The sequence below is a fragment of the Chelonoidis abingdonii genome, chromosome 4 (genome assembly GCF_003597395.2).
Source record: "Chelonoidis abingdonii isolate Lonesome George chromosome 4, CheloAbing_2.0, whole genome shotgun sequence".
NCBI lineage: Eukaryota > Metazoa > Chordata > Testudines > Testudinidae > Chelonoidis > Chelonoidis abingdonii.
The window spans coordinates 72,105,295-72,249,473 of record NC_133772.1 but is presented as its reverse complement, the minus strand read 5'-3'; the positions used below and the strand labels follow the sequence as shown (position 1 = coordinate 72,249,473).

At 40.4% G+C, this 144,179-nt stretch overlaps 1 pseudogene; it reads right to left on the bottom strand.

The window, feature by feature from the left end:
• Positions 1–50,003: 50,003 nt before the first annotated feature.
• On the bottom strand, positions 50,004–137,412 carry LOC142046686 (E3 SUMO-protein ligase ZBED1-like; annotated as a pseudogene).
• Positions 137,413–144,179: the final 6,767 nt, after the last annotated feature.

The window sequence follows — 144,179 nt, the reverse complement described above, 5'->3', positions numbered from 1 at the left end:
AGATCTTGGCTAACTGCTTGGGACAAAAGGAGTAACATTATCATACTGTGTTTCTTTCCTTCATCATTCTATTTTCGTATAACTTCTATGCCTTTGTTATAATTACTTAAGTAGCCTCCCTGCTGAACTGAAAGATTTTAATATCACTGCTCTTCAGTTTAGTTATTTATCTTGCTTCCTCTCTATTTTAAAACCCTTTTCTTAAGTTTAATACTAGAGTGTAGGGTATGTACTGATGAGCAAATCAGTTTTTTCCAACTCCAGTTTCTATGTTGCTGCGATTATTACATGATACAGTTTTACAGATGGTGAAATTATAAAAGCTAATGAGACATTATTATTTATTCAAGGTCACAGACAAGGCTAGGAAGAGAACACAAAAATCCTGAATTCCAGTATCCTGCTAAAACCATTGGGCCACAATGGAATCACCAGCCAACTGCAATATAGGACAGAAAGTACAGGCTATTACTGTCTGTTTGGCATATATTTTACTGAGCATTGCATTTAAAGGGCAGGCATTCAGGCTACCTGGCCTTTTACTGTTCCTAAAGTGTCTTTTGTTACTACAAATTTGATGGCTCAGTCTCTTGATGAGAAAGCATAACAAGAAAAGAAATTCCATTCCTGAGATGTAGTTATAGCACGAGTGGCAAGGGGTACAAACTAAATCCGTTTTTCATGTAATCTCCAGGCATGTAATTTTGTGATACCTGCTCTGATAATATTGCCATACTGGCTATCCTACCACTGCACTTGGAATGGAGGATGAATGACATTTTATTTCTAGTCATCCCCCCAAATCTCCTATGGTAAAAATGTCCAATTGTTTCCAAATATAGTCATTTTGTGCACTGTGATGACAGTAAATGTTTCGGCTATTTTTCAATTTTTTTTTTATGGCCATGTTCTCCACTTTTAACTCTTGCTCACTCAAGCAGACTTCACACAGAAAATGGAAGGTACCATATATATATATATACCATGCCTCACATACCTACTAGAATTCTTTGAGGGAGTCAACAAGCATATGGACAAGGGGAATCCAGTTGATATAGTATACTTAGATTTTCAGAAAGTCTTTGACAATGTCCTTCACCAAAGGCTCTAAAGCAAAGTAAGCTTTCATGGGATAAGAGGGAAGATCCTCTCATGAATATGTAACTGGTTAAAAGGTAGGAAACAAAGGTTAGAAATAAATGTTCAGTTTTAAGAATGGAGAGAGGGAAATAGTGGTGTCCCGCAGGGGTCTGTACTGGGACCAGTCTTATTTAACATTCATAAATGATCTGGAAAAAGGTATAAACCGTGAGGAAACAAATTTGCAGATGAAACAAAACTACTCAAGATAGTTAAGTCCCAGGAAGACTGTGAAGAGCTACAAAAGGATCACACAAAACTGGGTGACTGAGCAACAAAATGGCAGATGAAATCCAATGTTGATAAATGCAAAGTAATGCACATTGGAAAACATAATTCAACTATACATGTAAAATGATGGAATCTAAATTAGTGGTTATCACTCAAGAAAGAGGTCTTTGAGTCATTGTGGATAGTTCTCTGAAAACATCCAATCAATGTGAAGCAGTCAAAAAAGGCTAACAGAATGTTGGTAATCATTGAGAAAGGGATTGGTAATAAAAGACAGAAAATATCATATTCCTCTATATAAATCCATGGTACTGCCACATCTTGAATACTGCGTGCGGTCGCCTCATCTCAGAAAAGATATATTGGAATTGGAAAAGGTTCAGAAAAGGGCAACAAAAATGATTGGGGGTATGGAACGGTATGAAGAGAGATTAATAAGACTGGGACTTTTCAGCTTGGAAAAGAGATGACTAAAGGGGATATGACTGAGGTATAAAATCATGACTGGTGTGCAGAAAGTAAATAAGGAAGTGTTATTTACTCCTTCTCATAATACAAGAGCTAGGGGTCACCAAATGAAATTAATGGGCAGCAGGTTTAAAACAAACAAAAGGAAGTGATTTTTCATACAACGCACAATCAACCTGTGAAACTCTTTGCCAGAGGATGTTGTGAAGGCCAAGAGTACAACAGGGTTCAGAAAAGAGCTAGATAAGTTCATGGAGGATAGCTCCATCAGTGGCTATTAGTCAGCATGGAAAGGGATGGTGTCCCTTGCCAGAAGCTGGGAATGGGTGCCAGGGGATGGATCACTTGATGGTTATTGACAAAGAGTCCTGTGGCACCTTATAGACTAAAAGACGTACTGGAGCATAAGCTTTTGAGGGCACCCACTCTGACGAAGTGGGTATTCACCCTTGAAAGCTTATGCTCCAATATGTCTCTTAGTCTATAAGATGCTACAGGACTCCTAGTCTGTATCTGTAAAAAGTGACAAACACGACTACCCCTCTGATACTTGATGATTATCGGTTCTCTTCATTCTCTCTGGGGCACCTGGCATTGGCCATTGGCAGAAGACAGGATACTGGGCTATATGAACCTTTGGTCTGACCCAGTATGGCTGTTTTTATGTTCTCATGTTCTTTCTAGCCAGGCAGGGCCTATCTGTTCTTGGACAGTGATCTTCAACAGCAATCCTCACTGGTAGTATGGTGTGGGGTCAGACTGTGATGTAGTAACATGAATGAATAAAATAACCAGAATCTGACTTTCTCTAAAGGCAAGACCCAGTCCTAAATTTATTATCAGTGTTATGAGTTAGCATTACAGAATAGTTCCAGCCCAGTAACATTTTTTTTTAAATAACTCTGAAGAATCAGTGTATTCCTGCTGATAAATGAAAGAAAAAGAGGGTCCAGGGACAATCTGAAACAAATTCCAAATAGCAATTCCAACAATGAAAAATTAATATTCTTGTCTGGTCCTTGAAGGGATCCCAAGTTTGTTAGAACTAGTTTGAGTAGATGGCTGGCTTGTTGAGCTCATGAGAAAGGAGAACAAATATCTTCATGCTCCATTACTGGAAGATCACAATCAGTAAGGAGAAAAGGTAAATCAATAAAAAGATTTGTTTTGAGAGGAGACTCAGTAGAGTCTCCCATTTCATTTTCTGTTAATAATAATAAATATTATTATTAATAATAATAATTAATAAATAATAAATCACACTCCTGGGGCTCTTTTTTTCCTCTCCTTACAAACTGATAAAAGAGGGAGTAAAATTTGATTTCTTCTGAGTGTATTGTATCATCCTCAGTCTTATCTCTTTTAAACTCCCCACCCCCGTGCATGCTTCATTGATTCTCCTTCATAAGAAAGGAGTAAAAAGTACCTAACAAAGGCACTGACACAGGACTCATACTAAAGACTGAGCTGAGAAAGAAATTTGATTTCAGTATCATCGATAGCCTGGATATCAGAGGGGTAGCCATGTTAGTTTGGATCTGTAAAGCAGGAAAGATTTCTGCGGCACCTTATAGACTAACAAATGTATTGGAGCATGAGCTTTCGTGGATGAATACCCACTTCGTCAGATGAATGACGAAGTGGGTATTTACCCACGAAAGCTCATGCTCCAATCATTTGTTAGTCTATAAGGTGCCACAGAAATCTTTGATAGCCCTGGAGATCACCAACAGGTGGTTATAGAAATAATTGAGAAGATGATTGTAAACTAGCCATGATGTCTTGTGTTCATGAATAAGGTTAAGCAAAGGCTGTCATAAAAGTAATTTTATAAACAGATATGTATATGCTTTGGGTTTCTACACTAATAGGCATGGTTTGTTCAGGACATCCACCAAAACCAAAATGATCCAAATAGAATGGAGAGGCACAAAGATATACTCTGTTAATAGGAAATCCTTAGTATTCAAAACTCACATTGAATTTGATGATAGTTTTCTTTAGTAAGTGTTGCATTATTTGGCCCCATATAATATTTACAAAGTGCTTTCCATACACCTCATGAGTCAATGGACGGTTAAAATATAAGTAACACTCATGAAGTAAAGCTCTTTATGGCAATTTGGAGGACACAGGACTATGGCAGCTGATGAAATGAAGAGAGGTAGCTTTGTTTTGTTTTGTTTTTTTCAAAAATTGAATTGGTTTCAGAGAGGTCAGTGCTGGGCCTAGCTAGTCAAAAAAAATAATGGAACAGTTTTCCATTGGAAAATCAGTTTTGTTGAAATCAGCAGTTTGTGGGAATGTGTTGAGTTTGAGTGGGGGGGAAATGTCAAAATGAATCATTTTGACTTTCTTGATTTTGTTTGAATAATGTTAAATCGTTTTTAATTTTATTATAATAATGTATTTATTTTTCATATTTTATATTAAAATGCTTTGACAGTATCAATGCTAAACTACTCCGCGTTTTCAAATCTAAATTTTTTTTTTACTTTCCATTCCACATTTCAGTTTTTCAAAGTTTAGCGTTTTTGTTCCAATTTGAAATGAACACATATTTCAAAATGTCAGATAGAATAGGACTGATTCTGTTTTCTAACCTGCTCTACATAAGCCATTTAGCCTCTCCTTCACTTCTAATTCACTAATCCAAATGCAGCTCTGATTAATATTGAAGGAAAGTAACTATTATGTAAAAGGCTATGTTTTGCTGGTGTGTTTGAAAAACATTCAACCTTAGTGCCGTTTTCAATGGACAAAGGTCTACAACACAGAAATCAATATTCACTTTTGCTGGAAGTCTCAGTAGAGGCATTGAGGAATAACTGACCATGGAGACCAAACTCTACTCACTCATCCTTAAAAATGGGAACTGCAAGATCCATGTTGACTCAAATTTGCATTACTGCTGCCATTTCAAATATAAACTATTAGGAAAATATTTATTTGCTTATGTCTATTTTGGTCAGAAGTAATTTCCATACCAACTGATCTCCATCCCAAGCTCCAGTCTTCCTTACGATACGTTTAAAAACAAATTCTTCACCCTCAACTCAGCACACCAAGATGGTTTAAAACCTTTGTCTCTCAACACTCTTTTCCACCAGAGAAAAACTCCACCCACACCTGCCTTACCCCTGTGCCGGTCTCTGCTCATGCAGATTGGAAGGCTTTCATGTTCAAACATCTTCACAAGCATTAAATTCACTCCCAGTTTAAAATAAAATAATATTCTGAGAGTTCTCCAGGCCTGCTGAGAAAAATATAATTTGAGCTATGCAGCTAACAGTGTTTTGATCTCTCATACAAAGGGGGAAATTATGATTAAAGCATTTCCATGAGAAAGCACAAGGGTTGGTCTAAAAATGAACATGGATAAGGCCAAAGTCATATCCAACCAGCAGTTTCAATTAAAATAAATTGTCACTGAAGGATTGAATGAATGGCTTTGTATACCATAGAAAAGTGGATATGTATAGACCAAACATTGAAAGAGATTAAAGGGAATGATGATCACCTTAAACTGGTAGGAACACCTTTGGAAGGCTTTGTAACCCTGAGACACAAATGTCTGATTTCCCTGAACAGCTAGAATTCATGTATCCTGATATCCATCTAGTAAGACAAGATCAAAATAAAAGTTTCCCATTAAATTCAAAATTATTAATAAAGAGTATTTCAAAACTTTATCTGGAGAAGAGATAGATCTTATATATTTCTAAAACTGTAAAGCAAAGATGAGGGAAAACTCAAATGACGATGCACCCATTGAACCTCATTAATTTAAAATCATCCAGTGCTCATCACCTGTTTTTCAGTAGCTGTATTCCTGCTTCTTCATTGCCAACACAAAAGAGAGAAAGGACTAATATGTATTTAAATAGTTACTAAGGGAACAATATTGCCTCTGCATGTAACCATCAGTGGGCACAGCAATGAGATATTGATAGAAATTACAGTGTGGCAACACATTTCTTCATTTGTGTTGTACATTCCTAAATTAAATTCACCCACAAGACTCCATAAACTGTGTGCAATTCTTTGTTTTGTGTTATTTCAACTTATTTTTAAAAGCACAGACATGCAGTACTATTCATAATACTGCCCTGCGTTTATAGTTTATTCCCAAATGCTATGTCTTTTCATCAGGAAATAAAGCTTGGAAAGTAATGTACCCCACATTCACTTATTGCTTGTTTCCAATTAATGTTAGGTCCCATTGTATGAGAGTTAATGTTCATGCAGAAGGATTCTTTGATCAATTAACAAAAGAGCTTGTATCTTAAAGGGAAGTACATTTCTTAGCTACTCAAACGAGTATTTTATGAAGTGATTTTAAGTGCCTTGAGATCCCTAGTATTACATAAATGTAAAGATTTTAAAGATATTGGGGGTTCAGTTCTATCATGCCATCATTGCTGACTGCTGCTCTGGCTACAGTGTATTCAGCACCATTTTGAAACTAGCTTATCTTAAAAGCACCCTTTTCTGGATAAATTACTTATATACGTGAGAGGGGAGTTCTGTCTCTCTGATCCATTCAATCGTTGGTGTTTCTTCTATGGCTACTGACAAACTTGCTGTGGACATTGTAGTTAATGTGATGTGACACCTCTCTAGTACGAACTTGTACACCAACCAATGTGAAATTAGTTTATTGTTTTCAGATAGAAATCAAATGGCATCGACTTTGTAAGTCCCTTCTAACTTGGGTATTCCATAGAAATCCACAGTAAAAACAAAGTGTAGCAGCAGTGGTATTCTTGGCTGGCAATTCATATTCTGAGCTACTTTAAAACATAGCAGTTTGTTTCCCTGTATTTACTCTCCCACACTACTACTTTCCTAACGTAACACTTTGTACAGTTGACTGTTTAACACGCAGAAGGGAACTTCTTTCCCCTAAGACTGTATTTCGTTAAAACCTACCATTAATCAAATGAGTTACAACTTAAAACTATGATTTATTTATAATCTCCTCATCCAAAAATACTGATTGTGGGCCATCAAGATTATGCCATGCACAAATACATCATAAGCCACTGTGTCAACACTACGGCATGTTAACTATGCAGCAAGGTGTCAGCACAGTTATGTAAATAGCAGCACTATTGGCATATCTGTCAAAAACACTGCCCGAATGCCTGGGAGACAGATTTCAATAAAAGACGATAGAGTGTGTATCAGGAAGGCTGGTATTAATAATGTCTGATTAATCAGTTTATAGAAATGTGCTAACAGAAGGATTTGGAGAGAGGAAAATGGATCTCTTGTCTCGGTTTCCCCCATTGCGACTCCAGTCACTTGAGAACCAAATATAGGGCTTCATCTTGCCCAGTGCAAATGTGTGGTGCGTCATGTAGAAACAAAAGGTAAAAAATGATTGGAAGGAAGAGGAAGTGCAGAATCATCCTGATCCTGCACTACTGGGTGTTGCTGAACTGCTGCCACGTTACCCTACTGAGCAGGAGGACTCAAGCCTGAGGAGAGTATATGTAGCTAAGAGAATCATTAGCATGATGTGAAATTTTTGCAACAGAATTCAAAACTCTTGAAATCTGAGTGTCGGCAGATTTACCATGAAATGTGAAGTTCATACACAAACCACCTTGCCCCCAGGGGAAAAAAAAAAACATACATTTTTCACTCAAGATTTAGTTTAAAAAAAGAGACTCAGTTGGAGCCCAAAAAGCAAAATTTTATTTGAAAATGATCAATTATAAATATAATTTGTAATTCAGAGGCAGGTAGATATACAAATAAAGTCTGAGGGTGAGATTTTCAAAAACACTCAGCATTTGACTGAGTATCTTGAATGCTTTTGAAAACCACACTGTTCGGGTCCCATCAATTAGATGGAAAGTGAGCTCAGCTAGTGACTTCTACAGAACCAGGACTGGGTGCCCAGATCAATGTATACCTACCTACAGAGATTGTCATAATAAATTGATGTATATCCTGTTAAGCATTTCATTGATATATAGTGTTTGGTACACAGGCAACATTTTTATGTCTAAGTAGAGCAAGGTGTTTTGAGCATAGGTATATACACATGTATTCATCATTGGTTTGGGGACATTCTTAACAATGGTTAGATACTGGGTGTGATCTTCACTTTTCTCTCTCTCAGACTCCTGGAGTGTTCGTGTCCCTCTCTTAGATTAAAATGGATTTCAGTGTTTTCTAACGATTTAACTCACTGGGGAAATTAGAATACACCTCACTTTCCCAGGACAAAAAGGTAAAAAAAAGTTCCCACTCCAGCTCTTAATCCTCTTGAAGCCATAATATCTGGCTTACCCTAACCAAAGATACAATGAGAAAAAAGCACTAATTTAGTCCCTCATGTCATTTTCTACTCTCCTATTCTGGTTCAAAGAAATTAACAAGAATAGACCATCTAGTCTTCATGGTCCCTCTCTCTGATTGCTTTTCTTCAGGTTTCCAGGGGTCCTGAATTAAACAGGTCAGATGGTTCAGTCCTTTGGAGAGTTCACAAGGAAAGGGATGGTAGATTCCCTCTACAAGCCTCCTTTCTTCACCTTGCACCCAATAACTGATCTCTTTATATAGTATAGGAGAAGCTCCTACCTCCTTCTGAGTGGGGACACTCACAGGGCAGGGGCCTGATGAAAAGTTCTGCAGAAACAGAATTAAGGATTCCTTATCCATAGGCCATACCTTCTCACAGACTTCCCCTTCAAGTAGTGTACATAGTTGTATTTCCTCCAAAGTAAAAGTTTTTAAATCCTTCCCTGTTAACCCACAGGACATCCCTGCAGCCCGCTGTATCCCACAGCTCCCATTGTCCAGCAATTTCAAACTATGGCCACTGGGAGCTATGGGAAGCTGGGTCTGTGAGTGATCAATGTTAGCAAAATGTCTCGCAGCCCGCAATCAGATTACTTTTATGGGCCGCATGCATCCCATGGGCTGCAGGTTGCCCACCACTTCTCTACATTCATTACTGAGCTCCCATTGGTAATTACAATTCCCTCCTAATATATGGCATAGCATATATCCCTCCCTTGAATTGTGTTTACTCAAACAATGAGCTCACTGATCACAGAATTTATGTGTGTGAACCCAGGATATGAAGGCACTAAGCACTGAATTCTACAAGTTGTTGAACACTTCTGCAACCTAGTGAGCATGTTCAACTCTGCGATGAAGTCAGAGGGAGTGGAGGGGCAGACCTTTTCTCACAGGAGTACTCATCACCTTGCAGGGTCAGGGATGTTCTATTCTGGCTCTGTACTGCTTTTACAAATTAACTTCACAGACATTGCAGGATGTTAACTACGCCATCCTTAATGGCCCATTCAAGCATTGCAAGTGTTCTAGCAAAAAAACAAGTACTTGCCTATCAGCGTTGCTGCGGAACAAGTTAGGCCATCTGGACTCTCTCTAAGGGCAGTTTTTTTTGTTGTTGTTGTCCAAACGATTGAACAAATCCTAATTAATTGTGTCTTTATAAATGAATATTTCCAATAGTGTTTAGTCTAGTTATGGTTCATGACACTGTAACCTTTCATTTGCATAACCTGATCTTGTTATTTAGTTTCCTCACATCTTTAGTGCTCAGCATAACACACTGCCGTAAAACATTTAAAGAGTGAAATGCTTACCAAAGTGCAATAAGTAAGTCTTGAATCATAAATATATCAGCATGAGAATCTAAGCATATTTTATTATACTCTTGTGTGGTGAGTTTTAACATTTGAATATCCTAATTTATACTTTCAAATTTTGACCTGAATATAGCTTATTATTATTAACCTCCTGAGATTTCTCTAAGTGCCTTTAAGCCTGTGCTAATAAACTCTGGTGTAATTAAATTGTGCCACATTGCAATACATGATACTTCTGGAACCTACAGTGGAAAACTAATTGATAAATCAACCAGTAATTGACTTGAGATAATGAAACTACTCTTGGGCTGGAGTGAGATTGTCACCTAATTAACTACTTAGAGAACTAAGGCTGTGTTTACTAGATGAGTGGTGGGCAAGTGATTGATTCCAACATAATCAAATTAACATGCAAGCTGATAACATTGTATGACATGTACTACAGTGTTATCTTCATGCAGCAAAAGACTGAGCAATCTTTTAGTTCTGTCAAATTTATTTTACTGGCTTAGTCATTCATATACATCAATAGATAAATTCATATATTACACCATGCTTTTAGTTGTGTGTGAGATCAATAAGAGACGAGGAGCACAAAAATACCTAAGGGATATTTTTGATTTTTGGCTGCATTTAATGTCCATTCTTGCAGTTCTCACTCAGGTAGGTACCCCTACTCATTTCAAGATTTCTCATATGTGTAAAGGGCTGATCTTTAGGGAATGATCTTGCAAATTCTTAATACTGGTAATGACCCAATTGATCTTAATGAGATTCCTTCTGTGAGTTAGTGCTGGATCAACCTTTATTGCTGTGTGCATGAGCCTATTTGAGAATGCGGGATTCAGGCATTGTCTTCTGACATTACCATTCACATGGTCAGGTCCCTCAACCTGCTATTACTGCCTGTTGCTAAGTACTTGGCAAATCAATTGACCAGTGTCAAAGTTGGACTGAGGACTCACAGTTTGTCAGACCACTCTGTTTTATTAGCACAGCGCTCTGCTAATAACACCCAGATAGTTTGTGTCTTGCATGGTGCTCACATTATCTTATTTATACAGATAAAAGGGAGAGAACTTAACAAGATAACAAAAGAAGCAGAATCTGATAAGTTTACCTGGGCTAGACATGCATATCTTATTTCTATTACTATAGAAATGCATATCTTATAGACATGCATATCTTATTACTATTACCGATCTTCTGTCAATGTTTCGCCATTAGCACCATTGTTTATGCCTAATGTTTCTTTTCCTGGCACCTGTATTTCAACATTTCTTATTTCTGCTTAAAGGTACATACAACATTTCTTTAATCCATTCTTATTTTTACAATATAATTCGTTCTACTTTCACGATCCCTCCTTTTGGTCAAGCTTATGCCATGACCAACATTTTACTGGGTTCCACATATTAACCGTTCTTTATCTCTTTGTTCATCAGCGATATTCAAAATCATCATATTAGCACTCTGTTCTGGGGCAGTGACCTGGGTGGCATGCCTTACACAATTTTGGATACAACAGGAGACTGACTGAAAACATACAAAAATTATTAGGATTCCAAACAAGATAGTCAGGGCTCCCTGAAACAACCAGTTTCCTATGCCAGAGAAATTGAACAGGTTACTTAGCCACTTCCATAAAGAACTTGGCTATTTATGGAGAAGATATGTGATTTGTTCTAAGTGGCTAGCACAATCTATTACCTCATTGGTGTTGTTTTCCAGTGAGAGCACTGTACCCTCCTTTGGCCGCCAGCACTATGTCCAATGCCTGACGGTTTTGGAGGGCCATCTATCGGATCACCCCTGTTTCTTTGGGTAGGGCTTCTAAACTTTCTCCAGTTTTATTTGCCATTATTTTAACTACTGCTTGTAACCTCAGGAGCCTTTTTGCATGATGTATTACTTCCCCAAGTGAGATAAAGGAACTGCCAGTAATCCCTTCCCAGGTGTCATTGCTGTTCCATATTGTGTTAAATGGACGAGGTCCTCCAGTGAGGTCTGGGGAATTGAGTAGGATAGCAAGGACAGGAACACCAATTTGAGAGTGGGCTGGGATGTGGCTGCAGACCCAGCATTTAGAAATATTAGGAGTCTAAGCTATCCACACTTGCTGCTGGATAAAAAATTGTCATTGTGGATTCCTCAGACCTTAAGACACCAGCAGCTGAGAAACAGGCGCCACCAGAGGCGCATATTGGAGGCAGGGCCCTTCTGGTTCTGACAACCTCAGCTGAGGGAACCACAGTCATGGTTTTATGTCCACCAGGCAGCAGATGCTAGGCTCACTACTGCTTCTTCTTGGGCCTTGCTTTAGGTCGTCATCTGCTTCTGGCAACCCTTACGAGAAGGTAGATTGTAAGGTATTGCAGGCTATTCCTCTACGTCTTCTTCTGGGTCAAAACTGACTCTGCATGGTCCTGAGGTGGTGATTGGTTCTCTGGGGGTGGTGCATTCTTACACTGTGAAGCATGTATTCATTCTGCAATGCCAGACCACTTAACAGCCATCTGACTAGTAAGCAGTACCTGATGATTCTTTGATGTTTTTTTAAGTCTCTTTGCTTCTTTCCTTGACTCTGGCTATAACAATGGCCTTCACACCTTGTCTTTTCCTGATGCATACATTCCTCATTAACACAAACAGATTGCGAATACAAACAATAGTATTTTATATCGAGCCAAAACGCATTGCAAATTAAATCTTGCTAAGTTTTACAATTAATAACCAAGACAATTTACATTGAGACCTAGGCCTTCAATGTTTCTTTAATTTACTTAACATAGACACAATAGAGAATCCTGTCTTACTAACTAAATCGTAAAACAAAGAAATGTATATTTAACTAGAGTGCCTAATTTGTAATACGTATAGGAAACCATAGTAGACATGCGAACAGGGGACAGCCAACAGGGGAGTTTGTGAGGGAAGGAGTTGGTGCAGCCCTGTGAAGGACCCTAGCTGAAGAAGCCAGAGACAGAGCGAAGCTTGTGGTAAGGGAATTACTAACTGTGTGTTTGTGTCTTTCCTAGAGGGGAGTTAGTTACTGTGTTACTGTGGGGTTTGGGACTGTGATTGCCTGATTGCTTGTGTGTCTTGGGCCTGTTTGCACCATTGTTCCCTGCTGACCTTTGATCAGCCTCAACCAGCCTTGTGATCAGCCCTTCCCCTGTGGTGCTTAACGAGGGCACAGAGCTGACCTAGGCTAAAGAAGGCTTTAAAGCCAGAGCCAAGCGACCAGAGGAGTTGCGAACAGGGACAGCCAACAGGGATTTGTGAGAGTTGGGAAGCCGCTATGTGAAGAGAGGCACGCTGCTTGTGCTATGCGACCCCTTCGTTCTCCTCCATCAGCGCCTGTATCCAGACAGAATTCTGTCCATGGATCGTGTCTCTACCCAGATTCCTGGTGTGACTGCAGGACTGTGGCCTGCACTTGACACTTGTTCGCCATCGGATGGTGGGGGGGGGTGTCAATGTGACAGGTGTCTGCTGGTGGATTCTCTCAGAGGCAGGTGGGAGAGTTACGGGAGGGGTGTCTAGGCTCAGGAGTATCCATGCCACTGCGAGACTACTCTTATCTGATAGCTAGTAACGTGCAATCGGCTAGTAGCTGTCTCGCTCCGAACATATACTCGGTGGCCTGCACTTCCCACTTGTTCACCATCGGGGGGGGGGGGGATCAATGTGACAGGTGTCTGCTGGTGGATTCTCTCAGGAGGCAGGTGGGAGAGTTACGGGAGGAGGTGTCTAGGCTCAGGAGTATCCATGCCCTGGAGAAGTATCTTGATAGTGTCCACGATGAGACGTGCAAGGCTGAGGATTCTCTCCAGGTGCAGAGGGCTCCTGCTACACCACCAGAGAAGGATGAGATGGCTCTTGCACAGGGAGGACACTGGCAGCTGGTTACTTCTCGCAGCCGTCAGTGTTCCACCCCTGCTCCCATCACACCCTCCGTTCTGGTGAAGAATCGTTATGTGGCGCTGGAGATGAGGAGGAGGAGGAGGAGGAAGCGAAGCCATGCACCCCTGAGGCTGAGAGGATCCCATCTACCACACCCAGGAGGAAACGTAGGGTTGTGGTGATTGGAGACTCGATGCTGAGGGGACGGAAGCACCCATCTGTTGCCCTGACAGGGCCTCTCGGGAGGTATGCTGCCTGCCGGGGGCCCGTATCCGAGACGTTACGGAGGGATTGTCGAGAAATCGTCCGCCCCACTGACTACTACCCCATGCTACTCATCCATGTGGGAACCAATGATACTGCGAGAGGTGATCCTCAGCAGATCAAAGGTGACTACAGGGCTCTGGGAGCACGGGTGAAGGAGTTCGGTGCTCAGGTGGTGTTCTCCTCGATTCTTCCGGTCAAGGGTAGGGGCCTAGGCAGAGACAGATGCATCCTAGAGGTGAATGCCTGGTTGCGATGGTGTGTCGTCAGGAGGGCTTTGGCTTCCTCGACCACGGACTACTGTTCCAGGAAGGAGGACTGCTAGGCGGAGATGGACTCCACCTGTCAAGGAAGGGGAAGAGCATTTTTGGACGTCGACTGGCTAACCTAGTGAGGAGGGCTTTAAACTAGGTTCGACGGGGGAAGGTGACCAAAGCCCAAAGGTAAGTCTCAAAGAGGGAAACCTGGAGGAAGGGATGGAACTTGGAGAATGCGGGGTTTGTAATGGCAGGGAGAAAAGAGAAAGTAATCGGAACTGGGAGTGGGGGAAATCAAATCATTGCCTTAAGTGTCCTAATGAAGCCCTTATATCTGAGGTGTGTAGGAAAAGAGAACACCAGGAGACAATTCAAGGAGGAGGATGCAACAGGGGAAATAAGCAGCAGAAGAAAGTAGTAGGGCAGTTGGCTGAATTTTTAAAGTGCCTGTACAAATGCGAGGAGCCTGGGAAACAAGAAGGAAGAATTAGTAGTACTGGCACAGACAGGGAATTACGATGTTATTGGCATAACTGAGACATGGTGGGATAGCTCGCATACCTGGAGCACTGCCATGGATGGGTATAAGCTGTTCAGGAAGGATAGGCAGGGGCGAAGAGGGGGAGGAGTAGCGCTGTATGTAAAAGAGCTGTATGAATGCTCAGAGCTCCACTACGAAACTGGAAATGAGCCAGTTGAAAGTCTTTGGGTTAAATTTAGAGGGGAATGTCACAAGGGGGATGTTATGGTGGGTGTCTGCTACAGACCACCAGACCAGAAGAAAGAGAGGTGATGAGGCTTTTTACAGACAACTAGCAGAAGTCTGTAGATCACAGGGCCCTGGTTCTCATGGGAGATTTCAATTATCCTGATATCTGCTGGGAGAGAGAAATACAGCAGTGCACAGGCAATCCAGGAAGTTTTTGGAGATCGCTGAGGACAACTTCCTGGTACAAATGCTGGGGGAACCAACGAGGGGCCTTGCGCCTCTCGACCTCCTGCTCACAAACAGAGAAGAGTTGATCGGGGAAGTAAGGGTGAACGGCAACCTGGGCAGCAGTGATCATGACATGGTAGAGTTCAGAACCCTGGTCAAAGGAAGGAAGGAGAGAAGCAGAACGCAAACCCTGGATTTCAGAAAAGCGGATTTCAGCTCCCTTAGAGAAATGATGGGCAGGATTCCCTGGGAAGCTGAACTGAAGGGGATGGGTGTCCAGGAGAGCTGGCAGTTTTTTAAAAGAAACCATGCTAAGAGCACAGGAAAATACCATACCGATGTGCAGAAAGAACAGCAAGCGTAGAAAGTGCCCAGCATGGCTTAACGGGAACTCAGTGGTGAGCTGAAGCAAAAGAAGGAAGCTTACAAAAAATGGAAGCTTGGACAGATGACTGGGGAGGCATATAAGATTATTGCTCGGGCCTGCAGGGATAGAATCAGAAAGGCCAAAGGGCAATTTGAGTTGAAACTAGCAAGGGATGTGAAGGATAATAGGAAGGGGTTTTACAAGTATGTAAGCAACAAGAAGAGGACTAGGGATGGTGTAGGTCCCTTACTCAATGAGGCAGGTATCCTAGTGGTGGAAGATATGGAAAAGGCTGAAGTACTCAATTCCTTCTTCACTTCAGTCTTTACGGGCAGGATCAACTCCCAGACTACTACACTGGGGAACGCAGAGAGGAGAGGAGGAGAGCAGCCCTGTGATAGAGGGTCAGGTTAGGGACTACTTAAAGACGTTAGACGTGCACAAGTCTATGGGACCGGACGAACTGCATCCGAGGGTGCTGAGGGAGTTAGCTGATGTGATTGCAGAGCCGTTGACCATTATCTTTGAAAATTCATGGCGAACAGGAGAGGTCCCAGAGGACTGGAAGAAAGCAAATATAGTACCTATCTTTAAGAAAGGGAAAAAGGAAGATCCAGGGAACTACAGACCAATCAGTCTCACCTCAATCCCTGGAAAAATCATGGAGCAGGTGCTGAAGGAATCCATCCTGAAACACTTAGAGGAAAACAAGGTGATCAGAAGCAGTCAGCATGGATTCACCAAGGGTAAATCATGCCTGACCAACCTGATTGCTTTCTATGATGAGATGACTGGACTTGTGGATGGGGGCAAAGCTGTTGATGTTGTATACCTTGACTTTAGTAAGGCTTTTGACACGGTTTCCCACAGCATTCTCATCAGCAAACTAAGGAAGTATGGGTTGGAGGAATGGACTGTGAAGTGGATAGAAAACTGGTTGAATCAACGGGCTCAGCGGGTAGGTATCAATGGCACACTCTCTAGTTGGCAACCAGTAACAAGTGGTGTGCCCCAGGGGTCTGTCTTAGGGCCCGTTCTATTCAATGTCTTCATTAATGATCTTGATGATGGGATAGCTTGCACATTAAGTAAATTTGCAGATGACACCAAGTTGGGGGAGTGGTGGACACGCTGGAGGGCAGGGATAGGATTCAGGGAGACTTAGACAAATTGGAGAAGTGGGCCACAAGAAACCTCATGAAGTTCAACAAGGACAAGTGCAAAGTCCTGCACTTAGGACAGAAAAAACCCCATGCACTGCTACAGGCTGGGGACTGTTTGGCTAAGTAGCAGTGCTGAAGAAAAGGATCTGGGGTTACGGTAGATGGAAAGTTGAACATGAGCCTACAGTGTGCTCTTGTAGCCAAAAAGGCTAATAGCATACTGGGCTGTATTAGTAGGAGTGTTGCCAGCAGATCGAGGGATGTGATTATTCCCCTCTATTCGGCACTGGTGAGGCCGCATCTGGAATATTGTGTCCAGTTTTGGGCGCCACACTACAAAAAGGACGTGGAACAATTGGAGAGAGTCCAGCGGAGGGCAACAAAAATGATTAGAGGACTGGAGCACATGACTTATGAAGAGAGACTGAAGGAACTGGGCTTATTTAGCCTGCAGAAGAGAAGACTAAGGGGGATTTGATAGCAACCTTCAACTACTTGAAGGGATGCTCCAAGGAGGACTCCCCAGTAGGTCTGATCGGAGGACAGAAGACAAGGAGCCAATAGGTTTGAGTTGCCCAGTTTCGGAAGTCGAGGCTTGGATATTAGAAAAAACTTTTCTGACTTAGGAGAGTTGGTTGAAGTATTTGTAATGGAATTGGAATGGGTTACCTAGGGAGGTGGTAGAATCTCCATCTTTAGCGCTATTTAAAGTCCGGCTAGACCGCACCCTGGCTGGGATTATTTAGGGGAAATGGTCCTGCCTTTAGCAGGGGGTTGGACTAGATGACCTCATGAGGTCCCTTCCAACCTTTTGATTCTATGATTCTATGATTATAACATATCCTAAAACAAAAGGGTGACCATAATCACTCATAAGGATTGTTCTGGTTTGTCAGTCCTTTCTGCTATTCAGAAAGGGTGGCTGACAGGATGAAATCAAATCATACATTAATTCTCATAGTACATTATAACCCAGCTCCTGCATATCTCCCTTTTGACACTAAGATTATTAATCGCCAATGTCACTTCTTATTTAGTCCATGTAATAGAAAATACTGGGAGGTGATTTGGGCCTGTGGCTCTAGCTTTTCATACATTTGCTTTATTCAACAGCACATTCCAAATATTTCAATTAAACACATACATTTTAAAGCCAAAAACAATTAGGGGTAGTATCATTAGTATGCCAGTAGTTGTGAGAGACTATTCAGAAAATATGTTATACCAATGGTAAGCTGCTATGTCTTTCTGCAGTGGCAATTCTTAATATGTCCCCATTTGTGTGTATAATATGAATGGTTCTGTTTCCCAGATTGTGGTTTTTGTTTTTGCTTTTTTCTTTCTAGAAACTATGTTACCTTTTTACCTTTTTAACAGATGATTGGTAACTGTTTGCCATTCAATGCCAAGATTGATAGAGAACTCAGCTAAATCAATGCTTACAATAAGCTGAGATATTTTGGTTGTGGTAAATAGTAAATGTGATTATTGGAAAACACAGTACTTACATTACATGTACATTTGTCTACTGGTGGGTTGCTAACACTTTCATTCTTTTAAAACACTTCTTTCCAAGAATTAACACACACATTGCCCATTATACAAGATCCTAGTGAGATGTCTTTACTACAGGGCTTTGGAGCAACAGGCATGGATAAGCATACCCACTTTTGAGGAGTCCACTTGGTACAACCTCTAGCGTCCAATAGTTTCCCTTCCTCCCCAGCCCACTGGCTTGAGGTATGGGGTAGCCAGAAGGATCCCAGGTGCAATCTGGAGAGTGGACTAACTTTCCATATCTTTGCTTCCAAAGCCTGTTGGTGTGGGATTTTAACAACATTTTCTTCACTTAACAAATTTTGTCTCACCGTACTGGAGACATACTGCATCCATTTATATTGATAGGTATTAAACAATTATCTTTTCCTTTGCTTTAACAGATGTATCAAAACCTTAATATTCTCTGATATTACCCAAAACATCTCATGTTCTAAACATCTGCATTTCAGTACATTCCATAGCTATCGCAGTATGATTTTGTTTTGTTTTTTACGTTCATTTGTTTTTGTAATAGGTTGCTCTGTAGCTGGTATTAGCTTTTTCTGATTTTCTGAAAGACAAAAATAACATTTTTCTACCCCTTTTGGGGTGGCATTGATTATTGCTTAAAGATTCCGTTCTTTTACAAATACCCTTGCTGATTGCAGGCAAAACAGAGGAATTACCCCCATATTTTCCTGTGTTTTTTTGTTCTATAGGCAGGCCAGGTTTTAATGGTTCTACTTTTTAAGGGTTATGGGGAAATTATTCCATTGTTTAGTTATTAAATTCATGAGGCTGTGTACCTCAAGTTTTTTTCTTCTTATATAGCAGACAAAGTTTGTAATGTTTTCCTGCTGTGTTAAGCTTTAAGTTTATTCACAGGTAATAGCTGAGAAGCATCATTACATATTACCTTCAAGGATTTTTCCAAAAATCAAACACACTATACATTGTTACAGGGGTACTTACTAACATTACATTTATTTCAATGTTTAATATCAACAATAACAGTTTAGCATCAAAATCTCTTAAAGGGATCTTGTTATACCATGCTTTTATTTAGGCAATTTCTTTTTGTGCTGGCAGTTTCTCACCTTCCTTTATCAGTTAGGTAATTTGCATCAACACAGGCCTGGCTTTTGGATTCAAATGCAGCGCTGGTGAGGGGGTTACAGCGCTGCAACTTAGCAGGTGTCTACACTTAAAAGCTCAGCCAGCGCTGCAACTCCCTGTTTGCAGCGCTGGCTGTACACCTGGGTCTGCTTCCGGTGTAGCGAGACCAGCGCTGGTGATGCAGCGCTGGTCATCAAGTGTGGACACTCACCAGCGTTTTTATTGGCCTCCAGGGTATTAGGACTTATCCCAGCATTCTTTTCAGCCTCTCTGGTCACCGCTTAGCACTCCACTGCCCTGGGCTCAGAGCCTGGAGAGGAGGGAGAGCGGGGCTTGCCAGCTCCAGCGGGGAGAGCGGGGCTTGCGGAGCTCCAGCGGGGTTTGCCGCGCTCCAAGCCAAGGAGCGGGGCTTGCCGGAGCTCGAGCGGGGTTGCCCCCCGCGCTCCGGCCGGGGAGAGCGGGCTTGCCGCGCTCCGGCAGTGGGAGAGCGGGGAGCGGGGCTTGCCGCAGCTCCGGCCGGAGAGCGGGGCTTGCCGGAGCTCGAGCGGGGTTTGCCGGAGCTCCGGTCGGTTAAGAGCGGGGCTGCCGGAGCTCCGGCCGGACGGAAGAGCTCTGGGCTGCCGGAGCTTGAGCCGGGTTTGCAAGGAGCTCCGGCCGGACTGGATGTAGCGGGGCTTGCGCGCTCCGGCCGGGAGAGCGGGGCTTGCCGGAGCTCAAGCGGGGTTGCCGCGCTCCAGCCGGGAGAGCGAGGGGTTTGCTTGAGCTCCGGCCGGGAGAGCGGGGTTTGCCGGAGCTCCGGCCGGGAGAGCGGGGCTTGCCAGAGCTCAAGCGGGGTTTGCCTGGGCGCTCCAGCCGGAGAAGCGGGGTTTGCCGGAGCTCCGGCGGGAGAGCGGGTTTGCCGGAAGCTCCGGCCGGGAGAGCAGGGCTTGCCGGAGCTCCGGCGGGAGAACGGGGCTTGCCAGAGCTCCGGCCGGGAGAGGGGCTTGCCGGAGCTCAAGCGGGGTTTGTCGCGCTCCGGCCGGGAGAGCGGGGCTTGCTGGAGCAGCCGAGCGGGGCTTGCCGAGCTCCGGCCGGGAGAGCGGGGCTTGCCGCAGCTCCGCCAGCTTGGGAGAGCGGGGGCTTGCCGCAGATCCGGACTGGGGCTCAAGTGGGGGTCCGAGCGAGCTCTGGGCTCTGAAGTGACCCCGAGGGACCCAGGCTGTAACTTTTCTGCTCCGTGACACCCCAGGGTGTCCTCAGAGCGGCTGGCTGGGTCACTCAAGTCCCCCCAGGTGCCCCGTCCAGCTGGACTCGTTTGCAGGGGGCCGGCGGCTCTGAGGTTCACTCCCCAGCCGAGGAGGCCGGGGGGCTCCCCCCAACAAGCCAGTGTGACCCAGAAAAAGGGGGCTGACGCGCTGCAGCCCCCCCCCCCAGAGCTGGGAGCACGCACCAGGCCTGTGTCTCCATCCCAGTTGGGTTCGGGGGTGTCTCGCCACGCTGGCTTGCCAGTGCTTGGGCGGCTGACAGTCCCCTCTTTTCTCAGCTGGGCAACCCCACAGCCGGAGCTGCCAGGGGGCTGCAGCAGCAGGGCTGGGGGTTGAGGCTCCGGTGGGCAGAGTCCTCAGTGCTCCCAGTGCCCAGCAAACACCCAGTGTCTTGCATTCCCGCCCCTGGGGGAGGCATCACTCCCAGGACGAAGTGGGAATGTTCTCAACGTTGTCTCTCTGAATATGGTGTGTGCCTCAGTTTCCCCTCTGTGCGACTCGATAGCTAGGTGATGCAGGATAAGGTGCAGCGACTCCTAGAGGGCAGGGGTGACGGCCGACGGTCTGCAGAGAACAGCCGACACCCTGTAGCCGGCAAGGGTGGTAACTGACGGGCCCCCTGCACTGCAAGGATCAGCCAGACGTGCTGAGAGAACAGACCAGGTGCCCTGCTGGCCCGGGAAAGAGACAAAGCCGGGGGCAGCTGGAAGGGGTCAGTCTCCTGGGACTCGAGGAAGGCCCCTGGGCTCTGCCCCCCCTCCCCCAATGCACTTTGCTGAGTGTCCCTGGTGGGTGCTAACCAGCCCTGTCTACGCTTTTCTGTGATCAGTGGCCACTGGCTGCTCTGCTCCTGGGGGACTGGGTGAATTTTCTCTGTGATTTTTTTCCCCAGCACCTGGTCTGTGCCTTAAAATGGCCAGCAGGTACTGAAAAAGCCAGACAGGGACCCAGCCCGACCCCCCCCCCCCACGACCCCGTGTTCAAGATGTGTTCAGACAATGGTAGACATGCAGGCAGACCACTACCGTGGATGCCTCAGTCCATCCCAAAACTCAGCACATTGTGCCCCAATGTTTCCTCAAAACACCCTTCTCCAGCATCCTGGTGCTTACCACCACCAACTGCCCCCAACACCAGTACGTTCACCTCACAGCCCTGATAACTACGACCGTTACCCAATGCACTCAACACCCATCACCATGCAGCATTTTAATCCCCAGTGCAGCAAGTGCAGCAGTGCAGTGCAGAGCAGTGCCCCAAGTGCAGCAGCAGGCAGTGCAGAGCCCTCAAGGAAGAACATATTCAAACCTGTGAGTGTAATGCTAATCACCGTACCCCCTTCCTGTTTTATGTACTGTATTTTTAAATAAAGGATTTCTTGTCTTTTTATTCACTGTTTATTATTACAGAAACTGTAACATCTACTACAAGTAAAAAATAGGAACTGCAAATCAATGAACCACTGCAGGTAACTGCTGTGAGCAATGCTCTTAACTGCAGTGGAAGGCACCCAACATTACTGTTGGCTTTCAGCCTCAAAGTGCTCCTTTAAGGCATCCCTTATCCTTGAAGCACTGTGCTGGGCCTCTCTAGTCGCCCTGCTCTCTGGCTGTTCAAATTCAGCCTCCAGGCGTTGAACCTCGGAGGTCCATTCGTCAATGAAGGTTTCACCCTTCCCTTCACAAATATTATGGAGGATACAGCACGCGGTTTATAATCGCTGGGATGCTGCTTTCCCCCACATCTAGCTTCCCGTAGACTTCTCCATCTCCCTTTAAACGGCCAAAAGCACACTCCACGGTCATTCTGCACCGGCTCAGCCTGTAGTTGAACCGGTCCTTGCTCATGTCAAGCTTCCCTGTGTACGGTTTCATGAGCCAAGGCATTAACGGGTAAGCGGGGTCTCCAAGGATCACAATGGGCATTTCGACGTCCCACCACTGTGATTTCGGTCTGGAAAAAAGTCCCTGCTGCAGCTTCCTGAACAGGCCACTGTTCCGAAAGATGCGTGCATCATGCACCTTTCAGGCCATCCTGTGTAAATGTCAGTGAAACGCCCACGGTGATCCACAAGCGCCTGGAGAACCATTGAGAAATACCCCTTCCGATTAATGTACTCGGATGCCAGGTGGGGTGGTGCCAGAATAGGAATATGCGTTCCATCTATTTGCCCTCCACAGTTAGGGAAACCCATTTGTGCAAAGCCATCCACAATGTCCTGCACATTCCCCAGACTCACGGTTCTTCTGAACAGGATGCGATTAATGGCCCTGCAAAATTGCATCAGCAGTATTCCAACGGTCGACTTTCCCACTCCAAACTGGTTTGCGACCGATCGGTAGCTGTCTGGAGTAGCCAGCTTCCAGACTGCAATAGCCACCCGCTTCTCCACTGACAGGGCAGCTCTCAGTCTCGTGTCCTTGCGCTGCAGGGTTGGGGCGAGCTCAGCACACAGTCCCATGAAAGTGGCTTTTCTCATCCTAAAGTTCTGCAGCCACTGCTCGTCATCCCAGACTTGCAGGACGATGTGATCCCACCACTCAGTGCTTGTTTCCCGAGCCCAAAGGCGGCGTTCCACGCTGCAGAGCACGTCCGTTACTGCCACAAGCAATTTACTGTCAGTGCGTCAGCCGCATCTATTTCATCATCTGAGCTCTCACTGTCACTTTGGAGCATAAGGAATAGCTCCACTGCCAGACGTGATGTGCTGGCAACATTCATCAGCAATGTCCTCAGCAGCTCGGGCTCCATTTCTCTACTGAAATCACGCGACAGACTCACAATGGCACAAACGGCTGAAAAGGGAAGCGATGCACCACGGGTGGTTGAAACAGGAAGTGGAATGACCCGCACCCTTCCGTCCCCTTCCCACAACCCACAGCGACAAAATGGGACGAGGTGCTCTGTGGGATAGCTGCCCACAATGCACCACTCACAACAGCGCTGCAACTGGTGCAAGTGTGGACACACTGCAGCGCTGGTCGCTGTCAGTGTGGACACACTGCAGCGCTGGCCGTACACAGCTGTACGACCACAGCTGTAACGGCCAGCGCTGCAAAAACTGTAAGTACACAATTAGCCATATTAATTTTTATATAAGGGTAACTTTTTGTTCTTACTGAGTTTTCATGTACCCTTATCAAATAAGTGACAGTCTGATTACACAAAGCCATTTTTAAGGCCTTTAGTGTTTTTAACATTGCTTCTTTTTGTTTTGTGCACTACTCACTCTCTGCTGTTGCTTCAGAGGGTCACTGTTAATTTTTTATTTTTTTTTCTTTTACTACAGCTCTTTATATGCTATTGTTACAAAAAAAACAACCAAACTAAAAAGACTCCAGAATCTTTCCTATTCTCCTGATTTTGACTGCCCTATTGCAGCCATGACTTGTCTTTATTTAAAAAACATTTTAAATTTTGTAAAGAATCAAGTTACACCCTTAAAGGTTAAATGCTAAACCCAAAGTTCAAACAACACTAAATTTTCTGTGTCTTGCAAAGAGGGTCTGTCAGTTTTGCAACTTTGAATTAAAGAGTCAAATGAATTTTTAGTGGCATTAAAAAACCTGCACAATTCAGGCCACAGAATCTCACCCACCCACTCCTGTAACAAACCCCTAACTTATGTCTGAGTTATTCTTAGAACTTTACATATTTTCACAGACAAATAGATACATACTCATTTTCTTTTCCTTAACATTCCTTTACACTGCTTTGTTTTTACATAGTTGTACATATATTTGGATTATTTACAGGCATTCTTTTGGAAAAGGGCCCATTTTCCCTTCAGAATGGCTGCAAAGAAACCAAGAATTCTTTCTCTTTAACATGGTCCTTTTTAACATTTTCACAAAGTTTAACTGCTTAATTCTCTCCTGTGTAGAGAGAATTCTCCTCCTCAGCCTGTGTAGAGTTAATTTTTCACTCTCTTTTCTTAAATCACGTGTTTATCTCCCAAAATGACACCTTTATCAACTCATATTTCACCATTTTAAGTATTGTTCCAGGGGTTTATGCCTGCACTTACTGCTTTTCTTACTCCTGACGCTATGCCTCTAGGATTTTCAACCTGTTTTTCAGTTTCTTTATCTGTTGCTTGCCTGCTTGTCTGGGCCCAATCCTGCTTTTTCCAATGAACCATATATGAGTGATATTGTGGTCATTTCACAATTTTGAATGAAATGTTTAAGGAAAGGAACCAGGAAATGTGGGGGCTAGTTGAGGAGCCCACCCTCCTTGCTGAATTAGTAGTGGAACACTAAAGAATCAGTTTCTGAGGCAGCCAACAACGGGGAACAGAACAAGGTGCTTTTTGTCCTTTTTACAATGAGATGGGAGTATGAAGGGGGTTGGATCGATCCGGGGTGGGTTTTTTTGAGAATGGGGTAAAGGGGAGCACTCGGTCTGGTGGTGGGAAAGGAGGCTTTTACTAAAGCTTTTAACTTATTATTTCAATATTTATGAGAAGTGAGTTTAGATTTTGTCCACTTACAATTTGCCTCTTCCCACTGCTGCATGAAACAATTAACCTTTCCTTTAGCCAATTTAGTTTTAGGTTGGCCGAGTTTGTCCTTTAAGACGTCCACTCGATCTTTGTTCCAGATTTTAACAGTGGCCACTGAGTTTTGGAATCCCCCTGTGTTAGCCTAGACCATTTTTCCACAAATTTATAGGAGTCCGGACTCTTCTTACAGGAGCCTGGACTCATCCTAAATACATAAAATGAGCCAGCGTTCGTTTAGGGAACTGTCCCGACTTAGACGACTTAGACAGGAGGGCTTCACATACCAATTGCACAAGAAGGAAATTCGGGTTCATCAGAGCAATGCCCAGTGCAACACACAAAAGGAGCCCACAGGCTACTGCCTTAATCACCCTTGCTTTCACACCAAAGGTTTTACCCAAAGTGTGGTGCGGCTGCGATTGTGCAGATTCCACTCACTCAGACCAAGGGGACAGAAATCCCTTGGTCAGCTGATCCCCGGACGGAGATAGCACCCAGACTCAAACACTCCACAGGAGGACGGATAGATACAGAGACAGGACAGTCCTCAGTCCGGACAAAACACAGAAATAATTACCTGACCAGATTCCTGATGTCAGATCCCAGGATCCCTACCAGAACAAAGTGGGAACCAACAGGTTCGATGGCGTAGACTTTACCGTGGTCATGCGCCTTTCCGTTCTGGTGGAGGACCACTCGCGGCCAAATGGCCAGGTGCCGGCTGCCCTGGTTGTCCTACAAAAATGGTCTAGGAATCATACAGCCCCAGTGAAGACGGTTGCCATCTTGGTGGAACTCCAAAATTGTCAAAGTTTTAGACTCAGGGACTCCACAGTTTGTTCAGACCACTCTTTTTATAGCAGCGCTCTGCTAATAACACCCAGATAATGTGAGCCCACGGCTAGACACAAACTATTACTTATTTATCAGGTAAAAGGGAGAGAACTTAACCAAGATAACAAAGAAGCAGATCTGATAAGTTTACCTGGGTAGAATGCATATTCTTATTTTCCGTACTAAATATTACCGATCTTCTGTCCAATGTTTCGCCAATTAGAACCATTGCTTATGGCCTAATGTTTCTTTTCCTGGCACCTGTATTTCAACATTTCTTATTTCTGCTTAAAGGTACATACAACATTTCTTTAATCCATTCTTATTTTTACAATATAATTCATTCTACTTTCACACCAGCGTTTACATCCCATCATCTAGAGGGAGCAGTCAATTAAACTTCCACAAGTGCAAGTTGAAATAGCACATTCCCTACAATAATTCAGAGTTTTTACTCTTGACTTTCCTGTCAAATGGATTTAATTACAAAGGAGTCCTATCTACCATCTAGAAGGTAGAATCAGAGCTGTTGGAGGGGCATAAGGATTCTAGTGCTGACAAAGGGGATTCAGACTAGCCTGCTTCCTTTGACTACCTGTATACCACAACTGCATCCTTCTGGATTGCTGAAACAAGCAGCAATGCAGGCATACTTTTATATCCTTGCAGGCCCTGGTACATATCCTGATAACACTCTGCCATTAGCAATGACCTGCACATTATTGCCAGGGAACACACTGCTTTTTGGGAGGTAGGAAATAAATGGTTCTGGAAAAGAGGCTGAGGATTGCTGAAGGTAGGGAAAGCAAGATGGATGAATGATGAAGAGAGGACAAGGGGAAGGAAGTTTAAAAACTAAAGATAAGTTTAAAACAGTGATATTTAACTCTATGGAAATGGAATGTGGGTTATATAGTACTGGGGACAAGCAAAGCTCAGGAGTGGGTAGGCCTTCAGGTAGAATGATAAAACAAAAATATATAAGTATTTTATTGTTTCTCATTATACTATTGAGCAGCCAGTTGTGCAACTGAGTAACGTAATTCCCCTCCCCCTGTTTGTTTGCTGCCAGCAATTGTTCCTATCAATCCAATGTGGGTACTGCAAGGAGGTCTTTAAACATGGACTCATTTGGTCACATGAAGGCTCATGGAAGGTGGGTGAAAGAAGCCACGCTTGTGAATTTCTTTGCAGGATCATGTCTTACAATGTAAGCCATTCCGGGAAGAAGGCTGTTTTTTTTTCTGAGTTTATACAGCATCTACCACAATAGGTGCTGATCCTTACTGAATGCTGGTGCAATATACATAAAGAATGAAAATTAGAGCTGGGCAGGAACTGCTTTTTAATAAAAAAAAAAATACATAGCTTAGAATTCATTGCATCTGCATCAGATATCTTTGCAAACAATTGGTCTTTCTTACCTGTCAAAATCTATGTGCTAATGTTCATAAAATAAAGTCAGTATAAGAAAAAAAGTGAACACTTATTTTCTCTTAGTGCCAGAAACTTTAGATCAAATATTGGAGGTACTATACATCTCAGCTAATGATTACATTTATAGCACAGAAATAAAATCCAAATGCAAAAAGCCGTTACTCTTTCTATACCTATATTACTCACATCCTCAAACAATTTCATTAGCTTCCAGTCATTTCCATACTGAGCTATAAATTGCTCACTGCTCTTTTTTTTAAAATCCTCTAGATTGTCCTAGCCTATGTAATCGTACCCATCTCTTCTAATGGCACCAACCTCCTCCATTCAGTCTTTACATGGTTGGTGTGAGAGCCTTCTCTGCAGCTCCTGTCATCTGTAACAGCCTCTATCTCCCTGTCTCATCAACTCTACACACTACACAGTTACCAGTAAGTAGCATCTGTGAAGCATTTGGTCAGCTTCTTGAGAAAGGACTATTCTAAGTAAGTGCCCAATCAAGAAACACTTAACTGACAATGGACTTTGGGAGACACAAATCCACATCTGAGCTTTCAAACTAACTTGTAAACAATGGCGTCAGCCTGAAAACAACTGAATAATTCATGGCATGTGACTTGCCCAGATGGCTACAAATGCTGTGCATATCTCTTTATCAGTGTTATAGAGGGTGGACAATTTATGAGTTTTCCCTGTATATGCTTTATACAGAGTAAAACGGATTTATTTGTGGTTTGGGCCTCATTGTGAACTGGGATCTGGATGCTGGAGACAGGAGTACCTGCTAAGTTGTTTTCAGTTAAAGCCTGCAGTTTTGTGGGACGTGGTTCAGACCTGGGTCTGTGTTTGCAGCAGGCTAGCATGGCTGGCTCAACAAGGCAGGGTTCTGAAGTCCCAAGCTGGCAGGGAAAATGGGCTCAGAGGTAGTCTCAGCACATCAGGTGGCAATCTCAGGGGGGTCTCTGTGACCCAACCTGTCAAACTCTCCTCCCTTTACCAGCTGCTCAATGCATTCTGCCCAAAGTTACTCCCCCAGGTTCATTCTTTGAAATACATAGGAGACGCTGATGGCACAGAAGGAAGACTGATTGGGTAGTAAGTGGAAAGTGCGGAGGAAGTCTGCCACTGGCTTCCCTAACCTGGAAGATGGCTAAAGAAGCCTGATATGCAGAGGTTGAGGACAGAGAAACTAAAGTCTAGCTAAAAGTCAGATTTGCCAGCGTGGTCCAGGAATCTGGAGAACAGACCAAAATCGTACAGACTCTGGTCAAAAGCTGCAAACTCATGCATGGGAGTCTGGAAATCTGGAGAAGAAATCAAAAAGCCTAACTTATCTAGAGGTTCTCTTCCCTGTGGATCCCTATATATGTAGGGTTTATAAATTACATTTCCTGGCCACTCCTTCCTAAATTCCTATCACCTGAGGAGATGAATTCCTAGAAAGAAAGTGATGTCTGAAAATCTAATAATTACCAACTAGGTTATATGATAATGAAAAAAGCACTTGAGCTACCAGGACCACTTCTAGATCCAAGCTCTCTAAGTTTGCAGGCAGTTAGACCAAGCATTTAGTTTAAGGGGGCAATCACAATTTTGACGGCTGATTAAACTTCTCCCAAAGCTCAGGAGTTGTTGGATTTGGGGTTTTGTGTCCATCTCTAATAACGTTACACACAGACTGTTTCTGACTGCAGTGTTTTTCACAATTCAATATGTTTGCAAAGATTTGGGTTCCCACTTTTCCAGTAGAGTTAGATTAATGTTAAAGCTATGTTGCAGTCTTTGCTGACCTACTGCAAATGTGCTGCGATTATATTAGAGCCTTCTATTGCCCAAGCTAATGTTGCTATTCATATGTAGTTTTAGCAATTAGCGTTAGCAATGATGATTTTAATACAGTAGGTCCACCAGTGTTCTTACTACCTTTGTTCCAGAGTTGAACATTTCTCTTGGACTTCAAGTCATAGGCGCCGACTCCACAGGTGCACTGGGGCTGGAGCACCTATGGGGAAAAATTAGTGGGTGCTCTGCACCCACCAGCAGCCAAGCTCCCTCCCCCGCCTCACCTCCTCCTCCTCCTCCTCCATCTCCTTCTCTGAGCATGCCGTTTTCCCGCTCCTCCATCTACGTCCCAGCGCTTGCTGCCGCCAAACAGCTGTAGCAAACTCCAGGAGGGAGGGGGGAGGAGTGGGAATGTGGCACGCTCAGGAAAGGTGGCAGGGCAGGGGCATGACCAGGGCAGGGATTTGGGGAAGGGGGTTGGAATAAGGGAAGGAGGGGCGGAGTTCAGGCGGGGACTTTGGGGAAGGGGTTGGAATGAGGCAGGGCAAGGCAGGGGTGGAGTCAAGTCAGGATGGGGACTGGGGCAAAGTGGGGTTGAGCACTCACTGGCACCAGAAGAAATCAGAGCCTATGGTTCAAGTAAATGCCAGACTGATACTTATTTCAGTCTAGGCCAGATTAGACTAGCATTCATGTTTGAATTTAGCCCCAAAGTTTGTAAATTTGAGCTTAACCTACAAAGTTTATGTGTACTCCGGGATGCTTTGGGATTTTTTTTCCAGATTGTTTACTCAAGTGATGGGTGATCCTCAAAATATTCAAGGGACTGAGTTGAGATAAGCATCCAAATGCTTGGCTGCTTGTAATAGTCAGTTATATTAATTGAGCCTGAGCCTGCAAAATCATGCTGAAAAATATCTCATAAAATTTATGCTACTTCTTATGTCGGTTGAGCTGGGCATGTTGCATATTGTTTCCTACGTGCAGAGATGAGTGCCTACAAAAAACAATATATCAAAAATGAACCAAACGTTTTCATTTATTAATAAAGATGTGGCCTGAGATTTCCATAAAGGTTTTGATTGCACCTTAATATGCCCAGCCCTAGTGGAAAATAAAACTATCTAGCTGTTTGAGAAACTCTTGTTTCCCACATTCAGCAAAGAATATGTTGTAGCTGCATGAGTCATACACAGGTTTTATTTTCTCCCAGAAGTGGTTAAAATCACTCATCATAAATCTACACTTTGCTGGTGATTTTAGCAGAGTTTGAATTTTAGAACTTTCAAAGCAGCTGTTTCTTGAGTGGAGGAAGTAGCTATTTATGAATTTTAAATTATTTTTGTTGTTGTTTTTCCATCTTCCCACAAATACTGAAGAAGAGGAATTTGTCTGTAATAAGTAATAAGCAATACATCTTACCCTCCAATCCCCATTTAGTAATCATAATGCTGATACTAATAAGGAATTATTATATTTCTTGTCCATAGACCTTACATTCCTTCACGAAGGAGATTCAGAATTATTATTTCCTCAAAATTACACAATGAATCAATGTCAGAGTCAAGAACTGAACCCAGATGTCTAACTTTCTAGTCTGGTGTCCTAGCCATTGGCTCTTTAATGAGTGTACTGATAGCCAGAACAAATTCAAAATGAAACTAATAGTTGAGGTACTAAGAGAAACCATAGGAATTGTATAGAAAAGCAAAATGTCTGGTGTATATGGTTAGTAGACCCTATTCACGTTAGAATTAGGGAAGCTGGATTTCAATTAGAACTTGTCAAGTATTCATCAAGTATCTGATCCAAAACCTGTTGACGCTAATGGAAGAACTCATATAGACTTCAGTAAGCTTTGATTAGACTCCAAATAAATTTATTGTATTAGTTTTACAATTTTTCATCGAATATCACTCGTAAAATTAAAACCCAAAATTCAACCCATGCTGGGCCAGATCTTCAGCTAATGGAAGTGACAGTAGCTGCATTGACTTCATTGCAGGCCTGCTAGTTTACCCTAGCTGAGGTACTGACCCACTGAATTCATAACAGGTCTATTCCATCAACCATATAGTGCTTGAATCAACATTGTGAATTACTGCAGACAATACAGCACTTTGTTTACTAAGTAATTAAACGTTACTTATCTTTCACCACATACCGCTACCACCAAGTATATTTGAAGGAGATTAGTTCATGTATAAAGAAGGCTGAAGCATAGCTTAAGCAAACCTGAGGTTATTCTAGTGGGCATGGGAAAGCACTTTGAGGAATTTGTGGCACTGTGAAGTTTATTTTTGGTTGAAGGTACACACCCACAATTGGCCAATTCAGTCTGCGATTGAGCATTGCTCTTGGATTCCTCACTGATGCTAAGGTCTCAGCCTCTGTTAGGAATGTTTTCTCCCATCTGGTGGCCTAGGAGACCATCTTGGTGGGGAATGGCCTCAGTTAAACATGTCTCTGTCACCTTACATCTGGACTACAACAATGCAACATTCCAGGGCATGAAGCCCTCGGCCCTTAGAAACTCCAGGAATTATTTTTTGTCCTGCTTGTACAGAACCTAGCACAATGGAGTCCTGGCCCATGACTAGGGCTCCTAGGTGCTATGGTATTGCAAATAATGAACTGCAAATCTGCAGTTTATCTTCTTTGCAACATGAGGCCTGATTCCAGCCTGAAAATTGAACTTCTACAGAAACACTCCTTACTTCGACTACCAGACACATTTCCTTGAATTTACATTGTCTAATATAAATACACAGAAGTGTGTATGTAATGGAGTGGGTTGTGGGAAAATACTAGCGTGCATAGACCACTTTGCCTCTGGAGAAAGGACATGAGAGAAAACAGACCACTTGTGGAGTTAGTCATGTCACATTGCACTACTAGAAGGCACTCCTGGACAGATTTTTAAAGTAGATGCAGACAGGTGCTGAGTGGGATTTTATTTATTTATCTGGCCACCTAAGTCCCATTGATTTCAAAAATATGTCCTAATGATCTTATTTTCTTTCTGTTAAATTTCATATTGCTTCATTTTAAACTATTTGAATTAACTAACTTATCAAATGATACATTTGAACTTCATTTTGGCCATGCAAAAGCACTACATGAGAAGTACTATTTCTATTTGAACATCTCACTTTCCAGGAAAAAACTTTCCTTTTTCAGCTGTATCCCTGTTACTTCTTGAGTCTGTTGCGGGACAGAGCAGGGGATCTGTTTCTATTTCAAGTCTTCTGTTGGTTTTGTACTATTCCTGTGGGTAACATCATTCATTCCCCTGGTATGCAGTGGAATATAAATATTGTTTTGACATAGATAAGATGCTCTATTTCAGAAAACCCACATCAAAGATTCTGAATTCTAAAAATTGCTTTCTGTGAGCAAATCTTGGAAGCACTTTACCTATTCTTTAGCTCATTGGAGACAAGATTGATTTTTTTTATGAGTCACTTCCTCACCTAAATTACCTCAGTCACCGGTTGTGAGTGACATCTTCGGTGATGGTCCATCCAACCATAAATTCAATCTTGGAGATAATTAATAAACCTTGTTTTTGGCCTGTCATCACATAACATGTATTAATATAATTTAGAGAAGGTATTTGAGTCATTCATCTCAAATGACTGAAGATATGGCTAAAATATAGATCAGTAATGCTGATTCAACGTTTCTATTTATCACTTTCTTCTGGGAGAGATCCCATACTGCCTAGTAGGTCAGAAATTCATTTTAAGATTTGTTAATTACCAATCTAATATATCTGTACTAATTGTTTTATGACATCCATCACTTTGGTATTCAAGTGCATATTTTAGGCATCAGATTTTTAAAGAGTCCATCACCAAGTTTCCCAGTTTGTGTCTGAAATTTAATGTAGTAAGTGTCAGTGACATGCGTCCAGGAACAATCATCATTTGCAGATAGAAATGGAGACTTCCCCTAGTGGGTAAATGCAAGTAGCCATCCTTTGTGCCACTCCAAATATTTGTGCAGGTCTAACAAGGACAGTTTGTTCTTTTGTTTCAACAATATATGTTTGTGTTTACATATTCCCAGGCAAAAAACTATGCTTAAATAAAATTAAGATTGACAGTACATATCAGAAATTTAGGGTAAAATACAGTGCAAGGATACTGTAATTATAATAAAAGGAACTGTAAATCCAGGAAATTCAATTAATGTTAAGCTTAGAAGAGATCCAAATATATAAGGGGCATGCACAGTAAAGACTCCCTAACAGCCTTAGCTCTCGCTTGTAGTGAGACCATGCAATGACCTTTTGAGTATGATTAAAGTATTTTGGTATCTGTAGTTCCAGATTAGGCTAAGCTGATTTTTAAAGTCACATTACATTTCCTCCCTTAAATGTGTCATATTGTACCCAACTTTAAATATCTGAATAGTCCCACGGGGCATAGGATGTGCTTAAAGTTAGACACGTGCTTAATAACTTGCTGAATTGGGACCTTGGATGTTCAAGGGAAAGCATACATTACTGTCACTAAAGAAAAGTTAGCCAAATAAGTACAAGAGAAACGTATGTGGTTGCCAGATAGTCCTCTATAATGAGCATGACTGAAAAGTTTCCTACGTCCTTTTCATGTGTATTGTTATTTCAGATAATTTGCCTTTCTCCAGGAATTCAGATAAAGTAATATTTTAAAAGATAAATAGAAATGGATGTTACATTTGCAAATTCTAACAATTCATTTAATGTCTAATTCTATTTCAAGTACTTCATCATTCTTCTCAACTTCCCCTCTATCCTATTTTTCATTAGTTAGCTCCTGTTCATGTTTCAATGTGCTTACCAGTTGGTTCATTTGCTAATCACCTTTTCTGGGATGATCTTGTGATTAGAGTCATTTATTTCTTTGCCAGATTTGGTGGCTTGTAGATAAATCTTTTGCTTGATAACGCTTGGCAGCCTCCTGCCTTTCCAAAATCCTCTGTAGCCTCTTGTTATTGCAATAATCCAGATTGATCTTTCATTACTATTCTTTCTCATAGAAGCCTGGGGATTAAACAATTATACCTATCTTAAAAATCTTGTATCATTATTGTATTCAATATGCTTATGAAGCAGGGACTATTATCTGCATTTTACAGATGGAAGCTGAAGCACAGTGGTTTGCCTAAAACCAGACAGGAAGTCTGTGGTACAGTAGGAACTTGAACCCAGGTCACCCAAATCAGCACCTGCCCTACATATTGGTCCATCTTTTTCTCTCTTTCAGCAGATATTGGTTGTGATTATTGGAGGCTAGTTTTCCTCTTCTTTTCTTTTTCCTGCAACAGTCACCCTAGTTTTAACTTGAGTTATTATCAGACTGTTTTGGTTAACATTTGTATTGAATCTGATAAATTTGTGTATTCATCCCACAAATTCTGCAAATTTTTTGATAAGGGTGGTCAAAACCAATTCAAATTCCACAAGTACTTCCTTAACTTTCCATTTTTAGAACTGAAGCTCACGCAAACCTTTAAGGTTCTGAAAAGTCTGTATCCATTATTCCATGTGCAGTTTACAGTGGAGACTCAAGAGCACATGTGCCAGCAATATTGCAGCAAAATTGCACTTATGAAATATGTAGCCTAATTTTAAAGACACAAGGAGGGTAGAAAGGATTAACTTCAGATGAGCATCCAAACCGAAAGTCTGAACTTTTCTGAGTTTGTGCCTCACTATTATCTGTATTTTGTTGATTCTGTCAGAAAGCAGAGCAAAATGATGGACAAATTTAATATCATACATTTTCCTATTGCTATGTGACAACAGTAAAAATCTGAGTTGTTTCCTTTTAACACTGAAAAATGCTCAGTATAATCCCTGAAGTTATTCTCTTTGCATATTTATTAAAATAATAACCAAAAACCACAAGAACAGTACTCAGATATAAAAGGCACCCTATATTTAGGTTATGTCTACACTAGATCGCTTACAGAGGCACAGCTGTAGCTGCTCTAAACTGGCAGGAGAGAGCTCTCCTGTCAACATAATTAATCCACCCTCAATGAGTGGCAGTAGCTGTGTCAGTGGGAGAAGCTCTCTTGCTGACATAGCTCTGTCTGCACTGGTGCTTAGGTCAGTATAACTTATGTCGCTCAGGGGGGTGGTTTATTCATCTCTGAGTGACATACGTTATACTGACATAAGTGGTAATGTAGATATCCCCAGGGAGCACACTCAGATTGCTCAGTCAGGGCACACTACAAAGAATGGAGCATGTGGAGCACATGGTTTCTAATTATTGGATTCACCAAGCCACCAACAAAACAGTTTCTGCGGTACTGATTACCCAGAAGCCAAAAACACAGCGCCCTTAAAGCAACCCAGCCTTGGGCTCCCACCCAGACAGGGAAGTCAAATATGATGAAGATTACTGAAAATCTTGTTCATCATATAAAAAGTTTTACCAATTCCAAAGGATCAGACATATTACACACAAGGTCAATGAATATTTCAGATCTTACCCGAATATACACTTATAGCCAATTCCTATTAACTAAATTAAGATTTAGTTAAAAAGAGAGAGAGAGTATAGGTTAAAAGCAGGGGCGGTTCTATGTTTTTTTCTGCCCCAACCACAGCAGTCAGGGAGCCTTCGGCAGGACAGCCGTCGGTCACGTGGATTTGTCGGCGGTTCTGCAGATGATCTGCTGGTCCCGTGCCTTCGGCGTACCTGCTGTCGAAGCAGCAGTACTGTCAGACCGCTCAAAAAAAGGCCATCTGAGGATCCCTGACTGCTGCCCTCAAGATGACCAGCATGCTGCGCCCCCTACCCCCACCCCTGGCTTGCCGCCCCAGGCTCGCGCTTGCTGCGCTGGTGCCTGGAGCCGCCCCTTTTTAAAAGATCATTATACATACAGGTATGAATAGAGTTCTTAGGTCAGTTTCATAGTAGAGCTTTAGAGTTGCAAAAAGTTCTTTCAGACTAAGTTCCATAGGATATATAGTTCAATGTCCAAAGTCTTGCAACTCAAATTTCCCATGATGAAGCTGAAGCAGATCTGAGATACAGGATCAGGGCTCAGGAGTTCTTTTTATAGTTCTCTGGCATGATAGGTGAAGCACTGTAGCTTTGAAATAGACCTCCTATTTCCTAAGCATCACCAGTAATTAGCTACATGGATTTGCATAAGGCAACTGACCATTTCCTGCTATTTACAGGTAGCTTATTACATACTTCAAAGAGAAATGAAGACAATATTACTACATTCACAGTTCATCTAAATGTTAATATTGCCTTTTGATCTTTGAATCAATAAAACATAGTGACAGACAGGAACCATCTGGTTACATTGTTAACCTGTAACAAGATATAGGTAATCATGGACTACTACAATCATTATCTCCTTCCAATTCTTTAACAGTACAAGCCTCTCTCTCTCTCTCTCTCTTTCTAATACGCTTTTCTAGCTATTTATAAGGAATAGCCCTAATTACTATTTACATACTTTCCTAATATGTCTTAACCCTTCCTGGCTCAGGGTCACAACAGACATAGCCTTACTCTCAATACTCCAGCCCACTCTCCATAGGCCCTGATGCTGACTTACATCTTTCCTCACTCACTCATTTTTTCTCTGCCATTACTAATGATTGAATGGTGGCAAAAATAGTTCAGACTAAAGTGTCAAGTTATTCTTCTAGTGCCTGAAAACAAGATGTGCATCACTTCTGCCTAATAATGTAAAAAAGCCTACTTCATTAACTAATGCAAGTATCTCCAAGACCATTTTTGGAAAACTCCATCCTTCCTTATAGAAGTAGCTGCACAGTCCTAAGGCATCTGGAAAAACACCAGAACCAAGCATCCATAACAAAGGCCATGGAAAAGTTTTGTGGTCAGCAAATATGACTGTTAAAGTAACAGGATACTGTAAAGGGTTCTATAGTCTCCCCTTATCCGCAGCCACCTTTCCATGGACAGGCTTTATTTATTATGTTCTTACTTCAGACTCATAGATTGCCCCTTACAGACAGTTTTCCATAAAATATCTGCCTCCATTCATCTCTATTTCTGAATGGAATTTTCTTATTTTGTAGGTAAAATAATTATCTGGACAAATCAAAACTTCCAAATGACATTCAGAAAAATATTCCTGAAGGACTTCCTGTTATAGCACTTTCCTAAACTGTGAACCAACCTGCTGGAATGCAGTTGCCTGAATTTGACAAAGGAAGATGCAGCATAACACTCTTTGCAAGTAAAAAGGAGCCTGTAGTGAGGCAAAATACTTTTTTAAAGGCTACATTTCTTCCCTCTCGCCCCCTATCAGTTCAATTTCTTCTCCTGTTACCTTGTCCAATAATGTTGGAAAATGAGTGACAATCCCTTATGCATGCCACAGGAACCCTATGAATATTAAAAACCACAAATAGGCCACCTTCTTCTAAGAACTTTTTCCAGTCCCCTGAATCCACCCCTTTCAAATGTCAGGCTTGTACCTCCACTTATCTTTGGGGTGGGATCCTGTAATCCAAACACTGTCTAAATGGATCTCTAGGTTTCACCTCTCTAAGTACCAGTCATGTTACTTAGTGGACTCAGGTAGACATGGACCCTGCCAAAGTTCTCTTCTGGAGACCTGGAGACAGTAATATTATGTAGTGAAAAGGAAACAGTGTCTCCAAAACAAAGTATAATTTATTTGCCCAAGTGGAATGCAGAGATTACAGAAGTAGATTTAAAAATAACAGAAACCTATATGCATATTGTCTTATGCTTGGCATTTCCCTCAAGCACTTAGGTAAACATGACCTAACCTTGGTGTTTCCCTCTCACCCCCACCCCCAGTTTTCTTTGGGCACCAAGTTACAGCTTGCTTTGTACAGGCCATTGCTCTCAAGTTGCTGTGTCAGACTCCATCATGCTTGCTTTGTGTCTGTCTGTCAGCTCCCAGCTGAGCTGGCTATTCGTTGCGGCCTTCGGTGGGGGGAACCATTTAAACCCCGAGGGGTCTCTCAATGTCAACATTACTCTTGGGAAGAGAAAAAAAAAGATGTTAATTTGGATAGCGCTAGTGAGGTATTTCCTTCCTCCAACTGCTGACATACATATTGTTATCTTAAGTCTTGCAGTGGGTACCTGAGAGGCTGTCTTATCTGTGTCATTGTTTTACCTTTGCTGGGTTCCTTAACAATCCCTCTTTACAGCCTCCTTTGATTTGATTATACACACTCAGGGATGTAAAAATATCATATGGAAAAGGGTCATACATAATATTAATAAGAAATAATTCAGACATTTTTCCAATTTGTCACACCAACAAAAAAGTTTCTGAGCATACCATCCCCAAGGCCCTTTCTTTAACTGGTAGATTAAACTATACTTCTCTTCACTATGTTGCATTTATTTCCCTCCAGCATCTGAAAAAAAATAACCCTATCAATTTAATCAACAATTTGCTAGAAGGAGGATCCTCATATCCCACATAAATGCAGAGAGGTAGCAAGAATGTTTTAATTAAATCACCCTTCCTGCCAACCTCAATGTGGCTAGAAAGGGTTAAACAGCTTGCAGGCTGAGTGACCCAAAGCCCACCTTTAAAGTCATGTTAGAAAGGTATGTGAATGATAATTAGGGCCATTCATGCTAAATAGGCTAGAACTTTGAAATGCAAACCTATATTGTTAGAAGTAATTGTGTGTATCTTAGATGCTAACCATAAACAGACTGTTCCTGTCTGTCAGTATAACTATTGATTCAGAGATCAAAAGGGAATATTAACATTTGGATGAATCTTGGGTAAAATAATGTCATTGTCTATATGTCTCTTTGAAGTTTATAATAGACTGCCTAATGGATAAATTGCCCTATGTTAATTTGTGTAATTTGTGTAATTACTGATGGTGTTTAGAAAGCAAAAGGTTACATCAGAAGCCTGTTGTTTAACCAGGACTGTGCCATGAAGTGGATGCTAGGACACTGTATAAAAAGATCCGGGGTCCTGATCCTGTTCATCTCAGATCTGTTTACGCTTTGTTGGGGAAGTTTGAGACGCAAGACTGAGGCCCTAGTTATGCTGGTATGCCCTGAATATAATTGGACATTGGACTATAACTTATGAACTATTTCTAAAAGAACTCTTTGAAAATACAAAGCTCAGCATCTCTGCTATGAATCTTCACCTAAATGGATTGAACTCATGTCTGTATATATATTGATCATTTAACCATATTCTCTCTTTTGTTTTTTAATAATTTTTAGTTTAGTTAATAAGAATTGGCTGTAGTGTGTATTTGGGTAAGATCTGAAACATTCATTAACCTGGGAGATAATGTATCTGATCCTTTGGGAATGGTAGAATCTTTTCTTTTATATGATGAAATAAGATTTTCAGAAATCATCATATTTGATGTGGGGACCTGGATGGAGGCCTGAGGCTGGATCACTTTAAAGGAACTGTGTTGTTTGGACTTCTGAGTAACCAGCAATGTAATAAAGAAGTTGTTTTATACTGGCTTCGTAAATCTAAGTATTGGAATATCCACTAGCTTTTGGGGGTTTAGCTGCCTCATTCTTTGCAATTTACCCTGACTGAGTGACCATAGATGACCCCAGTCACAATCAGGTTTCATCCCTTCCACCTCATCACTTTAACCTGGCAGGAGGCAAATCACTTCTTCCAGTTCTACTCAGATGAAGAGTAGTCTTAAAATACCTATAACCTCAGGAGGGCTCCTCATGATCAGTAAATCCTCTGGCAGAGCAAAGGACCCCTTCCCCTGCAAATCCCCACCCACACAGCTTTGCTTTTATTCATCTTGATCACTGCTCTGGCTGCAACTGAGTAATTGTTTAAGAGGTCGAAAATATGTCCCTGTAGTGGAAGAGTTGAGTCACTTGTGGTGCATGCCCTCATGGCTGGGCATGGCATAGCTAGTTCTCTTCTAGTGCCCTGTGCCAACTGTCACTATTGTCTTGTGGTGATCTCTCTTCTCATGACTTGGCCTTTCAGCTAGGTCATCTTTTCTTCCCAGCCCATCTGGGGTAACAAAATCCAACACAACACAAATGTTCTTATGTCAGGTTTTCATGTCCCCATTATGAGCCCTGTGGTCCTCATTCTTCATTAGGAGTTCGGTCATCCTTATACTCCTCTCCGTGTCGGTTTCCCACCACTTTCTCTGTAGTCTGTATGGAAACCCAATGCCATCCTTCTCCTCAGAGTTCTAGCCCAGGGACCCTCTAATGGATCAGGCAAGGGCTATCTATATTCAGCCCCACCCTCTGCTACCTTTCTGGGTTTCTGTCTACCATAGTCTGTCAATAGTCCTTTCCTGCAGGCCCTTCCTCTGTGTACTTGTGTTTCTTTCAAGCTCCCCCAAGTTTCAGACTTCACCTCTCCTCCTTCAAAGCCAGCATTATTTCCTGACATTCTTCAACAAATCCCCAAAACAAAAATACAACCTAAATCACGTTCAGTCTTTTTGGCTTTGAACTTCAGTTCTTCCCTGATATTCTGCTCCTTACTTCTCTCAGACCATTCTCAAAAAGCAGGAAGTCCCCTGGGTCATCTTCCAACTGATTTTTCTCTGGATATGGTACCAATGGTAACACAGTGAAACCTCACAGTTAAATAACAGAAATCAACCAAAAACCCTCCCTCGGTGAACTTTTATTCCCCTCTGCCCCATTACTGCATAGAGTAAAAACAGTATCCCTTCTCCATTGTAAGTATGGGGAAGTGAGCCAAAACGATGGGCCCCAACTCCAATCAATCTGGATTTCACACTTAAAAGAACAAAGTCTTGTTTTCTGGATCTGCACTATATCCGAATCTTGCCCCTCTGAAAAGTGAAAGAACATCTTCCTACAGTAAACATTCAGGATCCACAGGCATCTGTGCCTAGTTGACGACCTTGTTGCCATTGCTTATGCCAATGTTTTACCTCTTTTGTTATCTCACCTTTTCCTTTTCTTTCACTATTTTGTTCTTGTTTACTGACACCTTACCCTCAACTAAATGGTCTCCTGAATTCCTAAATCCTGGTATCATCTTGAATATTTCTTCCTTAATCTGCTCAAGCAGAGCAACATCCTGAACTCCAACCTTCAATAAATGTATTTGTAATGCATCCACAGGTTCCTCTCTATTCTCTCCATTGCCTGAGGCAGTGCCTACTATAGAAAACCTGTTATCTGTTAGAACTGTGAAAATGCCTGGTGATTCTGATGCAACAGGCCACTCTCAATTCCTATAATCCCAGCATTCCCATTTAGGGATTAATAACAAGAACTGTTGTTATAAGATGGGGAGGCATCAGTTGGAAGTAACAGAGGAGGAGAAGGACCTCAGAGTATTGGTTGATCACAGTATGACTATGAGCTGCCAATGTGATATGGCCGTTAAAAAAGCTAATGCAGTCTTGGAATGCATCAGGTGAGGTATTTCCAGTAGAGATAAAGAAGTGTTAGTGCCGTTATACAAAGCACTGGTGAGACCTCATCTGGAATATTGTGTGCAGTTCTGGTATCCCGTGTTTAAGAAGAATGAATTCAAACTGGAACAGGTACAGAGAAGGGCTAGTAGGATGATCCGAGGAATGGAAAACCTGTCTTATGAAAGGAGACTCAGAGAACTTAGCTTGTTTAGCCTAACCAAAAGAAGGCTGAGGGGAGATATGATTTCGCTCTATAAATATACCAGAGGAGGGAGAGTAATTATTTAAACTCAGTACCAATGTGGACACAAGAACAAATGAATATAAATTAGCCATCAGGAAGTTTAGACTTGAAATTAGACAAAGATTTCTAACCATCAGAGGAGTGAAGTTCTGGAACAGCCTTCCAAGGAGAGTAGTGGGCGCAAAAGACATATCTGGCTTCAAGACTAAGCTTGATAAGTTTATGGAGGGGATGGTATAATGGGATAGCCTAATTCTGGTAATTAATTCATCTTTGACTACTAGGGGTAAATATGCCCAATGGCTTGTGATGGGATGTTAAATGGGGTGGGATCTGAGTTACTACAGAGAATTCTTTCCTGGGGTCTGGCTGGTGAGTCTTGCCCACATGCTCAGGGTTTAGCTGATGGCCATATTTGGGGTTGGGAAGGAATTTTCCTCCAGGGCAGATTGGCAGAATGTTGTATCAAGCAGGCAAGGTACTAACAAGCTTCAACAGGACTTTATTTTTACAGTGGAAACCCCTTTACCAAGCTGCTGCTGCGCACTTTGTAACTCACTCAGCCTCTTCAAGTCTTCCCCCCTCCTTCCTGTTTCCTGTCCTTTCAGACTCTCAACAGCCAGTGCACAGAAGCCCTGGGCGTTTTTCCCCTTCCTCTGCAGTGTGGGGCAAGGGTCACTTGCTGGAAGGTTCTCTGTACCTTGAAGTCTTTAAACCATGATTTGAGGACTTCAATGGCTCAGACACAGATTTGATACTGGAGTGGGTGGGTGAGTTCTGTGGTCTGCATTGTGCAGGAGGTCAGACTAGATGATCATAATGGTCCCTTCTGACCTTAAAGTCTATGATTCTATGATCCCTTATTTCCATTTCCTATATTGAGAAACTCTCTCTCTCTCTCTCTCTTTGTCTCAGCTTGACAATGGACAGTCTGCAGTCTGCCTATCCATCTTAATTTTTTGAGATTCCTTCGAAATCAATGGATCCTATGGATATTTCTTACCCAATTTCTCTTTTCCCTACCCCATTTCCCTTCATCTCTGAATTGGGCTTCCCCATATCATTAGTGCTCATGCCCTAGTCTGTAACATCCTGACTCTCAATATTTCCCATTATTTTTCCATAACCCAATCCAATATTTGTAAATGGCAGAGTCCTTCTCCCAAAGGTAGAGAGATCCTGCCACTCAAACTGGAGGCCTCATAAATCCTTGAAGGGCTTCATGGACTCCTCAGACCCGCTGGCTCAGGGAAAGAAGAAGAATTCTTGTGCAACTGGGATCTTTCCCTATTGTGCCATGCTCCTGGGCATTGCCTATAAACATGATCACAGTTCCCAGGCATACTGCATCTAATGAATCCTTGTAGTCCTCTGTCTGCATGGGATCCATAGATTATGCATTTCCTGACCCCACAGCCAGTACTAAAATGCTCAGTAGAACCACAGGTAAAACAAGTATATGGCTACATGGAATACCTACAATAACCCTACTCAGAACCTAAATATTATAATTGGGAAGACGTTGTACTAAGTTATTTACCTGGGAAAATTCAATAGTGCCTTTAAATCAACATTCCAAACATTTATCATAGTCTTGGTGATGTTTTGATGGAAGCCAAAATAAAGAAATAATCACTACATCATCCAAGTCCCTGGGTCCCCTTCTTAATTACAAACTGTTCCCCGCAAAATCTTCTATCACTATAAGAGTAAAAGCTGACATAAAATTTTCTGCTGCCAGACAGATGGATCATTCCTTTCAATGTGCAGGAGAGAACCAAAAGATTTTAACAGTTGAGCTCAACTACAAAATCTGTAATGGGACACTTGTCCATGTCCTCTGTGTAAGATAGTAAAATCATACATCTTTGTTGAGGCATCCTAGGAACATGCTTCCATTGAGAACAGTCTTCCCCAAAGGTCCGAGCCTGACAAGCTGTGACTGCTACATCGGATTTCTTGCTCGATGGTCTCTTGGGAGACCCATGAATGAAAACAAAATCTACAAGGTGCTGCCTTATTGTCACTATTCCTCAGATGCTCATCTCAACAGATATCTGGGCGCCCTCATCTTCACTGAGGCTTCCCTTTGTATTGCTAGGAACCTCAGGATCAAGACAAACAAACACTTTTGGGCAACTTTTCCCTCTGCTTAGTAACTTCTTGAGTTGAGTCCCTTGAAGTAGATTGAGGCATGTAGGAAGAGCCCTCCTGCCATGATATTACAGGAGATCCTATGTTTGCAATATTTTTTTAAGCCTTTCTGGGAATGTCCTAGTCAGGCTGTTTTCATGTGGACACTCCCATGGGCTCAAGTAGGAGAGAGATTATGGTCAAACATGTAATCACATCAATATTCCAAGAGTCTCCTGAGATAGCAGTTGTTAAAAGTTAATAGCATGGTTCTTATTCTCCAACGTATCTCCAAGGTTCACGGGTTGACACTTTTTGCTGGTTTATTCAGATCAACTCCAAGACACGTTCTTGTGACTGACAGTGTGACCCTTTTGCATCCCTACCCCTTTAAGAGACCCAGTCTCAGAATTTGCCATGAGGAACATGCCCTGCAAACCTTTCCCCAAAGAGGGCACAAACCTGTTCCTATTGAACCCACATCCATACCAGCTGCATCGTCTGGCAACTCCTCCTGACCAGCAGGGAGATGTAAAATAAACTTTTTTTGTTTATGATAACTTTCACTCCTGCTGCCCATCCCTTTACCTCAAACCTTTCCTTACCCCCAATAAAGTTCTCAGATCAGTTTCACCACTCTAGGTGTCTTCTCCCTGGGGTCACAAACCCCCAAGCACCACAGGAGAAAGCCTTATAGTAAATCAGTCACTAAACCAGATGATAGTACCACTGTGTGTTTGTTTGGAGTCTCCTATGGTGTTTATTTTTCAGTCTACTACTACTCCATTATTATATCCAGAGAACTCAGGGGAGGAAAAATGCCTCCTCAGGTCAAACCAACTGAGGCTGTATTTTGACAGGAAAGAAGAAGTGAGAGCACTCTGTCTGCTCACTGTAGAACTCCTGGCTGGAACTTTCCTCAGCCACTCTAGAAAAGGGAAGAACCCTTGTTCTTTTCAGAACACAGGGCTGCAGTTCTTGCTTGCCTCTTGTCCGAGGTAGGAATTGGGGATGCAATATGAACTGAAAATCTGTGTATCATGTATGAAAGAACTATTCTTTAGTAAGATAGTTCTGACCCAAAAACCCAGTTCTGGAGACTGCCACATTTTATAGAAATTCTTATAAAGCTCTGAACATTGTGGTTTGCCCTGTATCTATAATGGGACCAACTAAAATTCTTGATCCAAAATTTCCAACTTCCTCTGCATCCCACCATACTCTGTGCCTAAGCTATGGTGTTGTTTAAATATAGCTCATGCCCATCTCTTTTATTTATAAGGTACCACATGTGACCTGCATAAATCTAGAAGGAAGGAAAGAGTATTTGGAATAAGGGACATTGGCAGTCACTGAGGATGCCAGAACCTATGCTCCAGACTTCCCCCATCAAAATGATATAATGAGTACAATGCTAGCCCCATCAGCCAGCACAGAATACCTCCAGCCTTAAGATCAGTCAAAATAACATTTGGTGGTTGAAAAAATTAATACAGTAGAAAACTAATGTACCGTTAGAAGAAAACATAGGAATAAAATAGCTTGGTGAATACTTTATCATGACAGTTTTTCACTCTGCTACTCATACACATTTCCACTACAGTTGTATCAGGTTGTTCATTATGGTTACTATATGTATTTTACATATATGGCCCTAAACCTAATGGCAAAAATTTAATGATTTTTTGATATTTATAAATTAGAACTGTTAGACTTTCTGATCCTTAACTCTCTTCCTGATTAGTTCTTAAAATCTCTAAGGCTATCTCTACTATATTTAAAAACACTGTACCTATATAAAAAAAAGTTCAAAGAAAAAGCAGTTTGAAAAGTTACAGCTTATCACAGGTTATATAAAATTCTGCAGTTTCCAATTTCAGAAAAGCTTTAAACACCAGCCTTCCTACTGTTTGCCTGCAATAAACAATTTTGCACTTGCTCATGACACCTTTTATCGAAGACTCACAGCACATTAATTAAGCTTAACAATGTTCCTTTGAGTTAGCTAAATATTATAACATACATTTGTAGTTGATTAATATGAGACTGTGGTTTGACTAGGCTCTTACAGTGGGTCAGAGACAGAATTTGGACATAGAATCTAGAAGTTCTGACTCTCATTTCCTTTGGTGTAAGGACTAAACCGTGCTCCCTATATTTACAATACTCCAAAAGCATTATTTTCACAGCTGGAAAACAAATAGAGCTACTTCCCATTCCAGAAATGCAAGAAATTCATTATTCATTAGTACTGTGAAGCAGAGATTGTCCTTGCTCCATAGTTTGCAGTCAAATAGTCAAATCAATATGCACCACTTTCAGGTTGGAAAATAATCAAAAGAAAATGGGGTTTTGGAAAATAATATGGGTGGAGTAAAACATATGAAATATACAAAGATATATTAGAAAACTGGCTGATAAAATTCTGAAAACAGGAAGACTGGAGATGCAAAAACTAGCATGGCTGAAACGTTGAAATATCTACAATGTCTTAGTGCTAAAAATTGCTTAGGGTGACAAGCAGAAGGGATCATTTGGGCTTGAGTGCCCAAGCTCAAGCCTCAGGCAGCAGCAGTCACACTGCTATTTTTAGCGTGCTCTCTTGATCCATGCTATCAGGGGCGGCTCCAGGCACCAGCACTCCAACCTCGTGCCTGGGGCAGTAGACCATGGATGGTGGCCTGCTGGTTGCCAGGAGGGCGGCAGTCAGGTTGCCTTCACTGGTATGCCTGCAGGAAGTCCGCCGGTCCCGTGGTTTCGGTGGCAATTCGGTGGCGGGTACTCCGAAGGCACGGGACCGGCGGACCTCCCTCAGGAATGCTGCCAAATCTGCCTTACCAGTGGACCTCCCGCAGGCGCACCAGCGAAAGCCGCCTGACTGCCATGCTTGGGGTGGCAAAATACATAGACCTGCCCCTGCGTGCTAGAATGACAATCCTTCCCAGCTGCAGTATAAACATACCCTTAGTGATCAAATATGTTTTATCTGTCGTCCCTGTCCTTACAATATATGGCTGTTTGATCATGCATACTTGGTTGATGGAGGTAAAATTTCATATTCTTATTCCTTTTAGAGACCACAGAATGGATGTCCATGCCAATTGTAGCTGTTCTTGCATTTGCTGATATTTTGTTAATTTCAGCAGGTATCTGAGTAGAAATTTGAGCATATTTCTTTTCATTTCCCACAGATTAACTCCTGTGGGGATTTCTAAATGGAGCACAATGTGGTTAATGGGGTATGATACTGTTCATATCTGCCCCTATATTAATGCTCTATGGAACTACTTGTCAGTAGAAATGCTCCCTTGTTTACGAGGAGATGTGGAGGAGGGGGAGTGAGAGAAAGAGCATGTGATGCCATGGGACTGCGGTTCCCCTTTCCCTGTCTCAAGGAAAGATCAGCTTGATTTCCATCGTCCCTGCTAGCAGAAGCAGAGGGTATGATCTCAGCATTATTATGAATGTTTCTGTTTTCTGATTTTTCAACTACCTGATAGCTAGTGATGGTTTTGCATCACATTGCCAATTGGATTATATTTTTGCTAAATTATATCCTAAATCAGTGATTAGTCTAAATGGCTAGAGCTGAGGTTTATCTCATCAGTCTCCTTTATTATTTTAAAAATAAGTTTTAGAAAATATTTAACTTTTAAAATGTTATTAAAACAACTGTTAAGGAGTTCAGCCTACCCAATGCAAAGAGGAGTAGAGTGACGAAGGCTTCCATTCTGTCTTTAATTCAGCTGTTATGAGGTATGTGGCACACTGTACATAGATAACATTATGAACCTTGATTATTCTTCTACTCAATGGGGTGAGATAAGAATGCAGAAAGCAGCAATAACTCTAAATGTCCTTGCCTTGTTGGTAATGATAGAAAATATTTTATTGTGAAGCTCTTAGGCTGGGTGACCTCCCCGTAGCTGCTTCAGAAAAAAAAAAAATCCTTCTGAACTGATTCTGAACCTGTATTCAGGGGCTCACCGCAGTTCAGCGATGTTTTTTGCCATAAGTCTCATTGTTTTGTCTGCTCTAATTGAAACAGCCACTGTTCCCAAAATTCCACTCTTTCCCCTCTACCCCCCATTTTTCAATACTATAAGAGATTTATTTTGAAACATGTTCTCTACTGAACCTGGCACTTGCTGTTCCTGATCTCAATTCTCACTTTAAAAACAGTTGAGAGAACAAAGTATGTGTGAAAATTCACTGGGAAGCCAGTTTTTAATTCCAATAATTGTGTCACTCCTAGCAATCTATTCACACACAGCTCCAGGTTACAGCTGTTTGTTTGGCTGAAGTGAACCTAGGCTGGATGCAGAGGAGATTCAAAGGGTAAAATAATATGACACAAAGAATAGAGCAATCTGAGGATGAAGTAAAGGCTGAATGGCTGAAACAGAAGATAATGCTGAAACCAAGGTCCTGGCTTTTAAAGCATGAATTCCTACCACATGCTGAAAGCAGAGATTCTGAGCCAGGTTCAAAACTCACTCCCTGTCTAGGACTTGGCTCTGCTGGTAAGTCAAAACATAAATTTAAGTCCTAAGTTTCTTCCCTGAATTGGACCGTAACTAGAATTTCCTTCCAGGACCCTTCTCTGTCTTAGTTCTTACTTCTCTCTCCTTCAAGAGCCACTCCCTTCTCCTTTATAACCCAGTTGGAGTTACTGAGCCATACCTGTGTCAATGACCAAGTCATGTGTGGTCTGACCTAATGGTTGGAGCAAGAGTCTTGCCTATCAGTTAGAGCTGAACTCAGAAGGGGTGGTCTTGAAGCAGAGCCAAGGGTCAGAACTGGGAGTCAGAAGCCAAAGCCTAAGCCCCAGGGTAAGCCAAAGAGTCCCAGTCAAAAGGCAAAGCCAAGAGTCAGAGCCAGGAGTCAGAAATCAAAGCTGAAGTCAAAAGTTAACCAGACACACTGCCATAAGCCATAGTTGAGCATCAGAGCTGAGAGTTCAAAACCAGAAGAGAGCTGGGGACTGGTGCCAGGGGCCAAGGCATGTTTAGCAGCCAATGCTCTGCTGTTGCTGCTGAGGTTATAAACCAGGCCACTGGGCCTGCAGCCAGTCAGATCATTCCAGAGCAGAACATTTTGGTCTATTAGTTGCCTAGTAGCAAAGTTTGCAGGAAAGCAGGCCAGCAGCTTGGTTTAGCTAGCCTGACACTGACAGTATCCCCTCCTTTTGAAGGGGTCTTCCATGAGCCATAGGGCTGGGTTTCTCAGGGTATTTGATGAAAGGTGAGCAAGAGTTCTGGGGAGTGGACATGTTCTGCAAGTTCCCATCGTCAATTGTCTAGCCCATAACCTACTGAATCTGTTAAATACTGGAGTTTTTCTTGGACTCATCAGGAGTCCAGAATTTGCCAGATCATGTATTCCTCTTGGCCCCAAACTGTTATTAGCAGGAGGGAGGAGTGATGTATTGTGGGAAGGTAGTCTCAGTATACAGTTTTAAAAGGGAGACATGAAACATGGGGAAGACCTTAAAAGATGCCAGTAATTGCAGACTGGATGCTACAGAATTACTCTGTCCTATGATATGGAAGCGCCCCAAGTACTGATGGCTCAGCTTTCCAGGTTTATGAGTGAATTTAAGGTTTCAGGCAGATAATCAGACCTTTTTCCCTACCATGATGCTGAGGGCCAGCTGATGGTGCGAGTCAGTGCACCATTTGTATGCTGTCTTTGCTTCCCCTAACCACCTTCTGAACTCTTGATGCACCTGGTGGATGCAAGTAGTGAGCTCAGCAGCAGCAGGTACCAGTGATATGGTGGGGATTTCAGAGTGAAAGTGAGTCTGGAACCCATAGTTAGGGGGGGAAAAGGCATCTGATGGGTCAAGGCATGTGTGGCATTATTGCAAGCAAATTCAGTGTGAAGAATCAGGAGCAGCCAGTTGTCTTGGTGATAGTTAAGGAAGCAGTGCAGATACTGTTCAAGGACCTGATTGCCCTGCTCTGCTTGACTATTTGTGTTTGGGTGATACACAATCAAGGTGAAGCATTGATACTCAGGAGACAGAAATTCCTGCCAGAAGCCAGTCATGAACTGGGACCCAAGACCTGACATTACACTCACTCGTAACCCATAGAGATTGAAGATGTTATCCACAAAAAGGCTGTCTGTCTGCAAGGCAGTGAGAAGAGTGTGACACTAGACAAAATGTTTCATATTTGTTAGAAGGTTGATCTCGACAAAAATTGTAGTGATCCCCTGGGAGGGTAGCAATTCCACAATAAAGTCTGAGAAAATGGTGGACAAAAACCTAGGCAGAGTGGGTTAGGGCTGAAGGAACCCAATTGGTCTAGTATGGAGTGTCTTGGTCTACACACAGAGATCACAGGACTTTATGCAAGTTGCTACAGAAGTGCATACGGACAGCTACCAGAAGCTACCAGCTCCTAGGTACCAGGTCTTGAGTTTTGAAGAGGCTGAAGTGCCCTGCAAGAGGGGCATCATGACAGAGTATTAAGACTTGAAGCCTTGTTGGGCCTTCGGGCATGTAGATGTTCTCTTTGTTCAGCAAATCATTAGGACTAACAAGTTTGTTTACATTTACAGGAGATAATGCTTCCTGCTTCTTATTTACGGTGTTACCTGAAAGTGTGAACAGGCATTCACAAGGAACTGTTGTAGCTGACTTGCAAGGTATTTATGTGACGGATATGCTAAACATTCATATGCCCCTTCAAGCTTCGAACATAATCCGGAGGATATGCTTCCATGCTGATAAGGGATTCTGCTTGATAATAATCTAAACCAGTGAGGACCAACACACCTTCATTTTCATCATCTGAGTCAGATGTCACCAACAGAAGGTTAATTTTCTTTTTTGGCAGTTCAGGTTCTGTAGTTTAAGCATCGGAATGTTGCTCTTTTAATACTTTTGCCAGCACATTCCACACCTTATCCCTCTCAGATTTTGGAAGACACTTCAGATTCTTAAACCTTGGGTTGAGTGCTGTAACTGTATTTAGAAATCTCATATTTGTACTTTCTTTGCATTTTGTCACATCTGCAGTGAAAGTGTTCTTAAATCGAACAACATATGCTGGGTCATCATCTGAGACTGACTTAAACATGAAATATATGGCAGAATACAGGTAAAACCATGGAGCAGGAGACATATAACTTCACCAAGGAGTTCAGTCACAAACCTGCAGGGTTCAAGTCATGTTTCTAGCTTTTGCAGTTTTTCAAAATCTCTACCTGTCAGCACTGATAGATTGTCATTTTGAAGAAATAATGTGGCTGTTATAGCAGCTTTATTTCTAAGCAGGCGCAGAACCATACCCATACCAGAGTTCCATCTGGTTGAAATATCTTGTTTAAGAGGTTCTTGTTTCTATCCATTTGCACCTTGTATTTCTAGCTCTGTACTGTTAGCTGGACTGTGTTTGAAATAGCCCACAAGTTTTCTACATTTTGCCAGCCATCATCACTGCGCAGTACTATAATGGATCACTGCAGACTGTCAGCAATGCATGTCATATGTTCAAAAGACAAATGACTGGCTACTGCTATCATATTACTTACACTGTCAGTACTAATTGTTGTTACCTTTTCTTGAATATTCCATTATTTTGCAACATCCAAGAAACTCACTGCACATTTCAGTATAATATCTCTCTTTAGTAGGAGTTACTGTTAAAACTATGATTGCAATGTCCATGCAGGATCAATCAAGTGTGCCCAGGGGCAGCTCTATGTATTTTGCCACCCCAAGCACGGCAGTCAGGCGGCTTTCGGAGAGAAGCCTGAGGGAGGTCTGCTGGTAATGCGAATTTGGTGGCATGCCTGCGGGAGGTCTGCCAGTCCTGCACCTTCGGCATACCTGCCACCAAATTTCTGCCAAAACCGCGGAACCAGCGGACCTCCCGCAGGCATGCCGCCAAAGGCAGCCTGACTGCTGCCCTCCTGGCAACCAGCAGGCCGCCTCCTTCGGCTTGCAGCCCCAGGCACATGCTTGGTACTCTGCTGCCTGGAACCACCCCTGGGTGTGCCACAAGTCAAAGATAGATGTGATTACTCAAGGGTGTCCAGTGATTACTAGTCAAAGCAAGAGCTAGTGCATTTTTCAGAAGCTCTGACTTGTAGTCTTCTAGTTGTTATATAGGTCATGTATTCGTGATGCAGTGGTTCCTCAGAAGGGCAAGGTGTCTGACTGATTGGAAGATGCAATTTGAATAACGTTTCTTAGTCCTCTGTTGTTTATAGTGTTGAGTGATCTGCAGCCCATAGCTATCCACTTTGCAATAGCTTTGGTAAAGCTGTTGTACTTTATTTGATCCATGGGCTTATAGGGATCCTGAAACTCTGTAAACATACTCTGTCGTGGCTGGTGGGATTAATTTGCTGTTGGTTGGTTATCTGTAGCATAAGAACTGGAGGTAAAAGCATGTTTAGCACATAAGTGGTACTGCAGATTTGAAGGGGGGGGATGGATAGCTCAGTGGTTTGAGCATTGGCCTGCTATACCCAGGATTGTGAATTAAATCCTTGAAGGGGCCATTTGGGGAACTGGGGTAAAAATCTGGGGATTGGTCCAGGTTTGAGAAGGGAGTTAGACTGGATGACCTCCTGAATTCCCTTCTAACCCTAATATTCTATTATCTTAGTATTGCAATAGCTACAGATAACCATCTTTTTATCCAGAGAACCATCTAGAAATTTTTTAAAAATAAACTTCCCATTCAAAATACCTGAACTACTGTTGCTTTGCTCCATTAACTCTTTCTGATATTTAATCACTCCAAATCATGAGAACACAGTAGATCTGTGCCAGTGTCCTCCAAGTGATGAAATACTGTAAGTGAAGATGGTCAAAACAGAGGTGGGCAAATAACACTCATTAAAAAAGTGTTAATTTGTTTTGCATTAATCCCTTTTGTTAACTGTGATTAATTGACAGCCCACTTAGAATGATACAAAATTACATGCCGCACATCAAATAGATTAAAAATTGGCTAATGAAAAATTGCAGGTGACAGAAAAAATAGAACAGTGGTAAATATTGAAAAAAGATAGGTCAAGGATTCAGAGTGATCTGGATTGCTTCGTAATCTGGGTATGAGCAAACAATATGTATTTTAATATCATTAAATGTAAATATATACATTTAGGAACAAAGAATATAGGCCATGCTTACAGGATGAGGGATTCTATCCTGGGAAGCAGTGACTCTGAAAAATATTTGGGGGTCATGATGGATAATCAGCTGAACATGAGCTCCCAGTGTGATTCTGTGGCCAAAAATGCTAATGTCATCCTGGGATGCCTAAACAGGGGAATCTCAAGTAGGAGTAGAGAGGTTATTTTACTTCTGTATTTGGCACTAGTGCAACTGCTGCTGGAATACTGTGTCCAGCTTTATGCACAGTTCAAGAAGGATATTAATAAAATTTGAGAAGGCTCAGAGAAGAGACACGAGAATGAATAAGGGATTAGAAAATATGCCTTATAGTAATAGACTGAAGAAGCTCAATTATTTAGCTTAACAAAAAGAAGGTTAAAGGGTGATTTTAATACAAATTATAAGTGCCTACATGGGAAACCAGTATTTAATAATGGGATCTTCAGTCTAGTAGACAATGGTATAACATGATAATGGGTGGAAGCTGAAATGAGACAAATTCAGCTATAAACAAGACTTTTTTTTAAAAAAAACAAAACAAAAAACTATACTTAGAGTAATTAATCATTGGTACAATTTTCCAAAGATCATGGTGAATTCTCCATCACTGACCATTTTAAAATCAAGACTAGATATTTTTCTAAAAGATATACTCTAGCAATTATTTTGGGGAAATTCTATGGCCTGTGTTATACAGAAGTTAGTATTTCCTCTGATAGGTCTCCAGATTACAATCTGGGCACCATTGTGGACAACTCAGTGAAAACCTCTGATGTCATAGAAGCAAACAGTGTTATGATGCATTAAAGACTAGGTTGGAGAATAAAACTGAAAACATTCTAACATTACTATATGCCTGGTATTCAGCATTCAGCACTCGTCACCCCATCTCAAAGAAACAGAAATAGAAGGACTTCAGACAGATAGGAAACAAAAATGACTAGAGGCATGAAAAGACTTCCAAATGGGATTGAAAAGACTGAGGCAGTTTATTTTAGAGAGGAAAAAAAATAAAAGGGGTCATGATAGAGTTTCTCAAATAATAATGAATGGTAGAAAGAAATTAAATCTGGCTCTGCTATTTACTCTTTTTTGCATAATACAAAACTATGTACGGGGACGTTTGAGGAAGTTGAAAGGCAACAAATTAAAGTCTGATGAAAGTGTTCCTTTTTTACACAATACACAACTAACTTGTGGAACTCATTGACACAAGGGGTACCATTGAGGCCAACGGTTTAGCAGTATTTGACATATATAGAGATAATTGGAACATCAACAGTTATATTAGATAGGATAAAAATATGAAATTCAAACCCACATGCTTCAGGGCAGAAGCCATCCTATAACTGAAGGAGTACAGGAAGAAACTTCCCTGTACAATAAATGAGCTTTTCACCTTTCTCTGAGCATCTGGAGCTGGTCACTGATAGTGAAAAGACACTGGATGAGAAGGACCCCTGTTCTGATCAGTTATAAGAATTCCTAAATTATGTGTCTTCCATTTGAAACACTTGACTGGCTAGGGTACACTCTCAACTGACCCCAGAGTCATCCTCCAAAAGACTAAGAGAAAATGGCAAGTGTTTCTTCTACCCTTCTTGCCAATGTGTTCTTTTTTCCTTAAATGTGTCTTTTATCGTGTACCCAATATACTTTAAAAAAGAAATCACATTTGCATCACACTGATGGATGTATTGTTTCTTCACTAACCCCTTTTTCAATTAGCAGAAAACCTCAGGTGTTCTCCACAGCACACATGTGGCTCTGAAGTGGATAACCTGGATCAGTGCCTATCAGTCTAGATGCACTATGAACAGACCTCACTTTAACATGCCTAAGTCTTGCTAGCCACCCCCTTGTCCAGGTAGAAAATCCCACTTGCCTGCCTCATACTCAGTCATATCCCCAATGCTCAGAGATCAGGCAAGTCTTTCTTTGAACCTAGAGAGGTCACTCCTTGGAAAGTCACTTATACACACCTTCCACTTAGGCATTTTAGAATATGTCTACACTGAAATTACAAATACACTACTGGTCTGTGTTAGGCTTATGGGGCTCAGGCTAAGAAGCTGTTTATTGCAGTGTAGACATTTGGGCTTCAGCTGGAGCATGGGCTCTAGGACCCTGCAAGGTGACAGGGTCCCAAAGCTTCAGCTGCAGCCCTAGCCCAAATGTCTACATTGCAATTAAACAGCCCCTTAAGCCCAAGCCCCATGAGCCCAAGTCAGCTGTCAAGGGCTAGTTGTGGATGTCTAACTGCAGTGTAGATATACACTATCAGGCTTTGAAAATTCAGGCAAACCCAGTAATAGGACATAGGTCTCCTAGTCCTGTAGTGTGTCCAGAGGACCATGCTGCCTTCCAGGTGTTTACACATAGCGGGTTAAGTTCCTTCCAAGAAAACCCAGGACGCTGTCTGCTTGAGCCCAGCCCCAGTAAGTATGATAGCTTTGACTAAGTCTCATCTAGTGGCAGTCAAGCCTATAAAACCATTCTGTGTGATTTAACAGTACTGGCCAGGGTGATTTGCTGCTGCCATGGGACTCAATAACTAAATTGTGGTTCATTAGAAACAAAAGCCAGAGAAGTTCTTTTCCTCAAGATATTTCAAGTATTAATTATTTTCCGCACACACACTTTTCTGCTGAATTTACTGACACAAATGGATAGGAAAATGTGTTCCTATCAGACAATGGCACTTTGAAGCTGGGACATCTTTCTTAATTCCTTGCACGCAGGGGAGTTTGACACCACTTTTTGGATGCACTGTGTGACAATTTAAAAATGAAAGTAATCTTTCAACAGCTTGAATGGCTTTCTTTTTGCTTTCAACAGACAACGTGAAAAGAAGTAATGACAAAAAAAATCCTTTTAATTTAAAATTCTTCCAAAATACCATCACTTTTCTACCCAAAAATATGCAACTTTACAAAAATTGAATGGTAGTTATCTTGCAGAAAAAGCAATTTGAATAACTTAGTAGAAACAAAATGTTTTACACTCAGCTCAAATGTTTCTTTTCTCCCATCTATCCAGCACACTATGAGGCAAACTATTTATTTATGTATTTATTTATTTATTTTTAAAGGAATTATGCTAATCTTTAGGTTGACAGTAACTACAGTGTGAATGATGTGCTTCCTAATAGCATGCATCTCTGGTGAAGAGCTGGATCAGTATTTTAAAAAACACCTTTTATAAAAATCCAGTTATATTTTTTGGTTGATAGCCACCCCTTCTTCCCTGTTTGTTTATAGGAAAAAATGTTTCCTGTTAGCTGACTATTGCAAGCATCAGACAATCCTAAAGCACTTAATTTTCATTAGGTGGAAAATGTTGTTCACTTATGTTTTCTAAGAACACATCGAAACCTAAAGAATAGTAGTACCCCTATACATTCAGCCTGAGTGATATTTATCTTAGGTGAAGGGAAAGAAATAAAAAACTAAAATAATTTCTCCATGAGAGAGAGTAGTACTAATGATCTTGAACTGAAACTCAAAATGACAGCTACCTCCTGTAGGTAGTTTGGGAGTTCTACTACTACAGGGGTTGGAGTCTGTCATTAATTTTATAATTCACGGCAAAGAAAAATTTATTAATAATAGGTTTAAAAAGAGGTCTGAATAAACTGGAGCCAGACCATCCTAATGATCTGTGAAAGGCTGTACTTTGGTTGGTGAGGTCCTGGGATTGACACAGCTACAACAACACTGTGTACTTTGGTTGGGCATTTCAAAGACAGCTACTAGTCTTTGGCAAAAATCCTTACCTCATGCTTAGTATAATGAAGGAGCAAACCCTGTCCTGTATTTTATCTACAGAAAGCTATTACAGAAAATGTGAGGAGGGTATTGCCCTGGCGGATAGATTTATAAATTGGGAGGTGGGAGAGAAGAAATGGGTGGGATACGTAGGTGCAGCAGCAAGAGGCTTTCATTCAGACCATGGGAACTCAAAGAAGATATTTGATTTCTAGTCATGTATGATTTTCCTTTCTTCTCTGTAACAACATTAATGGGAGTCTGGAATTTTGCAATCTGTTCAGATGAGATATGTTATGCAAACCATTTCTTTCATTTTAATAGGATTTTCACTTTATTTTAACCTTGTTTTTAAGCAAACTCCTGTTGCATGGGTGTTTCACGCAGATGGACCTCAACTAGATGAAATCCCTCAACATCTAGAGTGAAGTGCTGCAGCGTGTTTCCCTTCTGCTGGTGCCAGTAAAAGCAACAAGAGCTGGCTTCAATGTGTCTGGGTTCCTTCTAGGATAATAAATAAAACCTGGGTCAAGCCCCCATCCAGTGTCATACTCTTATATCTGCCTGGCAAAATACAAATAAAGCCTCCCTGATCATCTTTGCAAGTGGCTTTTCAAGGACTCATTGGTCTGTTAGGACATGGACTACAAGTGTCTCTGTACAGAAAAAAAGGGGAACATAACTAAAAGAAACATGAAAAGATATATATAGTCATACAAACAACCCAAAATTAACACAGCAGGAGGGAAACCTTCTTAGTCCAAAATAATACATGATCTGCCAGGCAATGTAGGTCTAGAGTCCTGTTTTGCCATAAACCCCACTCACAGATAAAGTCATTCTCAGTGGTAACCAGAATGCATCCAAGGTGACTCTCTGCTGCTGGTCTTGTTCAATCTTGACAGAACTGTGCTGTCAGGTCCCACTCTGATGAGTGGTTACCCGGTTCAGCTCAGTGATTTCAGCTGTGCTTTTGCCAGCCAGGTGAGCTGGAGTCCTATGAAGTGAACACTTTACTGCCATCACCACTAGCTTGGTTGGGCATCTCTGTGGAGTCCTTCATACAGGGCACAGAGTCTTCAAGTGAGGAACTGAGAGCAGAATAGGACTTGTGGCAGAGTCCCTGCTCCCAGGTATAGAGCTCCTTATCCAAGACGGAGTCCTTTCCATTTTCTCTTGATGAACTGAATCAAGAGATTTAGTTGGGGATTGGTCCTGCTCTGAGCAGGGGGTTGGACTAGATGACCTCCTGAGGTCCCTTCCAACCCTGATATTCTATGATTTAAGCTTTGTTATCCAACCAAAGCCCATTTCTTGTGCACACAGGCTGACCCCTCACCCTTAAATTCTCAAAACAATTTAAGATTAAATGATGTTTTACAGATTAAAGATGATTTTACCATTTAAGGTGGCTTCAGCACTTGAGTCACTTTTAATCCTTAATGCAATTTATGCTCAAAGCATTGTAAGGTGATAAAATAGCTTCATTTCATAACGTCACAAATTTAAACTTAAACTGCCTTAAATCTTTTGAAGTGATTTATACTTCTAAATCACTTTAGGACTTAAACCAAAGTCCTCGAAAATCATGTCAGTTCTGCTACTGACTCCCTCCGTCATCTTGGGCAGGTAATATAGTCTCAATTTGTCTCAGTTTCCCCACCTATAAAACAGGAATAATAATATTGTGAATCATGTCAAGAATTAATTAACTGGTTAACATCTGCATAGCATTTTAAACATGGAAGGGGTATGTAAATGCTATCATATGCTGTGTTTACAGTGTATGGATGCATATATACAATAAATAATAGATATGTCATATTATAGAAGTAGTTGTGCACACTTTTAAGCATAGGTGCTGGAACAAGGTGTGCTAGGGTGCTGCTGCGCCTCCTGGCCTGAAGTGGTTTCCATTATATACACGGTATGCAGTTTGGGTCAATGGCTCTTAGCACCCCCACTATACAAATTGGTCCAGCACCCTTGCTTTTAAGCATGTACAATCTGACTGTTTCTCATTTTCCCTTTGGGTTACTGAGAAAATGCTTATCAATGGTAATATGATGAAAGAAGACTTCTGAGATGTTGAGCATATATGGTACCTATACCTTCAATGACATGACCACATTAAAGTACTGCCTCTTGAAACAGCTTTCTCAACTCTGTATGCAGTTCACTCTTTTCCTGGAAACAGCTAGCTGTGCTTCATGTATAGAAAGCTGCCCACTAAGGCAAGATCAGAGCATAATAATGTTGCAAGTCATATGTCTTGTCACGGCTGTTGACCCTGACCTGAACAAAATTAGAGGAGGCAAATGTAAAATGGAACATGCAGCGGCAGAAGACACGAGTTTCAAGTATAGAGGTGAACATGAAATATATCCAAAGGTCACTACAGTTATTTTGGAGACTGGCTAACTCTCTGTTTGTGTGTGTGTGTGTGTGTGTGTGAAACTTTATTTTTTAATTTATTATAAAGGAAGAACATACAGTACATACTGATAAATGCTGGAGAAAGATTGACAATATATCCAATAACCTTTGGGGGAGGTGGAAAAGGAGAAGTTACAGGTGTGGTAATGCCGAGAGACAGATGAAGTGACTTTAGGTAATCAAAGTAAAAATTGTTGCCTGACAGAATCCCAGCAGCAAGGCCCTCCTTTTGTGAGATACGTGATGAGTTTTTACAGTGTTATAGTATTAGAGTTTTATGTTGTATGATATTCACCAAGTGACAATATGACCCTTTTCTCCCCCAAGATGTTATCACTTCTCTATAGCAAAGTAATTCTGCTGCTGCCTTACTAGAGATGAACTCATGAATCAGTGATGTGAGCAGAGGTGGCATTCCAGATAGCATTCTCTGAAATCTATAAATCCTTTAAGAAAGACAGTTTCTGTGTTGCCATCTGTTGTTATTGTGTCCCAGTCTACAATTCAATTTTAAAACTGGGGGTGACTTACTAAAGTACTAAATGGAGAAGAGTCACCAGGAGATTAAGGAATCAGCACATTTGATGGGCTCAAGGTGATGAAGTCCAGCTATATTTATCTGTATTTCTAGTTAGTAGTGATCACAAATACTGGAGTACAATTTGCTTTCATAATCTTTAATCATGCCCTTTCATGCTAGCAGAAGTTATCAGCAAAGTATTACTAGAGAACAGAGTCGAATATATTTATTGCCTTCAACATGTTGTCAAAAACCAAAGATGTGAATGCTCTCTGCAAATGTTCAATAATTAAGCCTCATTACATTTCTGTAAAAATTGTGCTAATATGTCTACTTTAAAGAAAATACAAATAATAATACTCAACATTTACTTCAGGAGTAGGCAACCTATGGCATGGGTGCCGAAGGCGGCACTCATGCTGATTTTCAGTGGCGCTCACGCTGCCCAGGTCCTGGCCACCAGTCTAGCGGGCTCTGCATTTTAATTTAATTTTAAATGAAGCTTCTTAAACATTTTAAAAACCTTGTTTACTTTACATACAATAATAGTTTAGTTATATATTATAGACATAGAAGGAGACCTTCTAAAAACGTTAAAATGTATTACTGGCACACAAAACCTTAAATTAGAGTGAATAAATTAAGACTCAGCACAGCACTGCTGAAAGATTGCCGACCCCTGATTTACATAGTACTTTATATGCTCAAAGCATTGTTCAGACTATAAGTAATCCTTACAGCACCTTTACGGTGTAAATGGATAGGTATTATTATTCTTATTTTACAAATATGAAAACCAAGACAAAAGAGAAAGTGATTTGTCCAAGGTCACACAGTACATCTGTGTCAAAATGATGATTAGAATTCAGGATCCTCTGATTCTGAACCCTGTGCTCAACTTCCTTCAGCATCAAAAAATGTAAGATTTTAAGCTTTGACTGAAAGCAGATAGACTTTAGCATGAGAGGACTCCGCTGACTAGAAACTGATGGGGAAACTGAGGCATGAAGAGACAAAGTGCCATGCTCTATGCCACAGAACAAATCAGAGGCATATCCAAGGCAGAGAAGGACTCCTGAATCCTAAATCGTTGTCATATCCAATACAGCACTTCCCTTGGCCACAGTTCATGTGGATGAGTTTTCCTATTAATTCCTTCATTATTTGTCTCTCCTCTTGAGCTGAAGCTATAATCTATTCTAGACCTGGGAATTAGCTCACAGAAAGCCCTTCTAGCTTTTTCTATCTGTTTTCTGTAGAACCACTCATATTGTGAAGAAGTGAAAGATGAATTATCAGTTCTCGTTTGCAAGTCAATATCAAATATATTTACATAACATCTACAAAAGAACCATAATGTAATGTGACTTTGTGCTAGTCATTTTAATTATTTTGTTTTTAAGATGTTTAAAAATATTTTCATCTATAAAGGATCAAGCATGGTTACCTCTGATTCATGGGTTTCCTTATGTGTTATTCCCAACTAGTATTTAGGCAGCCGCCTAGTTTAGGTGACATCAGAATACACTAATAATTAATAATGACTAGTCCGTGAAAATCATTCATGAACAATCCATAGGCTGAAAAATATTCCTTCATAGTATATGATGAGATCTTATATATAAATTCCAAAGTTTGGATTGGAAAATGCGCAATTGCTAACCCCAAAAAAGAACTAAATCCAGCCTGATCCACACTTAAGAAAATTGAACCATTTTAAAAAGCTCCATGAAAATTCATTTCCAAGCTAATTTGTTTCAAGAAGGAAATATACTGTAAGTTCAGTTGCTGGTGAATGAGTTCAGATCGCAGTCCACATGCTGAACTGCAGCAGATAACAGAAATAAAAGGAGCGTGGGACAAAGATCAGAGGGCTATACTTAGGGAGAAGATCATAGACTGAATCAAGTAAGTACTGACTAACTGAGAATAATACCAGCCATTGATTCATCATCAATCTCACTTCCTGTAGCACAATGTTTTTCCTTTGGAGATACTCAATACAACTATTTGCTCAGCTGAGCTTGTGAGATCTGATGGAATCACAGAACATGCTGGCATTATTAAACAATTTTATTCCAGCTGAAACATTTAAAAAAGTTATCCACTAAGCCCAACATACTGTGTAGTCTATTTACTTCACTTATGATTTAAATATGACGAGAGAGTGTGAGAGAGAGATTGTTCTTGCACTGCTTAATACAGTAGTTTCTAATTTACTTTGCTTGTCAGGAGACTCTTGTAAATAAAACATTACATTTCGGGAGCTCCTTTCTACTGGATAAATATTTTGAATAATTAATAAAGCAGCATCATTCCATTTCCCAGCATTTAATTTAATGTTTACACATAAATGCATTGTAGTAGATGATGACATATCACACCTCGCCATGGGAACATGAAGGCTAGGATTTCTCATTTGGTTTCTTTTCATACTATATTTAGTGGGAGCTCTTCATCAAAATGTAAGTATTATGGGTGAAAAGGAGGACAGTGTGACTAGAGTTTAAATCTTATAAAAGAAGCAACCTCGTCACCTCTTGCAGAATCCAACTTTAACCATTACTTAGTAACTATGTGCAATGAAAGTGAGTGGGTTTGGAATCTATTAAATCTCATTCTGTTTTCTGCTGAAGCTGTGTCGATTTTTACAAAATATTTTTTTTTCTTTCAGTGTTGACAGGAGATGATAAAGCATCAGAATGGACTTAGCTGCTGGTCCGGGTAGACCCATGAACCAATGTGGAGTTACATTAGAGTCATTTGCAGTATCAGGTCCCTAGTGACTATAGGTGGGGCAAATGGCTAATATTTTACTTGTGACTATTACTTATCTAAATTGATATTTCATGGCAGGTATTGTGGTTACAGCAGGGGTTTCCAGTTAGACTAGACTAGACTAGACAGTGCTCACAACCATTTGTTGGAATTCAAGATGGCTCCTCAGTTCAGCTATGGTAAACAATTCCAATCTCACCAATTTCAGTTTGCTGTGATAGGACATAAGTGTAACTGGCAGTTCCCTCATTACTACTAATTACTATCACAAATTGCCTAAGTTTATACTCAGGACCGGCTCTAGGTTTTTTGCCGCCTCAAGCAAAAAAAATTTTGGCTGTCCCCACCCCAGCCCTAGGCTCCCCCCGCAACCCCCTGCTGCCCCAGCCCTGGGCTCTCCCCCCCATCTGTACCCTCTGCCACCCCAGCTCTGGCCTCTCCCCTACACACACACCCTGTGCTGCCCCAGCTCTGGGCTGCCCCCTTTCCCCCTACAAGTGCCCCCCACCTTCCTTCCACCCCAGCCCTGGGTCACTGGTAACTTGCTCCCAGGGAAGGTCATTCAGCAGGAATTTTGGATATGCACAAAACACAGACAGGATTGGTTCCCATATGGTTACAGAACTGCAGTAAAGTGGAACAATTTTCAGCTTGTGTGATTGGAGGATATCTGGATGCATATTACATGACTGTACTCCATAAATGAGGAAAAGTTGAGGTGCCTTTATTATTCTTTTGTTCCACTCTTTGTTTCTATAGGGAATTTGCCAATGCAATATCACTGTCTTCTTTATAAATAAATACAATGAAAAAAAAAAAAAAAAAGGCAATCGGTGTTGATAAATAGCGAATTCAGTCCTAAACCATGGGAAAGCAATTTCTTTGCTAATTTCATCCTTACTTTTTGGCTACAGCAAATTATTATACAGTTGGATCAGTATTATTTTGGATCTGTGGAGAAATAATGTAGAGAGACTGCCCAAACTGAGCTTGGGTGCTCCTGAATTTAAAGGAACAGTCAATTTCTGCTTTCATGGCTCAGAAGTGGAAATCCTTCTAAGTGCCTGGTACTGTATCTAAAGCTGCTCAGGTCCAGAGCCTCCCCTCCCTTACTTTTCATTTTAAATTCTAGTGGGATCCATGAACCTCCCTTGCTAGGCTTCAGATAGAGGGGCACTGTCCATTTAGTCCACCCAATTCCTTCTTTGGAGGCTGCAACATGAGGTCACACCACTATCCCTAATCCAGTCTGGGGATGTCTTCTGAAGGAGATAGCTGGGCCAAAGCCTGCTACTCCTTGGGCACACTTGTTCCCCAGTCACAGTGCCACCCCACTCTAACAGTGAGCTCTCCATTCACAGCAAGCTGCAGCGTGAGGTTTCAGCTACCATTCTCCCTCCCCCTCCCTTTCCTGTTGATAGCAGCCAAGGGAATGCTGGGAAATGTAGTTATTTCCGTGCTCCAGGGCTAGCTCTATAGGCAGGGAGCTAACCAAGGAATTACAGCTCCAAGGGCTCCCTGTTGGTTCTCAGCTCCCAGGCTGGAACCCTGCTGCTGCTACCCCTGCAGATAAGCTGCCCCAAGCACCTGCTTGCTTTGCTCATGCCTAGAGCCACCCCTGCTTATACTTGAAAAATGTAATCACCAGCCTAAATTCATTTCAGGGCTCATTCTTGGTTATCCTGGTAGAGGCCTCTGTCAGCACTCACTGAGGAGGTCCCAGTGATGGAAATGACTTATTTTTTTCTCTAATGGGTCAAGGCAACCTACAATGTGTTTGGTGCTTGTGGGAAGTGGGGTAACCAAAGCAGGAAAGGAATACTCTTCTGATTCGGTACATTCCCTTCAAAAGTCTTCTCTGGTAGGGTTGCATGAAGCTATACTTATGAATTAAAGATGCCTTCAACTGGCAGTAATCCTAAAAAAGAGCAAATTCTGGCCTTGTCTACACACAAAAATTGTACCAATTTAATTATACCGATATAGTTCCCTATGGGAATAACTATACTTGTATCTTGATGCCTGTATAACTGTGTCAAAACTAGGAATTGTAAAAATTGTTTTTATATCAATTTAACTATTTTAGTTAAGGGTAGAAAAATCACACCACTAAAAAAATAGTTACATTGATATGTAAAAAAAACCCCAACAACCTGTGTAGACAAGACCCAAAGTAAATTAAATCGCACTGTATCAACTTTACATAATCTGGTCCATTATTTATTAGTTATATAGGGAATGTGTTTTGCTGATAATATTGAAAAAATGAACCAACAATAATTGCATATTTATGAAGTGCTCTGCACTGCAGAGAGTCAGTTAAGGCCACTTCTCTCTTCTCACATTTCAAGGATGTTCTTATTAAATGAGAACTTAGGCCTTTGAAGCTAATTGAGGATCATATGGTTGATGCACTAATAAAATAGTGTTTTACTGATTCTGTGTTTGACTAAGGTAAGATGTGTTTTTTTGGGGAAGAGCAAAACGGGGGAGGGGGGCATATTTTTTTCCTTCTTTCTCATGTTGGAAATTGCTCATCGCTGATATAGAAAAATGAGAATAAAAAGGCTACAGAGGATGTCTGTGATAGATCAGCCACTTTTCTACTTTGATTACAAATTAAGAACTCTGCGTGTGCTGGCAAAATGAAAAAGAATCAGAGTTCACCAGTAAAGCTTTAACTAAAGGATACAAGAAGACAAATCAAAACATCATTATGCAACCCAGAATTAGAGACTGTAATAAGTTATTTTTAAAAAAATGCTTGTTAGTGTAGGGAATATAGAGGCAAGTGATCTGTCTGTGTGATAAAGAGATTTCAGCTGGAATACAGAAAAGGGAGGTGAGAAAACCATCACACAGTTATGCCAATACAAAAAATTTATTCAGACAGACAAACCAGGGATTATTTTCATTCAAACAGGATCAATGATTCCCTTGGATATAAACAAGGGATAGATTCACCCAAGTTTCTATGTAGGCAAAAGTCAGTCTATGCATGCCATGACGATGATAAGATACAAAGTATGCTGAGTTGTAACAGTGGGGACACACATTGCCTATGATCTCCTTTCCACCAGAGGGCTTAGAGGATGGGCAGACTGATCAGAATAAAATTGGTGGTACTGGCTGAGGATAAATGGTGAATATGGCAGCAGAAAGATGGAGGGGATTCAGTGCATCACCACTGCTATATCCATCAGTGGTGCTCTTACAGATAGCCCAGCTTAAAGCTGCTTGTCCCAACAGCTGGTAGTAATGATGTCTACACTCCCTGGGTTGGAGCAGCCATCCGAGTGCCCCTGGGACTGACTGTGATTCTAAGGCTTTGTGCTGTTTTTCTTTCCATGACACCATCAAATTCCTTTAAATATTTATAAACAGAAACATTCCAAATGATGCTCCTTTTGTAACAGGAATAAAATGGCATCTGTCTAAGCAAATGTTTAATAGCTACATCCTACGCAGTGGCTAAGATAAATTAAAGAGCACTCTGTAACTCATAAGTAATGCTGGATAATGTTCAGATGAGTAACTTCTGATTGTGCATCATCTTTCCTTTAGTTCCCTTTTATTATCTCCCTGAAAGTTTGATACTGTAATTTGAATTAAACTTAAAACCTGAAAGGAAAGCTCAGCTATAACAGCCAAGTCCATAAATACTTGAGTAAAGAAGTTCTTCCTGGCATCAGTTTAGGTCAAGAAGATACATATTTTACCTTCTTCAATGTATTAATTCCCTCATTGAGTGAGTTTTTATGCTGGTAACAGGTGTGGGTTTGACTGCTATGAAGACTGAAGTTCTTGATTTATTTGCAGAGCAGCTGCAGTGCATGCAGGAGCAGAGCAAGCTCCTCTCCACCTCCATCCACATCAATCCCCATCAGTGTGGTTCAAATTGGAGTTGCAGGGACATCATGAGGGCTGAGAAGATAGCTCAGTGTAAGTGTTCATTCATTCCTTGGTTTCTCTGCTGAGACCACAGATCAGTGCCAGTTGTCAGTGATTTTGTGGTATGTAAGTTCACTAATGAGATCATGAATTCTTTTCACTGAGATCACCAAACAGCCACTTCATCCTCAAGTGACCTCTTGTAGGTTGCTGCAATGATCAATCTTATTCCATCTCATTTTCAAAATATGAGGCTACAAGCTGTACTTGACCAATGCATTTCACAGATGCATAGTGCTTGCAGTAGATAAATACATGTATGAAAATCAGCTGGCAGTATCCTATTAGGGAAGGCAAAATGCTGCTAGCTTAGAGAGGAAAACACCTCAAGGAATTAGCTAACACCTTGACTGTACCCTCTACAGAAGACAAGGCATCTTCCGTTTGATTATCAGAGTAGCGCATGGCCTCTGGGTATTTCTAGATTTCCATTGGTTCATTGCTAATGAAGTTGCAGCAGCAGTAACGACCTCCCTTTTCCACCTCTGGAGATGAAGTAGACTGTATATTCCTCTTGGGTAAGACCTAACAACACCTCAGGTCTGAACTATTGTAACTCTCTACCTAGGATTGTCAGTGAAGACTAATATAAAAGTCTAGCTATTACCCCACTCAGCAGTCCACCCTTTGAGCAGGCTTTTCACGAAGAGTGCATCACACAGTGCTCCACAACCTCCACTAGCTTCCTATTTGTCTGTGGCTCCAGTTCAAGTCCTGGACTTCATCTTCAATGTTTTGGGACCAGGCTACTTCAGAGATTCTTTTAATCCATGATGGTCCACAAGGCAGCTGTGCTCACCAGTGACACAGGATATTAGAAAGGCCCAGAATTAAACTTTGGGGAGTTATAAGCCCTCAGGATTCTCCTTATTGCATCCGTAATTCCTGAGCAGCCTACGTGTAGAAATTAGAGTGAGCCCTAGTACTATTTTCAGATCCTGATACAAATTCCACCTGTTTGAAAAATGCTGATACAATAAGAGAAGGATGGGGCTGGAGTAGGGAGAAGAAGAGAGAGATTTTAAAAAAGAAAATAAAAAAACCCCCAAAGTTTAAGCATATGACTACCAGGAATGCAGATACAGCTGAAAGTCTTAATTTTATTGCTAGTCTGTTTCAGATAGGAGTCTTTGGTGGATTTTTGTCGTTGTCAAATTGATTGAAAGCTGCAACATATGGCCCTGATGAGAGCACAATGATAAAATGTGTCTTGGTTTTACCTGTCAAATTCATTTCTTCATTTATTTCTCAATTCCAAGAAAGTGCCATCTGCCTCCACATACACAAAATAGCAACTTTCTGTACAAATTTTCTGAAGTAAAATCACAGTTAGGAAAAGAGAAGGGGTCAATGAATTGGCATTTCACCTTACCAAAAGGCCAGTGAATGCTCTTATTCCTCACAAGGAACTCTGGGCACAATTCAGTTCTTGCTTAAATCAACAGCAAATCTCCCATTGATTTCAGTAGGTCCTCCCCCCATATCTTCAAAGAATTCTTCACTGATCAGTTGGGCTAGAATAGAATTGTCCATGTTTTCACTCAGTTCATCCAACACTAAGTTTAGATAGGCATGCGCTGAGGTCACATTTTTGTATACATTTTTTATTAAATTCATGGGAATTCATTGTATAATGCTAATTAGAATGTAAGAAAGAAAGTTCTCATCAAAAGTTCAGGTAAATGTGTACCATCATTCTTTATGCACAATTTAAAAATAAAAAGCCCTCTATAGCATCCTTCATATTGTAGAAATTGACTTTTTTATTAATAAAGCACTACAGTATGAAAAGTGCAATTATGTATTTTTGGAATTCTCTTTGAAAAGCAATCCCAACATAAATGTAGTTAAATTACATAATTTTTTTCTGTATATATTTTTAGTGGTGTTAAAGGAAGCAAACAAGAATTAATGGATAGCTGGAGGAGAATAAACCAAATTAAAAGTTCCCTAGGAAAGGCTGAACCATTTAAGGTGTAATATGAACAGACTCAAAGCTTCTCCCAAACCTAAAATTAAGGCCCAAACTTATGAGAGATTTGGAAAATGAAAAAAAAAAAAGGAAATTATCTACAATTTTGCTTCCCCTACAACTTCTTAGTTTGGGCCAGAAATTAATCAATAAAGACTATTCTTGCTCTAATTTCAACCATATGATAAACTCTCTTTTCACAACATTTCCAGACGTTGCAAATGGTGGCTCACAGGAACAGATATGCCATAAACTCATTGGTGTATCACTTCTTGTTTGATAAATGTAAAATAGTCATAACCCTCTAATACTAACAGTAACTTAATATTTTGATCTGATTTTAAGAGAGCTGAACATCCACAGTGCCCACTCAAATTCCATGGGAATTGCATAGTTAAATTATGATATTCAGGGATGCTGAGCACAAAGAGGAAGAGAACTACCCCTACACATTTCCATTATCAAACATCAGTTGCTAATGCAATATTCACAGAATGGGCTTTAACAGGGTCTTGTAAGAAGTGAATTATCCCAGTCATTTTGTTAATACAAAATCCTGCTAAAGATACACACCCTTGTTAACCCCCTCTGGAGTGTAATATGTTAGTCTCTCTCAGGGTAACAAACTCTTAAACCTGGTCCTGTGTTTATTAATAATAATGAAATTCAACAATTCACTGGTTTTCAGGGAAAGCAGTGAAAGCAGAGAAAAGGGCAATAGCAGTAATGAGTCTGTAATTATTTCTAGAAATGAAAGAAGGCGAATTCTCAGACAAGAAAGAAATATCGTGTAAAGACAATATTAATAGACATGGTAAAAAGACATGCAAAGTTTATTCAGAGTTGTGTAATGAAGAGAGAGGATTAAAATAGGAATTAGTAAAAGCTGAAACAAATGTTATTCATGAGTTAAGAGCATTAACAGAGTCAGTACATTATCTGTGTTACCACTCATCTTTAATGTAATGAAATAGAAACTTTATCTCATTAAAGATCAAGCAAAAGGTTCTTTATCTATAGCTTATTCCATATGTTGCAATACTCCAGCTATTTCAACCTATTGCACTCAAGAAAGACTTCGCTATAAAGACAATTTGCCAGACATAATGACACCATAAGAAAAAAAAGACTAAATTAAATCACAAATGGAAATAAAAGGAGAAAGAGAATTACTGTTCAGCAATTAGGATATAAAAAGTGAATACACCTATATATATAGCTATGGGATGAATTATGGAACCATGCAATAAACCAGAGATCAGCAACCTTTGGTCTGCAGCCCACCAGGATAAGTGCCCTAGCAGGCCGGGCCAGTTTGTTTACTTGCTGTGTCTGCAGGTTCAGCCAATCACGGATCCCACTGGCTGCAGTTCACCGTCCCAGGCCAATGGGGGCTGCGGGAAGCCGCGCAGGCCGAGGGATGTGCTGGCCGTCGCTTCTCACAGCCCCCATTAGCCTGGGACAGCAAACTGCGGCCAGTGAGAGCCACAATTGGCCAAACCTGCGAACGCGGCAAGTAAACAAACCAGCCCAGCCCACAAGGGGGTTTACCCTGGCAGGCTGCAGGCCAAAGATTGCCAATCCCTGTTCTATAATTTATTCAGTAAATTATAGAATCATGTAATAAATGAAATTTGGACTCACCTCTGGGCAAGTCACCAGCCTACTGCCCATTAACTTGTCACTCTAGGGGTTATTTTAATATTTCAGAGGTGCAAACATTTCTAATCTTGTGAATTATTTTCTCTATTTTTCAGTGCTATCTCTTCTTTTTTTAAAAAAATCAATCAGTACTAATATATCAACTCTCACCTCAGAGAGTTGTTCAATCATTTCTCTTGCTCTGATGGTTCTAATGAGACCCATATACCATATGGGAACCAGAATTTCCTTTTTTTGTGGGAAATTCTGCAATTTTGATTTTTTGAATATCAAATAAGACCAAAACCAAAGAATTTTGAATTTCCTGTGAAATAAATTTAATTAAAAAAAAAGTCTGCAGTCAATTGAAATAAAAACAAAATAAAAGTTTCCATTTTAAAAGATTTTTACAATATATTTTTTTTAAATGAAAAGTCATTTTGTTACAAAAATCAAACCATTCTGTTCTAAGAATGCTGAATACTGGGAGCTGGAGCAGGTACATAGGTAGAATATTAACTAGAGCATTGCAAACTATCTCTATAGTCTGACCTGAGGCCTCATGAAGGTCTAGTTTTTCCCTTTATGAAATCTCCCCATTGTTGTACTATTCATATGTGTCATATCACTTTGACTCTCTTTTCACAGAGAAAGCTGAGCTTCCATTGAAGTTGAGTTAATGTCGCTCTATCAGCCAGTGATGTGAAATGATGCAAGTCTAAAACCTCCTCCTGGAGGCTGAGGTCACTGCCTAGAATGATGAGAATTTGTTCATACCAAAACTGACAATTTTGTTTGTTTGTTGGAATAACCCCCCTGCTTTTTCCACTCAGACATTTCAAATCAGTGGGGAAACTGTAGGCTGTGAAGATCATGGAATGGAATATAAAGCAAAGAGAGAGACTTCACAGGTTTAGTCAGTGTTGACATGGGTTTGTACATCACTATTGAATACCAGTGATTTTAATTTTTGAAAATCTGCTGAGTAACAAACACCAGGCAGTGAAATCTAAATAACACACGAGACAGGATTTGATGTAGGAATAGTGAAAGTCATCTTTCAATATACCCTCCAGGGAAAGCTTTTAAAGAATAACATTTCTTCAGACTTAAGCCTCTGAGACCATCATGACACTTCTTGTGTATGGGCTAGGTGTAAACACTTAATGGCACAACATTTTGGAGAGAAAAAGCAGCCATAAACAATTTTGCAAACTGAAAACAATACACTAGTTCGGTCACCTACTTGGCAGTGTCTTCTAGCTTTGAAAGAGAGAACTTGAGTACAAATTTCAAACCTTGATCTCTTACTCAGCAGCACATATCCTAATCCTATTGGCCATTGCTTTCTATTTCTAGATGACTTCATTATCTGGTGGAGCATGAACAGCAATATGTCTCTTCTCTATATCTCCAGGAGTGATAGGAAACTGGCAGTGTCATATAAAACTCATATATTGTTTGGCCCTGAGGCCAGCTATCTGTCAGAAAACTAATTTAGAGCAAATGGGTCAACGAAAGCTGTGTCGAAGTAAGAACCACAGGTTTTGGTCCGTATTGATTAGCTGTCTTTAGTGAAATGTCTATAAATAGATCAGTGTATTGACTAGGGAAATAGCCTTATGATTACGCAGTCTTTAAAAGTTATTTGAAATATGGCTTTACTGAGAGATCCTACGTGATGTAGTATTTTTAACCACTGGAGGAGAACCGTAGACCCTTTGTATTAGAGGCTGTAAATCTCTTTAACCTCTTGCAGAGATTTAAAATTGTCTGTTTATCAAATCTATATCACATCTATATCTTTAGCAAATAAGTTCCTCTTGCAAAGTCAAGAAAAGGAGTCTTACTCCATGAATTGTGTCTGTTGGAAAGTTTTGTTAGTGTATTCTCTCCCCCCTCCTTTTTTTTGTTTTGTTATCATCTTGTACCATAAACACTTTGTAAGGGGGTAGGGGGGAAGATGACAAGATAATTTTGGCCCTATAGCATTTCCCTTATCTACTGCAAATAATTATTCAACTGTTTAATTCTTCTAAATTTGTCTGAGCATCTGACTGCCCATACATTTTATTTTTACATAGAATTGCAAATGAACAACTAAATCAGTAGACCTCCCCATATCCACCCATTTCACTATTGTTAATTTTAGGCCATGTGAAAATAGATTTCTTGAATGTATTATTTTTTAAAGTAATTTGTCTGCGCAGTTCCTCTCAACCCACACTGTTAATTAATTTTCCCAGATATTAGAAGGATGTTTATGACATAAAAAATTGAGGCAAGGTTAGAGGTAAACTGAAGGTTAGAGGCTAAATTGTTTTAGTTACTACCCCATTGGTATTAGCAAACAAAAATGACATTTAGGCAGGACACATTCCATCATCCGTACCTTAAAACAGGGGTAGGCAACCTATGGCACATGTGCCGAAGGTGGCACGCAAGCTGATTTTCAGTGACACTCACACTGCCCGGGTCCTGGCCACTGGTCCAGAGGGCTCTGCATTTTAATTTAATTTTAAATGAAGCTTCTTAAGCAGTTTAAAAACCTTATTAACTTTACATATAACAATAGTTTAGTTATATATTATAATGTATAGAAAGAGACCTTCTAAAAATGTTAAAATGTATTACTGGAACATGAAACCTTAAATCAGAGTGAATAAATGAAGACTTGGCACACTGCTTCTGAAAGGTTACTGACCCCTGCCTTAAAATAATGAAAATAATAAGTTAAAGGGAGGACTTGTGTTTTCTTTTCCACCTTCACATTGTCTACAATAGTGTCAATAACATATTCCTGTGCTCCACATGGCTTTTACTTCTATCTCCAGCAGCCAGACAAAGTAATATGTACTCCAGTTTCGTCCCATTTGCACTCAAAGGCTACGTCTTCACTACCCGCCGTATCGACGGGTAGCAATCGAGTGCTCGGAGATCGATATATCGCGTCTCATCTAGATGCGATATATCGATCCCCAAACGCGCTTATATTGATTCCGGAACGCCACCAACCCGAACAGAGTTGCGGAGTCAACATGAGGAGCCGTGGACATCGATCCTGCGCCATAAGGGACGGTGAGTAATTCGATCTTAAATACTTTGACTTCAGCTATGTTATTCACGTAGCTGAAGTTGCATATCTGAGATTGATTTTCCCCCGTAGCTCAGACCAGCCCAGAGGAAGAACTTTAACAGGTACCTCACATGCTTTAATATCAGTAGATCAGCACATCTGACCATCATCCAGTTTGTGCATTTGGGAAGTAATTTTACATTAACACTGCTGAGGTGACTGTTAATATTTTGTAATACAGAGTGCACTGAGATGCTTTGATGAAAAAAATTGCCAAAAGAGGTGATTTTTAAACTCCTATTACTCTTTCTATATCAATTCATTTTTCATCAAACCATCACGAAAAATGGAAATAGAGCTCAAAGTTCTGTCTTATGCCATTTCAGAGATTTTTTACAAAATAAAGGTGTAAAGCCCCTGTTAAAATTGAACTCTTTAACACACCCTTAACTTTGGCTTCATCGTCACTACACACAAAGGGTGTGATTCACTTAGCCACCCTGAGTACAAACCAGCTGGAATCCCTTGGATATGTACTCAGAGCGGCTAATCCGTGTCACCGCTGCTTGTGTTACTGTAGCTGCATTACTGTTTTTAGAGTGATAATTCAATGAGATCTAGCACCAGTATCCCTATGTGAACAGTACATCCACACCCTTAGTTCATAGTCTAGACATATAACCCTGTAATGCAGCTACTACTACACCAAAATACAGGACATATCCATAATAGCAGCTCCTGTAAGGTTCTTTAGACCTATGTCCTTATCAGCAGGGATGTATGAAACTGAAGAAAATGTTTAATGAATTTTTTTCATAATATTTTTTTCTTATTTTCCACCCTTGAAAATTTGAAGAAATTGTACAATAACTGCAATTTAGCTAAAATATATATACCAGAGCAGCATAGGCATCGTTTGTAGTAGACTTCTCTCCTGGGCATTTCCCTAAAGCCCATGTTGATTCAATAGACTCCCAAGAAGAAAGCAGTAGAAGAACTTTAAAATGGAAGCTTGGGCAGCCAGACAAAGAGGAAGCAAGATTAAGGATGGTTGGAAATGGTTGTCTCTGTTCATTCTTGCTAAGGTATAGCAGGTGGGAAGCCAGCCTGCTTCCTGAAAGGCTTCATAATAGACAACTAGTGCATTCTTTCATTACAACACTAAAAAGAATAGAATATAAAGTCCATGATTCCCATTTCCACTTGGGTCACTTCACATCACTGTGACAGTGTAAAGAGACCTTCAGTTACATTTATGCTTTGCCCGAAAGCCCTGTTTACAAGCAGAGCAGTGTAAAGTGACCTTGGTATAAACAGAAATCAGTCCCAATATATTTATTTTTAAAAGACATGGAAAGACAAAAAAAAAAGTAAATTTCATGAAATATTTAAAATAAAACATTCAACTAAGATTTTTGTCATTTACCATTGCAGAACTAAGTATCAGTCTATTAATGGGGGTATTTCTAAAAGCTTATCCTTTGGCTGGCAATCTGAACTGTTTAAATCTAGGTATGATCCTACAAGCTGTTCCATGCTGGTGTTACTTGGGGTTCCAGTGAACCTGAAGCTCTCAGTACCTGGGTTCCAGTGAACCCGAATCTCATGGTAAATTTACTCTTTGTGAGTCAGTATCACGATAAACCAAGGGAGATGCAGCACCCCTATCTGCTATATGACTGGCACAAACAAATCAAAACCATGTTTCATTTAAAACCAGTACTTTATTAATTCCCTGCACTCCCAACATAATGCCTCTACTTAGTCACTGCTTTATCTAGTGTCAAGTACACACGACTACAATAGGTTATAGAGTGCCCCAAAACTGCAAAATACCCCTCAAGATTACCCTTTAGGAGTTTGGAGCAGTCTTCAGGTGATTCAGCCACAGATTTCCAGTGGCCAGCTTTCCATCTGCGGCTGGAGATCTTCTCAATGTGTTCACAAAATGCTTGACCCAGACCCACAGTTCTCCTTTTATACCCCCAAAGATATGTCAATCCAAGATGTTACATAGCTGATCAAATGGAATCAATTGCTGGTTACAAAGAAAGTCAAAACAGGATGCAGTTTTGTGGTTTCCAACGGTTAGTAGGTGTAATGTAGCAGGTGTAAATATTTCCAGACTACCAGTTTTTCACAGACTGTCACCCCCGCACATCAAGAAAAGGGCACAGAGAGTCAGGTTCACCTCGTCTCCCTTCTGGCTTTGCCTTAACTAAGCCAAGTTACTACAAAGATCTACTAAATAATTATTCCTAGCAATAAGCAAAATAATTGGTAGTCCATCCCTATAGCTGGCAGTCGCTTAGGCACCTGGTTGTTTATTAAAATACCCCTATACACAGATGGACACCAAAACCCCACTGAAGTCAATGTAGTTGCACACAGTGCAGGGTTCCAGCCCCATGGAAAAGCTTACAGGTCAGGACACTATGAAGAATCCATCAGGATACGCAGTCACCTGTTTCAATACTTCTCTCCCTCCAACTAATCCAGTGATTGTCTCTCTGCTGACAATATGTTCTAATGCTATTGAAACAAGTGTCAACTTCTCATCTCAATAAGATTATCTGAGCAGATGAACCTAGCAGTGAGAGGGAGAGACTGTTCCTGGTCGTTGGACAAGCCCAGGACAATTGTAATCCTTGCACCCTGAGGCAAAATTTCTTCACAATAAACCATGACATGGTGCACATATCCACCCTCAATTTCTTCACAATAAACCAATACATGGTGCCCAGTATTGAGGGTGGATATGTGCACCATGTCATGGTTTATTCCAGGCCATGCACCATGTCATGGTTTATTCCAGGCCAGATCCTCAGCTGCCATATTCAATGGAGCAATATTAATTAACACCAGCTCAGGATCTGGACCTAAATATTAATCTATCCCACAGTGAATAAAATATAGGATTTTTTTTTTTCAGTGAAGCACTTACTTATATTTAGAAATCTACTTCTCTTAAGTGTAGTTCATTATCTTTGTTTCCTTGTAGTATTAAAATATGTGGGTGTGTAAGAAATGTAATTTAGGCTCTGGTACAAAACATTAAACAATTTCTCTTCACAGTGGAAAGGACTAAAGTGTAAAATCCCCTGAAGCAAAAGAGCTCACTCTTCCTTTCCTTTCCTTTGATATTTCACTTTCTCATTTTATTTATTTATTGAAGTGTTGCATTTCTATTAGAGCTTTAAAGATTTTGTGGCTGGGTAGAAGAAAACATCTGAAGTGAGCTAACATGGACAAGACTGGCTTCTTTGCACCCTCTATAATTATTTTCTGACCTGATTTCTAAAAATAATGCCAGATTTTTTCCCCTTTTTTTAAGTCCTCACCTTTGTCAAACTAACTGGTCTGAGCTACAGCTAGAGACTGATGGTCTAACCTACAAAGGCCGGAAGTAGCATGTTACTATTTAAATAGTATAACAACAGTCCAGAGTTATAACAAGCATTGTCAAACAAAGTCACCCACCTGGGTGCGTATATGAGTGGAAAATGGAAAGAGTGTTAATCCAAGTGCGCCATGTATTGCCTCTTTGAGAGGAAACCCTTTGCTTTTCCAATAGCTATGTATACTAGCATGGGAGCTGATGCTGCTGAGAAATCAGAATCTAGAGATGGCAACCATGCTTGCATGTGTGCTGCCTTTGTATCTCAGTTGAAATCATCCTGAACAACTAAAGAGTCCATGAGAAATAAGAACCCCAAATGAACTTTAATAGACCAGCAGTAAACTGTATACAAGTGTGTCATAGTGCTGAGATCTGACAGGTGAATCAGCATTCAGATTACTGTAGCCTCAATGAGTTCCCCCAGTGATGGCCGATTGAATAACTAGCTAATCAGAAGGGAAGGCTGTGGAGATAAGGAACTAATTAGCCCTCAGTTGACCAACCTAACAAAACCCAGTAAGGGTTATAGGAGGAGATAGGCGGACAGGAGTAGGGAAGCCCAGGCTGAAAGAGCTTCTTAGGGAAGAAGATCTCTTCTCCACCTAATGCCATAATAAGGAAAGGCTGAAAGAAGTAGCGGTTGAAAATCTGTGATGTTGCACTGTACTGGTGTGGGTCGAAGGGTGTAACTGAGTACAGCCTGAACACTAAACGAAAGTGGATCTGAGCAGTTTCTGGGGCAGCAGAAGATAAGAACAGGTGTGATCCCATCACAACAAGGAATCCAGTCCAGGGTAAAGATAAAACCTTGTTGATGTTTATTTATCTGGGGTATTGCTAAAGGAGTCCTTCTGATTGTCCCTGTGACAATCCAGACTAATAAGCAGCAATATTACCCATGCCCTGCAACCTTGTGTGCCTTGCTATGCCTTCCTGAAGTAGTTCCTACCTGAACTGCTCACAACAGCCTTCCAGCATGTGTGTAACTGCAGCCTATCAGCCACACTTGGGTTAAACTTTGGCACTCCCCAGCCTTTGTTATATTTCAGGGTGACCCCAACACATCCCCATTCTTAGATTTACCCCCAGAAATGTATGTCCTGTACTGCCCAGCCCTCTCCCAGACAACATGAATTATATTAGATCTGTTATTTCTTTAGAAGAAATTATACGCACACAACTTGTCACTCCAAATGGAGTTACCCAGACACTTCAATTTAAACACACTGGATTAGATTAAAAACAATATAATTACAATCTTACTGAATACAGGTAATGAAGCATAAAATTCATAAATGGTTACAAGAAAAATAAAGATAAGATGCTACTAGTACCTAACTTAAATTATGTTAAATTCAAAGCAAAGTTTTCACACCACATGCTTTCAGCAATCTTACTGCCCAAAGGCTTCCTTTGTTGCATCAGGCACAGTGAACTAGACAGGCAAAAGGAGAGAGTGCCTTGGAGTGTTTGTCCTTTCTTTTTATAGTTTCAGTTCACCTCCTGAAAAAAAAAATTAAGCTGGACGTCAGGAGACAAAATGTTTGTGTGGCAAGATGTCTACCTATTTCTCTAAGTACTTGTAGGGCATCTCTCACTGTGTTATCTGAGTGACATGCCTAATTTTTAGTGAACAAGTGTCCACATTAAAATTGACACTAATTGGCATTTGTGTTAGCGATCTCCAAAGGACTGAATAGATGTGGAACTATCTTCTCACCCTGAGGGTGAAACCTCCAGAAAATAGGTTAAAGGAACATTAGTTGGAGAGCGTGGGAGCAATCATGTACTGTCATTTATTGTGTTGTATGGGTTCCATGGATAAAAAGAAGCCTTTATCTACAGCTTTGTTTATTTCCACCTTTCAGCAACACAAAATGCAGTTTAAAAACTGTTAAATTACCAAGACAAATAAATATCTCTTTACAAAATCTTCCAAATTCCCTTTTAATACTCACAAATACACAGTCTCCTTTCCCAGCTATTATCCTGGTTAAAAGAATTCATTTTCAGTGGACTAAAATAAAATGCAATTGAAAGCTGACTTGCTGAAAGAAATAAACTGGCTGAATAAACACACATCTTCCTGTCTGTAAAATCCAAATATATTTCATAATGTCCTCAGCAAAAGTCTGTTAGAAGAATAGATGTGCCGAAAGAATGCATTCTGTGTCCATGAAACAAGGTTAGGCATTCAACAGATTGCCATAATATACTGTATTGTGTTGCTGAGACTAATTGTCAGAAAGAGATAACATTTTCTAAATAGGTTAAAATGGTACCTAACTGAAGAATACAATAGTGCGAACAACATGACTGTGTCTCTTCAAATTCTAATGTCTTTAATTTAAGTAGTGTTTGCTTGTGTTTGTATTGCACTCCAAACATGCAAAGTGATTTACATGAGCAATTGGTGTTACTTATTAACATACAATATTGGATTTTTCAGAGCTTATGCATTAATGTGTACCTATTAATAAGGCAAATTATTTAAAGGAACAAGAGGAGGAGACACTAAGCTCTCTCAAAGAAAGAAAGAGAGGAAGAAGGAAAGAATTTCAAGGATAATTTCTAAAGAAGAAAAAAAAAGATATCATCAGACCAGACTGCTGAAAGCTAAGGGATGGTATTTTAGAAAGTGGCAACATGACTTTGAAAAAAAATAAGAACATCAACACCCTTCCCCCTACATGAAATGTCACCCAAAATATAACGTAACTCCCAGCAATACTTTTTAAAAGCTTTGAAATAAATAATTCTTGTTTCCCGCCCTATTTTTCTATGTTGTTATCTTTCTTGTCCCCTTTGTAAATGGCGGTGCTAAAATAGCTTCAAAAGAAGTTGTATGTGTGAGATCTGGTGTCTACTTTGGCAGATCCTGGAGAATCAGCAGCCATTACGAAATAAAAATTTTAAAACTGGCACCAGAAAATTTCCATAGATAGTTCCTATTCTAAGAAAAGAAATGTTGGCATCTCTGTGTGGCAATTATTGGTGAATGCTTACACTTTAATGGCAACTACTGTAGTTCGATACATTTCTGGAGAGTATCCCAATCAAACTTCCAAGATCTTTACATTATTTTATATTATATATTTTAATCTTAAAACAGAAAAGTTAAGAATTGTGCATTTTCTCAAGATCTTTCAGCAGTGGGGAAATCAAGAAATTTCTAAAAATTGGTAAAATTTCAGAGCCTCTTTGCAAGTGTTTTGGGGGTGGGAATGGGTGATGTAGGTGAAATAGTCAGGGGTGGTTAATTTGTTTTTGTTATGAGAGTGATGTGGTTATTTGCTTCATTCTCTTATTTTCATTGCATATGTTATTAACCAAAGAGTAGGACCTTCAGTCCCAAAGCATTAACTCCCTGTTGTAAAGTCATGACAAAAATGAGAAAAAAAGGGCATCCATCACAAAAAATAGAAGTGACATTAGGCACTGTGACAAAATTCCAGATAATTACATTCTGTTTACCTAAATTCTCCCTGAAGTTTCAGCTGGATAGAATATCCCTCTTAATTTTCCCTCCAACAGTCTTTATTATAGTTAAGACAAGCTGGGTGATATTCCAGTATGTTTTATTGGACCAACTTCTGGGTGAAAGACACAAGTTTTCGAGCTTATATGGACCTGTACTTAATTGGTGATATTAAACAGTGCCATCTTTCACCCCGTACTGGCTGCATTTCAGTGATTTGTGAAGTAAGTATGTAGCTAAATTAGGGCTATCTCTGCAGGGGTGCAAATAAGTGGACAGATCACATGAAGCCTCTTTTCCCTCTGGGAGTAGTCATGCGGCTTCTTTTGCCCCCTGAGCACAATAGAAGGATGCATGTTGTTAATATGTTGATATGCTTTACTAGGCCTTTTAGCTAGCCTAAGAGCCAAAGTACCACAGTGCTTTGCAGTTATGCTAAGGAATGGAAAAATACCAGCTTGAAGGTAGTATCAGGAGAAAGATACAGTGCTCTTTTGATTTAGGAAGCAATGTACAAAGCACAATAGACCGTGAGATATATAAATATTATGTACTAACAGTAAAAATAATAAATAAGCAACAAATGTCTGACTGTGCAGTTGGAAATTTATGAAATGTACTAAAAATAATGATATGTCCGTATAAGAAAAACAGTAATGAATAAAAACTGAAACTGTAAATAACCTGGGATATAATTGTACCAGGCTATAGGCAGACAATCAGAACCAAACAGGACCGACATCACTGTCATTACTACAAGGACTAGTTCCACAAGTTATGGTAACTATACCTTTAGTATGTGCTGTTACTTAACTGATTGTCTAATATATCCATTCACTTATTTGAGGTCTCTCTGATTATGAATGACTCAACCTGTAGAAATCCATTTCCACCAGATGATTGGTTATGTAGCCCTTACAAATAATGACAATTGATTTGCCACACTTATGTTTATTATGAATAATCAATCACAGGTTCTTTCCCAAAATGGACTACACATGAGTTTCCCTTAGAAACTCATTTACTCTCTGGGATTTAAGTGACTGGCAATAAAGTAATATAGACTCAACTATACCTTACAACATTTAATTATTAAACAGCATAAACCTATTCAAATAAGCCTCATACTAATACAACAAATCCTTAACATAACAAGTTTGATAACCCAATTACTTGTGTTCGTTTACTTGTCCCCATGCATGTTTCATAGTAATAAGCCAAATATCAATGTTAGTCATATACTGCTTATAGCATCATTGCACTTACTGCAAACAGCAAACGCAGAGGAAGCAGTGGAAAGGTGGTAGGTGAAGTGTACTAGCACGGTCTGAAGATCTCAGTACTCAGTGGGAACGTAAATGGGTGAATTAAGAGAGTGACCAATTCCCAGCACTCCTATGTACCAGCTTGTGATTGGAGTGCTGCACTGAGGGAAGCATGATCTGTGCCTTCAAAGATATAGATATGTTACCCTCAGAGCATATATAAGCATTATAGCTTCTCCTATTCTGAATCCACAATTTGTAAAGTGCTTTGGAAACTTTTGGTATGACAGAGGCTATAGAAGACAATTAATTAAACACTTACTTTAATCTGAGGGTGACTGAAGTAGAAAAGTTCACATCTATAATTAGCAATTCTTATTACCCTGCTAGACAGCTGGCTTGACCAGTATCTCTGAGAGACTTCCATTAGTTTCTAACACACTTAAACAATATATAAAACACATTTAAAACAGCAAATCTGAATGAGAACTGCTGCCTCTACAGACTTCTGGCCCTCTGCCATTTAGAGTCGTACAGAGGCTTTTGGGGCCCCCGGACAATTTGAAACTGAGGCCGCTTACTCTTCAAAAAAATTACCGAGGGTGGAAAACCACTAAGAGGAGGTAGGGGGAGGGAGAGATGGAGACTGAACCCACTATGCATTCATCTCTCAGCTGTGGTGTCTCTCCCACAGGACTGGGCCCAGTGCCCCACTCTGGGTGTTGCAACCTGAGTGGCGCTGTGATCCTGTGCACCAGGTTGCAATGCCACTCAATTTGGGGGTCCTCTCAAACTTCTCCTTTTGCTCCTTCCCCTTTGGTGGTTCTAGAACTGTCCCCTCCTTACTGGGCTCACAGGGAACAATTCATTACACTAATGTGGGTGGAGTAATGTGTTTTGCTGGTCTGTGATTGTTAAACTCAGAGTGAAATTCACCCCAGCGCAGAGGGCCACACAAATTTATGAACCACTTAAGCCTTTGACTTAGCACGTAAGGGGGACATAGCCCTTTCATGCTGACAGAACATGGTCCCTTCAGGCTACTGGGAAGCTTAGGGAAAGATCACACCCTGCCAAACATAGGAACAAGAGTGTTTTGGAGTAGATAGCTTAACTGAATATCAGATAATAGATCACCTGCAGCATAAACATTTCAAGAATCTGTACTCCATGTTATTTTCCTTTTCCCCACCTCTGTCAGGAAACATTTTTCTTCCTCCTAGTTTCTTCCTTTCCTTCATTGCTTCCCTTGCTTTTCTGGTGTTAACTGACAAGTGGTACTAGCCCTTTAAACACAGTGGGCCTGATTCTTCTTTACACTAAGGCCTCTTTAAACCACTTTGGCTATGTAAAGACATCTTAAAGTGAACAGAAATGTAATTTATCTGCAGGTACCTTAGCTAATAGGTTTTTTTCAATTCCAGCCCATATCAAATATTAACTCTCTTCAGTCCTCAAGGATTTTTTAGCCTGGGCTGAATAAAGCTGCAGAGAAGGCTGCTATTGCTTATCCAATTTATCTTCTTCTCTTTCTCCTGAATTTTGATGGGGCCCTGTGCATTCTGCACTTCAAACATCTCTGATCTTCTGATAATCACCAGTTAAAAATTATTGAGATTATTCATTTCCTTTTTCTTGAGTATCAGATTTCTAAGTGAACCTTCGTCCTATTGCTCTGTAACATTGGATGCACAGTCATTCACAGCATACTTACTCTCTAACGTGGCATGTACTCTGTCAGAAACAGAAGTGTGCCAATTAAGCAATCATCTTGATTATCAGAGTCTCATAGTAAATGAAGAATATGCTGTGCAGGCAGATTTTTAATTCTTTTAACTGATTTTTTTTTAAACACTAACCCTAGAACAAATTATTAAGAACAAGATTGTGACCTTGTCCTATACAATTGCATAAAAGAGTAAGGGGAAATAACACTCTCACCTGCCACTGAGAGGCCATACGGGATCTGCCAAGGTCTTGGGTCCAGATGTATGGGAGAGAGCAGGAATGGCATGCTTAATATGCCTTTTATCCTCCTCAAGCAAGTGGGCAGAAAGGTCATGGAGAAAAGTGGGGAGTAGATGGTGCTATGGGTCTATCCCCTTACGTGTAATGATGGCTAGATGAATGGAGGAGTATGCTGAATCAGGTAAGGAGTGAAATGGCCCACGCTTATCTCTCTAAAAAACAGGAGCTTCAAAGGAATTGTGCCTGGAACGATGTCTCTGAGTTAGAATTCCTTCCTGAGCTCCTCCTGGGACAATGCAGCTACATGCTACCCCATACACTTGGTTGAGCCTAAAGGCTCAATCTAATCTTAAGTCTTATACATATACCATCAGATCAATTAACTTAGAACCCACAAGAGAGAGTAGGGAAACAGCCATTGAATAGAAGGCTGCACATTGCATAGTTTATGCCACAGCACTCCAATCCATACCTTATAACTACTGTGATTAGACTACAGGCAACCCTAGATTCACTATTTCTCTATTTTTCAGTGTCTCTGAAATGCATTGAACACACCAAAAGATGCCATGACAATGGTCCCAATTCAAAAGTTATGCCATTTATCAGTTCAAATGTCACCTGATATCTATTTCTCTGTTTGTGGTATACTTCTTCTTTACTTGCTTTTCTAGACTACAGTGTATTGGTTCAACGATGAACCAGCAATAGTTTCCTTTGTGGTCTACCTTCAAGTGCAGTAGGTTGCAGTAGTCCAGGCTGCAGATGATAAAAGCATGAATTGCCATGACTAGGTCTGAATCTGAAAGCAAAGAGCTGTGTCCTGGCTAGCTGAAGATGTCAGAAATGCTCTCGTCCAACCATTCTTATATGGATGTTGAACAGTAGCATTAAATGGAGCAAGACCCATAGACTGCACACGACTTTGACCATTGGTGGGGTGATGTCCTCGCTGGAGGGCACAGTCCTTCATATTCTGTAAGAAGGCTCAGTTTTGTCTATTCCACACTGTATTGCTCTTTGGCATTGCACACATTTAATTTTACTCATGTTTCTAAAAGGCAGTTGGATTGCTCTGCCTGCACTCTGTTGCAGAGGGCAACGCGAATAGATGCCATACCTGGAGGGAACATATATTTCAAGTGGCCCAAAGTGTCTGATTAACATAATTAGTTATTCTCTCAGCACTTGCTTGGGAAATCATAGCTCTTCTGCCAACTACTTGCCACAATGCTTTTAACTTCTGCAAGACTGACTAGCATTGGGATAGTCACAAAAAAGTAGCATAAATTATGCACCTGAAATTGTATCCACAGCACAATTTATGTGGCTAAAGTGATCATCCTGCATTATCCACTAAATAACTTACACCTAAACAAGCATCCTAGTGGGTTTGTACTGAAAATATCTCCCTTTGAATCACGCGGGGACAAGAATCCAATGTATGAGTTACCATGCAGAAATCAACATTATGCACAGAAATAAGACTCTGAGATCCAGAAGCAAGAGACAAGTATCACATTTCAGTATTCTCTAGCAGTTTTATGTTGCAAAACATAATTTTATTACATTAATAAATGAATATAAAATGAATATAAAAACTATATATTATCTATAGCAGAAATTCTGGCTTCAGATTTCTTATCTTTGTAATGGACCGAGCAAGGATTTAAACACTAGATCCAAAGCTAAACTTTCCCAGATATCAGGGTACTTGGATTCATTGTCCAGATTTGATCCATTTTAGCCACAGATTAGAACAATGAACTTGGATCCAAACATAATGGAGCCAGATCTGTGTTTTAGGTTCAGGTCCTTCTGTAAATAATAATAATCATTATTAATAATATTAATTTATTTTATTTGTATTCTTGTAGCAGCTAGGAACCCTATAACTGGACCAGGAAGCCATTGTGTTAGGCACTGTACAAGCGCAGGATGTTTTCTCTCCTTAGTTAAGTGCAGTCACTTTTGGGATTAAAAGTGTTTACCAGTGCATAGCTGCAAGAGTTCTATACACAAAGAAAAGAAAAATACTGTCTCCAACTGAAACTGCAGGAGGAATTTAGGGTGTCAGAATATTATTAATCCTGCTGGGTGATAAACACCATTGCTTTTATGAAAAGTACCATGGTATCTTTAATGGCCACGAATCATCAGCATTTTTGTATTATATCTTATACAGAAGTCCATATTTCCAGCTGCACAGCACACCCTAATGCTGTGCTGGGGCACTCGTTCAATAGTGACTCACCAGGAAGAGTAGTATCTACTTAACCACCAACAGCACCACACAGCTGTGACTAATTAGAGTAGGAGCAAGGTGTTTCTGAGGACAAGATAAAAAAAAATAATAAAAACAAGCAAATAAAAAAGAGCAAATTTATGTGGTACATGCTTTTATTTCCAAAGAATTTACTGGCCTTCAGTTGCAATAGTCCAGCTGTTTCTTGCACTCAATAGATAAAAACAGAAAGACCTCTGGAACTTCATATTTAAATGCATTGTGGCAAGAGATTTAATTTCCAGTACATTTTCCTTAATTTCTTGCTGCTCTCGTTTTGTCTGTTGACTATAATGATATTGCTCATCTTGGCTTATAAGCTTGAGTAATTTTTTAAAAAGAAAAAAATACCCATCATTCATCCAAGAGCTTGATTCTGCACTTCTTTTTTGGCCAAACATCTTTGGAAATAATAACATCCCAGGGAGTTTTACATAAGTAAGAAATGCAGGCTTGCACTCCAAATGTATTTTTTCCAAGCTCATGTGTCACCATTCATTTGTGCTTGGCTATTACATTTAGTTGTTTTGGCTCAATTGACTTTAAATGGATTTAGGCCTATGCTTAAGTACTCTCCTGATTAGGATCTTTTCCTGAATCAGAGCCTTTATGAGGTCCAGTTCATTGGCCTTATTACACAACACCATGTTTGTTGCAGAGAATCATATAAAAATAACACAGTTTGGATTCTGGGAGCACTTTTGCCTATTTGTGAAAGAGGTTCAATAATACCATATTTGTGGGAGTGTTGTGTTAGGTGTTTTGTTGTTGTTGTTTTTTTAATGGAGCTCATAAAGAGAGAATCAAAGGCTCATTAAATTGATCATGCCCTCCACTTTTTTATTAAGTAAGCGCAAGCAGAGAATACACTCAGACGCAGCTCATTATTAGTCTATAGGCTGAAACATTCACATGAAATATTAATCAGGTAATTTCATTAACAATTTGTGGACTGAAAAAGGGTGAGTTTTTGAATGAATTGTTTGTCGTTGACTGTGAATTACCATAGTTCACTCAGCTCTAACATAATGGGTGTGACACTGAAGTGTATTGTTAAAACAAGAGCAGACCAGTTAGTGGTCTAGTCCTTTTTATTTCAATTACATTAAATGCTATAGTGAAACTACTAGTTCCCAGTGTTCAAGTTTACAGTATCACCTTCTTGGACAACTATATTTTAGTTGCTTTGGATATCTGTTTGCTTCCGTCAGGATCCCCATATTATATTGAATCTATATGGGCAGAATTAAAATCTCTTATTGAGATGCTGACTGGAAATTATCCTGCAACATTTTGTTTTAGGTGATCTTAATGCCCGATTGGGTGTGGAAGATAAGGAATTGCTAAATTTATCAAATAGTGCATTTAATGTTGTTTGCTCTTCCCCCATGAAATTCTAAACATAAAGTAATAAATTCAGAGGCCAAATATTTTTGGTGATTTTGGATGGATTCAGGCTGGAAGTCCTAAATGGTAGGGTCAGTGATGACGTGGAGGGTCACTTCATCTAGACCTCTCTTAGAAGTGGGAGAATGATTGACTGTATTGTAGTTCCTGTTTTAAGTTGGCTTTGTTTTTCTAACTTTTCCATGGCCCTTAAATCTCATAGTGACCATCAACCCCTCCAGGTTAAATTTTGCTCCCAGGCTCCATTACATCAGTTGATCACTGTTGGACCGTATTTCACTGTTAATTTCAAGGCCTTATATGCAAGCTGAATTAAGTGGAATTCATTGGTTAAATCTAAAATTAAAGAGAATCCATCCTTCAGTCATCTGCTAGGATTAAAATATGAGTTTTTACATCTTAGTGATGCGAGTCTGTACCTTAATGTATTTAATGATATTGTACATAAATTACAGGTTGATCTAACTCCATAAAAGGATTATTCTTTCCCTTTGAAAGATAAAAGAATTTTGTATGATGGAGAGCTGTTTTTTTTAATGACGAGCTACAGATTATGGCAAGGGAGGTCAGGAAAGATAGCTCACTGGATTCTATCCAAAAGCTAGTTAATTTTGGAAAGCTTTACAAAGATTGCTGAAAGGAAAAAGTTGGAACAATGTATGGCACTGTGGAAGGAATTCAAATTTGCTGCCAAAATGAAAAGTTCTGTACAGTAACTCCTCACTTAAAGTTGTCCCGGTTAACATTGTTTCGTTGTTACGTTGCTGATCAATTAGGGAACATGCTCATTTAAAGTTGTTCAATGCTCCCTTATAACATCGTTTGGCAGCTGCCTGCTTTGTCCACTGCTTGCAGGAAGAGCAGCCCATTGCAGCTAGCTGGTGGGCGCTTGGAACCAGGGTGGACCGGTAGCCCCACATCAGCTCCCTGCTCCCATAATTTCCCTGTGCAGCAGCTGCTCAGCAGGCTACCAATTGCGGCAGATCAGCTGTCCCTCCCCTCACTGCCATGCACTGCTCCTGCCCTCTGCTTTGGAGCTGCTCCTGGGAGCCTCCTCTGTGCAGGGGGTGGGGGGAAGAAGGGGACTAATGTCAGGGTGTCCCCCTTCCCCCTACTCCTGCTCCCCACTTACTCCTTCTCCATATAGAGCAGGGTGGGGACAGGACAGGGCTCAGGACGGAGAGACCTTGCTGGCCACAGCTGCTTTCTCATCTTCCTGGTCTTTTTAAAGACAATGTACTTAGGGTGGTGTCAGTGTACTTAAAGGGGCAATGCACATCTCTTTCTCTCTCTCTCTCTCCCACACACAGGATGTGTCTCTCTCTGTCTGCCATGCTGTCTTCCCTCCCTCCATTTGTGCTGCCTTGTAGACTGTGAGGCTACCTTAACAACGCATTAACTCTTGAGGGCTCAGCTGAGTGCTAGTTCATCATTTAGCAGTAAGGCATTTCATGGAAAATATCCCACCGTCTGACTTCACCACCTCAAACAAGCTTCACCATCATCATCACTGTGTAAAAATATTAAATTGTTTGTTTAAAATTTATATTGTGTGTGTGTGTCTATATATATACAGTTTTTTGTCTGGTCAAAAAATTTCCCTGGAACCTAACCCCCGACCTATTTACATTAATTCTTATGGGGAACTTGGATTCATTTTACATCATTTTGCTTAAAGTCACATTTTTCAGGAACATAACTACAACTCTAAGCGAGGAGTTACTGTACTTCTTTGGGAATTGGTAGTTTTGGGTTCCAAGAAGATCAGGAATAATATTGTTTATTGGACATTGCTTTAAAAAATTATGTTACCTATCTTAATGGGAAGATTAGAGGATTGGGCAGAAAAATTTAATTTATTTACAGAGGATCAAGCTGGTTTCTGAAATGGCTGTTCCACTGCAGGTAATTGTTTTAGTCTTTCTTATCTGATCAACAAATATGTGCCCCCTAAGGGGGGAACAACTGTATGCAGCTTTTGTTGACCTAAAATCATCCTTTGATTCTATTGATAGGGGCTGTCTGTGGGGCAAATTGGAGATTGCTGAAATAGAGCCTTAGTTACTTTTTCTTTTAAGAGCTCTTCACAAAAAAACAGTAGCTAAGATTTGGATAGGCCTAGATGGAGAATTAACTGATTCCAGCCAATTACAAAAGGGAGTCAACAGGGCTGTCTTTTAGCCCCTTTTCTTTTTAACTTTTAACATTAGTGGGATTAGGGGGATCAGTATTTTCTCCCTAAAACTATAAATCACCCTTTGTCTTTCTAATTAATTGCAGATAACTTGTTCTACTATCACAAAATCCCTTGGACTGAAACATTTATCAAATGTGTTTTGTTGATGCTGTCAATGGGAGGGCATCTTGATAAATTATTAAAGAACAAGAATAATTATTAGTCAGAGATTGAATAAATGAAGGATAAATGAACAGTATATAGAGCAAGTTAGCTCTTCCCCACAACCTGAGTATTTCGTTCATACAAAATGGTATGTGGGATAAGCATATTCAGGTAACAAAAGAGAAGGCCTCAAATTCAGTGCAAGCTGGGCTACATTCATGGGGGGGGGGGAGCTTAATTGCAGCAGCCCTTTTAGGGTTTAAGGCCAAGGTCTGAGGGCACACTTTATATGGTGCAGAAATATGGTGATGGAATGATCCCATGGGACTCGATGTCCCATGGGACTCCTTCTTAGGAGGATCCTCTCTCTCCCAAATAATACCCCAGCAGCTGCTGGGTCTTAGAGCCGAGACAAAAAGGACGTCTTTAAAAATTGCAAGTCAAATGCTATGCAGGAGAATAGAAAAGAGCGTAATACTGGCAAGTTAAGTATAAAAGTGTAATTAGGCAGGCCAGAAAAGAATTTGAAGAGCAGCTAGCTAACAACGCAAAACTAACAGATTTTTTTTTTTTTTTAATGTACATCAGAAGCAAGAACCCTGCCAAACAATCTGTGGGGCCACCAGATGATTGAGGTGCTAAAGAACCACTCAAGGAAGACAAGGCCATTGCAGAGAAACTAAATGAATTCTTTGCATCAGTCTTCACTGCAGGGAGATTCCCACACTTGTGCCATATGTTTTTTCGATGACAAATCTGAGGAACTGTCACAGATTGAGGTGTCAGTAGGGAGAGGTTTTGGAACATAACTCATAAATTAAATAATAATAAGATTTCAGGGCCAGATGGAATTTGCCCAAGAGTTCTGAAGGAACTCAAATATGAAATTTAAGTTTAAAACTGAAATCCATTATTATGTTGACAATGGAGGATATTAATGAACAACTGGATATGGCAGTTGTTTTTATTTCCAATATGTCACCTTGGTTCCTCCTTGTTAAAAAGACTGATGAGTACACCAGATATAGTTCGTGTAATAACACGCTAAGAACGGCTTTTACAACTTTCCATTTTCAATCCATGCAGACAAATTACTTAAAAGACCAATATAGCGTTAGCGAGAAATATCTGACTATGTCCATGCAGGTGGAAGACCTACCCCCATTACTTTTTACATTTGATCTCTATTGCTTTTGAGGTCAAAATGGTTTTCTGTGTTTTGGTCCCAGATGTCTTTTTTAATGACTTCTCAGAAAACAGAATATTTGTTAAGAACCGACAATGTATTTGTAATGCAAGTGGTTGATTGATTTGCATGGGCAGCCTCTAAAATAAGGAAAAGACAAGTGGCATGGTAATCATGTCACATAATGGCATATGTCCTTTTTAATCTTTATAAATATTTAAACTTTTTTTAATTTGACATTAAGTTTTATGTTTCATTGTAATACTTTTTGTTTTTTGCTCACTGGCCTAAGGCTAAGTCAGCCTTGCTTTGCTATTACTAAAACATCAGTGATAGGTTCTACTTCCGCTCTCATTGGGGCTGAGAGACATTAAGACACTGTAGTTATAAGAAAGGATGGTATTCTAGTGCAGTGGTTCTCAAAGCCGATCTGCCACTTGTTCAAAGAAAGCCCCTGGTGGACTGGGCCGGTTTGTTTACCTGCCATGTCCACAGGTTCAGCCAATCACGGCTCCCAGTGGCCATGGTTCACCGCTCCAGGCCAATGGGGGCTGCGAGAAGGGCAGCTAGCACATCCCTCAGCCCACACTACTTCCCACAGCAACCATTGGCCTGGAGTCGTGATCGGCCGAACCTGCGGACGCAGCAAATAAACAAACCAGCCCGGCCCACCAGGGGCTTTCCCTGAACAAGAGGCTGACTGACTTTGAGAACCACTGCTCTAGTGTTTCTTTACATCTTCAAATACTTTCTCAGTAGTTTATTAGAAACTGAGAAATCTGACGCTTTCATTCTGGATGGTCAATTGGTGGAGCTCACTTTGGAAAACATGTCTGAAATAAACATTTTCCAAGTGAAGTTGCAGGCGTTGGCAATATAATAAAGCCTTCCTTTGCCTTCACATTGGATATCAAGAAATATGAAAACCAAGGGCTTGAGCCTGCAAAACACTTAAGCAAATGCTTAACTTTAAGCGTGTAAGCAATTGCCTTGCTATCAGTGGGAACTTGTCATGTTTAAAATTAAGTTGTTTTGATCAACTGGAGCCAGCGCACTTAAGTATCAAAGCCTTAAAAAAAGGGAAGCAGAATCAGCACAGAAGTATTTCTATCTCAACCACATAAAACTCAGCAGTACTTACATAAACATTGAAAAAGAAAAGAATTGACAAAACTGCTGAAGCACAGATTAAGTCTGCCTCTTGATTACATGAGCATGTATTCCAAGCATGCACTTTCCTCTCGTATACTTAATTTACTAATTTAATAAGAACTAATGCTGTGCTTCTATATAAATAACAGAGCAAATTACATATGGTTTCTGAAATAGAGGATGGTTTGTAACGGAAGAAACACATCCATTTGTAACATGGAAATACACATCTTTTAAAATTATTTATGGCCCTGGATCCTGCAGTTATGTGTTTCTACTGTTCTGTTCATAAAAAGTGTTGGATTTGAAGGGATTAAATGTTTTAAAACCTTGTCTACAATATGAAACAATTAAATAAGGATCAGGTTTTGTGTAAATGCCAGCATTCCCCTTGCTCTACCATACAGATGCAGGCTATCCACCCATGTGTATCTGATCTCAGGCTGGTATCCTTAAGCCTTACATCTGTGTGAAATCATCAGACAGTCAGGGTTCTCAAGACAGCTTCCAGAGGTGCACTGCTTGTTGGTATGATCCTTATTTTAGCAATAACATTGTGCTACAAGCCTGTCTTATTTCAAAATCGCAAGCATCTGGGTTATTCTGTTTGAAAATATAAATCCAACCAAAAGAGTTTTGTGCCCTATGAGTAATCCCATACCTTTTACTCTTCTTTCCAAAGCTGGGGAGAGGGAGATTAAAATAAAACCCACATAAGTGTTCAAAAGTGAGCACTTGTGTATATAGGTGAAAAAACATAAGTGCTTTTTGGAGCCCAAACTTCTTCATTTGATCTTGCAGTTTCATATTTTTCTCCTTCTCTTTGGCAATTTTGAAATAATGAATGTGCATAGCAGCAGTGGAATCTATTTTTCAGCAATGTTTTTACACAGGTACATCATTGATATTTCCTATTCCACTTAAAAAGTAAAGGTTATCTGGAGACATTTCTCTCTTTTTAAGAAGAAAGCAGTTAATAGGACTCATTTCTGTAGAACCAGGCTTTGCTGCTGTTGGCTTTTACTATCTTCACTTTTCTCCTCCTGCCATTACTTTTTTTTTTCTTTATTTAACAAAAAACATTCCACAACTGTTTACATGTTTGAAAGTTTTGTCACTTATGTTATTCCTAACCCTGCTGGGCTGAAACCAAAAACTGAACATAAGATTTCTCATACCAATAGGCTCCATTCTCCAGGAATAAATGTATAGAGCTTTATACTTAATTTCTTTTATTTCTTAACAAGCAAGAGCCAGATGAATTGTGAAAGCTCATGGGAGCTTCTTGCAGCATTAAAGATGGAGAAACAGCATAAAAATACATTTTGTAAGTATTAATTAATTTCTGTGGTTTATAAGACAACTGTTCCAAACACACCCACCAGAGATCTCACAGTGATAAAAATCAATGTTGTTCAGGAAAAGGATCCTTTTGTTTTCATTTTACTTTGGGTGTGAATGAGACCCTGAGGCAGGCAGGCAGGCAGACACTAAAGCATTTGCAATTCATCTGCCACAGCTGTAGCTACTGACCCTTGAAGGATAAAAGGCAAACAGGGAATTTCAAGGTCTTAACGCAAATTACTGGAACTATGCAATCATGGGAAAACACACCTAATGAACAGACTCTCTCTCTCTCTTTAAAACATAATATTCTCCAAGACTGCATCAGTTTATATAATTAAAGCAATAGATAAATTATACCATGAAAATAAAAGTGGGTAGCTAAAAATAATGATGTACATTTTAGAAGCTGAACTCAGCCTAGAAGAACTAAATACATCAAAAATTGGGTCGAGGTCGCTAGCTATGTTGTAGTAGAGAATAATAGACCTACTGGTCTACTGTTTCTTGAGACTGTTTCTTGGAGTCTACTGGCCTCATAATTGAAACCAATATTTCAATAAGATCATAATGAGTCTACTAAAATTTCCACTAGGAAGGGTAGGAAAGCACTTGATAATTGTTTTTCCAGAGAAATAATTGATTGCAAGGAGTCTGCACTATATTTGGCCCTAATTAAGACTTAATTAGGTTACATTTTTCACAGAATCTTTGTCAGCTGTGATAAGGATAGACCCATTGTCTCTATCTCTCTGAGACATCAGAACTCGAAGTCTAGTTTCCATAACCAAAGGATGGCTTCTGTATCAAGGGAAGCTAGATATTGTGGACCGTCCTCCAGATGTCAGTTTGGGCACTATTTTCCACATGAGTTACTGTCTCTGATACTGCCCTGCAGTCAGAGTGTGACTTCTATTCTTTCTGGATCTCCTAGCGGGAAAAAAATGATTGATTTTATGAACATACATTTATTCGGAAGGGGAAAAAATAATCTCTGCCCTTTCAGAAAGTCAAAATCGTAAAACGAAGCTGGTTGAAATATCTGGATTAAGCATCACAAAAAATGTCTATAGCAGAACTAAACTTTGAATTGTCATAGTTTTGTAGAGTTTAAGACCAGAAGGGACCCTTAGACCATCTAGTCTCACCTTCTTTATATAACAGGCCAATTAATTTTCCCGATATCAAACCAAAGATTTATTTAAACTAATGCATTTTAATTCCCATAAGACTACATAACGCACCACAGGCAGAAAAGGGAGAGATTAAGGTGCTACCAATGCCCGAGACCACTCAAATGGCTGGGAATTGGTTAGACGTGATATGCCCAGATGACCCCACCAAGTGATCCATGCCCTACACTGCAAAGGAACATGAAAACCCCCAAGGTCCCAGCCAATATCACCCCAAATGTGGTGAGATGTACGACACTGAGCATGTGGCAAGACATACTATCCAGACACTGAATTTTGCAACAATGTTAAACTGTGCCTCATATTACTGACTTTTTCCAGCTTGATATGTCATCACTAACTGTTACTTTCATTTCCATTACGTTTATTACTTTAATTTCTTTATTAGAGCTGGTTGTAAAATTGCATTTTCCATTAAATATTTCTTTTTATTTTTCATTTTAAAAACTTTTGATACATTTTGAAACAGCTCTGTTAATTGTATAGTTTTATGCAAGAGGAAGAAAAAGCCAAAATTTACTAATTTTACTTTTTACTCAGGATTTAGGACCTAACTATGTGTATGAATGCACAAGTAGCTGCTACCAATTGTCAATTCTGCTTGAATCAGAGAGCATCATTTGTCCCTGATTTGCTATTGTTGCTCTGGTGTCATAGAATTCATGCTACAAATAAAATTTGACTATACTGTAGCCTTGCCTTTCAAGCTGACTACCCTATATACACTCTCCTTCTTGATAAGTGGATAAAACACCTTGATGTTTATCTTTAAAAATGTAAATTATGGTAAACTCTCAGTAACAGGTTTCAGAGTGATAGCCCTTTTAGTCCACGAAAGCTTATGCCCAAATAAATTTGTTATTCTCTAAGGTGCCACAAGTACTCCTCGTTCCTTTTTCTCAGTAACAGGAATTTCTGATTGGTTCCTAAATCCTCTTAAAATACTTCCCTAATGAGACAACTGGATGGCACAAGGGAACTGGAGAAGACTTTCACTTCAAGATCACCTGTCTAAAACCAGACACAATGAGTAGTAATTAAACATTGTTCCCTTTTTCATGTCTGCTTGGTACCTATGTGCCAAAATTCATAATTTTGCTTTAATTGTACCAGTTACTCAAGTAAAACAACAATAACTCAACCACATGTTTATAAAAATTTCTGGGAAGGACACCTTCCATTCCTCCTGAACAGCTAATTATAGCATGATCCATTGAGCAATAGGCCTCCTTTATAGATGGCTTAAATATAATAATATCGTAATATATTATCTACCTATATAGCAAAATAATTCCGAACAATGTCTTTCATATATTTCTCAGGTTTACTCATTTCATCCTACTTTTGTTTAGAATACCTAAAGCCTAAACTAAGTCGACTGTGTCCCTTTAAGAATAACAATCAGGTTTTACAGTATTTACAGACACCAGAACGTCAACTGCTCTTATATTTTTGACTTGTAATCCGTTCTCAATTTGATTTAAGTTTGCCCTTGAGTCCTGTGTGTTCCTGAATAAGTTGAGTAAATGGTGATTCATGACCCTTTGGGATGGCCTCGAGAGTAGCAATTTTACCGTCCATACCAGAAATGTTAACAATCAGATCTGTGTAAAGTTATTATTTTTCACAGTAATAACTCCTCATGGGGAATTGAGTACTTTATTAACAGCTACCTTGCTGTAAATTATCAGGTGTGATAATCTTTTAAATTCAGGATCCTTTTGCAGTTTCTCCAATGGAATGGAATTCTAGTAACATTCTTTTGGGGAAGTGGTCTGAATTGGAAAAAAAATGGACTACTTAATACACATTTTTGTATGCTGGGCTATTGTAGCCATGTCAGTCCCAGGATATTAGACAGAGAAGATAGGTGAGGCAATATTTTTTATTGGACCAACTTCTGTTGTTGAGAGAGATAATTTAGCTTTTAAGCTTATACAAAGCCTTTTTTCAGGTCTGGGAAACATATTCAGAGTGTCATAGATAAATACAAGTTGAACAAATTGTTTAGCATAAGGAATTAACACTTATTTCAAAGGACCATTGTGGGTAAAGTGGCCTGTTAACACCCCTCCAGTCATAAGGGGAAAAGGAAGGGGGGTGAATGCAGCCGGAGGTGAGTTGTTAGTGGATTAGAGTGTTGCAATAAATTTAAAATCCAGTGTCTCTATTCAGTCCATGAGTTTTATTTCTGTATACAACTATATTCATAGTTATATGAACTATTTTCATAGACTCGGTAACCACCTTAAACACACCAAGAAATCCATTATTTACAGCCAGGCATTCAGATACCACAAGGAGAAAGTCCAGGATATACACCTTAACACATTCAAAACCACCTTCACAAACAAGGACACTCCACCAGATAAGTAGATCACATCATGGAACAGGTTTCAGAGGAGTAGCCGTGTTAGTCTGTAACAGCAAAAACAACAAGGTCCTTGAGGCACCTTAGTGAGTAGCGACTAATGGGCTTCAGATGAAGTGGGTTATAGCCCATGAAAGCTTATAATCAAACAGACCACCCAAATACCCTGAGAGAATCTGCTTCAGTACAGAAATAAAACTTCTTCCAACTGCACTCCCCTAGTTGTTCTTATCTGCCACTGCACTATAACTATAACCCATACCAAATGGGGATCCTATCCTGAAAGATCCATGCTCTTGAATGAACTCACATGGGAACATGATAAAAGACAAAAATGCCCTATCACCTCTGGGTGAACACATTTCACAAAGCAATCACTGTGTATGTGACTTCTCAGTCCTTATCCTCAAATAAAACCTGCACAACACTTTTGAAAGAGAAGCCTGAGTGTTTAAATTCATTACTTTGCTAGACACTGAATATCATGGACTGAATAGAGACTTTGGATTACTGGTTCGTTACAAGAACCTATAATGCAGTAATAACCCCACCCCCAGATACCTCCCACCTCCCCCCACTTCCTTTCCCTCATGACTGGAGGAGTGTTAGGCTACTTCACCTCAAACAGTCCCTTGAAATATGTGTTAACTACTTATGCTAAACAATCTGTTCCACCTTGTATTTAGCTGTGACACTCTGAGTATGTTTCCTAGATCTGAAGAAGAGCTCTGTGTAAGCTCAAAACCTTGTCTCTCACCAACAGAAGTTGCTCCAATAAAAGATATTACCTTACACACACCTTCTCTCTCTAGTAACCCATTCTGGCATTTTAAGCCCCCTTCTACATTTAGAGCCTGATGCTGCAAACATTATATATTGAACATAGATCCCACCAGGAAAGCACTTACAACTAAAGATTTAATGTTAAGCATTTTGTCAATCAGGGCCATAATGCTTATACTACTTTGAATAGTCTCTTTGACTTCAGTAGGACTTCTTACATCGGTAAGCACTGAATAGTGAATGCCTCTCAGGTTCAAGCAACTAAGCACGTTCTCAGATTAATATTTGATGAAATGAGACTCTACAAAAATTATAAGAAACCCTTAGAAATTACAGAAGATGGCAGAAATTAAACAAGGTAAGAGTCTGATATACAACACTTCTCTCATGAGCTCTGCTGTATATCTTCTGTTTTATTTTCTTAAGGACAAACACTATGGAAGAGAAATATATTTTTGAGGTACCCATATTATCTGATATTTCTTCCTTCTCTCTCACCCATCCCTGAACTCACTCTCAAATATCTTGAGGCAAAATTAGCATTTTTGTTTATTTATTTTTTGAAGGAGTTCAGTGCTTAGGATGCCAGCGTGAGACTCAGGAAACCAGGGTCCAATTCCCTGTTCTGCAAACTTGCTGTGTGACCATGGACAAGTCATTTAACCTCTCTGTGCCTCAATTCCCAATCAGTGAAATGCGGATAATCCAAGCTGAAATCCAGAATGTGTTAATTAGTTGTGAGTGGTCATATGGTATTATTTCTGTTCTCTGACTGGTTGATCATATTAATCTCAGGAGTTGGTCCTAACAAGAGATAAACTACGCCTGTGAGGTAAAGCATTCCCTTGACTCTCATGGAAGCAGGTGTCAGGCGCTCACACTTTTTAAGACTGGGCCCATAATCAGGAAGCATGAAGTAGCCAGTGAGGCTTTGAATCTCTCAAGAAGAAATTGGTATCGGAGGAGAAATAGCAGATGTACTAGAGTAAGGAAATAAATATTATATTGTGACCTTTATGAGCCACACCTGCATCAAGCTTATGGAATAGGCTTCTATGAGATATATTGTCTAAAGTGCAGATTTATAATGACTTTTCTCCCATCTCATTCACTGAAAGTAATTAATTGCTTTGTCCAAGTTGCAGTCAGATTCTAGTATAAACTCATTTCATTGCTCTTGTGCCAGAGATTCAGTGGGTTTGGGAAATACTGTCCTCCATTATATCAGGTTGTGTCCCATCCAATATAAAATGTACTATTTCCAAATACTCAACCATATGAGCTAAAGATATATTTTATGTCAGCATTTGTATGTATACAACTCTAGCACCTGTAAATTCACAAAAAGCAAACCCAAGAACACATCCAACCCAAATTCATTTTTAAATTCAAGCAAATATATACATATATAGTGACAAAGTTCCTCCTCTATCTTGGTGGGTCTTGCGCTTACGGGCAGATTTGCTCACCTCAGTGATCTCCCCCACAGTCTGGATCAGCTCCTCCTGTGTCTGATCACGAGTTAGAAGGTTTGAGGGGAACCCGGGCCCGCCCCCTACTCTGGGTTCCAGCCCAAGGCCCTACGGATTTGCCGCTGTCTATAGTGCCTCTTGTAACAGCTGTGTGAGAGCTACACCTCCCTGGGCTACTTCCCCATGGCCTCCTCCAAACACCTTCTTTATCCTCACCACAGGACCTTCCTCCTGGTGTCTGATAACACTTGTACTCCTTAGTCCTCCAGCAGCACACCCTCTCACTCTCAGCTCCTTGTGTCTCTTGCTCCCAGCTCCTCACACACACTTCCTCTCCTCTGGCTCCTTCCCATCTGACTGGAGTGATCTCCTTTTAAAACCCAGGTGCCTTGATTAGCCTGCCTTGATTGGCTGCAGGTGTTCTAATTAGCCTGTCTACCTTAATTGGTTCTAGCAAGTTCCTGACTACTCTAGTGCAGAGTCTGCTCTGGTCACTCAGGGAACAGAAAACTACTCACCCAGTGACCAGTATATTTGCCCTCTACCAGACTCCTGTACTCCACTGGCCTGGATCTGTCACAATATATATATATTTGCTTTTGGTAGTTTTTGCCTAGTTCTAGGTATTATTACCAGTCAAGGTACTGTTTGTTTGTTCACTATATAGGGATTGTTACCTACATACAATATGGGTGAAATTTAGACTGTGATTTTTAGCTTACAAAGGAAATGCCTCTTTCAATAAAAACAATATAAATCTATACACTAGAACCTGTCTTTGGCAATGCTTTTGTTCTATTTCAATTTTTTTTTCTGTCAAGTTTAAAAGCCTTGACTGCAGTTCTTGTTCCATAAAGCAATAGTCACAGTTTTTGAATTCTTAAGCATTCATAGAGGTATCATTGATAGCCTCTCTTTCATCTTTACACTGAGGCTCTGACATTACTTGTTGGTATTATTCCTTCAAAAGACTTTTGATGTTAGCCTCAACAACAGCAACAAAAAAAGCTATAGCTAAAAATGGCTGGGGGAGAGGTTTGTAAGGGGAAAAGAGGGAGATTACAGTCTACTCCGCAAACAGAAATGGCCTTGAGAAATATTGTGACTCCAGGTCTTCTGGAAGTAAATAAATCCATTTATCAAAAGATGACAGAAAGAATAGCTCACGTTAGAGGAGAATTCCCAAAGATAAAAATGAGTTTCTTTTTTTAGTTTTTAATTTTTGCAGATTTAGGAGGGAGAAGGATGATGCTTTGAATAGCTGGCTGCCAAAAAATATAAAAATCAATGAATTCAGGGAAACATATATAGTGCCAACCTTGAGCTGCAATCAGTCTCTGACTACTAATTGGAAAATGGACTGCACCATCAAAGAATACCTTTTTAATGCATAGGTAGTACAGCGTGGGCTATATTATAGACTATAATTAGGGAATAATGTTGGGTATATCAGGCTCCAAGGCAGCCTGCAAACCTGTCACACACACTGTTTTAATATCTGGAGGTGAAGATATTTTAGAATGATGCTTGAAACAGCTGCCCTGTTTTTTTGACTTCTTTTTCTTTGTACCATCCACTAAATTGTACTGCTTTAGTCTTGTTGATTTTAATTGCCATCTCACCTTAAAGTGGGTCTTTACTACTTTAATTGTAGCCAAGAGGATTATCCTGAAAAGGAGAGAAATAACTACTTTTCCAACACATCAGAGTGGCTGTCTGAGACAGATAAAAGAGAAATTCTCTAACAGATACATTACAAAAACAGTATAAAATGTGGTGTTTTGTAACAAATTGTATTTTAAGTACTGTAATCTGCTGTCTGTCTGTCTGTCCTCTGCTAGACAGAATCAGAACAGCTCAAGTGTGCATTATAGGTCCTACAGTGGTACTAGTTAAGGGAGATTCTCCTTTGCCTCAAGTGGCAATTACTTTAGTTTTAAAGCAAAAGGAATCTGACTTCAAACCCTGCCACTGCTGTACATTCAGAATGGCCTTGGGTATATAGTATAGTGGTGATGACAAAATCCTTTCTGGACTCAGATTTGACATAGTATTATTGGAAACCCTTTGTTTTCTCCATCTTGGGGTAATAGACAAGAGACTTTCAAAATATTTATTTTGCTAGTTCATTTCATTGATGTTATTAGGCTAATATCTATTTATTTTTATGCTTTTTCTCTGTATACAAAGTTTTTGCTGTTGCTGTTTGTTTCTTCTCTCTCTTTCTCTTTTCCGCTTGTCTCTTTTAGTTACCAAAAAAACCAGGGAATTTTCCTGCGTGGCATTAATCATTATCTTTCATTATAAAATTGTTTCATTCTAAGACAGTGGGTGGAAAACTATTGAGCTTTTCAAACAGACTATAACAAAACATGAATGCTTTGCAAGTAAAATCACAGTAGACTAAACTTTTGGCAGGTTTCTGTAGAACATCTACTAAATCTGCATACACATCCATCTTTGCACACGAGCCACTATTTCACAACGTTCTAAATAGATACTTTAGGTACCATGCGCCATACACAACTCAAATCTAATCCTCTCTAATTCAAACAAATCCAGCCTGTTGCTTTAATTCCTCTCATTACTTCCTGTTTTCTACCATGAACAAAACAATACATTATGAAATACTAGCAGTGGAATCTAATCTCAGTGGAGTTACTCATGGTTTACAACACTGTAAGTGGATTCAGAATCAGGCTCACTTTTCCCAACTGATTGAAAGTAAGAAGCACTGAAAAATCTCACAACCATTTTCTCTTAAAATTCCTAACTTTGAACGAGCTTGTCCGTGCTGGGGCTCTGAACTGTTTGAAATTCCCGTCTCCATTCTCTAGCAGGCTTACTGTGAAGACTTAGAAACTTGGTAGAACCACACATGAATGTATCTATCTTTGTAAAGGTCTATCTTTATGTCAGTGCAACTTCCAGTCCTATACACCTTCATCTTTAAAGAGACAGAATATCTCCAGATGCCTTGAAAATAGATGATAAAAAAGACTGCAATTCAATACTGTATTACACAGAAAGTGCTGGCTTGATTATCCTCCTCATATATTTATTTGAGGGACTTTTTCAGGGGAGGGAATGATTCCAAAGAGTGATATGAAAAACTCTATGATAAATTAGAATGTGATACCAAGAAAAGCATGGTGAGACCTCCACTCAGTTTTATTGCTTCAACCTTCTTAACCTTTGTCCTCCATTGCTGACCAAAATGGGCCTCAAGCCTCACTTTTATAGCTATTCTAAAGTGCAATTGTTAGCTCCCACCGTAAATCCTGCCTGTCACATCCCCTAAGAAGCCTGACATGAAATGCTGTGAATCATCCGACCTGGTTATACAATTATAAATAAGCATGCCATGCCAATACAGTGCCACCTCAAGTAAATGATGACCGAGTCAATTAGTGAGTAGGACAAATGGCATTAAATTAAACTGACATAAGACAAACAGTATGGGATTCTTTAGACTGGGAAAATGGTGCTTTAAAATGTGTTAGTGATTGTGATTAACACCAGGGGGACCTCCAACAACGTCCCTTTTAAACAGAACAAGAATAAAAAAATATAGGGCTAGATTTTGTTCTCTACAATACTGGAGTACAAGGCGGGAAAGTGGTTATAGGGAACATTTTTGTCTTCACTGCATTCCTTGCACAAATGGCATAGAAGGGATACCTCCTAGCATTCAAATGGCCACATGGAGGTGCACTGCAGAGCCAAGGGGAGTGATCTGCCAGCTAAGGATCCTGCTGCACTGCTAGTTATCCAATGGAATAACTGCTGTAAGCAGCCACTAAACACAGATATGCACTGCTCTCAACTGGGCTAGCAGTAAGTAGTGTGTTCCAGCAGCCCGCCCTGAGCCAGCTTTACTTGCAAACATAGGATAGATGTTCAAGCTGAAGACAGTCTCACTTGCATGTCTCATCCCTGGTGTTTCCATCTATAAACATTCAAAATTAATGAGTAATAAGTGAACAAAATGCAAGTGGATAGATAATAAGGGTAGCAACTAGTGTTTGCATTTGCCTGTTTTGTGATTTCAGCTGTAGTCTGCATACTCTTGCAGAGTGCTGCACTCTGAATTGCCTGTGAAAAATACTTTTTTTTTTACTTTAGAAAATTATTTCTGAAGTGTCAAACTTTTCATTGTACCTTTTAAGTCCCTGTACAGATCTGTCCCAGCAGACAGCTCTTCCTTCATTTCTCCTGACATCACCTCTGCTCTGCCCAGGCTTCTTCTGTCCATCACATTCCCTCATCATCTTCTTCTATTCTTATCTCACTGTAATTCTTCATGCTGCTTCCTGTGCTTGAAAAAGTTTCCTCCCCTCCCCCATATACCAAGAGTCATCCATTTCCACCTTCAAGTCTCATCTTAAAGCTCCCTTTTTCACCTCATCTAGCACTGCTGATAGACTATAAGTATGTCTGATACCATCCTTCTCCTTTGTTTGAACTGTATCCATCCAATTTAGTCTCCTCAGGGCAACTTACTCAGCAATTCAGTGTTCCTTATGAAGTGCACAGGAGTCAGATATCTATACATGTAACAGCAGGATTGAGTGTATATAAGGACGTCTATCTGTTCTCTGCCACACAAGTATGTTTTGGCAGTTTTCAATGAAGACTTATTGCTGAATGTATAATCTCTGAAGTGGATATGCATTATGAGAAATAGCCAGAGAGCCCAAAGCTAAATTCACATTCATTTATTTAGGAACCAAAACAATACTTTGCTCTCCAGAAATCTCTGGCTTCACTAGAGATACCTTTGTGCATAAATCCTGGAAAATTAATGTGTATTCTGTTTGTCTTAAAGCACATTGGACAAGATTCTAAACTGCCTTTCACCCTGTGTTATCATTTCACTGTGCAAGATGGGTGTATATCTCAACTATTTTGATATGATGGTTTACACTCTCTTTGCACAGGCTGGAAATAATGGTACCAGATGAAAGACAGCAGAGAATCAGGTCTGCAGGCCTGAAGGGTATACAGCATGTTATTGCCCAGTTTCACCAATCTATGGCATTGTCATTCTGCCCATTTCATTTTATTATTAATGACTATTATTACTTTTTATTTCTAACATGCCCATACCATAGAATCTTTATTTCAATACATAACTTTAGAATAGTATCATTTCCTTCTAGGAAAGAATTTCCTTTTCTGCATGAAAGCCATTTAGTTATCACAATGTTTATGGGACTGCACTGGTGCCTTAGTTTTGTAAAAAACAACAAAAAGAGTCTTGAAATACTCCCTGAAAGTTGCAGGACTTGGGTACAGCATGGTCCCTGCTTATAGTGAGTTCCAAAGCTGGGACCACAGCATTGAGAATACAATGTTCTTCCGTCAGTTAGAAGCTAAGCTACATCAGCTGTTGAATCCCCATTAAATACCGCTAACAAAATAAGGTGCTGAGGTCTCTTAGGTCACTGGGTTTTAGTCTATTTAAAACTTCACAATTAAGGACCATTATTTTGAAATGGATCTGGACTGGATGCCAATTTAAACATGGATCAATGGATTCACATGTTTTCCTATCCACTCCACAAAGCGAACTGAATTTTGAACCATCTGTAGCTTCTGGGTGGCATTATAGGTCACTCAAGTGTAGATCCTCTTTATTAGGCTTGTTGGAAAATATTTTTTCCCCCATGAACAATTTTTTGAGTTTTTGCTGAAAAACTGAAAACCTAAGATCTGAAAACATTTTGTCTCAATGAAAACTTATTTTTTTTCCAAAGAAATTCCCATTATGTCAAAAAGCCATTTTCCATATAAAAAAATATTCAATGGAAGTATTTTGGCAAGCTGTATTATCTATTATTGAGATGTCATTTTAGATACATCTGTTAAATAAAGCATGCTCTTTCGTGTAACTTTAGGCTAGATTGTAATTTTGTCTGGGGTGCTGTCCCAGGAGCAGATTAAAGAACAAATTGTGACTCTGAATCATGGCTCCCCCATCTCCACCCAAACACTCCTCCCCTTTTAAGTTATTCCTCTCCTTTTGTTTCTACAACAGCATACCCCACATTGTGTGCCAAGCCAGCAACTAGGCCCTGGGAGTTGTACCCTCCCATTTCCTGCCCCTCTCCATCCCCTCTCAGTGGGGAGTATGAGACAAATCGCTCCTGTTCTCCTTACTGTGGTTGGAGGGTCACAGCAGGGCCAACCATGGAAATATAAAGGGCTCCCTACTCCCTCTTACTCCCCTGTGCAACCCAATATGGGCTGTGACAATCTAACTCTGTGAGAGGGACTAGTCGGCAGAGAAGGCAGTATTCAAAGTGATTTTTTATACCATTGTCAATCATAATTAAATGCTATTGCGCATTAGTGTTCTTCTCACATAATTAGTGCTGTCTGATATATTGAATGTCCATAACATACTCACATTCACCAGAATGTCTTTCCTGTTGGTCTGTCTGCAGTTGTGCTCCTAATCATGTGTGCTTCCATGTTCACCATGGGAATGGGGGTTGTTATTTCAATCCCTGATGCATTTTTAGAAATCTATCTCTCTGACCTTTTTGCAGTTCTTTAGTTTGATTGAGCAGCTGCCTCTCTTATCTCCTTTTACAATCTCAACTGTAGGTGTGAGAAAGCAGAGGCTTGACGAACCAATCAAATACAGAATATGGAAAAGGTTAAAGCAGAGCAGCAGACTATTGTCTTTCCTAGACTCTATTGGGTATTAACATTCACAGGCCTCCTTCCTGTGACAAAGATCATAATAAGAACAGATAAGGGCACAACTTGAATCTAGTCTGGTGACAATGATAATAAGCAAAATGTGAAACTGTAGAAACTTTGACCATTCTCATGACAGTCTTCAGATTGCTTATAATTGAGTGGTCCTTGGATGTCATAAAAATGGTGCAGGTTTTACTGATTTGTTTCAGCATCACAGAAATTTTTACTAGCCTTATCTATATGCTATCCCTTTACATTACATACAAGTTTGTGTGCTTTGTTTTCTGTTATATATATATATATAGTTTCTAGTAAGAAAGTTTTCTGCTTCTCACAAATGTATGCTTTAGCATATTATGAAAAGCAAAGCATGCAATTTCTTCTGTTATCAAAAAGACATTTATGTACTGTCTGCTGTTACAATAGTGTATGTACCCTGGCTTACTTCAGTGACTGGTCGTCCTCAGCAGGTCTTTCAAGTCAACGAGGCCAGATCTTTGCCCCTCATCAGATTGCTTTATGCTTTCTGAACTGTGAAAAGCAGTTGAAAAGATGTCCTAAATTGGCATCTAAGAATTTTTTAGGAATAGGGGAATCCTCTGGTGGCATGAAGCTGCATGCCACTCATTTCCTCTAGCCCCATTATTGGGGCTAGAAGAGGTCTAATTGCAAGTGGAGCCAGAGCATACCATTACAACCAATCCCTGCTAATGAAATGACACCTAGGGAAGCTATAACAAAGCAGAATAAGTTATAATAGCCCTTTGGCTGCTCCAACTTGTTCCTGTCTCAAGATCAAGGTAGGTGATCTTAGTCCCCTCTCCATCATATCAATGGCTTATTGAGCCCAGACTTTGGATCCAGACTTTGGTTCATCTCTCATGATTTGTTCTAGTTTGGGGGGAAGGCATCAGAACTATTTCATCTATCCACATTTATCAGCAATTTTTTCCTCTAACCACTCATCCATGCAAGCATCATTGAGTTTGTCAGAGGTTAATTAGAAACGATAGCATATATATAGGCCAGGGTTTATAAATGATACAGGTGACTCTGAGGCCTATAATAGAATACAGGGCATTCCACTATAGAGAATGTGGAATTGAACAAAGGAACTTGAATTCTGTTGATATGGGAAAAAGTCAACAACTCTTCCAGAGTGAAAACTATTAGCACCTTAAGGGTTTTACCTCCAGAGAGCTGCTTTTTTACAAATGGAAATAAATGCTTTGAAATTAGTCAGTGCTAAGAGGCTATATTTCCTTTCAGAGGCTATTCCTTAACTTCCCCAATCTGCTTATCTACTTTTTCCACTGTATTTCCATATGAAAGACTATGCTATGTTGAAAATTGGCTTGCAATTGATTTTTATAAAGCCACATGTGTCAACAGAAAATACTCAATTGAGAGGCAATATAAAATTGAATATTGTGACTGTGAAATGTATATAAAACATTTAAAAACACACATGGTACACTGAAGAAACTCAAAATGAACCAATTTGTATATTCTTACAAATTCAGATGCCAAGATAATAGAATGTCTGCAGTCTTGTTGTAGCAGTGTTGGTCCTTTTTATTGGACCAACTTCTGTTCATGAAAGGGACGCACTTTTGAGCTACACCAAGCTCTTGTTTCTCTTGTATAAACAACACATTTTTTGCCAAAAGCCAATGTTGATGGGTGAAAAGTTCCAGAAGTTTTGGTTCATGTAAGGACCCAAAAATGTAGATCGTGATCCAAACCCTTTAGTCTGCAAAACTGGGTTGGAAAGCTCAGAAGAACATTGTTCTTCAAGGAGTAACTAAATCTCACATTTCTGTCCAATAACAATCACAACATTCACTGCTGACCTTAAATAGTCTATGGCCTCACATTAGAAAGCACCATGAGTGGGAATCACAGTCTCACCCAGTCACCACTGCTGATGTAGCAACACCATTACAGGCAAGTATAAGACAATCATGGAGGCAGCAAAACACTCCAGTCCTGCCCAGTCCTGAAACTTTCAGGCAGACAGGTTTGCTTCCAACCAAAGTAGAGAATCTGTATTCTGAAGACATAATGATATTTTACATTTCTATCCCTAAGAATCTCAAAACACTTTACAAACTGTACACGTGACCAACCACTGACATGCAGTCTTCTCTAAGGAATGCCATGGTCAGCGGGCAGATAACCAGCACCAGTTAATGGGAGAATATGGAAGGAAACGTCTGGAAAGAGGGACAAAGGGGCAAAATTGTGAAATGCATTCTGGGATAATCCTACTATCTTGAAAAAATAAAGGTATGAACTGACCTTTTGGGAATCAAAATTGTGGGCCCAAGAATTCTGGGTATTTAAAACCAGGAGTTTTAAAAACAACTAGTCAGCCCCACTGGCATGTGGATATCTACCCCAAAGGCCATTATTGACACTAAGCTAAATTATGTTTGTTTGATACTGCTCTCCACTCCGGGCTGTGCAGAGCTGTCATGTCCCAGGAGGGGAGCAGTGCAGGCATTTTGATTCAGAGACTCGTTCTCAGACCTCCCAAGTGCACTGTGGAGAGTGCACTGTGTTACACTTCTTTCCGAGGTTCAATGTACACATCCTTCTCCTTCCACAGCATGGCCAGTCATGACTCCAACTACTTCTTGCTCCTACTTATTCCTTCTGAAGTAACACATTCTCTGTACAGAACATTCTATGTACAGAGCAGGGGCTGTAAACCTCCTGCACCCCCAACCCCTCATACCCATTCTAGTCCTTTGTTTGTGGTGTAGGAAAAATTGACTGCCCACCAGTCTTGATTGTCCAGAGGACAAAGAAAGTCAGCTTGTGGGATTGTGGAATACTTTTGGCAGATTCCCAGAGCACAAGTCTAGTGAAGGTGCATTTACGCTACAGAGCAATACACAGCAAACCCTGTGCCCTAGCTTGACCCTATAGGGGCCCTGAGACCCTGGGTCCGAGCCCTGGGTTAGCATGATTTATGTGTAGACAGAAAAAAGGGCTAGGTTTGAGCCTGAGTTTGAACCCTGGGCTTACATTGCAATGTACACATACCTTAAAAGACCAATCAAGCTCTCGTAGGCAGTGCTGAAAAGTCTATAAGGAAAATAGTTGGGAGAAAACATGAGAAGATTCTTTGAAGATGGGAGGATGCACTCCTGTCTAATGCAGGGCTGATGATGTATAACTAGCCTAGGGCTGTTCTTTCTGTAAGCAATGGCCTCTACAACCTTAAGCATGAAAACTTTGAGGGAGAAATCTTGCTGCCTGAAATGTTGTTAAACCAGCTGATCCACTCTTCCACTTGTCACTTGCCTCTGTACCACAATCCTTTTCATCCAACAATCTTTCATCTGAATTGCAGCTATGTCCATTCAATATGAGTCACTTTGGCAGCCACTGTCCGTTTTATCCAAATTTCATTTTTGCAACACTGGATGAACAATGCATGCATAAACAAGGGCAGCACGTTGCTACTTTGTTCCCATGTCTTGCATGTTTGTTTATTTTGCATATGACTAATTGTGGGCCAATGTGCTTTGTGTAGTGATGACAAAGAGGATGCAAATTTGTATAAGCTTGTATAAGCTTGTGTTCATGTTAAATGTAGAATAGCAACTCAACTTAGATTTCATTGGGGGATTTGGAATGTTCAAATAACTTTTAATGTAATATTTTAGAAAATTTGAACTTCTCAGTTCTGAACGGGATCCAGAACCAGAAATACCTAAGGGCTTGTCTATACTTAAAATGTCACAGTGACACAGCTGCTGCTGCAGCTGTAGCGCTTCAGTATAGACCAGGGGTGGGCAAACTACGGCCCAGGGCTGCATCCAGCCCCCCAGATATTTTAATCCAGCCCTCAAGCTCCCGCCGGGAAGTGGGGTCTGGGGCTTGCTCCACTTCGCACAGCTCCTGGAAGCAGCAGCATGTCCCCCCTGCAGCTCCTACTTGTAGGGGCAGCTGGGGGCTCTGCACGCTGCTCCTGCCCCAAGCACTGCCCATGCAGCTCCCATTGGCCGGGAATCATGGCCAATGGGAGCTGCAGGGGCAGCACCTGTGGACAGGGCAGCTTGCAGAGCCACTTGGATGCATCTCTGCGTAGGAGCTGGAGTGGAGACATGTCACTGCTTCTGGGAGCTGCTTGAGGCAAGCGCCACACAAAGTCTGCACCCCTGACCCCTTCCTGCACCCCAAACCCCTGCCTCAATTCTGATCCCCCTCTCACCTTCCGAACCCCAGCCAGAGCCAACACCCCAACCCCCAATTCCTTGAGCATTCACACTCCACCATATTATTTCCATACCCAGATGTGGCCCTTGGACCAAAAAGTTTTCCCACCTCAATGTAGACACTACCTACACCGATGAGAGGGATTCTCCCATCAGCGTAGATAATCCACCCCTCCAAGAAGAATTCTTCCATCCACCTAGTGCAGTCTATACTGGGACTTGGACTGGCTTATCTATGCCATTCAGGGGTGTGGATTTTTCACACCCCTGACCACCATAATTAAACCACCCTAATTTTCTAATATAATTTTCTAATTTTCTAACTTGCCACAAGAAAAGCTATTGTTGAGTATTTACAGTCTAGACTGGAAGCAGTAACACCAAATCAAAATCAGTTATCTTGTCCAGCCCAATTTTGCACACAGAGCACTTTTAGACAATTTGCATAAGGTTCACAGTTACGGTTGAACCGCAGCAGTTAAAGATGAAAAAGATTTCATTCGATGAGTGGTCTTCAAACTTTTTTGATTGTGCATCCCTATTAGTAAAAAATTTTTGAGCGCCGGCTCTACCATTTTTGCTGAAGCAAAAAAAAAAAAAAAAAAGGCACTCTTGCTGCACACCCCAAAGGATCCTCTTGCACGCACTCCATTTGGAAGACTAGTGCATTAGATCACTGAGTCAATTCTTCTGCCAGTTGATGGGTATTGGTCCCTCCTCTTGAAAGATCATCAAATCCATCCCATTGCAAGTGCAAATTATAGTCATCCAAGAGTGGTCCAACATTCTTGACCTTACTTGAAAAGTAAAATATGCCATTAAACACCCACTTTTTCTAATGTTTCCCTAAACCAAACCCAAACTTTAAATCTTTTGAGGTTGGCTCCAAAAGCAGTGTGTGTGACTGGTTTACTTGCGTAATAACTACTTGACATTTCCTGCAGTTGAAAGTTTTGGTTCCCCCGAAATATTTTACAGAAAAGAGAAAGGGAAATGTACCATATTTATGTCTCTTTGTTATTTCATTCTCTCCTTTCCATTGTTCTCAAGGTCAAAGGTTACTTTCACACTGTTTCCTGAGGGAGATCCCCGCCTTGAGGAGTGGTGACCTTTGTGTTGTATCTCTTTTTTTTTTTTCTAAGCTGTGTTTTACATCTTGTTGTGTCATCAACCAGTATATCAAGAGTATTACTGCAGTTGACTTTCCTTATTTTCTCTTGACAGTGTCCTCAGGGTTGATAAATGGTCCTGCTTTCATGTACAGAGGAATGTATTTATTTGGGGGCTATATATAAGTTTGTGAAATCATCACATTCTGCAGCAGTGACAGGAATAGCAAGCAAAGGCTTACAGAGAGGGTTTGGGGGTATTCTTTTTCTTGCCATTAACCCCGAGATGTCAGGGATTGGATTTTTTTTTAAACATCAGAATGATGCAAGTGAACATTTGTCAAAGAAGCACTGGGAATCATTGGCATGAAAATAATTAATTAATTCATAGTTTTGTGTTTGGATTGGAATTTTTTAATGCATTTAAAGTGAAGCAGATGCCTCTGAAAACCAGCACCTAAGGGAACTATTGCTTATAGCTGGTGTGAGAGGAAGGAATTGAGAACAGAAAATAAATCAAACCCTCCTGTCTTGCTCTTAGACTGTCCTTTTCTCATAAAACTTGATGTAACTGATTCTGGTATCTCAGTAACATTTAGTCAAAGAATTAAGAGATGTGCCTCAGGAAGTGTAAAGGATTGGAAGACCCACATTACTTTTTTAAGTAAGTTTCATTTAACATTGTCTAAATTCAGCCCATGCAGAAAAATCATAATAGTATTAGCATATATGTGTCTAGGGTGAAACTGGAGCAAATGGCCAAGAGTGGAACACTATGATGGAACTATGAGGGAATAGATTCTACCCACGTTACCCACATGGACAGGATTCAATTCCACTACCCCTTCATCCCCCTATAAGTTGGGGTTGTGCGCATTCTGTCTGTTTAAACATGGATCCAATGTTGGCCATGCCCCTTCCTTCCCCTATCCCATTCCAAATTCTCCTCTACATGCTGGGCTACATATTAGGATCCTTTCACAGCTGCTACATCCATTTATCTCCAACAGCCAGAGTTTCAATGGGCCTCTAAAAATGTACCCACAAAATGTAGATTGTAAGCTCTTTGGAGCTAGAAGTATCTTTTATTATATATGTACACAGTGTCGAGAGCTAACCTAGCCTCCCCTTTAAAAGAAATAACAAGTGCTACTAATAACTGCAAGCACATTTGTTTTATGGGTGCAAAATCTGAATTGGCATATCCAAAACAGATAGATTCACAAATCTGTTGGCTGAGATTTTAGCGAGACACTGAAATATTGACTCCATGGAGAGGTGAAACAGAGCCCAGCTCTGTCACGTGGAGTCCAGTGAGAGCTTGATGAAAAACAACCCACTTTCCCTGCACTGAACCTATGCAATGGAAGCAAGAAATTATGGGCCATCTTGGGTTCTGTAGCCCTGTTCACCTGATACCAATAATCACATGTTTTAGATTATTATTGTAAACTATCTCTTGGTGCTGATTGCTGAGTCAGTGCCAAATGCATGTTTACTAAGTGTTTGTCTCTGAAAGTAACTGAATTAGGAAATTTGTTTTTATTTGTGGTGTCATTTTATTATATACAGTAATTGGGTTTCATACAGTATGTCACCCAGGGGGTTATTTGTACTTAAAAGAGAGATGGGGAACTCAGTTTCTCCTATGGAGTGTATTAATGAAATTAACCAGCAGTAAATAACTTGATGTAATTTGCCACTCCATATAAATTTCCATATCAAGGTTGCTGGAAAACAGATCCAACTGATATATACAGTCACAAAATAATCAGATACCATCTTTTTAAAATGACCTTATAGATAGTATAAGTAATTAAGCCAGAGCTTTGAATTACTTTTGATATATTTTGGAAACGGTGCTATTTAATGAATAATGTAGCAGTTCACTCCTTATAAACTTCAATTCAGCTCTTGCTGATGTAGTCAGTGTCACTTTAGAGCCCATACTAGTGGTTCAGGTAATTCATATCAAATAACCTATTATGGCATATTCCTTGAGCAGCCATCTATAGCATGTGATAAGCTGATCCTCACTTTTGCTACCGTAACACAGTGTCAGTGGCAGTAAATTTGCTGGGATGAATTCCCTGCGGTCACATATTTGTTCTGCCAAACAAATGGTCCTGCTTGTAGCCAGCAGATGCTATCCTCTGTGCAATATAATGATCAGTCGAATCTCATCCTCCTCTCCGATTGCAGATGTGAATGTTTTAAATATAACATTGAGATGACATGGCTGTATAATCCAGGCATTTCAACACTCACTGCTTTGTAACTGTTAGTCCTGTGCTTTCATTCTTTCCCTCTGTAGCTCTTTCCGCTTTCCGCACTGCACTCATAGTAGCACCATGCTACCTGCTGCTGCGTGCTTTATTTAATGTATTTTATTTATTTATTTGGCTGGTGGTTTGCTGCCATTGAATAATTCACAGTGCTGTAGTTTTGCAAAAGTGTTGGCTCGGCTAGAGGTTTTAGCAAGTGCCTATGGCTTCTTTTTGCTTCACGCGGATTCTCTCCTGACCCAGCTGTCAGAAGTTTAAATATTACATGGGACACATCCCAAATGGTAAATGTGTGTTACTGTAGAACAACATGCTTAGTTGTTAGCAGTAAACAACCAGCCCTGTCTGCTTCTGCAGGTTCCTTAGCAATCTTTTTTATTTCCTTCTCTGTCTGTTCTGGATGTACCCCATCTGGCTGGTTTTCAAAATGTTAATAGCATTTTGCATAGGGTATAAGAGACTCCTAAATTGGCTGGAATTCTGTGTCTCTTTAATGACCATGTTAGCTCTTGTTTTATAAAAAAAAAGAAGACATCATTCATTGACACAATGATAAATTGATGGGGGAAATTTAAACCATTACAATGTAAATTCCTCTGTCACCAGTTCCCAAAGGGAATGTGTGTGCTAAACCCAGTTTGGACTTGTTCTTCATTCATTGTGTAGTGTGGTTATTCATGGACAATACTCCATGATCAGAGTGATCATTGCCAGGGAGATGCAGTGGAAACCTCATTTCACCCTTCTGGTTGAATTTAACCCTTTTATTTATAAAATGCAGTGGGTCAAATTCATAGCTGATCTGTATAAGGTGTGTAAATTACTGGTCAGTGAAGCTAAATTGACATAATTTACAAGCTAAGGAAGAAGTTATAAATTACACTAATTTTAGTACCTGATCCAAAGGCCACTGAAGTGAATGGAAAGATTCCAATTTTTGGATCAGACCCTTATAATTCCTTAAACCAAAGGTTAGGTTTAGTTTGTGGGTTCTTTTTTTATAGGCCCAATGGTGACAGACCCTGATTCGCAGCAGTAGGGATCAAACTTGGTACCTCTTGAGCTTAGTGCATAAGCCTCTCCTGCCTGAGCTAAAGGATGGCCAAGGCTATAGCTGGCTCATCAATCTCTGAGTGGTTTAGCCACCAATAGAGAGGGACAGAGTATCACACTGAGCAGGCTTTGCTTGGGTTACATTGGGGTTTTAGGAATTACTGATAGGGACTATGTGAATTTGGCTGCTTAGCATATAGCGGAGTGTTGGGGAGAGGTTGAAACTTGGGAAGCAAGTGTTAAAGACAAGTAAAGAAGAAGAAGAAAGATGTAGGGTGGAAGGTCTGGTTCTGAAAGTGCCTCCCATTTACTTAGCATTCAGCAGAACTTTCCAAAGTCCCTCCCACATCACCAGCATTATGGAAACCTGTAGTACTGAGAATATAAAGCGCTAACAGTGCCAGCCCTAAGGCTGGAAATGGATGCCTGATTTACACCGAAAAGGGTAATATGTCTGATGGTGTGAATATAATCTTTTAAACACTGAGCTGGATCTGCACAGGTGCTAAACAAACCTGCGTTTTCTTGACAATGTGGGTTTGAAAAAGGCCTGGAAGATGTACTACAAAAGGCCTGGCACATATACTAGATTTTCAAGTCCACACAACACCTAAAAACTAATATTCTCACTTACACTTACAGGCATATTATAGATCTATTAATGGTGCTATAGTTTCTACAAAGAAATGCAAAAAATACCTGCATAGAAATATGTGCCTGAGGTAAACAGACTCTAAAATCTGTTGAAGTAAATGAAGGTGCATCAGTTTACACCAGCTGAGAATCTGGTTCATAAATAATACTTAATTTACTAAACAGGAGGATTATCATTTTGGAGTAGTTAATCATTTCAGTTGCAGTGGTTTCATATAGCATAACCCACACACACACAATCCAACAGAACTGATGTGCAGCAAAATGTTATTTGAGGTGCTTAGCACTAGAGATGGAGCCACCCAAAAACATTGATCCAAACACTGTGGAACTTTGAAGCCTCTTTTGATCTCTGATCCTAGATCTTTAATTTTGCACCTTTACCCCATGATCGGTTAGTATATCCAGGAACATGTCTGCCCACTCTTGTTGCAGAGCTTCTGCTAGGTTACCCATCTTAAAGGTATTATGTCCAACAAACATCATCTTGCATTATACTCAAGTCCCCTCCCCCCCATAAAGACATCCATACTTTCAGTTCTTATAGACTTATATGTAGAAGTGGGGCTGCAAATCTCACAGGAGCAGTGTTTCTCACATCATTTCTGATTCTCCTTGCTCCTAATTGTGTCTAATATATGAAAACAACCTTGCTCATGGTGGGCCTGCATTTATATTTCCTCTCCTTAGCACCAGAAATAACTCTGATATGAATAGTACAGCAAGAAGAGAAAAAGAAAGTGAAGTTATATATATATATATTTTTCTGAATCTCAAAAATGTCTCCAGTTTGGATGTGCTTGGAGTTGGGAAGAAAATTTCAGTTCACTTTTTTTTTATTTGCAAAAACAACAGGAGTACTTGTGGCACCTTAGAGACTAACAAATTTATTTGAGGATAAGCTTTCATGGGCTACAGCCCACTTCATAGGATGCATAGAATGGGACATATAGTGAGAAGATATATATACATACAAACAGAGAACATGAAAAGGTGGGAAATGTATATGTATGTATATATATCTCCTCACTATATGTTCCATTCTATATATCCGAAGAAGTGGGCTGTAGCTCACGAAAGCTTAAGCTCAAATAAATTTGTTAGTTTCTAAGGTGCCATGAGTACTCCTGTTCTTTTAGTGGATACAGACTAAAACGGCTGCTACTCTGAAACCCTTTTTTTATTTGAAATTATTATTATAGTAACTTTCCTGCAAAATTCTGAGGAGTTGATGGGTTGAGAAGAAGCACAATCTCTTTATTATATTAACATTTAAACCTCCCCTAAGTGACCACTCAAGAGATCACCAAACTCATTTCTTAGTAGAGGAGAGTCTTTTAATAAAGGTGGAATATAACTATAGTCAGTGCATTTGGGGATACTTTGAGACAGTCTTAATAACACTATTTCTTAAAACTCAGAAGTATATAAAGTTTTGTCCCTTGAAGATGCAGACAACTGCTTTTCCTCTAGCTCCATCCTGTGAGCAGGATATAGGGAATGCCTTAAGAAGGTACTTCCAAGAGGCTCACACATTTTTCACAAGTTTATAGCCTAACTGATCTTTCTGTCCTTTCTGCATTGTCAAATAAGGCTGACATAATGTAATGAAGACATTACTATGGGAAATGTGCCTTGGTTTACTCCTGACTAGAAAGCTAAACTTCACCTCCCGGATCGTGATTCCAAACACCAAATGTTCATTGTTAGCAGCCAGTCTGGCCAATAAAACATACAGAACACAAGAGTTTGTAAAGGCTGATCACTTCAACAGGACTAGAAAGGAACTGAATGGCATTAAGAGCCCTTCATTATATGTAAACCCATTAAGAGATCGCCTGTACCATAACAAATGATAAAAGGAACATAGCCAGAATCCATATAACAAAACATCTCAAATGTCACAAGAAAAAGTTTTTTATTCACCTCCAGTAAATTATATTATGATTGAGTAGGACGACACATTAAAGCAAAGAGCAAGCTTCAGCTGAATTTGAAATTAGCCACACTCCGTCTTGTAGCAATTAACAATGACTGACTGTGTTCCAATGCTGGGGAAAAAAATTATCCACCTCCAGCAAACTACAGGCAACATCTGCAACGCTGCATGCAGTAACCCCTATAAAGGGATACCTGAGACAGGAACAGCAGTGATGTTAGACAAATGTTACAATAACAACAGGCCAAATGATAGGACCAAGAGGCACAGGCTGTAAATTAAAACTTTAAAAGGGCATATGGCAACAAAGGGACATAGGGCAGAGTAGCTAGCTATTTTTGCTGGGGAATCAACACTAACAACTATCAGATGGCATTTATTCTTCTTGCTTGTATCTATAGGACAGATGTATCCACTGTCAGTCCACCTTGAGCTGTGAGAGCATTTTTTGAGACATTGAGTAAACTGCAGCAAAATCATAGAAAAAGTGCTGGTGTGGCAAACTCAGTGGAGGGGGTCAAAGACTGAACTGGGATACTGAGCTCCCAGAAGGTGATGTCTGTATATGAGGGTTGAAGTAGGCTTGAAGCTGCTTCTCCTGCTGTGCATGTTCTGTCGACAAATGGAGGACTTCACCCTCCCTGGTTGTGGAGCCAGCATTTTTCAAAAGTATCAAATTCATTTTAATATGTTGTAATGCTTCTTTTGTACAAAAGTATCTGGACAAAACACTGTCTGTCTGGCCTTCATCACCACAGTATCTGAGTGCCTCTCAGTTATTAATGGTTGTTATCTTCACAGCAGCCCTGAAAGGTAGGGAGCTGTTATCCTCACTTTACTAAGGGACAGGATAGATAGTTCAAAAAGGCAGTCTGTGGCAGAGCAGGCATTGCATCCAGCTCTCTGGAGTCTAAATTCTATGGCCTATCTACCAGACCATCCTTCCCTATATATTCGGGTGCGGGGGAGCAGAATAGCAAGATGTGCTTTGATGAATGGTGATGTATATTTTTCCCCCAGTGGTCATGTATTTACATTTTTAAAATGAGCTAAGTGTTAGGGTTTGGGGGTGGGGGTGTGACTGTTGAGAGGCTACCTCCCACATCACACACACCATGATTGTTGTGATGAATGGTATCTTTGAATTGATAAACCCCAGACTCCACCCATAGGGGACAGCTTCATTTTTGAGTTGTCATCAGACACTATTAGAAATGTTTCCCTGTTTGTGATTCAGCAGGGAAAGAGGACCTGCCCTCACATAAGAGTCAGGAAACTGCTACACATGTTCATCGTCTACACAACAAAATCTGCTGATGTAGGAACATTCCTGAACAAGGACTGGTGGCAGTATATATGCTATGAGGTTATCGATCAGAGGGTCTGTTCTTCAGGATCTCTGCTTCTGCAGTCAGGACAGACCACCAGCTGTGGCAGGCTCCACATTGCAGAGGCTCTATAGCTGAGAGTTTCCACAATAGTTATGGGATTTATTAATAATCATGTATGTGTTTGCCACCTCTTTGGCCTTAGAAAGAAAAAAAAACGGTACTGCATGCCAGGACTACAGTGTATTTTTCCTTTCCCCACTCCTAAAAGAATGTTCTTCTTTCCCATGTATCCTAGAGATGTGAAAGTATTTTTTTTAACTTGACACAGAATTCACAATCATTATATACACTTAGGGCTCTTCCAGACAGAAATTAAAATGCAGTAAAAGTCAAAATGAAGGCACTGATTTATGACAAAGCAATTTCACACATTAAACTTGTAAAACATTAGCATCTTTTGTGAAACTAAAATCAAGGGAGCTCTGAGAAGGGAGGTTGCTGAGTGCTAATTTGAGAAGCATTGCTGTATGAGCAGAATATAATTTTTCAGTTGTCATCCAGACACTATTAGAAATGTTTCTCTGTTTGTGATTCAGCTGAGGAAGCAAGACCTGCCCTCACATAAGAGTCAGGAAACTGCTACACATGTTCATCATCTATACAACAAAATCCCCTGACATAGGAACATTCCTGAACAAGAATTGGTGGCAGCATATATGCTATGAAGTTATTGATCAGAGGGTCTATTCTTCAGGATCTCTGCTTCTTCAGTCAGGCCAGACCACCAGATGTGGCAGGAAAAATAAGACAGCCTAGGATAATTCTTTCCCATGAAGCTCTCTTCAGGGTGGGTATCCTCTGACATCCTAAAAGTGGCTGTGGCTGCACAGATATGCTGAGGAGGTACAAAGGGATTGTGGAAGGTCTTAACTTTTTGCAGATCACCAGGGAGCTAGCTGAGAGTTTGTGGGTGCATCCCACAACCTCTTCTGTGCTGTCATCTTCCTTTCCCCATAGAATGATCCAGAAAGAAGATCTCAATGGAGATCTTCACAGAATTTACATCCCTTGAAATTAATGAGTTTTGCAGTGGAAAGGAGGAATCAGCCCAGGATCAGCCCTTAATAAGTTGCTTTTTTGATAAAGACCAAGAAAAGCTCACTCTCCCTAAAATGTGCTGAGATTTCAGGGCAAACAGAAGTAAACCCCAATAAAACTTACTTTAGGAACTGAACTCAGCTTATTTAACTCTGTAAGCACATGGAACAGAACTGCTTCATAACACCACTGGGCTAATAGTGTTTACATTTAATGCCATTATGTCAGCTTTAAAAGTTGGGAATTCTCATTGGAAATATTGCATTCACAGGACATTTCCTTGAACGTAAATAAAAATCAGATAAATGTTGCCAAAACAAATTTGCACACAGGTTGAGCTAAGCTACAAAATAAAAAAAAACTAATACTGCACATTTCCTCATAATTGCCTATTATTTCTCAAAAAAGGCATTAGCTTCCAAAAGTCCATTATTTTGCAGAGTACAGAACATACACATTAGCTGATGTTCTCAGTGCTGGGGACTTTGTGACCTCTTTTACTCCAAGGAGTCTTGCAATTTTTTTTTTTTATTTTGAAACTTAGTGAATGAAAAATTGCTGACTGAAACTTAATGAATACTAATACCCAGATAGGCGCAATATCAATTACCTAACTGGGTTAATTTGTTTCCATTGTCACATGAAACATAGCAAGATAGGAACAAGGTTTTCCATTTTCCACATTACCCATGTGTTCACATTGGCATTTTCCTGATCGCTGACCAAACTGATGCTTAGGAGGATATATACAGCATCTATACTCACGGTCTCAAAAAATCAGAGGGGTAGCCGTGTTAGTCTGGATCTGTAAAAGCAGCAAAGAGTCCTGTGGCACCTTATAGACTAACAGATGTATTGGAGCTTGAGCTTTAGTGGGTGAATACCCACTTTGTCGGATGCAACATCCAATGAAGCGGGTATTCACCCACGAAAGCTCATGCTCCAATACGTCTGTTAGTCTATAAGGTCTCAAAAAAGAAAATCATAGAGGATGGATAAAGCTCACTGAAATTAAACTTGACTTTAAAGAAGGTTTTGCTTAGAGTCATTCAAAATGCAAATGTGATTCTGGGATGCATTAACAGGTGTGTTGTAAACAAGACACGAGAAGTCATTCTTCCGCTCTACTCTGCGCTGGTTAGGCCTCAACTGGAGTATTGTGTCCAGTTCTGGGCACCGCATTTCAAGAAAGATGTGGAGAAATTGGAGAGGGTCCAGAGAAGAGCAACAAGAATGATTAAAGGTCTTGAGAACATGACCTATGAAGGAAGGCTGAAAGAATTGGGTTTATTTAGTTTGGAAAAGAGAAGACTGAGAGGGGACATGATAGCAGTTTTCAGGTATCTAAAAGGGTGTCATCAGGAGGAGGGAGAAAACTTGTTCACCTTAGCCTCTAATGATAGAACAAGAAGCAATGGGCTTAAACTGCAGCAAGGGAGATTTAGGTTGGACATTAGGAAAAAGTTCCTAACTGTCAGGGTGGTTAGACACTGGAATAAATTGCCTAGGGAGGTTGTGGAATCTCCATCTCTGGAGATATTTAAGAGTAGGTTAGATAAATGTCTATCAGGGATGGTCTAGACAGTATTTGGTCCTGCCATGAGGGCAGGGGACTGGACTCGATGACCTCTCGAGGTCCCTTCCAGTCCTAGAGTCTATGAATCTATGAGTCTATGAATCTATAAAAATATGTTGGTTTGGATTAAAAATATCTTGGGTCGGAGTTTCATGGATTCTCATCCCCTGAATTTTGCTTTGGGATTTGGGTTCAAATAAACTCAAAGACTCAAACTGAAATGCATCCACTGTGTTCCAAGTCATTTAACGCTAAAAACAGGTGAAATCTAGAATTTCACACGCTTTTGGTATAAAACCATGACATTTTATTCAAAAGATTCTCACACCTTAACAAATCTCTCAACAAATCTCTCAACAAATCTGATATGTATTTGAGGCAAGGTTCATCGGGTTTGGATTTATTAATATTGATGGTTAAATTGAATTAATTATATATTAAACATTGTTAAAGATTCTTGAGGAGGAAACTTGAGGATCTTGATAAGAAAGCCAACAGAAAGAGCTATTTAGATAGAAAATAAATATATACCAAAATTAGATCTTGCAAGGGGTACATGAACTCATCTAGATATTTGCCTTGTTTTGCAATAGGCTACATAAAAAAGCACTAGCGAAGTCATCAGTACAAACTAAATTTTCGTAGACAATGATTTGTTTATATTGCTGTGTATACTATACACTGAAATGTAAGTACAATATTTATATTCTAATTGATTTATTATATAATTATATGGTGAAAATGAGAAAATAAGTATTTTTTCAGTAATAGTTTCATACCCCTGGTTGAGAACCACTGCCTTAGGTGATAGGCCTGGCTTCCTGCATGTCACTTGGGTTGGCACCACACAGTCCAGCCACCCTTATACTGGATCTTTAGGCTGCAGTCCCCTGGTTCCCAACTGTGCTAACCTGACAGGCCCAGAAGAGTTTGACCAAATGCCCCAATTTTATAGGCACAGTCCTGATATTTGGGGCTTTTTCTTATATATGCATCTATTACTTCCCGCCTCACATCCAGATTTTTCACACTTTCTATCTGGTCACCCTAGTTTGGCGCCCATAGCCCTTTCACTCCTGGGACCACAAAGTTGACTAAAGTGAATCAAAAGCAGCCTCTTCAGTACAAAGCATTGTTTGTTCCTCCCCCGAAAGGTATACAGCATGTAGAGCAAAGGGTAAAATCAATAAAAGTTCTACATGCATAAGTCTTATTTACATCTTACTCTTTCCTTGCCATCTTTTGTAAATTCCCCTAAACTCAGTGAATCCCAGTCTCTGGCTGGATAAATGGACTGTCCTCCTGCTCACAGCAGGTGCTTCATGTCTCTCTTTAACTCTTTGCCATCCTGTCCATTTTCACTGATAACCTTGGCAGTATTCCTGGCCATTCACTAGGTCCCAGGAGCCTCTATTGGTTTAGTGTTTTCTTTGATCTCTCTCATTTCAGCCTTGGCAAAACAGTTGTGTGTCAGTCTGCTTGGGCTGAGGAGTTGTCTCTTCCTGGCTATATACTTGGCTAGTCTGCTTGAGTGTCTGTTAGGCTGTTCCTTCTCTTGGCCATTGATTTACCTTCTTCGTTTCCTTTAACTATCCCTATGGATCTAATGTCTCGGCAAGTAACCTGTCACAAACACACACTTAGGCCTGGTCTATGCTGGGGTGGGAGAGATCGATCTAAGTTATGCAATTTCAGCTATGTGAATAATGTAGCTGAAGTCGACCTACTTAGACCTATTCACCATGGTGTCTTCACTATGGTAAGTCAACTGCTGACAATCCCCTGTTGACTCTGCCTGCGCCTCTTGCTGAGCTGGAGTACAGGAGTTGATGGGAGAGCGCTCAGGGATAAATTTATTGCCTCTAGACTAGACGCGATAAATCAATCCCCGCTGGATTGATCGCTGCCTGTCAACATACCCAAAGAGGCAAGCCAGTGGGGAAGACTCTATTCATAAAAAATAATACAGATATTTCCCAGCCTGTCATGCCTCTCTATTCACAAGCCCCAGATGTTTTAAGTCTCTAAAAAGGAGTCCTTTAATAAAAGATTTACCCTGAGTTTTGAGCTGATGTTCAGTTGAGTGTTGATATTTTACTGGAATTGTTTTGTCTATTCCTAACTGAAAAGTCAGCTCTATAAGAAGAGATTTGCTTGTTACATGTTATGAAGCATTCATGTTCCACAGACTTAGAACTCTTGTTTTATTTAATAGGAACATCTCTAAAATAAACATGTTTCCTGTACTTTTTAATTTTCAAATTTCATATAACTCATCTCACAGCCAACATCCCGTCTCATCTGAAAATTGTTTATCACTAAGTAAACATCATATTTTTTCCTCTGCAAGGCAGTTTTACTGAGGGTGAAGATTTGCTGCCTCTAAATGAAAGTGATACACTGTTCATACAAAAACTGAAGAAGCCTGTCTTAGAACTTCATTTTAAATAAATAGAACTTACATCCCCTTAGTGAGATGAATAAGCTTTTTGCTTTATTGCCTTTTGGTGAAGTTGTAGCTACAAACAGACATTTGCTGAGGTAGCAGAAAAAATTGCAGTTTTGTAGTTCCAGGGTGCATTGTATGGCACTTGGTACAATGCACACAAAATCTAGTATTCCTTTCTCAAATTAAACATATGCCATCATTTTAACAAAAATGTTCAAATAAGCACTGTCACACTTAAGTAAACTTTAAAAATTATAGTCATTTGCTAAACCCCTGCTGAATTGTCACATATTTCTGCTTTGCCTGTTCCCCATTGATCCTTATTACCAGTGTATTTGCGTGTAAACAGAAGCTCTCACTTAGTATTCCTCCTCCTCCTGCCTGATTCAGTTGGTGATGTTGCAGATCCAGTGTTTGAGGTCTTACCGTTCATCACAAACAAAGGAGGAAGTATCATCTCACACGTACAGTGATGTGTAATGTATCCTGAAAAGGGTAGGTGCACAGGCATAGTAATCAGGAAGGGACCTTTTGTTTGGTGGAGAGTGACCATATGACAATAAATGTAGAAAGTCTTCATGTTGGTTAGTTGGGTTTTGATGGAATATTATGGACTCAGTTGTTTCTGACTTCTTCACAAGTTTGTAGAGATGGGAGGAGGAGAAACAAAGGCTCTGATCCTCAAAGGTTTTTAGGTGTCTCTAACCCCCATTGATTTCAGTAGGAATTTGGTGCTTAAATACTGTACTTTGGAGGATATGGGCCAAAGAACTTTCCCACCACCAGAAACTTTGGACCTTAGTGAAGTTTGCCACTGACTTTTGAGAGGCCATTTCATCCACAGTATTTATACTCCTGTGAGCACTAAGACTGTTCCAGACCACCAGCACTAGCCTCTCCAAAGGGATTGGAAAGCATCGTTGACTTCCACACAGCAAAAGAGGCACATGCTCACTCAATGAATTGCTCTTCTCTTGTTCTGCATGGACCTTTTATGGTGCGGTTGAAGCAACCATGCATTAGACGGGGATAGAGAAAGATCAGGAATCTATTTTGCAGGAGGTCCGTGATCCCTCCACCCTCTGACTTCCAAACCACAGAACAAGTGCAGAGCCTTCCTCCTCTTTACACCAAAATCTCACTCATGTTCAAGGTCAGCTTGCCAGTGCAGACTAACCTGATGTGTGGATAACAAGTTAGTGAGCCCATTATTCCTTCTTAACTGGGCCTGAGGATTTGGTGCAATATAATTTTATTGTTTATTGCTGGTTATTAAAACTAAAAAAAAATAAAAAATCTATTGTACTTTCAAACCTGTACTACCATTGTTGCAAACTCTGTCAATTTTATTGAGTCTCCTGATGTTTTTCTTAGGCCTTAGCTCCTAGAGTCAGGTTATTACATGAGAATCTCAGCTGGCTTGTTTTCTTCTTCTTTTTTTTTTTAACTGAGTTTCTAAGTTGTAGAAAGAAGTTTGAAAACATAACCCAGGTATACCTGAAAGTCTCAGAAAACAGAGGCAACCAAAATAAATGCAAAATTTATTATGTTTTAAAGCTCAGGATTTTTAAGCCATTCTTTTAGATTCAGGATTTTTGAATGTTTAAGTTTGACAAAACTGTATTCCATTTCCTTTGACTATTTTAGTCCCTCTGGCAAATGAAAATAGACTTAGTTTTAATGTTGTTTCTAGCTAGTTTTACTTCCTGGCTGTCACGCCATTAGCAAAATGCTGTTGTCTCTGTGTGCATAATATTAAAAGGGAATGTTAAATTAAACTTTAAATTGTGTTTAAATCTGTAAACATTTATATTAGGATTATATTTAAAGTAGGTTTTATAACCCCCCCCCCCGCCTTTTTTTTCAAACCTGTCTTATGGCCATGCATTATGGCATGATAGTATCTCTTTCCTTATGGAAACTGCCATAAAATTTAATAGAAAATGATAATTATAGGCTTCTTGGATGATCCATAGAATATAATAAAGAATTATATCTCTGCTGTAAGATTATATAAGGTAGTTTTAAAAAAACTACAGAAAGCATAGTCTCTATAAAATTCTATAGGTTTTTTAGTAATTCCTGCAGAAACCTATAAAAATAGGTTTGATCACCATTAAATACTGTATGGCAAATTCCTAAATCTTTAAAGAAAAAAGTGTGTAACTGCTGATGAAAGAAAGGGGCATGTGTTCCTGTCTTGAACAGAGCCACTTCAGCAATTTGAGCAATTCAGACCATTTTTCTTGGCTAACCTCCCACTAACTTTAGCAAAGGAGTGGCCTCAGTACTGCATATACAGCAGAGCACTTTGTAACAGGCAGAAAATATACAAATGATAATTCTTGGGTTTGTACATCTTCTTGAAAATTGGAGCCTGGTCTATGCTAGAGAATTAGGTTGATGCAAGGCGGCTTACATCAAGCTATCTATGTAAGTGTCTACACTAAAATTTCGCACCCACTGACATAACTGTCCTCCTACACTGACTTAATAATTCCACCTCCACAAGCCACAAAGAGTCAAGGTCGATGTAGTTAGGTCAACACAGTTTCAGTGTAGACACTTTGATTATTGCAATGCCCCACACTGACAATACAATTGGTACAAGTGGTCCTGGTGAGGACACGCAGCACCGACACAAGGAGCAAAGTATAGACACGCACACACCATGTAATTGCTCTGATGGCTATATTCTGACATGAGCTAGTTCAATTAAATTTGGTAGTGTGGACATGCCCTGGGTTACCAAAATGGGAAGAAGTATTGAATAAGAAGAGAAACTTTCAGGGTTCATTCACCAACTGCTACCATAGGAGATTTACATAGATATATTGCATTAACATGTAGCCCTTCCTCTGAGGTGTGGCTCAAACTCCTCCCTGGTGATTGTTACTTGGAGTGGCTTCTCCCCTCTCCTGGCATAGGCTGAGGTCTAGGTTCTTTTTTATGATTCCTGGTGCTTCTGCCCATGGTGACTCCTCACTATGCCCAAGACATGAGGGATGCTATCCCTTGCAAAAATGAATAATGTTACTACTGCTACCATTGAGTATAAAACCCAGTGTAGAATAAACAATAAAATACATCAACACAAACCCAAGCAAAGAAATGAAACACATAGAAATAACAGCATTACAAAGGGGAACTTTTCTGAGAACAGGAAAATAGGTCTGGGGAAGGAAATGGTGAAGGTTAATATGTACTAAACATTAATAAATCAACAATTTCTGCATCTCCCAACACTCACAATTTATCCCAGACCCTGCTCCCTTCCTGGCACCTTCCCAAGGAGGTGCTATGCTGGGGATGAGTCCAGAGATGAGTATTTAAGTGCTGTACCTGTTGGCCAGCTTAAACACAAAGCATCTCCTTACTATGTCTTCACCTTGGGTGGGGCAGGGTCCTCTCCTGGTTACCTGGTCTGGAGTCCTGTAGAGGTCTCAGCTGGCTTTCAATGGTGGTGCTGGGTTGGACTTCTCACACTCTGGATGCTGGTCTCTGCAGGGCCAGAACTGCCTGATCCATGCACTACATCCCACAGCACTTCATAGGCTCCCTTTGTAAGGAGTTTGAGTTAATGAGAGGCTCCCTGATTTGTTCTGCTTCTCTCTCAGCTCCCTCAAAACTGAAATCAAAACTGGTCTCTTGGTCTCTGACTCCCACTGAAGGCCTGAGCAGCCCTGGCATATCATTGTCCCAATGAAGTGCAGGTCTTCCAGATCATGCCATGCAGAAGCCTCCCTATTGGTTTCAGCAGAAATTTCTAGCCCATTCTGTCCCCACCCTGACTCCAAGAATACTGGGATATGGCATTGAAGGTTTTGGTAAGCCATTATATGTCATAATTAAGGCTATGATTTGGTCACAGAGGTCGCGGATATCACGGAATCCATGACTTCTGCAAATATGAATGACTTCAGCTCTCAGCGGCTGGGCGCTGCAGGGTACTCCTGCCACCTGGAGTGGTGGGGCCCCGGAGCTCCCCACCCCCCATGGATGCAGAGCTAGCCCAGAGTAGGGGGGAAATCCCCCAGAGCTCCCCAGTCCCCGGGCGATCTCCCACACTACTGCAGGTGGGCATCCCTCTCAGCTCCCAGGCACTGGGCAGGGACAGGGGCCACAGCTTCCAGCCAGAGCAGGGCAGAGTGCTGGACCCTCCTCCCTCTTCATTTTTCATGGACATTTTTAGTAAAAGTCAGGGACAGGTCATGGCTTCTGTGAATTTTTGTTTATTGCCCATGATCCATCCGTGACTTTCACTAAAATTGTCTTTGACAAAATTGTAGCCTATAGGTTAGGACCCCACCTAGAGGTTCAGTCTGCAGTTCCAGGAGCTGGCAAACTCCAAGTGGGGGTTACAAACACTAATAGCTTTATGCTTGTAAATCCATTCTTTCTCTTTCCCCTTTCTTCTCCCAGTATGCCCTCTGGCATTAATGTGATAATATACCTCTTTATAACTGAAATGAAAAGAACCAACACACTAATTACCCAGCCTCTGACACATCATTATCTATTCTAACAAAGACAGTACTGTATTGAAATTCTCATGTCTCTCCAAAACCAATGATTCTCATCAGAAACTAATATCACCAAAATATGGGCACTCTCATCTTTTAGAGGTGGCACCACTCTGCCTGTTATAGCTCTCTGCTCCCCCATTTTAGCTACAGATTCACCTTGAGTGATGAATTATAGATTGTGCCTTTTATTTTTTTAAGCATCAACATTAAACCCTTCTTTTTTCTCTACAAGTATTAACTGATTATCAAATGCAGTCAATTATTCAGCTGACAAATGTACTAAAATGTGTTTTTCACTTGTACTTAAAAATGATAATGAAGCTCTTAGAGGAACTATCCCATTCATTCTTAATTATAGTATTACTTCCCTGCTTGCTTGCATTGTAGCATAGCTCAATCACAAAGAATCCATGGTAGCAATGTAAGAATGTGTATACACTATTTAGTAGAGCTTGATTGGGTTCTGCAGTCTGGACTCCTATTATCCACTCCATGTAGTTATTTCAATCAGCATGTACGGATGAGTTAAAGATTATTTCTACAGTGATGCCCCTCCCAACAGACAGATAAGGAAATTTTAAACTATACCATGAAAATACAGTTAATGTGTATTTTATTACTTTAGAAATACAGTGTTAGAAGGTTTCGGAAGGGTTTTTTTTTTTTTTTTTTTAATTTTGTTTAACACTCAGCAAACATTAAAAATGGTGAAATTCACTCCCAAGAGTACCCTTTTTTAAAGACTTAAGTGGCACTCTGGTGCTATATTCACAGAAGATAATTTAACTTAATGCTTGGCATTATGTGTTAGCTTTTTCATTTCAATTTTATTTGCATCCTGTGATTTATAATACAAATATTCTAAGATCCTTTATGAAAAATTATGTTTCTCGGGCAAAATGGATGTAAGAAATGTCTGGCCATCTTGTCAAGACAGTTCTATTGTTTGCCTTTCTGTTTATAATGTACCGGACTGGGGCTTAGGACACCTGGATTCTAATCTTGACCATCTCACAGCTTTGGGCAAGTAATTTCACCTCTCTGTTCCACTTTTCCTCCACCTGTACAGTAAAGATAATAATACTTATCTGCTTTGTAAAGGGTTTTGAGATCTAAAGATACCGGATATTGTATAAGAGCTAGGTAGTTATTATTTATTTACTCCGGATGGGATAAATATCTTAGCAAGTCACGTAGACCTTGCAATATGAAAACATCCCTACTCTATTGAATAAGTGCTTTATCCAGCCTGCTTCTAAATATTTACAGGGACAGGGCTTCCACCTGACCTTGAGAAACTATTCCATGTTCTTTGATTCTTCTATTTAAAGAAAATGTTTGATGGCAAATGTAATTTCTCTTTTATGCAACTTCACACAATTTTGATTTTCCATTTCAATAGTTTTATTATCATGGCAATATGTACAAGTGCTGCTGAAGCTGAAACCTCAAGGAGCTGTTGGTAGGGCCTGGTTTTGTAGTGGCAAAGGGGATCCATTTTGTAATACTGCTCATTTCTAGCTGCTACACATTATGAGGCTGCTCCTGCAGTTTCTCTCTCTCTCTCTCTCTCCCTCTCCCCCCCTACACACCTCATTCCTTGTCACAAAGTTATACAGGGTTTTTCTTTTTCACTTTTTAGCAGTCCTCTATTATTCCTCAGAGCTTGATGAAGCATCCATCTCATATTACTTTGTACTTTGCATAATGAGGTGGAAATTGTCAAGTGGAAATTTTCTGTCACAATGATTGCAAACTTGGGTTTCTATTGTAACTGGTACAAAATGTTTTTTTTTCATCATACCACCATCTCCTTCAATGTTGATCCCATCTAGATGAGTGGTTCTCAGACTCCAGGGGTGGCCCATTTATTACTGCTGAGAATCTATCAGTCTTCACTCTACCTATTCCTGTTGATGATTTATGGGGGTTGTTCAACCAACTAAATATATTTAAAATCATGTTCCTTTGGTGTGAATTCGGCATGGTTCAAATGTTCGGATATCAACGTTGCAGGGGTGTCAAATACACAGAGGGACAGAACCAAATGGAAAATGACCTGCAGAGATGAGAACAGTAGGGGCTGCAGGCAATGAAGGAAGAGAGTTTTACCACTAACAAATGTGGACCCATGAACCCAGTGGAAAGAAATAAACATCCTTGTGATGGGGTGTCTGCCCCACACTAGCCCATAAAGGGTTAATAGAACCCTAACAGGCAGCCAATTGGGGAGGATCCTAGGGAGACTGTGCAGGAGACAGTCAATTGGAGAAGGATTTGAGGGACAGGTCCATATAAGAAAAGCTGCAGCGCAGAGCAGATCAGTCACTGCCTGAAGCTCGAGGAACGAGGAGGACTGGCTGCCTTGCAGACAGAGGGCAGCTAGCACCTTAGACAGCACAGTGCTGGGCAGGATCAGAGGAGCAAGAGTGAGCTCCCGGCTGGTTGCTGACATGCTGGGGCCCTGAGACGTAGCAGAGGAGGTGAGGGACTGCAGGGAAGTGGCCCAAGGAAGTAGACTGCGCAGTTAGAGAGGACGCAACATGTGGCCCTGGGTGGGGACCTGGAGTTCTCCACCCCTACTCCTCCACTTGCCACTGGGGAAGTGGCTGGACAGTGGATTACGGTTCCCCCGGAATGGGAGAGAACAGAGTATGACACAGCTGGAGTGTTGTGTCCTGAAGAGGATGTTGTATACTTTGGGACGACACACATCTTGGACCAGAAGTGACAGCAGCGAGATGTTACCAGACAAGGGCACACGGGCGGCTAAGATAATACCCAGGAGAGCCAGAAGGAGTGCCACAGCAGTGAGTGGCACCCATCACAATCCCCTATGTAAAATATGAGGGGGATGCAGTCAAGCAGCTGGGTACATCTCAATAAGTCAATAGTTTCATTTCTACTTATCATAGAATCATAGAAGATTAGGGTTGAAAGAGACCTCAGGAGGTCATCTAGTCCAGCCCCCTGCTCAAAGCAGGACCAATCCCAACTAAATCATCCCAGCCAGAGTTTTGTCAATCTGGGCCTTAAAAACCTCTAAGGATGGAGATTCTACCATCTCCCTGGTAACCCATTCCAGTGCTTCACCATCCTCCTAGTGAAATAGCGTTTCCTAATATCCAACCTAGACCTCCCCCACTTCAACTTGAGAACATCGCTCCTTGTTCTGTCATCTGCCACCACTTAGAACAGCCAAGCTCCATAATCTTTGGAACCCCCTTTAGGTAACTGAAGGCTGCTGTCAAATCCCCCCACACTCTTCTCTTCTGCAGACTAAATAAGCCCAGTTCCCTCAGCCTCTCCTCATAAGTCATGTGCCCGAGCCCCCTGACCATTTTTGTTGCCCTCCACTGGACTCTCTCCAATTTGTCCATGTCCTTTCTGTAGTGGGGGGTGTGAAGTTGCTGTCCATAAGGTTTTATAGAAATATGCTTATGAGTGTGAATATAATGTAACTGGAATATGCTTCATGCAAAAGGTCTCTTATAAGGTATCATTACAAAACTTATGATCTATTGAGTGTGTTCACCCTATTTGTTTGCATGCATTATTTCTATGTCTGAAGTTAAGAAAATAAGATATCAACTTGTATTACTGATGTAAATCCATTAAGTGGAAGCCATTAAGGGTGCTTCAGAATCAATGACCTGTAAATGTCTCTGTTTACTTGCAACCCTTCCTGAGTACATGTGGAAGAGTGGAGGCTGGGGTCTCACAGGACATGTGAACATGTCACCTGATACTGGAATCCATCTTAAACCTCCATTTAGCAGGAGGGGTGGGGACCCAGAGAGGCAAAAGATTCCCATCTTGTGCCAAAACTATAAAAGGGGATGGAAGAGAACAAAGGAGGCTGCCAGTCATGAAAACACCCTGCTTTCCACCTAAGATGTCTGCTGGAACTAACAAGGACTGTACCAAAGGATTGGGTACAGACTAGAAAGGAGTCTAGTTCGTGAAAGCAGCTTATTGGAACATCTCTGAGGGTGAGAGACCACTTAAATCCTACTTTTTATACTTAATAAAATCACTTTTGTTTATTAATTAACCCAGAGTAAGTGATTAATACCTGGGGGAGCCAATAGCTGTGAATACCTTTCTATCCGTGTTATAGAGAGCAGACAATTTATGAGTTTACCCTGTATAAGCTTTATACACAGTAAAACGGATTTGTTTGGGGTTTGAGTTCCATTGAGAGCTGAGTGTCTGGGTGCTTGAGATAGGAAACCTGCTGAGCAGTTTTAGTTAAAGTCTGAAGCTTTGGGGGCATGAACCAGACCTGGGTCTGTGTTGCGTCAGGCTAGCATGTTGGGCTCAACAAGGCAGGGTTCTGGAGTCCCAAGCTAGCAGGGAAACTGGGCTCAGAGGTCGTTTCAGCACTTCAGGTGACAATCACAAGGAAGTCTCTGTGACTGAACCCATCACAGGGATACAATGCTCCAGATATGGACTCACTAGTGCCGAATAGAGGGGAATAGTCACTTCCCTTGATATGCCATTAGCCTTCTTGGCAACAAGGCCACACTGCTGACTTATATCTAGTTTCTCATCTACTGTAATCCTCAGGTCCTTTTCTGCAGAGCTACTGGTTAGCCAGTTGGCCCCTAGCCTGTACCGATGCATGGGATTCTTCCATCCTATGTGCAGAACTCTGCACTAGTCCTTGTTGAACCTCATCAGATTTCTTTTGGCCCAATCCTCCAATTTATCTAGGTCACTCTGGATACTATACCTACCCTCCAGTATATCTACCTCTCCCTCACAGCTTAGTGTCATCCATGAACTTCCTGAGAGTGCAATCCATCACATCATCCAGATCATTAATAAAGATGTTGAACAAAACCGTCCCCAGGACCAGCTCTTGGGCACTCTGCTTGATACTGGATGCCAACTAGACATCGAGCTGTTCATCACTACTTGTTGAGCCCAACAATCTAGCCAGCTTTCTATCCACCTTATAATCCATTCATCTAATCCATACTTTTTTAACTTACTGGCAAGAATACTGTTGGAGACTATATCAAAAGCTTTGCTAAAGTCAAGATATATCCTATCCACCGCTTTCACCATATCCACAGAGCCCGTTATCTCATCATAGAAGGCAATCAGGTTGGTCAAGAATGACTTTCCCTTGGTGAATCCATGTTGACTCTTCCTGATTACCTTCCTGTCCTCTAAATGCTTCAAAATGGTTTCCTTGAGGACCTGCTCCATGATTTTTCCAGGGACTGAGGTGAAGCTGACTGGTCTGTAGTTTCCTAGGTTCTCTTTCTTCTCTTTTTTAAAGATGGGCACCATATTTGCCTTTTTCCAATAATCCTGGATTTCCCCCAATCACCAAAAGTTTCCAAAGATAATAGCCAATGGCTCTACTATCATATCAGCCAATTCCCTAAGCATCCTCAGATGCATTGCATCCAGCCCCATGGACTTGTGCATGTTGAGCTTTTCTAAATAGTCCTTAACCTGTTATTTCACCATTGAAGACTGCTCACCTCCTCCCCATACTGTGTTGCCCAGGACAGCAGTGTAAGAGCTGACCTTGTCTGTGAAGTCCGAGGCAAAAAAAGCATTGAGTACTTCAATTTTTTTCACATCATCTGTCACTAGGTTGCCTCCCCCATTCATTAAGGGTTCCACACTTTTCCTGACCTTTTTCTTGTTGCTAACGTACCTGTAGAAACCCTTCTTGTTACCCTGCACATCCCTTGCTAGCTGCAACTCTAGTTGTGTTTTGGCCTTCCTGATTATACCCCTGCATGCTCGAGCAATATTTTTATACTATCTAATAGTCCTTTTTCATTTGACCAAGCATTGTAGTTTCCACAGGTATATATGATGCAGAATTGGTAGGCTGGGAGGAGAGGTGTCCATGAAAGGACCTTTGCTAATCCACAGAAGGAAAAAATCTGCAGGTCTGTTGCTTCAGGATTGGACTTTACAACAATTAATCTGTGGAGTTGTACTTACTCACTCAAGTAGTCCCTTTGAAGTTGAAGGGGACTACTCTTGTCAGTACATGTTCATGTTCCTCCATATTGATAGGGTTGCAGAAGCAGGCCCTTAGAGAACTGGAGATGGTTATCAGGTCTTGATTTTATTTCATGTCAGGAGCACACTATATAGCAGCCAATGTTCTTTCAGGTAATCTACTATCATTCCAATACCTTTCAGTAAAGATAAAAAAATGAGTTAATGGGAATTCTGAAAAGACCTCCAGGCTAGACTCTTCCCTCAGATGCATAAGCATAGCTACCATCGACTTAAACTGATTATTTAAATATGATTTTGAGTGTATGAGATAGTGGGACAGTTTTATACCATTAGAATTGTTTTGCTCAAAGATGCTAGTATCTTTCTATTAAAACTATTATCTGGCTTAGTAACTCTCTCTCTCTTTAGAACTCTCTTTAGTAATTCTGTTTAGAATATGCAGAAGTATACTGCTTAAAATCCGTGGGCCAAATTCTGATCCTTTACACAACTTAAGCAAATGGACTGTATGACAATGGAGAGTTATGAGAGGTGTGCAGTCAGAATCCTTTCTCTAGGGAAAACAATGGCAACAGATCAAACTCAGGGAAAAATTTGGAACATATATTTTTTTTAAATGAGATGATTGAAAAATAGCAAGGACTTTTCCTGAGAAATTTTGGGAAAAAAAAGAAAAAAGATTTAGAATTCCCCTCCCCCCCTCACAAAATTAGTTTTTGTATTGGAAAATTGAAGACTGTAAAAAAAACAGTTTTCAAAAAATGTTTTGGGTAAATGTTGTGAGGTTGTGGTAAAAAATAAACTGTGTTCAAAACCCACAAATTTAAACCAGTTTTATAGTTTCTGGGTTTTTACTAAAAAACTGCAAATTAAATATATATATCTATGTATATATATTGGTTAAAAAGTTATTTTTCAACAACAAAACAAAGAAAAAGTCAACCAGCTTTAAAGGATTTATTTATTTATTTGTGTGTGTGTGTAACATAAAATCTAGAAATTCTTTGAATATTATTACCAGAAACAAATGAGCAGAATACAAGAGATACGCTTGAGGGATCCCAGAGCTGATTCTTGTAATGAACGATTCCTCAAAAAAACTTGAGGCTCTTGTGCATTTCAAATAACAACATATCATCAATCTGGGACACCGTCACTACTCAGATAGCAAAAAAGGATCATTCCTTTTGACTTTAATGATAGATGAGGTGCTGATGAGAATAAAGCCCTTATGTATTACTTTACTTACCTCTATCTCTTGTGACAAACTGTCAGTGTTTGGGACATATTTGCTGACCTTTGTCAATATGCTAGAAAGACTGCATTGCAAAAACTCTCCTGAAGACATCTGGATTCTATCAGAGTTTGAACTGAAGAACAGAAAATGATATGGATTGTGAATGAAAGGGTTCCCTCCCCCCCGCCTTTGATATGGATATTATGGATTCTGTAAATACCCCATTAGGGGGAAATGTTAAAGTCATCCCTACCAGGAATGATTTTTATCCTCAGATCAAAATGTGTTTTAGGAAAAACAAATGATTTGCCTTGGGAATGCACCAGATTGCATCTAGAAACATTTCCTAGGGGAAGGATAATCCCAGGGTCCACACTCCAGCACTTCCAGCAAAATATGGATTTTGAACCAGAAACTCAAACAAGTTCAGACCCTGCCCACTGGATAATTCTGCTTTCACTCCCTTCTTTATTTCCTCTTTCACCTTTTCAAGCAGTTTAATTATAGATTAGGCTTTATTATGACGTTGTTTTATAAATCTGCATAGAGGCCAGTGACATCAGTTGGAGATTTTCTTGCTTAAGGAGTACTGAATTGGGCCCATCATTTCTCAATCCCCAATTTTCCACACTGAGTAGATTTGTTTTCATTATTATCTTATGAAAATTCAATGAAATTATCAATAACAAAATCAAAATTAATCTATTGCAAAATCTATTGGTAATGTTCAAACTCTGGTGAAATCTTGATCAAGAACCACATGTTCCATGCAACTGATTAAACTGATATAACTAAAGAAATTGCTTAATGCATCAGATGTTTTAAATTCAGTTCAGCATCATCCTACAGGCTTGTAATTTTTTTTAAAAAAAGAATTGCTGATCAACAAAGTGTCTTGAAACACTGATACCTGATTAATGATCTTCTGAATAAACTAATCTAAATGAATACTTCTGGCCATTTTCCAAAGAAAGGGAGGTTTTTAGGAAACTAGCAGAAGAAAAACAAACAACCCCCCACCCCAGTTAATGAATAATGGATATATTTGTTGGCTGGCATCTCAGGTCTTTTGCTTCTAATTATGTGTTTTGATAGCTGTAAATACAGGGAATTGCAGATGAAACAAGCTCCCTATCACAACATATTTCACCATCTGACAGATTATTAAATCATCTATGATATCAAAATCAGTAAATGCTGCCTGACATTGAGGTCTGAAATAGGAATAATTGTCTAATGATTTTCCAAGAGATGATAAGCATTTTTCAGCAGTGTAGCCATATTATTCTATTGGGGATAAGTGGCTCCAAAGGCAGAGTGATAATTATGACATAAACAAAGGTCAGTGATGTGGGTACTCTTCATGACTAGTCCAATGTGTGTTTCTGCTGCTAATAAAATGCTTCTAGCAATGCATGAGTAAAGATTAATCCTATAAATGTTGTAACCATATGAAAAATATACAACTAGAAACATTTTTCAAATATTCCTAAATTAAATCTCCAGCTATGTGCCAAGATTATTTAGTAAGTAGATTCTTCATCATTTTCACATCTCATATTTTCATAAGCTGTCATATTAGTTTGTCTGAAAGCCTCATCAACAGTGTATTAAAAATTCCATTAATAATAAAACTCCATGTTATGTAATAATACTTGTATTTCAAGATCAAGATTAATTTTTCAGAAACAGAGTTTCCCTTTTCCAGCAAATAATGTTAAAGTTGGGTGAAGTTTTTTGAACAAATAGTTCGTTTTTTGAAAAATGCAGTTTTGAGTTGACTGAAACTATCTGCGAATTTGAGTTGAATTAAAGAGCTTCAGCCCCCCCTCCAAAAACTGGTGGAAAATGACAAAATGCTTTGATTTGTCATTTAAAAGCGATGTTTGGTTTCAAAATTTAGCTAGATTCTATTTAAAAAAAGAAAAAGGATAAAAACCATCCAAAAACTACATGAAATGAAAAAAAAATAAATGGGAAAAATCATTTAAGATTGAACAAAACATTTTTGACCCACATTTATTATTTTTTTGTTTGTTCTGAAGAGAAAAAATGAAAAAAAATCCATTTTATGTTGATCCAAAATGTTCAGAGTTTTGGGGGGGGGGGTTGGTTTTGTTTTTTATTGTGGTGGTCTTTGGGAAATTATTCAGTTCAATCACTGAATCAAAAAATCAATTATTCACTCAGCTCTAAGTAATGTGACCTCCAGAATTACTCTAGTGTTATTTCTTTTTTTAGCTTCATAGGATCTGACTGTAAATAGCATCCAATTCATAACGTCATCATGGACAGTGTATGGGTGGCCCCTTTCCTGTATACAGTATTTTTCATCTGGAGCAGATTATTTAATATCACTTGAAGAACCAATCCTGAACTCAAATCTTTTTGAGCTTTCAAAAAGCCCTGTATGATCAGAGCAGCAGCCCATCTAGTCACGTCTAGGCTAGTCTAGTCTCTAATATTGGTCAGTACCAGAGGAAGAAACTTTGCAGTAGGCAGTTATGGGATAAAATGTTCCCAGAGATTTCTTCCTAACACCCAATATTTAGAAATTGGTTTATGTCAAAGCCTGAGGGTTTACTTTTTGGGCAAGTTGACACATAAATCCACCAAAACAACCAGCTTCTTGCCATTGTCCAACTTCTCATCTGCTTTACCCACCATGGTATCTGCCTTCTCCATGTCTGTGGTTTTTATTGTGTTTCCCCCCAGTGGGAGCCAACTCTCAAGCTGTTGCCCACATACGGACTAATGTTAGAAGGGAATCTGGAATCTGGGACAACGAGGACAGCAGCCGTGATGAGAGAGACTGTCCCACCCTATAACAGTCATAGGGGCTGAAAAGGGTGAATGGTTTAGGAACTGTGCAGCAAGTGAGGGAAGGTAGCTGTCATGCAGATTTCCCAAAGTTTGTAGGAATAGAGGTTCACTCCTGTGCTGTTCAGGAACTACAGATAGCAACCACTGCCTTCTACAAGCCTATGATCCCATGAAGCAGTACTTCAGGTTGACCCTTCTTTCTGTTATGTTATGCTAGTCCATTCTCACCCCCTACATACACAAACATAATTCAAGGAAAGGGTCTCTCCTTTGGAGCTTTTAAACCCTATAGGAGTTGCACTGCAATTAAAAAATATGGTTTAGTTTTCTATTCTCACTTCATGCTCCATTTTTACAATCTTTTCAATGCAATTGGAACAATTTCGAGCTCCCTTCATATTGCCACCAAATTAGCATTTTGCTGCTGAATTCTATGCCACTCGGCCAGAGAATACAATGGCCTGGCTTCCCGATTTAAGTCTAGTACATTGCACACTAACTCTTTATTTAAAGGATGCAGCTCAGCTGAATGCTTCTTCACTGCTGTTCACATGAAAGCATCATAGAATGACTCAGTTTGTCACAGACTAAAAATCATTTTATCTTCTCCCTTGTAGCCAGCCCCTTCCGGCAGTGGAATCAGCATGCAGGGCCCTATCACAGCACATAATTATCTGAGCAGAGTGAAAAGCTCCAGCTGTGAGAGGTACTCTTCTACAGGTAACAGATGGCTGCTTGGAGTGTCCCACATGCAGTGGCTTCAACAACTGCAGATTGTGACATAAAAGGCTTCCAGTGGGCTAAGTGGCTTTGCGCTCTGGTCTCCTGTCTTCCCTCATACTGTTTTCTGTTTTGATAAAGCTTTGATTCAGTACAATCAGCACACTAAGCCACAAACCATTTCATGACTGTAAAATAGGTGGTTAGAAAACAGTGTTTCTATATTTACTGTGAATCCTGCAGCTATTCCCCCCTCCCCATTAAATAACATACCTACAATTGGTAAAAGTTTTTTTAGGCAAAACTGTGTGTTCTTAACTTCTGTTAACTAACATGTAGTAACTAAAAGGAGGTAAAATCCTAGTGGAGGTTGGACAGTTTGTTTCCACCTTCTAATACATGTGAAAGCTACAAGACTATGGGGGAGCCAAGAGTTTACCTTTACCTGTAACTTGTGTGTTAATTATTCCATGTTAGCTAACTTGAGTTAAGAATACAGCCTTTTTTTTGTCTATGACAACAAAGCCTATATGTTTATACTCATCTTCCTTTACCTGAATTTTAATTCCTGCTTCTCAAATAATCCTCTTTTCTTTGGTCAAGCGACAATGTTTGATGTGATGTTGCTCTGCAAAATAAGAATATTTAAGATTCCTTAAGTATTATGATGTACACATAATGTTTGTCCAGATGAGAAAGTTGCGCTTTATTTTAAACCAACTGAGTTTAACTGAGACCAACTCCTATGTGTATACACTTATTTTGGTTTAGTTTAAACCTATTCCTAATCAACATAAACTAAACCAATATAAACCTGGTTCAAACCAAAAGAATTGTCCACATTGACTTCTACACCAATTGAACTCAATTGCTTTAAAATCATAACTTAATTTAAACTGATGTAACTTTCTCATGTAGACAAGGCCTAAATGATCTGTGTTCAAGCAGCTGCGAAAACTGGTCCATAAAAAAAGTCTGACGTTTTTAACAAATCACTTCGTACAGTTTTAGAATCCTTAAATTTTAATTTGGAAGGACACATTTTTTTTTGTTCCAACTGTCTGGTGAAATACATCCTATTTTAGCTCAAAAGTTTGCCCAAAATTAGGAAGCTGCCATGTTAGGCAACTGTCATTTGGGGAGAGAATAAAGGAAGAGAAAGAACACAGAGACGCATTTATTTATATATATAGGCACCCAGAGGATGAGAAGTATCCAGGAGTATGTACATTCTGATTCTATACCCGGATGTGTCCTGGTGAGTCATGTAGGCTGCTATATTCCCAATATTCCCCAGCCTGTGGTTTGCCCATAGCAGAGAAACAAGGTCTGGTGATAGAGTGGCAGCAGCAGCAGTGAGAAGGGTGGCAGCAATCAGTTCTTTCTTCACTCCCCAAAATAATAGTCATCAATCTATAGGGTTCAGTTACAGTATCAGATTTCCATCACAGCATGTATGGACTATTTTTCTGCATTTCCCCTGTATTAGCCAATCATTTAAAAGACATTATAAATAATTAAGTACTCTCCCTCCCCTCCACCCTTCTTCAGTGGGGAGCATAATAAGTTGTACATGTTGCTAAACTTGATGCTGACTTGAAGAAGCAAAACTGTGCCCCTTGGACTATGATGTTAGGATAATGGAATTCTGAATAATCAAAATTCAACACCATTCTCTTTCCTCGTCGGATTCAAAGACCTGTAAGTCAAGGGCAATTACCTCAAAAACAATGTTCTAGCTTTAATGAATGCAGAAAATCCTCATAGCTTTTCCTTATTTGCTTCTTGTGGATCTTTAAAAAAAAATCATGTTTCTTTAAAGCAGAAGTACCCAAACTGTTTTTTTGGGGGGAGGTGCCCCCTTTCTGAGATTTGTGTCTCATGCATGCCCCCTTCTTTCTAAGAAGCAGAATTTTTGCATGGAGAAGAGGATTTTATTTTCTCACCTGTCATACAATATTAAGACAGAAAACACAGCATAAAAAGAACAGTGTCACCACTCCACTACCAAAAGAACACTTGACGACTCACTGTTGTCTCAGTGACTTGGATGAGCCTGTTCGCTAGCACACCATTTTCAGACTCTTGGTTTGATTTAAAACAGCCTTGTCTACACTGGTAAGTTTCTCCATAGTAAAGCAGCTTTCTGCATTGTAACTCCTGAGGTGTACACACACTGCCAAGCCACTTAGTGCACAGAAACTGCACAGTTGTAGTGCTGTCAGAAAACCACCCCAGCGAGAGGCATACAGCTTTCTTCGACAGGGCTACAGTGCCGTAGTGCCAGTGTAGACACCCTGGTCGATTACAACGATGCAACTGGCCTCCAGGAGATGTCCCACAATGCCTATTTTTGCTTCTCTGGTCATCGGTTTGAACTCTACTGCCCTGCCCTCAGGTGACCAATCATGTGTCCATCCCCTTAAATTCCTTGGGAATTTTTAAAGTCCCCTTCCTGTTTATTCAGTGACATGTGCAGTGCTCTCAATGCATCTTTTCAGGTGATTATGCCTGCTCCGTGCACCAGGTGATCCCTCATTTGGAGCAATGACGAGATGCTGGACCTCATCAGCATTTGGGGAGAGGAAGCTGTCCAGTTCCAGCTGCGCTCCAGCCACAGTAATTATGATACTTACGGATAGATTTCACAATGCAAGACAGAAAGGGGCCATGACTGGGGCACATTGCAGTACAGGGTCAAAGTGAAGGAGCTGCAGAAAGCCTATCACAAGGCAAGGGAGGCAAACTGCTGTTCTGGTGCTGTACCCACAAGCTGCCAGTTCTACAAAGAGCTGGATACGATACTCAGTGGCGACCCACCTCCTCTGCAAAGGCCACTGTAGATACTTCAATGGTTTGCGTGCCATTCGCCCGTGGACTGAGCCAGGAGTAGGAAATCTTAGATGAGGATGTGGAGAGGGAGGGGGACGCAGAGACAGAGAACAACTTGGAGGTCAGACGTGCATGCAGCCAGGAGCTCTACTGTACCCTGGAGGAGGCTAGGCAGTCATAGATGTTGGAGCTTGGTGAAGTGCAAACTGGAGAGGAGGCCCTTCATAAGTGACTTTGATTTTTGGAATCGCTGAAGCAAGTTGTTGGGGGCAGGAGGACTGCAGAAAGCAGGCTTGTGTCTATATGATGCAAGTACCACCACATGCCTAGACTGAGCAGTGGAACAGGGTGTTGATTGACTCCCTCACTTCATGGGAATATGCCTCAGAGATCTCCACGAAACTCTCATGGAGATACTGGGCAATCCACTGCCACAGGTCCTTTGGCATACACCTGGAGAATCATAGAGAAATACCCCTTCCAATTCTGAGGTACTCAGTGGCCAAGTTATCTGGTGCCAGAATTGGAATATGTGTGCATGCATTGCCCCACCACAGTTAGGGAAGCCTCTTTGTGCAAAGCTATCTACAATGTCATGCACATTGCCCAGAGTCATGGTCTTGGAGCAGGATGTGATTAATGGCCCAGCACACTTTCATGAACATGAATCCAACTGTTGACTTTCCCACTCCAAAATGGTTAGCAACTGGTCAGTAGCAGTCTGGAGTAGCCAGCTTCTGCAGTGCAATTGCCACATGCTTCTCCAGCAACAGGGCAGCTCTCATCTCTTGTCCTTCTGACGCAGGGCTGGGGCGAGCTCATCACACACTCCCATGAATGTGGATTTCCTCATCTGAAAGTTCTGCAGCCACTGCTCATCATCCCAGATGTGCATGATGATGTGATCCCACCCCTCAGTGCTTATTTCCCAAGCCCCAAAACAGCGTTCCACTGTGGTCAGCACCTCCGTGAATGCCATAAGCAATCTTGTGTCGTAGCTACTACATGTGGCGAGATCAATGTTCAACTTCCTTTGCCTTTGTAGTTTAATGAATAACTCCACTTCTACTCATGACGTGTTAGTGAGGGTGAGCAGCATATTGGTCAAAGTGTGGGATCCATTCCTGCTGACTGAAAAGGCAGAGCACACAGTACACAAACAGATGAAAGATGGCACTAAATGTGGATGGAAGCACAGGGATTTCTGTGATGCAAAGCAATGCATCATGGTGCATTGGGACAGGACCCAGGATGCCCCGCAACCCCCTCTGTCTTCCCACAACTCTTATCTGCAGAAGAGGAAGAGATGCTCTGTGAGCTAGCTGCCCAGAGTGCACTGCTCTGAATACCACTACAAGTTCCTCAAGTGTGAACACGCTATTGCTCAGGCAGCTGACAGTGTGAACACACCATAGCAGTTTCCCTCCAGTGCTCTCTGAGTGGCGATGTAACTGTTGGCAATGTAACTCTGCCAGTGTAGACATACCCACAGTTTCAACCACAAATCCGTCTCTACATTCATGCGGCTTATCTACTTGTTTATGATGTAGTCAGTATTTCTTTGCTTGCTTACACAGAGAAACATTAACACAGAGTGAACAAGTATTTTGATAGCTTTCTGGGACACGGAAAACTTTTGGAACTGAGAACCAGAACTGATCAAGAGACTTGGGTTTAAAAGTATCTCTCAAAACTGAGTCAGTAGCAACATTGATCAAATTATCTTTTAGTCTCACAAAAATCTTAGCTTTTGCTATGAAGTCCTCTGATAATAGATTTTGAACTTAGGTGAAATCCTGCAATTAATTTGCATCTATTTTGGGAAAATAGTCACTGAATTCTGTGCAAAGCTGAGACAAATACTCCAGAATTACATCTTTAACTAGAACCAATATTTCGTAGTCCATAAGGATAGAAAACAATGTCAAGAACATAGTTATATTGTCTTGCAGTACATAGCTACTCTAGAGCAAAGGTTTCATGCATAATTAAAATGTTATAGTTCTTACCTTGCAAAGAAAATTTAAGTTCCTTGAGTCTGGCAAATATGTCAGCAAAATAGCTAGTAAAGCCTGGAAATATAGGTCAAGGAAGTGATGGTGAAGTGATGATTCAGAGTCAATCAAAAACTTACAGAACTCCTCCCTGAGTTTACCATATGACACCCATCGAACTTCTATATGAAGCAGAAGTTGCAGGTGCAATGATTCCACCTCTTCACATAACATGGAGAAGAGGCATGAGTTCAGTGGTCAAGCTTTTATGAAGTTTGCAACTTCAACAGTAGCAATCAGTATATCATAAAGCTATTTTAGCATCATTTTTGCATCTAGCACCTCCTTGTGTATACAATGGTTCTCACTCAAACAGCAAGCCCCTGGCTGCTTTTGTCCCATATGCACAAATCTCAACACAACTATTCCACTCAGTTTTTATCATTGGGACAGAACAGCAAAATAATAAAAAAATAATTTCTCCTGCATGGGTAAGTCAGTATTCTTGTCAATTTGTAGTGAGAAAAAAAGGGCTTTACCTGACTGCTTCAACTAGCTGCTCATCGACACCTCCTGCCGCATCAGCAATTGTGCAGCTAACCATTTTGTAAAATAGTGGGATGAGGCTTAGCTGATCAGCAAATTTCCTTCCACGTACTAACAATGCCATTTCAATCCTTGCTGGAAGCACAAAACCGTCACCAGTTGCATAAGATTTTTCCACTTCTCGCTATTTGATGTGAGACAGCATAGGATGCTTCAAGTGCTTTAGCTGGAGTAGCACTGCATTCTTCAGTTGCCTTAATCTAGCCTTTCAGTTGAAAGAGTTTTCCTTCAAAAATATCTTGTGGTTTATCTCTAAGGGCAGGACGTTTGGTCTCCAAGTGGTATTTTAGGTTTTTTGATTTCATGCTATCTTGAGGAAAAACAACACATTGTGGTTGAGGATTTTCATCCAAATCGGTAAGTGTGAATTCTAAGTCTATGTATTTCCTATTTTTCTTTTCCCCAGCTCTACTTGTTTCTTCCCCTGGATCAACTTCCTCAACTTTACACTTCACAAAATGCTCCTTTCATTCATAA